The sequence below is a fragment of the Oncorhynchus kisutch genome, linkage group LG2, assembly GCF_002021735.2.
Source record: "Oncorhynchus kisutch isolate 150728-3 linkage group LG2, Okis_V2, whole genome shotgun sequence".
NCBI lineage: Eukaryota > Metazoa > Chordata > Actinopteri > Salmoniformes > Salmonidae > Oncorhynchus > Oncorhynchus kisutch.
In genome coordinates this window covers 45742084-45878394 of record NC_034175.2, presented here as the reverse complement: position 1 = coordinate 45878394, position 136311 = coordinate 45742084, and the positions used below count along the sequence as shown (strand labels likewise).

General features: G+C 42.4%; 2 protein-coding genes across 2 annotated transcripts; one reads left to right on the top strand and one right to left on the bottom strand.

The window, feature by feature from the left end:
- Positions 1–50354: 50354 nt before the first annotated feature.
- LOC109867262 (NADH dehydrogenase [ubiquinone] 1 alpha subcomplex subunit 10, mitochondrial-like) lies at positions 50355–58175 on the bottom strand. Its single transcript, XM_020456322.2, has 10 exons — positions 57994–58175; positions 57382–57550; positions 56993–57208; positions 56687–56773; positions 55714–55835; positions 53007–53074; positions 52784–52838; positions 52489–52574; positions 52239–52347; positions 50355–50655 (listed from the first exon to the last, which is right to left on the bottom strand). Exons 1-10 carry the CDS (start codon positions 58066–58068, stop codon positions 50587–50589), a joined length of 1056 nt encoding a protein of 351 aa, XP_020311911.1. The 5' UTR covers positions 58069–58175; the 3' UTR covers positions 50355–50586.
- Positions 58176–85514: 27339 nt separating this feature from the next.
- On the top strand, positions 85515–135527 carry LOC109867252 (aryl hydrocarbon receptor). The gene is made up of 11 exons (XM_020456311.2): positions 85515–86062; positions 92173–92360; positions 118287–118387; positions 122400–122489; positions 125619–125739; positions 125933–126072; positions 130051–130253; positions 130509–130618; positions 130712–130853; positions 130953–132864; positions 133086–135527. Exons 1-11 carry the CDS (start codon positions 86004–86006, stop codon positions 133194–133196), a joined length of 3177 nt encoding a protein of 1058 aa, XP_020311900.1. The 5' UTR covers positions 85515–86003; the 3' UTR covers positions 133197–135527.
- Positions 135528–136311: the final 784 nt, after the last annotated feature.

The following is a 136311-nucleotide window of genomic DNA, read 5'->3' as shown; positions in this document are numbered from 1 at the left end:
ATCTCCCCTCTCTGGGAAAAGAGAATCACCGTAAATAATTCCCAATGTGGTCTAACAGACATGACTGTCAGACACTTCTTGTCAGATCACTTTTCAGACCGCCACTCATTTCAAGCTTCACATTTTCAAAATTTGTGACCGTCGCTTGAAGCTACTCAGCAAACAGGGACCAGTGCCAAGAAGACAGAGAGAGATGAGAGTGCCTGAGTCGTTCTGCACCATCACATTTGCAGCCAGGACAGTTCATTTAGCTATGAATCCCCAATACAAGTTCCAGAAGTACTCATATTTGTGCTGGGATTTACACAAACTACAAATATTGGTGGAAGCTCGCCCTTCCCCTGTCTTGACTGAGATTGACTATTTTGAATCTCCCTTGGACGTTGATGACGCACAGTGATTCTTGCCAAAGACAAATAGCTTTATTGAAGTTTATTTTAGTATTCTATAAAAATCTGAAAGCTCCCCTTCTCCAAGAGTGAGCAAGATAAGGGAAAAAGAAAACGCATTTGAGTGTTGAGTGTCCTCCTTTGTGATAAAAGCTTAGCGTGCTGTTTGATTTGTTCATTGTGTTGCCTTGTGGTGACATGGTGTGCTCAGGATTGTCATATCAAAGTCAAGTTTCAACTGGGAGCATTTAATAAGCTATTCTTCATGACAACATTTCCCCACCAGCAAAATAGCTCTGGATGTCAAATGGCTGCTTTGTGTGTGTGAGTCAAAGTATATAAAGTTCAAGCTGAGCACTTTGGTCCAAAGCTGTTGTTTGGGAGTTGACATTGCTTTATGTTGATCACCCAGGGGTTTATACATATTGGTTCAAAGGCATGATAATACACAAGATTTGCCTACATAATGTACTCTTCCTGTATGTTGCTTTAAATTGAGGAGGTGTACAAACATCATGAAGCTTAGATTTCTGTATATCTGGGATATGTTTTTAATCATGGCAACACTTTACTACTTTTTGAACTCTGGATGAATTATAGCTAGCAATTAGGCTACTCATAGATTCATATCTGCAAAGGGCTACGCTGTCAAGACAGGATATGGAGAATTCACTGCCGCACCACCCAGGAAATTGCTGTGTATCAAAAAATATAATTAGTCATCTAATATGAATGTAGTGTTAGCAGATAATTATGAATAATAGAAACTCAATAGGACTTTTAGATGAGGTGCATCATAAATGTTCTCAGAGCTTAAGTGGGGGGGACCAGAATCATAAGAACTTAACTGTGCATCAAAAGGGACATAAGGGAGGAAGAGCTGGCCAAGCAGATTAATGTGCCTAGTTGCTGTTCAGAAAATGAATTAATCAAATTAATCGTTGCACAACGTCAATATACTGAAGCAGCCGATATATAACACTTAAAATAATATATAGCGATCTTATCAAATGAAGTATTCTTTGCTACTCATTTAGATAGTTACGCAATAAGTATATGTCTTGGGCTATCATGAAGACATCAATTAATCCTTAAGAGTCTAAGGGAGGGTGGGGAAGTGTGTGTGGGGGGGGTTCTACTAAGCTAACATGGAATTATTTTAAGATGTTCATACCAAGGGTCATTTAGCTAATTGATTTAGAATTTTAGGACCCCCTTCAGGTATCTAAAAAATATATACAGTACCAGTCAAAAGTTTGGACACACCTACTCATTTAACGTTTTTTCTTTATTTGTACTATTTTCTATGTTTTCGAGAAAAAAAACTATGACATAACACATATGGAATCATGTAGTAACCAAAAAAGTGTTAAACAAATCAAAATATATTTTATATTTGAGATTCTTCTAACTGGTCACCCTTTGCCTTGATGACGGCTTTGATTACTTTTCGCATTCTCTCAACCAGCTTCATGAGGTAGTCATCTGGAATGCATTTCAATTAAAAGGTGTGCCTTGTTAAAAGTTTGTTTGTAGAATTTCTTTCCTTCTTAATGCGTTTGTGCCAATCAGTTGTGTTGTGACAAGGTAGGGGTGGTATACAGAAGACATTAGACTGACGGCAGCGTGGTATGTGTTCATGATGTTTTATTCCTGAACACTGAAATAAAAAAATAACAACGTGAAAAAACAAAAACAGTCCTGTAAGGTGCAGAAAACACTAAACAGAAAATAAATACCCACAAAACACAGGTGGGAAAAGGCTAACTAAGTATGATTCTCAATCAGAGACAACGAACGACACCTGCCTCTGATTGAGAACCATACAAGGCCAAACACGGAGAAAATATAACATAGAAAAAAGAACGTAGACAACCCACCCCAACTCAAGCCCTGACCAACCTAACACAGAGACATAAAAAAGAAACTAAGGTCAGAACGTGACACTCAGATATAGGACATCACAGCCTCCACGGTCGGGAAGTCTGTCCTTTGGTCTGATGTCCAAATGTGAGATTTTTGGTTTCAACTGCCTTGGCTTTGTGTGATGCAGAGTAGGTGAACAGATTATCTCTGCATGTGTGATTCCCACCGTGATGCATGGAGAAGGAGGTGTGATGGTGTGGGGGTGCTTTGCTGGTGACACCGTCAGTGATTTATTTAGAAATCAAGGCACACTAAACCAGCATGACTACCACAGCATTCTGCAGCGATACGCCATCCCATCTGGTTTGCGCTGTCATTTGTTTTTCAACAGGACAATGACCCAACACACCTCCAGGCTGTGTAAGGGTTATTTGATCAAGAAGGAGAGTGATGGAGTGCTCCATCAGATGACCTGGCCTCCATAATCACCCAATTGAGATGGTTTGGGATGAGTTGGACCACAGAGTGAAGGAAAAGCAGCTAACAAGTGCTCAGCATATGTGGGAACTCCTTCAAGACTGTTGGAAATGCATTCCAGGTGAAGCTGGATGAGAGAATGCCAAGAGTGTGCAAAGATATCATCAAGGCAAAAGGTGGCTACTTTGAAAAATATTAAATATTAAATATATTTTGATTTGTTTAACACTTTTTTGGTTAATACATGATTCCATATGTGTTATTTCATAGTTTTGTTGTCTTCAGTATTATTCTACAACGTAGTAAATAGTCAAAATAAAGAAAAACCCTTGAATGAGTATGGGTCCAATCTTTTGACTGGTACTGTATAGTTGATTTTAAAAACACACAGTACACAGTGTCTATATATGGAAAGATACACATTTAAACATTTCAGCCAATTGATTGGTTGAAAGAACAGATTACTTTTGGACCACCAAGATTTAGCCCTAAATTGTAATAAAAAATATATATAAAAAATTAAGAAAAACCCTGGAATGAGTTGGTGTCCAAACTTTTGACTGGTATATTATATACATTTTTTATGAAACATTGAATTTGGCCATACTGCTCATAACCCATAGAAACACATTGAATAACATATAGTCCAAAAATGTGTCAAAAGGAAATTTGTGATGTTCTATATCTGAGTGTCACGTTCTGACCTTAGTTTCTTTTTTATGTCTCTGTGTTAGGTTGGTCAGGGCATGAGTTGGGGTGGGTTGTCTATCCTTACAGGATTGTTTCATTTTTTTCACGTTGTTATTTTGTATTTCAGTGTTCAGTAATAAAACATCATGAACACATACCACGCTGCATATTGGTCCGATCCTTCCTACTCCTCCTCAGACGAAGAGGAGAAACGTTACAGAATCACTCACCACAACCGGACCAAGCAGCGTGGTAACCAGCAGCAGAGGGTTCTGGACTCCTGGACATGGGAGGAGATTTTGCATGGAAAGGGACCCTGGGCACAGACTGGGGAATATCCTGTCCAGCGTTGCCAGAGCAGCCTATCAATCAGGAGCTGCCAGAGCCGCCCGTCAGTCATGAGCTGCCAGAGCCGCCCGTCAGTCAGGAGCTGCCAGAGCCGCCCATCAGTCTGGAGCTGCCAGACCCGCCCGTCAGTCAGGAGCTGCCAGAGACGCCCATCACTCCGGTGCTGCCGGAGTCGCCCTTCACACCGGGCGCTGCCTGAGTCTCCCGCCTGTCCGGTGCTGCCGGAGTCTCCCACCTGTCCGGTGCTGCCGGAATCTCCCGTCCATTCGGGGCCCGCTGCAAGGGTCCCCAGTCCGAGGTGGGCGGCGAGGGTCGCCGCTCCAAAGGCACCACTTAACCGGGCAAAGACTATGACGGAGTGGGGTCCACGTCCAGCGCCAGAGTCGCCACCGCGGACAAACGCCCACCCAGACCCTCCCCTATAAGTTCAGGTTTTGCGGCCGGAGTCCGCACCTTTGGGGGGGGGGGGGGGGGGTGGCACTGTCACGTTCTGACCTTAGTTTCTTTTTTATGTCTCTGTGATAGGTTGGTCAGGGCGTGAGTTGGAGTGTGTTGTCTATGTTCTTTTTTCTATGTTATATTTTCTCCGTGTTTGGCCTAGTATGGTTCTCAATCAGAGGCAGGTGTCGTTCGTTGTCTCTGATTGAGAATCATACTTAGTTAGCCTTTTCCCACCTGTGTTATGTGGGTGATTATTTTCTGTAAAAAAAATTCTGCACCTTACAGGACTGTTTCGTTTTTTTCACGTTGTTAATTTGTATTTCAGTGTTCAGTAAAAAAATATAATGAACACATACCATGCTGCGTATTGGTCCGATCCTTCCTACTCCTCCTCAGACAAAGAGAAACGTTACACTGAGAGACATCAGAAAGATCAGGAAATTATTGTAATATGTACATAAAGATATATGAATGAGTGATGGTACAGAGCGGCATAGGCAAGATATAGTAGATGGTATCGAGTACAGTATATATGTAACGGTATTCTTGAGTTGAAGGAGAGGAGGCCCAAAATGCAGCCTGGTTCCTATTCATGTTTTTTAATAAGACAACTAAACATGAACATAATACAAAACAACAACCGTGGAAAACCGAAACAGCCTATTCTGGTGCAAACTAACACAGAGACAGGAACAATCACCCACAAAACCCAACACCAAACAGGCTACCTAAATATGGTTCCCAATCAGAGACAATGACTAACACCTGCCTCTGATTGAGAACCATATCAGGCCAAACATAGAAATAGACAAACTAGACATGTAACATAGAATGCCCACTCAGATCACACCCTGATCAAACAAAACATAGAAACATACAAAGCAAACTATGGTCAGGGTGACAACAGTCTGATGGGCTTGAGATAGAAGCTGTTTTTCAGTCTCTCGGTCCCAGCTTTGATGCACCTGTACTGACCTCGCCTTCTGGATGATAGCGGGGTGAACAGGCAGTGGCTCGGGTGGTTGTTATCCTTGATGATCTTTATGGCCTTCCTGTGACATCGGGTGGTGTAGGTGTCCTGGAGGGCAGGTAGTTTGCCCCCGGTGATGCGTGCAGACCTCACTACCCTCTGGAGAGCTTTACGGTTGTGGGCGGAGCAGTTGCCGTACCAGGCGGTGATACAGCCCGCCAGGATGCTCTCGATAGTGCATCTGTAGAAGTTTGTGAGTGCTTTTGGTGACAAGCCGAATTTCTTCAGCCTCCTGAGGTTGAAGAGGCGCAGCTGCGACTTCTTCACGATGCTGTCTGTGTGGGTGGACCAATTCAGTTTGTCTGTGATGTGTACGCCGAGGAACTTAAAACTTACTACATGTAGGTGTTTGTGATTTTCTGGATGTTGGATGGGCTGACAAACACCGCTGTAGCTCGGACAAAATTAAATGTAACTAAATGTAATCGAAAATGTAATCTACATAATCCCCAAAATAAATAATGTATCATTATAGGGCCATAAACAATAACTATTAATGCTGCATACTCCAATAAATGTTAAAATCTCACCACTCTGGTAAAAATAGTTATTCATTAGATTGTCTAGTCACTTTTGAGGACACAAACTCAACTACACAGTACAAATATGATACAAATATGAAAATATGAAATATTTTAAATCATGTTTCCTATTCAACAACACTGTATGAATAAGGCTTGAAATTACCTATATGCTTTCTAAATATAGTATAATCAAATCATAAAATTACTAACTATAATATTTCAACTTCCTTATAACTGTAAAATACATATTTCGGAAGAGCGAATGAAATGGTAGGAGGTACATCCCAGCTTCAAGTTGTTTCAGATTTCAAATCCTATATCAGGCAAAAATAATAATACTACTGTGTCCGAGGGGAACCAGGGCTATCGCTCAATGCAAGCCATTTCGATCTACAGTGTGCACAGATCAGTTGGAACCGGTACCAAAACCAGGCAGGTACCCTAAACAGGGGACATAATGTCTAAGATGTTTTAAACAGACGGATTGTGATGGGGAGAGTTGTATTATGCTAATTGTATTTACTTGGGGTGTGGACATCGAATCTGGTGGTTTTTAATAGTGTTGATTTAAATGAGTAACAAACCATTTCAACTCAATCCATTGGCTGTATTAGCTGAAGTGTGGTAAGCTCTCTGGTGTAAAATAGCTGCTGTGCACTTTTTTATGTCACTTATTAAATCGACTTTAATCAGTGTAGACGAAGGTGAGGAGACATGTTAAAGAATGATTTTTAAGCCTTGAGACAATTGAGACATGGATTGTGTGTGTGCCATTCAGAGGGTGGATGGCAAGGCAAAATATTTAAGTGCCTTTGAACGGGGTAGTTGGTGCCAGGCGCACCAGTTTGTGTCAAGAACTGCAACGCTGCTGGGTTTTTCACGCTCAACAGTTTCCCGTATGCTCAACAGTTTCCCGTATCAAGAATGGTCCACCACTCAAAGGACATCCAGCCAACTTGACGCAACTGTGGGAAGCATAGGAGTCAACATGGGCCAGCATCCCGGTGGAACACATTCGACACCTTAGAGTCCATGCCCAGACGAATTCTGGGCAGTTCTGAAGGCCTCAATTTATAGCAAATGGTAAAGAATTATGTTATAAGAATTATGAGTGTTGGATATTGAGTTTGCACACATGCTACATTTGATGCACAGCAGTGGCGGTCAGTGCCATTTAAGATGAGGGAGGATTATTTATTTTTTATGAGCATGTAACATCGATAGGTTTAGGCTAGTCCAGTACATGATACTAGAATATTCCCTGTTCCATTCATGAGGTTGCTACAACCTAGTTTACAAAGTAGGTGTACAGGTCAAGAGAATTCTGAGTAATCAAGGTGTCAGACAGTGACACATTCAAGGTGACACATGCCTCTTCATTGAGACTGGTGATTTGTGGGTACTATTTAAAGAAGCTGCCAGTTGAGGACTTGTGAGGCGTCTGTTTCTCAAACTAGACACTCTAATGTACTTGTCCTCTTGCTCAGTTGTACACCGGGTCCTCCCACTCCTCTTTATGTTCTGGTTAGGTCCAGTTTGCGCTGTTCTGTGAAGGGAGTAGTACACAGCATTGTACCAGATGTTCAGTTTCTTGGCAATTTCTCACATGGAATAGCCTTCATTTCTCAGAACAAGAATAGAAGAAAGTTATTTGTTTCTGGCCATTTTGAGCCTGTTATCGAACCCACAAATGCTGATGCTCCAAAGAAGGCCAGTTGTATTGCTTCTTTAATTGTTTAACCGTTTTCAGCTGTGCTAACATAATTGCAAAAGGATGTTCTAATGATCAATTAGGCTTTTAAAATGATAAACTTTGATTAGCTAACACAACGTGCCATTGGAACACAGGAGTGATGGTTGCTGATAATGAGCCTCTGTACGCCAATGTAAATATTCCATAAAAAATCTGCCGTTTCCAGTTATAATAGTCATTTACAACATTTACAATGTCTACACCATATTTCTGATCATTTGATGTTATTTTAATGGACAAAAAAAGTGATTTATTTCAAAAACAAGGACATTTCTAAGTGACCCCAAACTTTTGAACGGTAGTGTAATTCCTAATCGCAACTATCTACGCGCTCTCCTCTTCTCATCTCCTCTCTTCGCTTGTGGACTACCAACACATCAGCTGTTTGTGACTAGGCAAAAAAATACTTTCCAAGCCAAACCTTCATATCATGACCGCTAACCGCTAAACACAGCCTACGTCATTGTCACGTCATAGTCAACACTAACCCATTAGTAAACTCGCTACAATCATGCAGTACAGTGTACAGTCAGAAAGCAATTTAGAAGTTACACCGGCGGCCCCGGTGGTAATAAATTAAAAAGACCAAAGGCTTACCTTGAATAGCGGTTAGCCATAGCCAGCTAGCTAACCTAGCATCCCTCTCTGTTTGAGTTGGGTGTTTGAGTAGGCTAAACTAGCTAGCTGCATTTGCTAGATAAGTGAAAGTGAAAGTTTTTTTTAAATACAACCAAATGTATCTCTCTCACTCATTTCTCCTTTATTTTGGAAGAAATTAATTTGTTCAAAACTATTCAACTATTTTCTGTCTCTCTCTTTGAGTCAACTGCTCACCACATTTTATGCACTGCAGTGCTAGCTTGCTGTAGCTTATGCTTTCAGTACTAGATTGATGCTCTGAATATTTGATTGGGTGGACAACATGTCAGTTCATGCTGCAAGAGCTCTGATAGGTTGGAGGATGTCCTCCGGAAGTTGTCATAATTACTGGGTAATGGAAGGGGGGGAGAACCATGAGCCTCCTAGATTTTGTATTGAAGTCAATGTTTCCAGATGAGGACAGAAACTAGCTGTCCTCTGGCAACACTATGGTGCTACCCTACAGAGTGCTGCTGCGGCTACCGTAGACGTGCATTACAAAACAGTGTGTTTTAATCAATTATTTGGTGATGTGAATATATTTTGTATAGCTCTATCTAAAAATCATAATAATGTTTCACTATTTTAATGTTCATGAAGTTCCCTGAGGAACCTCCACTGATGCAGTCTGGGAGTGGTAGAGGTTTTAGAAATGTGTGCTGAGAAAGAAGCAGATCTGTCCTTAATCTCTCCATCAACAATACTTTTTAATCATTTTCTTTTTTAAAGTTTGTGTGCATCCTTTAAAAAAATGCCTCAAACATTTGCCTGCCAGCCAGTTTTAGAAGTGATTACATTACTTGCAAGAGCGATGCTTACTTTGAGGGGTCATTTTTTGGAGAGCGTCCTGTCTCCCCTGCTGACTCTGTGACATCTGTCCTCACAGGATGGGGGCATACATCACTTCTGTTACGGTACTGAAGGTATTTTTAGACATGGAGATTAGCCCTCTGCCAGAGGGGTGGGAGGCGAGGGTGGGCAACAACTGACCTGAGGATCGACACATGCTGTAGAGAAGGGATTTTAAGATTAAACTGAATTAAAGTGATAATACAAATGATTCTGAAACTCTTGTGATGATGTTTCCAATCATAATGTTTTATTTACTGTGGAAATTACACCTTTGAGACTATTCTTTTGGTTAGATTGTATTGGGCAAACTAAATCAAGCACAGCTCAAGTATTTGGAAATATAATAATACTAATAATCATTCATAGGAATAATGTATTGTCTTTCAGTACATGTAAATCAATCAAACCTTCCACCCCGAGTACTGTGCTTCCTTATTAATGTACTTCATCTTGTAAAGTGTTCTTAAGGTCCTTGAATTGAAAAATGTACAGCTACTCACTGAGCCACATGATTAAAGGGGAATTTCTCCCTGGGGGAATATGGGATTGTTTTCATCATGTCTGAGGCATTTCTAGGACAGTGAGATGTGTTTCACACATAATTACCCAGGAGGAAGGCAGGTCAGGGCTTTGTACCCTGAACGATACACCCCATGACGGTTTCCGGTGTATTGATGGGGGGTTGATGATGCATTGTGGCATTTCGCAAAGGCTCTATGTTAAACTGATCACACAATACATTTTTGTGTTTGTAGAAATGGTTGTACTTTTCGATAGAACCATTGGACGTCTTTCAACAATGTTTCTATTGGGGGATTCATTGCTAAATATACAAGCAGACACATTTTTTCCAGTCTCTGGAAGACTACAACTTGTGTTGGGTAGTGCTTCATGCTCTGGCCCCCGTCCCTCCACTAAGGCAGGCCTTTTTGAAAAGGAGGCGGACACTAACAACAATCCTTTGGGCAAAACTCAAAGAACTTACCAGACGCAATGGCTTCAAGTGATTCCTCTCATCAACATGAATTTGATGGTGGAGCATCTATTAGCTACATCGTTACATTCAACCAAACATGGTTCAACTGGAATATAGCAAAGAGGATGCAAAACATAGAGTTGGATTTAGCTAATGCAAAATTAGAAGCTCAGCAACAGCCGATGCCACCACCAAGAGGGCAGATGACAAATACGGTGCCTAGCTAAGTAAGTTATTTTTCCTGCAAGCCACCTAGCTAACTTTAGTTTATCTACTGAAACCCATATTGTATATTGCTGGCTAACATACTACTGTGTTACAGTGGGGGGAAATTTAATTATGTTTCTGTTTGATAACTTAGCTAGCTTGGTAGCTACTAAGTAAGCTAGCTAAACAACTACCGGTAGCCATATCTATGACTAAAAATAGAAGACAAATTACGATCGAAGTTCTTTTATTTCTCGATTGAAATACTTTTTCTCTTTTTTGTCGTAGATATGGCCAGCTACTAAACTGCAAGCTACAACGCTATAACCAGCCACCTAAAGCTAGGTTTACTAGCAAAAGACAGCAGTAGCTAGTTAGCCTGGTGCCTGCTAATTGGTTATGTGCCACACCTTGCATTTGTAACTTGTTCGCAAACATGTGTAACATCAGCAACTGTAAATGATTTTACTAGCTAGCTATGTAACATAATTGATGACGGTTGACATTGGTTATGATTATGACCGTGGATGCACTTCAGTCCCAAGATAGGATTCCAAACAGATGTAAATCAAAGGATTGCATATCCAGCAGGCTAGTTAGCTAAATTTACTAGCAAACAGCGAGGAGAAACAAAAATGCAACAATTTACTGTTGTAAATCTCTAAAACTGAAGGTGGTTTTACTATAAAAACATATTTGCCTAAGCATGCCTGATAAACATGTAGGCACAGTTGTAGGTACATACACTAAGTTGACTGTGCCTTTAAACAGCTTGGAAAATTCCAGAAAATGATGTCATGGTTAAAGACGCTTCTGATCATTTGATCAAGACGCTTGACATCATTTGAGTCAATTGGAGGTGCACCTGTGGATGTATTTCAAGGCCTACCTTCAAACTCAGTGCCTCTTTTCTTGATATCATGGGAAAATCAAAATAAATCAGCCAAGACCTCACAAAAAAATTGTAGACCTCCAAAAGTCTGGTTCATCCTTGGGAGCAATTTCCAAATTCCTGAAGGCACCACGTTCATCTGTACAATCAACAGTATACAAGTATAAACACCTTGGGACCACGCAGCCGTCATAACGCTCAGGAAGGAGATGCGTTCTGTCTTCAGAGATGAACGTACTTTGGTGCAAAAAGTGCAAATCAATCCCAGAACAACAGCAAAGGACTTTGTGAAGATGCTGGAAGAAACAGGAACAAAAGTATCTACATCCACAGTAAAACGAGTCCTATATTAACATAACCTGAAAGGTGGCTCAGCAAGGAAGAAGCCACTGCTCCAAAACCGCCATAAAAAAGCCAGACCACGGTTTGCAACTGCAAATGGGGACAAAGATCGTACTTTTTGGAGAAATGGCCTCTGGTCTAATGAAACAAAAATAGAACGGTTTGGCCATAATGACCATTGTTATGTTTGGAGGGAAAAGGGGGAGGCTTGCAAGTCGAAGAACACCATCCCAACAGTGAAGCACGGTGGTGGCAGTAAGATGTTTTGGGGGTGCTTTGCTGCAGGAGGGACTGGTGCACTTCACAAAATAGATGGCTTCATGAGGAAGGTAAATTATGTGGATATTTTGATGCAACATCTCAAGACATCAGTCAGGAAGTTAAAGCTTGGTCGCAAATGGGTCTTCCAAATGACACCAAGCATACTTTCAAAGTTGTGGCAAAATGGCTTAAGCAGAGGAAAGTCAAGGTATTGGAGTTACCATCACAAAGCCCTGACCTCAATCATATAGAAAATTTGTGGGCAGAAATGAAAAAGTGTGTGCGAGCAAGGAGGCCTACAATTCTGACTCCGTTACACCTGGACTGTCAGGAGGAATGGTCCAAAATTCACCCAACTTATTGTGGGAAGCTTGTGGAAGTCTACCCGAAACGTTTGACCCAAATTAAACAATTTAAAGGCAATGTTACCAAATACTAATTGAGTCTATGTAAACTTCTGACCCACTAGGAATGTGATGAAAGAAATAAAAGCTGAAATAAATCATTCTCTCCACTATTGTAATGACATTTCACATTCTTAAAATAAAGTGATCATAACTGGATTAAAACAGGGAATTTTTACAAGGATTAAATGTCAGGAATTGTGAAAAACTGAGTTGAAATGTAATTGACTAAGGTGTATGTAAACTTCCGTACTGTAAACTTCCGTACTGTTGGTACTGCCTATCTACCTAGGCTCATTTGTATGGTCTTATCACTTTGCAAAGGTTTAGGATTATGCCAAATTTCTTTCTACTAGGCTAGATATTGTTGTAAATGTAATCTCTATAAAGCCTGCGCACATGTATGCATGTTCAACTCTTCTACCCTAATGTTGATGTCATGCTGGCACGGTTCAACTGTTGTTCAAACTGTACAATAGAGTATATACAATACCAGTTAAAAGTTTGGACACACTTACTCATTCAAAGGTTTGTCTTTATTTTTACTATTTTCTACATTGTGGAATAATATTGAAGACATCAGAACTGTGAAATAACACATATGGAATCATGTAGTAACCAAAAACGTGTTAAACAAATCAAAATATAATTTATATTTTGGATTCTTCAAAGTAGCCACACCTTGATGACAGCTTTGCACACTCTTGGCATTTTTTCAAACAGCTTCACCTGGAATGCTTTTCCAACCGTCTTGAAGGAGTTCCCACATATGCTGAGCACTTGTTGGCTGCATTTCCTTCGCTCTGCGGTCCAACTCATCTCAAACCATCTCAATTGGGTTGAGGTCAGTTGATTGTGGAGGCCAGGTCATCTGATGCAGCACTCACTCTCCTTCTTGGTCAAATAGCCCTTACACAGTCTGGAGGTGTATTGCATCATTTTCCTGTTGAAAAACAAATGATAGTCCACTATGCGCAAACCAGATGGCATGGCATATCGCTGCAGAATGCTGTGGTTGCCATGATGTTTAAGTGTGCCTTGAATTCTAAATAAATCGTTGACAGTGGTATCATCAAAGCACCCCCACATCATCACACCACCCCCTCCTTGCTTCACGGTGGGAACCACACATGCGGAGATCATCCATTCAACTACTTCGCGTCTCTCAAATTTGGACTCATCAAGACCAAAGGACAGATTTCCACTGGTCTAATATCCATTGTTCATGTTTCTTGGCCCATACAAGTCTCTTCTTCTTATTGGTGTCCATTGGTAGAAATTTCTTTGCAGCAATTCGACCATTAAGGCTTGATTCATGCGGTCTCCTCTGAACAGTTGATGTTGAGATGTGTCTGTTACTTGAACTCTGTGAATCATTTATTTGGGCTGCAATTTCTGAGGTTGGTAAATCTAATGAACTTATCCTCTGCAGCAGAGGTAAACCTGGGTCTTCCTTTCCTGTGGCGGTCCTCATGAGAGCTGTTCTTGCCATAATATGGACTTGGTATTTTACCAAACAGGGCTATCTTCTGTATACCACCCCTACCTTGTCACAACACAACTGTCTGGCTCAAACCCATTAAGAAGGAAAGAAATTCCACAAATGAACTTTTAACAAGGTACACCTGTTAATTGAAACGCATTCCAGGTGACCACCTCATGAAACTGGTTGAATGAATGCCAAGAGTGTGCAAAGCTGTCATCAGGGCAAAGGGTGGCTACTTTGAAGAATATAAAATATATTTTTATCTGTTTAACACTGTTTTGCTTACTACATGATTCCTGTTACGGATACAGTTATCCTGTGTGTGTGTGTGTATCCTGTGTGTGTTTCTTTTCTCTCCTTCTCCCCTCACAGGTGAAAATCATCACTCCCCAATCAGTCAACAATCAATCATCAATCAGAAGACACACCTCCTCCTATTTCCTACCCTATCACAGTTCCTTCCCCATGGTTTAAAAACCCCATCATTTGTTTGCTCTGGAGCTCAATCGCTCTGTAAATGCCATGTCTGTAGGTCTCTGTGTTTCACTCTCGCTTTGTGTCTGAACCTCTCTTTTGTTTGAGCACCTCATAGCACTTTGTCATCACCTGTGAGTATTGTTTTTGGTTATGGTGTTTGTTTGTTGCTGGTGGGAAAAGGGGAAACCAAGACAAGTCTCCCATGGGCATACACTACCCGTAGGTGAACTTTGTTAAATACACTAGTTAGAACTGGGCGGACCACCCACTGTATTTTTGGATAGTTAGCTGTTGTTAAAGTAGGCTAGTCTAGCTTAGGGGTGTTTTTGTATATTTATTGTTTCTTTCCTTGGGTCCAGCTCAGCCCCTTTTCCTGCTTCCCCCCCATTACCGTGTGTTTATAAATAAACCTGGAGTTTGACGGTAGATGATTTCTGTTGTCGTAGTTATTTTGTTCACACTTTTACTTTGTCACAATAATAATTTGCATGAGTTATGTTACGGGTCTCATTACCATCCCCCCTAGACTGTCGGGCCAAAAGGGATTCGTAACAATTCCATATGTGTTATTTCATAGTTTTGATGTCTTCACTATTTTTCTGAAATGTAGAAAACATAAATAAAGAGAAACCCTTGAATGAGTAGGTGTCCAGAATATATACTGGTACATTATTTTCATTAATTTTGTTCTTATAGAAAATACTGTGGTGCCTGGGCTTCTTCCTGGAGTGGATTCTAGATACAGAAACATGATTCCTTTACTTGTGTGTTTTTTATTTATTTTTTACCTTTTAACTAGGCAAGTCAGTTAAGAACAAATTCTTATTTTCAATGACGGCCTAGGAACAGTGGGTTAACTGCCTGTTCATGGGCAGAACGACAGATGACCGTGTCAGCTCCGGTTACTAGTCCAACGCTCTAACCACTAGGCTACCCTGCCGCCCCAGCAGCAAAACTGTATCCCGTGAACTGTATCCCTTGAACTGTATCCCTATCAAGGAATTAGACATTGTGCTGGATTTGAAGAAGATGACTCATGAGGAACTGAATGGCAGTTTTATCACGACAACACTCCTCCCACAGCTTTACAAGTATTTCCTGAACTTACTGTATGTTTCTTTTGAATGCCAATTTCATTACGACCACCTTTCCCATCTGTTGATCACCAGTTCTCTTAGCTACAGATTGTTAGACCAGATCATGTGATTTAACCAAAGTTTCTTGGTATCCATTACTGGGAGTTACAGGATTGGTACTGTTTACTGTAGCAGAGAATTTTTGACAAACCTTAGCGATGCCATCTTTGTCCTTGATCTGGGAAAATAGGAGACTCATAAAATGTCTGTGTCCAGTTGCAAGGGGTCAGTTTGAATTTAGAAAATGCTCCGAAATGTAATCCAACAATATGTGCGCTACCATTATGTCTATTTCAAGTCTTCTCACTCATTGATCAAAACAGGTCTCTGTCATCATAACATGCAGCACTTTGGGGTGGACACCCACCTGTCTCGATCAATGAGAGAAGACTTGAAATAGACAAGATGTTGGCAAAAATCTTTGGGAAAATCACTATCTGGTGTAACAATCTGTAGCTACAGTACTCTGCACTTGTGTGTTTCTACACCTGAGACACACTTGGACACACCGAACTACACTGTTCATACAAAAAAAAAACATTCTTGTTGAATCCCCAGTTCTCTTGCGTTAGCATTAAATAGTGTACACTAACCCTGTATTTTAGAATTTTACTAATAAACAAACATTCTTTGGATATCTGAATGTCCAGCACCTGTTTGATGCTCCATAGCCCTGTACAGCTTATATACATATCTTCTGTGAATCCATAAGGACAGACAAATTTCAAAGATTAATAGAAAATATCCATATTTATTTTTATGATGGTTCTAAATCAAGGCTCTCCAACCCTGTTCCTGGAGAGCTATAGTCCTGTAGGTTTTTCACTCTAACCCTAATCGAGCACACCTGTTTCTAATAATTAGCTGGTTGATAAGCTCAAACAGGTTCATTAAAACTGGGATAGCTCTCCATGATCAGGGTTGGAGACCCCTGTTCTACCACAGGAGGTTGGTGGCACCTTAATTGGGGAGGATGAGCCTGTGGTAATGGCCAGAGTAGTATAAGTGAAATAGTATCAAACACATGTTTGACGCCGCTCCGTTCCGGGCCATTATTATGAACCATCCACCCTCGGCAGCCTCTTCTGGGTTTCTTTATTTGATACTTTTATTGAACCTTTATGTAACTTCTACATAGTTCTACATGGTGTTATGCTGAGCAACACTGGCTGCGTTACACAGGCAGCCCAATTCTGATACTTTTTTTCACAAATTGGTCTTAATCACATCAGGTCTTTTTCAGAACTGATCTGATTGGTCAAAAGACCGATTAGTGGGAAAAAATATCAGAATTGAGCTGCCTTCGTAAATGCAGCCAGAGTCCTTTATAAAACCTCTTAAGGATTAACCCCTTTTTTTAAAATTTTGCCTAAAATGACATACCCAAATGTAACTGCCTGTAGCTGAGGCTCTGAAACAAGGATATGCATATTCTTGGTAACATTTTGAAAGGAAACACTTTGAAGTTATGGAAATGTGAAAGGAATGTAGTAGAATATAACACAATAGAGCTGGTAAAAGATAATACAAAGAAAAAACTAACCGTTCTTTTATTTTAGTTTTTGTACCATCTTTGAAATGCAAGAGAATGACCATAATGTAATATTCCAGCCACAGGTGCAATTTCGATTTTGGCCACTGGATGTCATCAGTGTATGTGCAAAGTTTTAGAATGATCCATTTTTTTTTTTTTTTTACCAGGCAAGTCAGTTAAGAACAAATTCTTATTTTCAATGACGGCCCAGGAACAGTGGGTTAACTGCCTGTTCAGGGGCAGAACGACAGATTTGTACCTTGTCAGCTCAGGGGTTTGAACTTGCTACCTTCCGGTCACTAGTCCAACGCTCTAACCACTAGGCTACCCTGCCACCCCAATGAAACATTGTATTTCTGATAAATGTTGTATCAAGACTTCCCAAATGTGCCTAATTGGTTTATTAATAACTTTTCATGTTCAAAATTGTGCACTCTCAAACAATAGCAAACAATAGCATGGTTTTATTTCACTGTAATAGCTACTGTAAATTGGACAGTACAGTTAGATTAACAAGAATTTAAGCTTTCTTACAAAAGCTTACTTACTTACAACCTCATACTAATCACATTAGTCTACGTTAGCTCAACCGTCCCGTGGAAGGGACCTGCTTCGGTACATTGTCAATTGTGTTTGGCTTGGTGGGCTGGGGAAGCTGAAAATCTGTGCTTATGACGAAGGGCTTGTCCTGTCTGCGATGAACGGCCAGCTGGATGAGACTGACAAAAGTGGTGTAGGGCTTCTTAACCAGCAACTGTTTGGTCCTCTTGCAGAAGATTTTCTAGTACTGCACATCTCCTGGAAAGACATGGTTGTGGGGTTAGCGTTTTACACTTTTTGTGTGCAACATGCCTTTGTTGGTAAAGGTATGAACCGATTGGGACTGGCTAGTGTATTGTTTAGAGACAATGAGGGGACATTGGGAGCTGCTTCGGAGAGGAAAGATGTAGTCGTGTTGTGGTGTCTCTCTCGTCATGATGTGTGTTTTGTCAGACTTTTAAAATATTTTTTCCCAGCCCCCATCCCCACAGGATGCCTTTTGCCTCTTGGTAGGCCATCATTGTAAATAAGAATTTGTTCTTAACTGACTTGCCTAGTTAAATAAAAAATGAATGGGCTGGGGGGGCTGAAGAAGGTGTCTTAGGAAGGCAATTCTTACACAGTATGAATTGTTGTGTATGGAAGATTGAGGAAAAATGGCACCTCAATCGCTCTCATACACAACAATACATTTATTGTCTAATCACAACCCCGCATGACCAAAACCCCCTTCCTCATCTCAAAGTACTGTCTGTAAACCTCCTCCAGCCCATTGACTTTGACAGATTATTCTTGTCAATAATAGCCCTTTGCAGGCGGAACAATGTCTTTGTAATGTGTTTTGAGAATCTACAGGGAAGAATGAGGTGGTTGAGGTGGTTCTGTCAGTCTTGATTTTATACCTTTACAGTGTCCGTTGTTGGTTTCTATACCAGGGACATATTGGAGAGGAAATTATTGTGAAATGACAGCTATTTACCTGGGCCACCTTTAAGGGCAATGAGATGCCACATTGTCATATCTCAAAGGATGTCTTCAAGGCTCTGTGACCAATGTTGATTCCACTCGCCTTCATTTCAATACAATGGATCACATTCGCTACAAAGCACTTTTATTTTTCCTGTCACCCACTAAGAGGCCATGGCCTTATTATTTGTGTAGATGTACCTTGTGCCCCCGCATTGAAGGCAAAGCAAGCAAAGTATGTGGAACTATTATAAGGAATTCAAAGGCAAGTGAAATCATTTTTTGTTAAAAACAATAGGATGCACATTATATGCTACATTTAAGAATTATGCAGGATGGAGAGTCCTTTCTTTTACATGATTCACTCTGCAGCTGAATAAAATATGACTTCTGTCAGGGGAAGTGGGTAGGCAATACAAAACTACAGCATTTGAATAACGTTTTTGCATCAGCTCTCAAGCCCATCCAAAATATAAATGTATCATGAGTAAACATGACAGACACCAAGATGATTCTCTTTAAGCCGGTCTAAGGCAGGGATGGGGTCAATTCTATTTAAATTCCAGTCAATTCAGGAAGTGAACTGAAATTCCAACTCTCAATCCCCCCAATGCTTTTCAATGAGGAAAATGTGGAATTGGAATTTGGTTTACTTCCTGAATTGACTGAAATTGAAATAGAATCGACCCCAACCCTGGTCTAAGGTATACAAAAACGTTTCCTTATAGTGTCAAAGTCATCTATATTCAATTGACCACAGGATCAGCACTGTTTGACCCAACTTTCCAAGTAGGCTGTTTATAAGATCGTTTCTGGAACATGGGTGATACATAATGGAATGTATAATGAGCCAGTCGAACAATAACTGTATAGTGTATACAGTGATTTCCAAAAGTATTGGGACAGTGACACATTTGTTATTGTTTTGGCTCTGTACTCCAGCACTTTGGATTTGAAATGATACAATGACTATGAAGTTAAAGTGCAGACTGTCAGCTTTAATTTAAGGGTATTCTAAAAATATCACACCCCCAAGACATGTCATTACAATAACAGAGGAGGTTAGCATTTTGTGGGGGTATGATATTTGTGCATCTGTGTCTTTCTCACTCATCACTATTCATGATTCATTCAGCACTATCCGTAATCATGGTAGCATCCACATTAATGTAGAAGTGTTTAGAAACATTTTCTATTCTTATTTACAATAACACCATTCATTTCTGTTGGGCACAAAATAATCTGAAACACAACCAAAGCAAACAGAAAATGTGTGTAGAGTCACAAGCTTGATGTAATAATTGCATGCTAGGAATATGGAACCAAAATCTTTTAACTACATATAAGTGAATTTGTCTCAATACTTTTGGTCCCCTAAAATGCAGGGACTATGTACAAAAAGCTATTTAAGTGTTAAATGGTTCACCCGATACAAATGAAAATACCCCCAAATGAAATCTGCTTCTAGCTCTTAAGCAAAAAAAAAAAGCAACGTTTTTTTGTGTGTTATTTCTGACATTATTAGACCAGAACGTTTTTTTGTGTTATTACATACAGCTGGAAATAATGTTTGGATATCAGAGTGGATCCTTTGTTCGTACCCCCTATAGGGTAATTTAACTTATGGAATCCAAGATGGCGTAGCAGTCAGACGTCTTTGTCCTGTTGTGTCCCTTGTATATATCGTTTTACATCATTTTCGTTGCATATCCTTTCAAATATTTTGCTAAACCTCAACATCTAAATACTCTCCTGCAACCCGCCTCACCCAATGTGGCGTAGATCTGATTTTCTTTCCTAAAGTATTTATATTTACTTGGGATTTAGAATCCCTCAACGGAAGCTAGCCAGCTAACTACCAGCTATCAGTCAGCAAACCATTGCCAGCGGTCATCAGCTAACCTTCAGCTTGGAAAGCTCTAGTCAGTTCGAACAATGTGACTCTAACCAGAGCATAACGGACCTGCTATTTTTATCCCTGGATTCCTACCGCAAACTGAACATTTTCATCTGGATCTTCACAACTAGCTAACCGCAATCCCAGATAACTACTCCTGGCTAGCGTTTCCAATGTACTCACATCCTACCTTACCTTTGTCTGTACACTATGCCTTGAATCTATGCTATCGTGCCCAGAAACCTGCTCCTTTTACTCCCCTAGTTCCGAACGTGCTAGACGGCCAGTTCGTATAGTCTTTAGCCGTACCCTATCCTACTTCTCCTCTGTTCCTCTGGTGATGTGGATGTTAATCCAAGTCCTGCAGTGCCTAGCTCCACTCCCACCCCAAAGGTGCTCTCATTTCTTGACTTCTGTAAACGTAAAAGCCTTGGTTTCATGCATGTTAACATTAGAAGCCTACTCCCTAAGTTTGCTTTACTCACTGCTTTAGCACACTCTGCCAACCCAGATGTCTTAGCCGTGTCTGAATCCTGGCCTAGGAAAACCACCAAAAACCTTGAAATTTCCATTCCTAACTATAACGTTTTCCGCCAAGATAGAACTGCCAAAGGGGGCGGTGTTGCAATCTACTGCAAAGATATCTAAGTCTGTACCCAAACAATTTGAAATGAACCTACCAGGTACAACACCAAATCAGTAAACACTGGCACCCTCGTAGATGTCATCCTAACTAATTCGCCCTCCAAATACACCTCTGCTGTTTTCTATCAAGATCTCAGCGATCACTGCCTCATTGCCTGCATCCGTAATGGGTCTGCGACCAAACAACCACCCCTCATCACTGTCAAACGCTCCCTGAAACACTTCTGTGAGCAGGCCTTTCTAATCGACCTGGCCGGGGTATCCTGGAATGACATTGACCTTATCCCGTCAGTAGATGATGCCTGGCTATTCTTTAAAAGTGCCTTCCTCACCATCTTAAATAAGCATGCCCCTCTCAAAGAAATTTGAACTAGGAATAGATATAGTCCTTGGTTCACTCCAGACCTGTCTGCCCTTGACCAGCACAAAAACATCATGTGGCGTTCTGCATTAGCATCGAATAGCCCCCGTGATATGCAACTTTTCAGGGATGTTAGGAACAAATATACACAGGCAGTTAGAAAAGCTAAAGCAAGCTTTTTCAAACAGAAATTTGCATCCTGTAGTACTAAAGTCCATGGAGAATAAGAGCACCTCCTCCCAGCTGCCCACTGCTCTGAGGCTAGGAAACACTGTCACCACCGATAAATCCACTATAATTGAGAATTTCAAGAAGCATTTCTCTACGGCTGGCCATGCTTTCCACTTGGCTACACCTACCCCGGTCAACTGCACGGCACCCTCCACAGCAAACCACCAAAGCCCCCACCATTTCTCCTTTAACCAGATAGCTGATGTTCTGAAAGAGCTGCAAAATCTGGACCCCTACAAATCAGCCGGGCTAAACAATCTGGACCCTCTCTTTCTAAAATGTTCTGCCGAAATTGTTGCAACCCCTATTACTAGCCTGTTCCACCTCTCTTTTGTATCGTCTGAGATTCCCAAAGATTTGAAAGCTGCTGCGGTCATCCCCCTCTTCAAAGGGGGTGACACTCTAGACCCAAACTGCTACAGACCTATATCTATCCTACCCTGTCTTTCTAAGGTCTTAGAAAGCCAAGTTAACAAACAGATTACTGACTATTTCGAATCCCACCATACCTTCTCTGCTATGCAATCTGGTTTCAGAGCTGGTCATGGGTGCACCTCAGCCACACTCAAGGCACTAAACAACATCATAACCGCCATCGATAAGAGACATTACTGACATTACTATTCATCGATCTAGCCAAGGCTATCAACTCTGTCAATCACAACATTCTTATTGGCAGACTCGACAGTACTTGGTTTCTCAAATCATTGCCTCGCCTGGTTTACCAACTACTTCTCTGATAGAGTTCAGTGTGTCAAATCGGAGGGACTGTTGTCCGAACTCTGACAGTCTCTATGGGTGTGCCACAGGGTTCAATTCTCGGGCCGACTCTCTTTTCTGTATACATCAATGATGTTGCTCTTGCTGCTGGTGATTCTCTGATCCACCTCTATGCAGACAACACCATTCTGTATACTTCTGGCCCCTCCTTGGACACTGTGTTAACTAACCTCCAGACGAGCTTCAATACCATACAGCTCTCCTTCCGTGGCCTCCAACTGCTCTTAAAACACAAGTAAAACTAAATGCATGCTATTCAATCGATCACTGCCCGCACCTGCTCGCCCGTCCAGCATCACTACTCTGGACGGCTCTGACTTAGAATACGTGGACAAGTACAAATACCTGGGTGTCTGTTTAGACTGTAAACTCTCCTTCCAGACTCACATTAATTACAACTCTCCTTCCGTGGCCTCCAACTGCTCTTAAAACACAAGTAAAACTAAATGCATGCTATTCAATCGATCACTGCCCGCACCTGCTCGCCCGTCCAGCATCACTACTCTGGACGGCTCTGACTTAGAATACGTGGACAAGTACAAATACCTGGGTGTCTGTTTAGACTGTAAACTCTCCTTCCAGACTCACATTAAGCATCTCAAATCCAAAATTAAATCTAGAATCAGCTTCCTTTGTCGCAACAAAGAATCCTTCACTCATGCTGCCAAACATACCCTCGTAAAACTGACCATCCTACCGATCCTCGACTCCGGTGATGTCATCTATAAAATAGCCTCCAAAACTCTACTCAACAAACTGAATGCAGTCTATCACAGTGCCATCCGTTTTGTCACCAAAGCCCCATACACTACCCACCACTGCGACCTGTACGCTCTCATTGGTTGGCCCTCGCTTCATACTCGTTGCCAAATCCACTGGCTACAGGTTATCTACAAGTCTCTGCTAGGTAAAGCCCCGCCTTATCTCAGCTCACTGGTCACCATAACAGCACCCACTCGTAGCACACGCTCCAGCAGGTATATCTCACTGGTCACCCCCAAAGCCAATTCCTCCTTTGGTCGTCTTTCCTTCCAGTTCTCTGCTGCTCATGACTGGAACGAATTGCAAAAATCTCTGAAGCTGGAGACTCACATCTCCCTCACTAGCTTTAAGCACCAGCTGTCAGAGCGGCTTACAGACCACTGTACCTGTACATAGCCCATCTGTAAACAGCCCATCTATCTACCTACCTCATCCCCATACTGGTATTTATTTATTTATTTTGCTCCTTTGCACCCCAGTATCTCTACCTGCACATTCATCTTCTGCCGATCCACCATTCCAGTGTTTAATTGCTACATTGTAATTACTTCGCCACCATGGCCTATTAATTTCCTTAACTTACCTCATTTGCACTCACTGTATATAGACTTTTTGTTTCCTTTTGTTCTACTGTATTATTGGCTGTATGTTTTGAAGAGGTATTTGGAATTAACTTCTAGTCCGACTCAGGAGGCGTGCACACCATCCACCGCTTCTGAGTATATTACTCGCTAATGTTTTTTCTCTGGACAATAAGTAGATGAACTCAGGGCGAGGATCTCCTTCCAGAATGACATCAGGGACTGTGAAATACTCTGTTTCACGGAATTATGGCTCTCTTGGGGTATACTGTCCCCATCCATAAAGCCAGCTGGGTTCACAGTACATCTTGCTGGGTGGTGGCGTATGTTTCATGATTAACTACTAATGGTGTGATTGTGATAACATACAGATACTCAAGTAATTTTGTTCACCTGACCTAGAGTTCCCCCTCAAGCCAATGCCAAGACGGCTCTCAAGGAACTACACTGGACTTTATGCAAACTGGAAACCACATATCCTGAGGCTGCATTTATTGTAGCTGGGGATTTTCTTTTTAAGCAAATTTGAGGAAAATGCTACAGAAAGTTCTATCAACACATTGACTGTAGTACTTGCTCTGGAAATACATTCAACCACTGCTACTCCCCCTTTAAAGATGCCTACAAGGCCCTTCCCCGCCCTCTTTTCGGAAAATCCGATCATGAATCTATTTGGCTCCTCCCTTCCTATAGGCAGAAACTGAAACAGGAAGTACCCGTGCTAAGGTCTATTTAATGCTGATCTGAGCAATCGTAATCTATGCTTCAAGATTGTTTTGATCACATGGACTGGAATATGTTCCGGGGTTCCTCTGAGAATAACATTGACGTATACACGGACACAGTGACTGAGTTCATCAGGAAGTGTATAGGGGATGTTGTCAACACTGTGACTATTAAAACCTATCCAAACCAGAAACCATGTATAGATGGCAGCATTTACGCAAAACTGAAAGCGCGAACCACCTGATTTAACCATGGCAAGGTGACTGGGAATATGGTCGAATACGAACTGTGTAGTTATTCCCTCCGTAAGGCAATCAAACAGGCAAAACCTCAGTACAGAGACAAAGTGGATTCGCAATTCAACGGCTCAGACACGAGACGTATGTGGCAGGGTCAACATACAATCATGAATTACAAAGGGAAAACCAGCTACGTCGCAGACACTGACATCTTGCTGCCGGACAAGCTAAACACCTTCTTTGCCCGATTTAAGGATAACACAGTGCTACCAACTCGGCCCGCTCCCAAGAACTGTGGGCTCTCGTTCTCTGTGGCTGACGTGAGTAAGACATTTAAGCGTGTTAACCCTCACAAGGCTGGCATCCTTAGCCGTGTGCACAGACCAGCTGGCTAGAGTGTTTACGGACATATTCAATCTCTCCCTATCCCAGTCTGCTGTTCCCACTTGCTTCGAGATGTCCACCATTGTTCCTGTAGCCAAGGAAGCAAAGGTAACTGAACTAAATGTATTTGGCTACGCTGTATGTAAACTTCCGACTTCAAAATGTACATAGACATGGAATCACTGGCCACTTTAATAATGGAACACTTGTTACTTTAAAAATGTGACATTCTGTATTCTATTCTGCTGTATTTTAGTCAATGCCACTCCGACATTGCTCGTCCTAATATTTATATATTTCTTAATTCCATTCTTTTACTTACATTTTTTTTTGTGTGTATTGTTGTGAATTGTTAAATACTACTGCACTTTTGGAACTAGGAACTCAAGCACTTCGCTACACCCACAATAACATCTGCTAACTATGTGTATGTGAGCAATACAATTTGATTTGATTTGATAATCATTGTATCATTTCGCAGAGTGCTGGAGTATAGAGCCAAAACAAGCTAAAAAAAATCCCCTGTCCCAATACTTTTGGAGCTCAATGTAGAACTATTGACACAGGAAATGAGATGTACTCTGGAAGTGAGAGTAATACAAGTGACACCCTGAGGGTCTGTGTGCTGACTTAGTCTCTGATCTAGCACCACTCAGACTTGGTGTGCTTCAGAAGGGCAATTATCCACAAACCATTAATCCCCTGAAGGCACAATTATCAGAAGAAAGATCTGACGCATCATCCTTTATTTGGCATGGTTATTTCACTACAGTTATATCACAACCAGGATCCATTTCAGTTATTTCACAACCAGGATCCATTTCAGTTATATCACAACCAGGATCCATTTCAGTTATTAACACAACCAGGATCCATTTCAGTTATATCACAACCAGGATCCATTTCAGTTATATCACAACCAGGATCCATTTCAGTTATATCACAACCAGGATCCATTTCAGTTATTTCACAACTAGCACATGTTTCAGCTCAAGCTGCTTTCGGTCGGAGAGCAGGGAGCTGTGACTGTAAGGATTTGAAATTATATTAAAATCACAATATTATCTGTTGTTTGCCAAATATCACTAAATAGCTATTACTGTGTTCTTTCTCCTACTGGACAATATTAAACAGCAAACAAAATGTTGCAGTTGGTTATTAACTTTACAGTACACTGAGCATGTTTAATGGTTGGTACTTGGGGATTAATTTATATGATTGATGTTCATATTAATTAAAAAGACACGTCCTCTCACTGTCAACTGCGTTTCTTTTCAGAAAACTTAACGTGTAAATATTTGTATGAACATAACAAGATTCAACAACTGAGACAGAAACTGAACAAGTTCCACAGACATGTGACTAACAGAAATGCAACAATGTGTCACTGAACAAAGGGGGGTCAAAATCAAAAGTAACCGTCAGTATCTGGTGTGCCAACAAGCTGTATTAAGTACTGCAGTGCATCTCCTCCTCATGGACTGCAGAAGATTGGGATTGAGATCCAGGGCTCTTCGCTGGCCATGGCAGAACGCTGACATTCCTGTCTTCCAGGAAATCACGCATAGAACGAGCAGTATGGCTGGTGGCATTGTCATGCTGGAGGGTCATGTCAGGATGAGCCTGAACACAAGTAGAAGGAACGGTACCACATGAGGGAGGAGGATGTCTTCCCTGTAACGCATAGCGTTGAGATTGCCTGCAATGACAAGAAACTCAGTCCGATGATGCTGTGACACACCGTCCCAGACCATGATGGACCCTCCACCTCCAAATCGATCCTGGTCCAGATTACAGGCCTCGGTGTAACGCTCATTCCTACGACTATAAACGCGAATCCAACCATCACCCCTGGTGAGACAAAACCGTGACTTGTCAGTAAAGAGCACATTTTGCCAGTCCTGTCTGGTCCAGCGATGGTGAGTTTGTGCCCATAGGCGACGTTGTTACCGGTGATGTCTGATGAGGACCTGCCTTACAACAGGCCTACAAGCCCTCAGTCCAGCCTCTCTCAGCCTATTGCGGACAGTCTGAGCACTGATGGAGGGATTGTGCGTTCCTGGTGTAACTCAGAGTTATTGTTGCCATCCTGTACCTGTCCCGCAGGTGTGATGTTCGGATGTACCGATCCTGTGCAGGTGTTGTTACACATGGTCTGCCACTGCGAGGATGATCAGCTGTCCATCCTGTCTCCCTGTAGCGCTGTCTTAGGCATCTCACAGTATGGACATTGCAATTTATTGCCCTGGCCACATCTACAGTCCTCATGCCACCTTGCAGCATGCCTAAGGCACGTTCACACAGATGAGCAGGGACCCTAGGCACAAGGGCATGGGCCCTCCCTTGTCCTGTATTTCGTTCTTCTTCAGAAGTTCACTTAGTTACTCAACTTCATTTTCTAAAAAAAATATCTGTCAGTGGTATTTTGAGGAGGGGGCAACGAGTCATTCTCCCTTGTAAGTGGTTACTTCCAAGGTGCACCAGAGAGCAAAGTTATGCTAGGCAGGATGCTAGATACTTGAGTGCATGCAGACAGTGTCGTCAGTGGAGGAGAAGAGAGAGAATGTAGAGCTACACACGCAGTGCTAGATTTGATTTTAGCTGCTGGTGATGGGAAGGACTCACAGAAGGTATGTTTATATATTAATTTGATCAAGCTATGTAGCCTATTGATTCCTTGATGAATAAATAAACATGTTTGTTGTTTCTCTGTAATACTAGCCACCTAACAATGTTATGAAGTTTTTTATTTTTTTTATTTTTATTTTTATTTATTTTTACCTTTTATTTAACCAGGTAGGCAAGTTGAGAACAAGTTCTCATTTACAATTGCGACCTGGCCAAGATAAAGCAAAGCAGTTCGACAGATACAACGACACAGAGTTACACATGGAGTAAAACAGACATACAGTCAATAATACAGTATAAACAAGTCTATATACAATGTGAGCAAATGAGGTGGGAAGGGAGGTAAAGGCAAAAAGGCCATGGTGGCAAAGTAAATACAATATAGCAAGTAAAACACTGGAATGGTAGTTTTGCAATGGAAGAATGTGCAAAATAGAAATAAAAATAATGGGGTGCAAAGGAGCAAAATAAATAAATAAATAAAATTAAATACAGTTGGGAAAGAGGTAGTTGTTTGGGCTAAATTATAGGTGGGCTATGTACAGGTGCAGTAATCTGTGAGCTGCTCTGACAGTTGGTGCTTAAAGCTAGTGAGGGAGATAAGTGTTTCCAGTTTCAGAGATTTTTGTAGTTCGTTCCAGTCATTGGCAGCAGAGAACTGGAAGGAGAGGCGGCCAAAGAAAGAATTGGTTCTGGGGGTGACTAGAGAGATATACCTGCTGGAGCGTGTGCCACAGGTGGGAGATGCTATGGTGACCAGCGAGCTGAGATAAGGGGGGACTTTGCCTAGCAGGGTCTTGTAGATGACATGGAGCCAGTGGGTTTGGCGACGAGTATGAAGCGAGGGCCAGCCAACGAGAGCGTACAGGTCGCAATGGTGGGTAGTATATGGGGCTTTGGTGACAAAACGGATTGCACTGTGATAGACTGCATCCAATTTGTTGAGTAGGGTATTGGAGGCTATTTTGTAAATGACATCGCCAAAGTCGAGGATTGGTAGAATGGTCAGTTTTACAAGGGTATGTTTGGCAGCATGAGTGAAGGATGCTTTGTTGCGAAATAGGAAGCCAATTCTAGATTTAACTTTGGATTGGAGATGTTTGATATGGGTCTGGAAGGAGAGTTTACAGTCTAACCAGACACCTAAGTATTTGTAGTTGTCCACGTATTCTAAGTCAGAGCCGTCCAGAGTAGTGATGTTGGACAGGCGGGTAGGTGCAGGTAGCGATCGGTTGAAGAGCATGCATTTAGTTTTACTTGTATTTAAGAGCAATTGGAGGCCACGGAAGGAGAGTTGTATGGCATTGAAGCTTGCCTGGAGGGTTGTTAACACAGTGTCCAAAGAAGGGCCGGAAGTATACAGAATGGTGTCGTCTGCGTAGAGGTGGATCAGAGACTCACCAGCAGCAAGAGCGACCTCATTGATGTATACAGAGAAGAGAGTCGGTCCAAGAATTGAACCCTGTGGCACCCCCATAGAGACTGCCAGAGGTCCGGACAGCAGACCCTCCGATTTGACACACTGAACTCTATCAGAGAAGTAGTTGGTGAACCAGGCGAGGCAATCATTTGAGAAACCAAGGCTGTCGAGTCTGCCGATGAGGATATGGTGATTGACAGAGTCGAAAGCCTTGGCCAGATCAATGAATACGGCTGCACAGTAATGTTTCTTATCGATGGCGGTTAAGATATCGTTTAGGACCTTGAGCGTGGCTGAGGTGCACCCATGACCAGCTCTGAAACCAGATTGCATAGCAGAGAAGGTATGGTGAGATTCGAAATGGTCGTTAATCTGTTTGTTGACTTGGCTTTCGAAGACCTTAGAAAGGCACGGTAGGATAGATATAGGTCTGTAGCAGTTTGGGTCAAGAGTATCCCCCCCTTTGAAGAGGGGGATGACCGCAGCTGCTTTCCAATCTTTGGGAATCTCAGACGACACGAAAGAGAGGTTGAACAGGCTAGTAATAGAGGTGGCAACAATTTCTGCAGATCATTTTAGAAAGAAAGGGTCCAGATTGTCTAGCCCGGCTGATTTGTAGGGGTCCAGATTTTGCAGCTCTTTCAGAACATCAGCTGAATGGATTTGGGAGAAGGAGAAATGGGGAAGGCTTGGGCGAGTTGCTGTTGGGGGTGCAGTGCAGTTGTCCGGGGTAGGAGTAGCCAGGTGGAAAGCATGGCCAGCCGTAGAAAAATGCTTATTGAAATTCTCAATTATGGTGGATTTATCAGTGGTGACAGTGTTTCCTATCTTCAGTGCAGTGGGCAGCTGGGAGGAGGTGTTCTTATTCTCCATGGACTTTACAGTGTCCCAGAACTTTTTTGAGTTAGTGTTGCAGGAAGCAAATTTCTGCTTGAAAAAGCTAGCCTTGGCTTTTCTAACTGCCTGTGTATAATGGTTTCTAGCTTCCCTGAACAGCTGCATATCACGGGGGCTGTTCGATGCTAATGCAGAACGCCATAGGATGTTTTTGTGTTGGTTAACGGCAGTCAGGTCTGGGGAGAACCAAGGGCTATATCTGTTCCTGGTTCTACATTTCTTGAATGGGGCATGTTTATTTAAGATGGTTAGGAAGGCATTTAAAAAAAATATCCAGGCATCCTCTACTGACGGGATGAGATCAATATCCTTCCAGGATACCCCGGCCAGGTCGATTAGAAAGGCCTGCTCGCAGAAGTGTTTCAGGGAGCGTTTTACAGTGATAAGTGGAGGTCGTTTGACCGCTGACCCATTACGGATGCAGGCGATGAGGCAGTGATCGCTGAGATCTTGGTTGAAGACAGCAGAGGTGTATTTAGAGGGCAAGTTGGTTAGGATGATATCTATGAGGGTGCCCGTGTTTAAGGCTTTGGGGAGGTACCTGGTAGGTTCATTGATAATTTGTGTGAGATTGAGGGCATCAAGTTTAGATTTTAGGATGGCTGGGGTGTTAAGCATGTTCCAGTTTAGGTCGCCTAGCAGCACGAACTCTGAAGATAGATGGGGGGCAATCAGTTCACATATGGTGTCCAGAGCACAGCTGGGGGCAGAGGGTGGTCTATAGCAGGCGGCAACGGTGAGAGACTTGTTTTTAGAGAGGTGGATTTTTAAAAGTAGAAGTTCAAATTGTTTGGGTACAGACCTGGATAGTAGGACAGAACTCTGCAGGCTATCTTTGCAGTAGATTGCAACACCGCCCCCTTTGGCAGTTCTATCTTGTCTGAAAATGTTGTAGTTTGGAATTAAAATTTCTGAATTTTTGGTGGTCTTCCTAAGCCAGGATTCAGACACAGCTAGAACATCCGGGTTGGCAGAGTGTGCTAAAGCAGTGAATATAACAAACTTAGGGAGGAGGCTTCTAATGTTAACATGCATGAAACCAAGGCTATTACGGTTACAGAAGTCGTCAAAAGAGAGCGCCTGGGGAATAGGAGTGGAGCTAGGCACTGCAGGGCCTGGATTCACCTCTACATCGCCAGAGGAACATAGGAGGAGTAGAATAAGGGTACGGCTAAAAGCTATGAGAATTGGTCGTCTAGAATGTCTGGAACATAGAGTAAAAGGAGGTTTCTGGGGGCGATAAAATAGCATCAAGGTATAATGTACAGACAAAGGTATGGTAGGATGTGAATACAGTGGAGGTAAACCTAGGTATTGAGTGATGAAGAGAGAGATATTGTCTCTAGAAACATAATTGAAACCAGGAGATGTCATTGCATGTGTGGGTGGTGGAACTAATAGGTTGGATAAGGTATAGTGAGCAGGACTAGAGGCTCTACAGTGAAATAAGCCAATAAACACTAACCAGAACAGCAATGGACAAGACATATTGATATTAAGGAGAGGCATGCTTAGTCAAGTGATCAAAAGGGTCCAGTGAGTGGAGCGGTTGGTTGGGGATCACGGTGATTTAGACAGCTAGCCAGGCCATCGGTAGCAAGCTAGCATAGGATGGAGGTCTGTTGTTAGCCACCTCTTGCGTTCCGTCAGTAGATTAGTGTGGTTCCGTGTGGTAGAGGGGATTAATCCAAATCACACAACAACAACAAAAATAAAAACAATAGATATAGTTATAGAGGCCCAAGAAGAAAACATAATAATAATAAAAATAAATAAATTGTTAGCTTTAGCTAGATAGGTTATCAATCTCCCAACCTCATAACTAGCTACCATTTCAGGCTATCAATCAAGTTAAAATAGCTTGTCTAACTATCTTAGCTGGCATGCCGGCTGGCAAGGTTGGTAGACTTTAGAAAAGCAAGCACTAAATGTTGGCCTACTGAATAAGACTCACATTCCTTTATCCACATTTTAGCATAGATGCAGAGAAGCATATTTAGGGTTAGATACTACTGCATATTCCAGTGTGGCAGTTGTACTAAACTCCTAAGGCATAAAAGTTCTATAAAAAATGTATGTACATCATTAATTAAAATGACAATTGAACAGGTAAATATGTATGCTTAAATAATTTATGCAGAAAAATATTTAAAATGTTTTTACATAGAATTAGGCATAATGATTAATAGCTCTAGATTGCAAGTGTTTGAAAAATGCTAAATTCTCCAACTTCCCAAGGGTAGATCAGCCCCGCTCCAGAGCACACATACTTCGTGCCCCCTCTAAAATAATGACTGTTGGTATTTATTGTGCTCATGCTGAACTCATTGCCGTACATTCACTCATAAAATGTACAGCAAATACCATCCTTACATCACTGACCCCAGAAAAAAACGCAGCAATTAGTGTGTATTCTTCACAAGGTTAACTGCTTTGTAAGTGAAGACATAGATCTGTCCACAGTAGTAAAAACAGTGTGCTTCGCTCCAGGTTTAGCCTCTGGCAATTACCATTAAGTTGTTAGCCTTGAGGTGTGAATAGACAGCTAGCTACCAAGCTGCGTGCATCAAAATTGACTTTTCTGCCTTAGGGTAACATAGCACTGCAGTTTCCTCTCCTCACCACTAGAGGCCGAGAGTCATAAATTACACACATGAACCAAGAAAGTAATCATGATTCATAAAAGATTATCCAGATCTCACAATCAACATCAACACAAGGTCACCTACACAGTATTACAAAATTGTTTGAGGATCCTTTCACTCACATTCAGTGAGTCTAGTACTGATATATAAAGATGAAAAGAGGGAATAAGGATGACAGAACCATAGAACTCTCAGAAAGCGGATAGATAGAGTCGGCAGACGTTAAGAGTAATGTAATGTAGACCTCAGGGCTCCGGACATGTCTGAGGCTGATACAACCACTTCAAACACCATCGCTGGGCTCTAATTGGTGGAAGGAACGGATGGATGTAAAAGCGAGGAGGATAGGAAGGGAGAGGGGGAGGGAAGAGCCCAGCTCTGTGGCCATTAGCCAAAATGAATTAGTGTGGCCAAGCCATAAGGGACTGCATGCTGCTTACAGTGGCAAAACCTAGCTTCCGGATTTTACAGAGATCATTATCAGGGATCATTACACTCTCCTTCCCACAGGCGTATCAGGAGATGGTGTGTGTGATGTCCCTCCTCACATAAGAGAGCACTAACTGAAGGAATGTGTCTTGAAGCTTCAGTCAACACGTGTCATACTGTAGTAGGGTACTGTGGAATACTATGGGTACTAACCATGTAAAGGATGAGATATTCACCATTTTTAGCACAACCTACCCACGCATGTAGAAACATAAAAATAAAATAAATAGAATGGATGTCCCCATTCAAGTCAATAATGGCATAATAGGTGGACTGGTGGCCATTTTGAGTGTACCCATTAGAGCAAAGCAGGAAGATAAAGCAGGAAGTAAAAGCAGGAAGTGTACCCATCAATCTGTGCTGTGATTTGTTTAATGTTTAGTTTAAACTGACATTACACCAAATATATCCCATTGCATGAGCCACATCAGTTAGCAACATTTGAGTGAACTTTCTACATACCACTACAACCACACTGCACACGGCCCTAACCCATCTGGACAAGAGGAATACCTATGTGAGTATGCTGTTCATCGACTACAGCTCAGCATTTAACACCATAGTACCCTCCAAACTCGCCATCAAGCTTGAGACCCTGGGTCTCGACCCCGCCCTGTGCAACTGGGTACTGGACTTCCTGACGGGCCGCCCCCAGGTGGTGAGGGTAGGTAACAACATCTCCACCCCGCTGATCCTCAACACTGGGGCCCCACAAGGATGCGTTCTGAGCCCTCTCCTGTACTCCCTGTTCACCCACGACTGCGTGGCCATGCACGCCTCCAACTCAATCATCAAGTTTGCGGACAACACTACAGTGGTAGGCTTGATTACCAACAACAACGAGATGGCCTATAGGGAGGAGGTGAGGGCCCTCGGAGTGTGGTGTCAGGAAAATAACCTCACACTCAACGTCAACAAAACAAAGGAGATGATTGTGGACTTCAGGAAACAGCAGAGGAGCACCCCCCTATCCACATCGACTGGACAGTAGTGGAGAGGGTAGTAAGTTTCAAGTTCCTCGGAGTACACATCATGGACAAACTGAATTGGTCACCCACACAGACAGCGTGGTGAAGAAGGTGCAGCAGTGCCTCTTCAACCTCAGGAGGCTGAAGAAATTCGGCTTCTCACCAAAGCACTCACAAACTTCTACAGATGCACAATCGAGAGCATCCTGTCGGGCTGTATCACCGCCTGGTACGGCAACTTCTCCGCCCACAACCGTAAGGCTCTCCAGAGGGTAGTGAGGTCTGCACAACGCATCACTGGGGGCAAACTACCTGCCCTCCAGGACACCTACACCAACCGATGTCACAGGAAGGGCATAAAGATCATCAGGGACAACAACCACCCCAGCCACTGCCTGTTCACCCCGCTATCATCCAGAAGGCGAGGTCAGTACAGGTGCATCAAAGCTGGGACCGAGAGACTGAAAAACAGCTTCTGTCTCAAGGCCATCAGACTGTTAAACAGCCACCACTAACATTGAGTGGCTGCTGCCAACATACTGACTCAACTCCAGCCACTCTAATAATGGAAATGTATGTAAACATGTATCACTAGCCACTTTAAACAATGCCACTTAATATAATGTTTACATACCCTACATTACTCATCTCATATGTATATGTATATACTGTACTAATTTAAACTGTTGCATCTTGCCATCTTTATGTAATACATGTATCACTAGCCACTTTAAACAATGCCACTTTTATGTTTACATACCCTACATTACTCATCTCATATGTATATACTGTACTCTATACCATCTACTGCATCTTGCCTATGCCGTTCTGTACCATCACTAATTCATATATCTTTATGTGTGTACATATTCTTTATCCCTTTACACTTGTGTGTATAAGGTAGTAGTTGTGGAATTGTTAGGTTAGATTACTTGTTGGTTATTACTGCATTGTCGGAACTAGAAGCACAAGCATTTCGCTACGCTCGCATTAACATCTGCTAATCATGTGTATGTGACAAATAACATTTGATTTGATTTGATCATTGGATCACAATATCAGGCAGCCATTGTGAGTGTTCCCAGGAGTTTACCAGTCAAACTGTCAGGGTCAGAGGTTCCAAGACTATTCTATTCATTATATTTCCATGTGTAGAATACTAACACTGCACAGATGGTTGATGGGATTTCATATAGATTGCAAGTGTACATTTCTGCCTGTGCCGTGTAGAGAACTCATTTAGATGAGTTGTTATGTCGTCAATTTGAACACAATACAACGCAAGACTCAACTCGACATGACAGGAGAACCTACACTCCTAGAACATGGTTAAAGTTGCACATTTACAATTTACAAACAGCAGAGGCCTATTCAAATAACTTTACCAACCATACCATGGGGGCAAGGCTGCTTTCCTCTACAGTGCCTTTGGAATGGGATTCTGGGGCTTGTTACAGGCATAAGGGAACATGGCAGATGGAAGCTTCTTAGGCTGGGGAGGGGAAATCACCATCCCTCAGACACCTTGTATTTGTTATCCTGGTGTCTGTCCCTGGAAGTGAGCAAATGTATCAAAGTGGGAGAGGTGTTCCTGGGCATTCTAAAACCATGTACACAGTAATGCTGTACAGCTGGTGGAAAGCGTGCCAAGGAATGAAAGCAAAGGTTCTGCATCTGACTACATAACATTAAGCTTGCATGGTAGCCACTCAGTGGAACTCACACACACCTACAGAAATCGCATACACCTACATACCAGAGGAGGTTGATGGGAGGAGCTGTATGAGGATGGGCTCATTGTAATGGCTGGAATGGAATCAATGGAACAGAGTCAAACATGTGGTTTCCATGTATGTTTAATACCGTTCTATTTATTCCATTCCAGCCATTTCAATGAGCCTGTCCTCCTATAGCTCCTCCCACCAGCCTCCTCTGCTACGGACATGCACATGTGCACGGTGCCCACACACATGCATGCATGTGCACACATACACACACACACACACACACACACACACACACGGGGCACACATGTACAAGCAGACACGCACGCACACAGTCACACACACTTGTTCAAACACGCCAACAGAAGAACAATAATTGACCCTGACCTCTTCCTGTTGCTCTCCATCCGACACAGGTGTTGAATATGAGCCGTTGAATATGCCATCCTGAAGGGTTGTGAAAAGTAATGACATTTAAGAAACAGGGGCATAGAGCTGGGAGGAGATAAGAGGTGAGGAGAGACTCTACAGAGAGGCAGGATAGGTTCTGACACTGTGACTAAGTGTGAAATGGTGTCCTCTGGGTCTCGGTTATGGAGAGCCTGGGTTTCATTACATTCATTTCTGTGGAAGGTAAACAACAGGAAGGAGAGAGGAGCCAGAAGTGGGCTTTTTGTTCCTGCTCAAGAAGGATATCCTTCTTTCAGCAGAGCTACCTTTCAGGTGCACTCATTATCAGTTAAGACAAATAGGCCTTTATGCTGCCGCCCCTCATTTGTTTAAGACAAAGTCATGTAATTAAAATCTAATCAGAGACGGGGCCAGAGTGCCGAAGAATACATGAATAGTTAAATCTGTTTTGCTTCTGAATCTTAATGAAATGGTAATTTATGAAAGCTGCGGGCTTAATTTTGGCCAGGGAGCAAATTAACTGGATTTCAAGAGATTCCCTAAAGTATTTTCCCCTCCCAGCTTTTCCTCCTCAATGTGTGTTACATATGGAAATCGGAATAAAAGTTCTATTTAAAGCTTGCCCCAACAGTATATCCAACAAATTCATGCAATTTTTTCCCCCCAAAAAAGTTATCAATGTATATTCTCAGAAAAATGATGTTTTCTTGGTGGTGTAGGAGTTGTTGCTATTTAATATTATGGCCAAGAGGGAGGTTCAAATCATGTTTTGAGGCAATGCCGATTTAACACCCTTGAGTGAGCGCCTTAATCTGCGTTGGCTCAGACTATCTCCAGCTCTATAAATGGAGGAGTTAAAAGTGTTAAGTTATGTAAGCATCCCAGGGCAGACGACTCGGCTGGCCTTGTAAATAATGGAAGATGTTGAAGGGCAACTGCACTTCCTGATTTGACCTAATTTTTAAAGAAATGCTAGCAGCCATGACATGAGTTGGTTTTGGGGTGTGGTTTGATGCAGGTGTCTCATGTGTGTGTGTGTTCGCAAGTGGGAAGAGTTAGCCAAATTATTTGGCCAATTAGCTTTAGCCGGCTGGTGTATGACAGTGGCAAAATTGGTTTGACTTTGGATAGCCCACTCTGGGGTTAGTTATGGAATAAATTACAGAACGTTAAATAAATGTATTGTGTTACAGGATTCATGATGCTTGTATCTAAACCAAAGTAGATTGTTTTAAGACTATATTCTACATCAGTTGGGGTCTCTATAAGTTATAACATGAGGTATTAAACCTACCATGAAAGTGCATCATTGTAGCTCTGTATGCAAATATAGTACAAATGTTTGCTTTGGGGTACAGTAAGTTGAGCCAATGGCCACTAAACCCCATACAAATTATGATGACATTTTGTCAGTTTTATGTATAATTTGCATAATATTTTTGCAATGTGTCATGCGTTTTTATTGTTACATAGCCGACATCATCATGCCCCGTGGATACAAATGTAAAACAAGCAGGGGTCTAGGCCCTCTTGAGGATCTTAGAGAGCAGCCAAGGAAATGAGAGAAGGGGAAAAGTCCATTAGACAAAAAATATGTTAATGTACCTGTGCGGAAGAGAGGCTACGATAGAGTAGCAGAGGCACACAAGTTCTTATCTTATGACATGGAGTCTGAGCTTGCTAAACATATCCAGAATTTCATGAACCAGTTTCATGGGCTTAGTAGCCTCAAATGCAGAGAAGTTGCTTACGAATTGACACATCAAAACAACATCTCTGTCCCAGACAACTGGTCAAGTAATGGAAGGGTAGGTGATATTTAACCAATATGTCTATATCCGAATGTCGGCGTACCTTTAAGATATAAAATATATCACACCCCCTTCCATGAATTCAACTTTGACCTACCAGCACCATTGATCACTGTCAATAGACACCATCACCCACTAACCCCAAGGCGGCTCAACATACCCTGACCCAATGCTCCCATACCTGGGATAAGTTGTGCCAAGAGACCACTATGTTTGAACAAGCTGTGTTTTTAAAACGGTTATGTTTACATTCATTCTGATTATTTCAAGGGATACACAACATCCTGAAATATATGTAGATATCTTTGTTAAAAAATAATATATTTCCTTTGACATAGTATTGCTGAATGTAAAAAGTGTCTCAACTTACCCCTCTCCCCTAAATAGGATCATTTTATTCATAAAGCCAGTCTCGTCAAACCATCTAGAAATTGTAGAAATTCATATCGAAATATTGAAAGCATTTCATGAATGTGCAAGGAGTGAAAGAAAAAAATATTGTCTCATTTACATTGTGAAAATCTTTTTTATATATATATATATATATTTTGAACCTATCTTTCTTACCACTTTTTCCATGTGATTTCTTTCCTTCCCAGACTACATATTTGGTCATGATTCATTTTGTGTATGGTTTCCTTGAAAATGCCACAATAGGCTGTTTTCTAAATTAGAAGTTGGTTTTTAGGGGCACTTACACTTTAAAACTGGCAGCCTCCACTGTCTCATCGCCATTGGCTTGACTTTGTTCCATTTCTGTTTGCATGAGTTGTTACGCCACATGCATGCATTTCCCGCCAAGTGGCACTGGTGTTGAAAGCAGACTTGTTATTGTGGATAAAATCCTGAGCCATCGCTACATGACCTGGGGGAGTATCCCAACTGTTAGGAAGAGACTGAAAATGGATCATGTCTCAAGGAAAAGGGATTGGGCATTAGTTTGATGTGAAAAGCCATATTGGACATCATCAATGCTCATTGGCATTTCAACACTATTTCAACCATACTTATCAGGCCTATGTTTACACCAAACATAGAGGTATAGAGTATATAACATAGAGTATATTACACAGGTATTTGTCCTCCTAGAATTACTCTCATTCAGCGACCCAGTCAAATAGCCTTTAGCTCTCCTTTACAAATGCAATCCTTTTCACACTAGGAATAGATGCTGAATTGGTTAAGTTCATATCACCAAAGGATTAATTAAGGAGTGGCTGAAATGAAAGCCTGCACATCTTTCAGTCTAGCCCACTACTGTGTTCCAATCGAGTATTATAGTCTGCACTGAAAGTGTCTGTGAATGTATTCATCTTTTATTTTCACAATTTCACATGGGTTCTTGGGTTCAACTTGCAATTTCAAGCTTAATCAACTTCATCTCCAACATGGTGTCCAACCCTAGGCTGCTATACATTCATCTTTAGCTATTCATCACTCAATCGTATATACTGGCTCTACGTACTGGCTTTTTACTGGGTACGCATTGCCTTGGAGGGATGTTTGTGTTTTTCATTTTAAATGAGGCCATTTTCAAGGGGGCGATAATCGAGGTGTGTATCTAGGGGGAAATGAGAGACAAACGGTTAAATAAACGAGATCTCAAGTGGAAAATGACATGGTGTTGGACATGATTGCATTTCAAAAGATGTCTTCGAAGAGTCACACATGGCTCAGTGGAGTCCACCACTCACGGGCTGTCAAGACGTCTCCTTTGCCAAAACGTTCAGGGGCAAACACTATTTATTGTCAAATATGTTTTTGAAAGCCACTCTCCCTTTTCTAAATGTCTCTTTCAGCTGAAATTACAGCGCAGCTGGTAAGGATGGTACAGAATATTTTCACGGACTGGAGAAATTGCTCGTCACTCTTGTTGAGAGAGTGCATGCATTTCCGCACACATCTTTAGTAGGCGCAATTTGGCATTCTAGATTAATGAGATCTTTTTCTGCTAAAGCTGGCAGTGAAACACACAGGGTGATGAAGCTAAATCTAATCAGACTCCTTCCTCACAGAGAGTGGATATTACAGTTTGAAGAAAAACTGAGCTAAAAACAGAGAGGCATCCCAAGGCTTGCAGTATCCCCGCTACACTATGATAGAGGTCCCGTATAATACTGATATTAGGATGTACTTTGAGCACCCGAAGAGTGTAGGGGTGGGAACAGACTGCTTTTGGACCCATTTGGTGGCTAAATGACTCGATACAAGGTTTATTTGGCAACACTCCACAGAGACTTAATTGACTGCAGCTGCACACCTTACACACCTGGCTGCAATTAGCGGTGCAGAAGCAACACCTAGGCCATGCAGTAGCATTCACAGAGAGGAGAGAGCTGTGAGGAGAACCTGCCAAAGCTCTGTGGTGGGAGTTGGCCCACCCAGATCAGAACCCCAATATGCACAAGGATTAAGCTCTCTCTGCCCTGGGGTATAAGATTATCTTCCCAAGTACTTAAGTTTTACTTAAGTTATTGCCTTAAAGAGCCAGTGTTTGATTTGGAGTGTTTACCATGCTTTACTGAGGACTTTATTTTGGGACATTATTCCCCAAGCTGCCTGTTAAGTCTTATGTGTTAAATCCCCATTTGAGAACTGCATTGTTTTGTCTAACTTTTGGTTTTGCACTACCATACACGTGACTCCTCTCCACCTATGGGGTAGATAGATTAGATTGTCATGTTGAGGAATTCTGGACAAAGGTGTATCTGTCAATGAATTGAGTAGAACATGTACTCATATTGCCTTTAATCTAACATTATCTATACAAAATGAGTGAGACAAAACCAAAGAGAAGAAACTGACAAAAGGGCAGAGGCACTTTCACATCCTTCACATGTCTGTGAAATCATATCCTGCAGGCTCAGTGGATAGGTGTCAAGACTGCCTGCTCCTCTAACAAGGACAAGAAGACAAAATAAACGCATAGGCTTAGTGCAGTAAAAAATGTGATTTCCCTGTTTTATAAAGTATTCATACCCCTTGACTTATTCCACATTTGGTTGTTACAACCTGAATTCAAAATGTGTTCCCCCCTCACCCATCTACACCCCATAATGACAAAATGAAAACATGTTTTTAGATTTGTTTCGGTCTGTTTTAGGTTATTATCTTGCTGAATGGTGAATGCATCTCCAAGTGTCTGGTAGAAATCAGACTGAACCAGGTTTTCCTCTAGGATTTTGCATGTGATTATTCCATTTATTTTATTTATTTTGTATCCTGAAACTCCAGTCCTTAACAATTACAAGCATACCCATAACATGATGCAGCCACCACTATGATTGAAGATATTGGAGCATGGTACTCAGTAATGTGTTGCATTGGATTTGCCCCAAACATAACAATGTATAGAGGACAACATTTTTAGCAGTATTACTTCAGTGCCTTGTTGCAAATAGGATGCAAGTTTAGAATTTTTTTATTCTGTACAGGCTTCCTTCTTTTCACTTTGTCTATTGGGTTAGTGTTGTGGAGTAACTAGAATGTTGTTGATCCATCTTCAGTTTTCTCCTATCACATCCATTAACCCCCTAGAGTCTATTGATGCACCGGTGTGTCAATCTGAGTAACATAATTTAAAAAATCCCCATCAAAATCTGTCAGTTTAAACTAGAGATAGGACTATCGTTTTTTTTGGTTGCAATGGATGCGTCTCAAGCCATCGTATACGCCTATGTCGCACTTCCGCATATGCAGTGAAAGGTGGCAGAGCTAGAGTGGTGTTTGTCATCCCGAAAATCGGTCTTCTCACCAAAATGTCTGTAGCATTCGAACGATTTGACCTAGAAACTATTATGACCCCACTGTGGAAAGGGGAGATTCTCACGAACACGGAACTGTGAAGGTAGTTTTGTGCCTAACCAAAAAAGAGGTTAAGTATGTGTAAAAATAAGTAAAATAAAATGTATATATATTTCCTGAGCATTCTTATATCTCCGAGATATAGGACAGACACTTCAAAACCATGTTTAATATAATGTATTTGTACTGTCTTTTTTGCCATTTATGAATGTGTTATTCAATGCGTTTCTCTGGGCTATAGTAGCAAAGGCACTGTATATTTGAATAGTAAGGTTAGAATAATATTGTTAAAATTATGATAATGCCCATTTAGTGTAAGAGCTGTTTGAAAAGAACCACCTGATATTTCCTCCTGTTTTGGTGGGACAGAGTTTTGTTTGGCCTTCCATGGTGACATCCCCATGCGGTAAAATTTACTGAACAAAAATATAAACGCAACATGTAAAGTGTTTGTCCCATGTTTCATGAGCTGAAATACAAGATCCCAGAAATGTTCAATACGCACAAAAAGCTTATTTCTCGAAAGTTTTGTGTAAAAATTTGTTTGCATCCCTGTTAGTGAGCATTTTTCCTTTGCCAAGAAAATTCATCCACCTGACAGGTGTGGAATATCAAGAAGCTGATTAAACACCATGGTCTTTACAAAGGTGTGCCTTGTGCTGGGGACAATAAAAGGCCACTCTAAAATGTGCCGTTTTTTCACACAACACAAAGCAAGTTTTGAAGGAGCATGCAATTGGCATGCTGACTGCTGTCCACCAGAGCTTTTGGCAGAGAATTTAATGTTAACTTCTCTACCATAAGCTGTCTACAGAGTTGTTTTAGAGAATTTGGCAGTACGTCCAACTGGCCTCACAACCGCAGACCATGTGTAACACCGTCAGCCCAGGACCTCACATCTGGCTTCTTCACCTGCGTGACCATCTGAGACCAGCCACCAGGACAGGACAGCTGATGAAAATATGGGTTTGCTCACCTTTGATGGCCACTGGCACCCTGGAGAGCTGTGCTATTCACGCCATCACCTCATGTTTCAGCATGATAAAGCACAATAATGCAAGGCCCCATGACGCAAGGATCTGTACACAATTAATGGAAGCTGAAAATGTCCCAGTTCACCAGACATGTCACACATTGAGCATGTTTGGGATGCTCTGGATTGACAAGTATGACAGCATGTTCCAGTTCCCGCCAATAACCATCAACTTCGCAGAGCAATTGAAGAGGAGTGGGACAACATTATACAGGCCGTAATCAATAGCCCGGTGCGCAACATCGCAGCTCCTCGTAATCGCCGGGCTAGAGTGGGCATCAAGCCAGGAGGAATGAAGCCGGCTCAGCGCATCTGGTCTCCAGTGCGTCTCCTCGGGTTATATGGCACCAGCCCTACGCACGGTGTCCCGGGTTCGCCAGCACAGCCCAGTGCGGTCTGTTCCACCCCGCCGCACTTGCCGGGCTACAGGGGGTATTCAGCCAGGACAGGTTGTGCAGGCTCGGTGCTCGAGACCTCCAGTGCACCACCACGATCTGGTCCATCCGGTGCCTCCTCCATGCACCAGGCCTCATGTGGCAGCCCCACGCACCCGGCTGTCTCTCCGTCTCCTCCCTCCAGGTGCTCATTCTCGTTGTTCCTCGTTGTTATTTTGTTTAGTCTTCAGTTTTGATCAAATTCCCAACATGAACACTTACCACGCCGCACCTTGGTCCTCTCCTTCTTTCACCTACGACGACCGTTACAAACATGTTTGAAATTGTTGCGTGTTGCATCAATATTTTTATTCAGTATAATATCTAATAACTAGGCATGTTTTGCTTCATGGGAAAGTATGTTTCACTCATATTTCAAAGACATTGCTAATAACTGGGTCTGAATATAAACTCAGCAAAAAAAGATTTGTCCCTTTTTCAGGACCCTGTCTTTCAAAGATAATTAGTAAAAATCCAAATAACTTAACAGATCTTCAATGTAAAGGGTTTAAACACTTTTCCCATGCTTGTTCAACAAACCATAAACAATTGATGAACATGCACCTGTGGAATGGTCGTTAATACACTAACAGCTTACAGATGGTAGGCAATTAAGGTCACAGTTATGAAAACTTAGGACACTAAAGAGGCATTTCTACTGACTGGAAAACACCAAAAGGTAGATGCCCAGGGTCCCTGCTCATCTGAGTGAACATGCCTTAAGTATGCTGCAAGGAGGCATGAGGACTGCAGATGTGGCCAGGGAAATAAATTGCAATGTCCATACTGTGAGACGCCTAAGACAGCGCTACAGGGAGACAGGACGGACAGCTGGTTGTCCTCGCAGTAGCAGACCACGTGTAACAACACCTGCACAGGAGTTACACCAGGAACGCACAATCCCTCCATCAGTGCTCAGACTGTCCGCAATAGGCTGAGAGAGGCTGGACTGAGGGTTTGTAGGCCTGTTGTAAGGCAGGTCCCCACCAGACATCACCGGCAACAATGTCACGTATGGGGACAAACCCACCGTCGCTGGACCAGACATGACTGGCAAAAAGTGCTTTTCACTGACGAGTCACGGTTTTGTCTCACCAGGGGTGATGGTCGGATTTGCGTTTATCGTCAAAGGAATGAGCGTTACACCGAGGGCTGTACTCTGAAGCGGGATCGATTTGGAGGTGGAGGGTCCGTCATGGTCTGGGGAGGTGTGTCATAGCATCATCAGACTGAGCTTGTTGTCATTGCAGGCAATCTCAACGCTGTGCGTTACAGGGAAGACATCCTCCTCCCTCATGTGGTACCCTTCCTGCAGGCTCATCCTGATATTACCTTCCAGTATGACAATGCCACCAGCCATACTGCTCGTTCTGTGCGTGATTTCCTGCAAGACAAGAATGTCAGTGTTATGCCATGGACAGCAAAGAGCCTCGATCTCAATCCCATTGAGCACGTCTGGGACCTGTTGAATCGGAGTGTGAAGGCTTGGGCCATTTCCCCCAGAAATGTCCGGGAACTTGCAGGTGCCTTGGTAACATCTCACAGCAAAAACTGGCAAATCTGGTGCAGTCCATGAGGAGGAGATGCACTGCAGTACTTAATGCAGCTGGTAGCCACACCAGATACTGACTGTTACTTTTGATATCGACCCCCCCCCCCCCTCTTTGTTCAGGGACACATCATTCCATTTCTGTTAGTCACATGTAGGTGGAACTTGTTCAGTGTATGTCTCAATTGTTGAATGTTCATACAAATATACACACGCTAAGTTTGCTGAAAATAAACGCAGTTGGCAGTGAGAGGACTTTTTTGTTGTTGCTGAGTTTATAATAGCTGTGCTCAAAAGATTGTGTGCTTGCCAATCTGTGCATGCATGCCAATGTGTGTAAATGTGAGCTACTCGTAAACTTCTCTTTAAGTCGGTATAGACCCCATCTGAATGATGCGTTTGCCTAACGATCAGCGCAGGAGGGCCTGTCAAGGGGGAGAGAACATGTCATTGGGAATGTGGAGTGTTCCTGATTGACTTGTCATTGAGACCTCCCATGTCCCCCGCCCCCACGCTGCAACAGCACTGTTCCTCTGACACTCTGCTACACTGCCGTGTCAGACACTTTGATCTGCTCATTATGTTCTCCAACCGCTGGTGTCTACATCTACCCAGTCCTCCGCCTTCCCAGCATGCCACCTGTCATGGGGCTCGCTCAGTTCCCTTCCCACTGTCCTAGAGGTTGACATAGACTAGAGTCTGTTGGACCTAACTTGGATGTGAGGGAATATGGGTGTCTCAGGCAAATAAACTTCCTTGAGATTGGCAGGGACTGTCACTGTGGTTCTACGTGTTATTTCTAGAGCTTTGGGATGCTGTTTTTAAATCAAGAGGGCTATTGTTGGAGGCACAAATCTGTTGGGAATATTTGATATTTGATGTGATGTAAAGCTTGCATCACGAGTGACTCATTCTGCCGTGCACAACAGACTTTGCCCATTCAGATTAATCATGTTTGTGGATCCCTAGAGAGAAGTAGTATTATGTGAATTCATCCTTAAACCACAACATGTGACCAGAATTGATTTATTGCCATGAATGTAAAGAGAGCATTGATGGATGATCGTGGTAAATTACTGTTCATTTAAGTGCTCTGGGCAGATGTTCATTAAATAAACATATGACTTTTCAATAAATGACATAGTTTATTTAATTAATTGGTCATTTGAAGTTTCTTATCTCAAAAACCTCTGCTTAACAGCCTCTTATTACTAGTAAAAGGTATATTACAGCACTGGCATCCTGAATATTATCTCAAATCAGAGGCTTAAGAATCCAACAACTGCTGGATAAGACCTTCTGAGGGCATTAAAAATGTATACTCTTAAAATGCTGATGTCAAAATAGAAGCTTCTTAACATCAACTGCACCCGAGACAAAAGCACACAAAAATCACACACCCACAGCATGCATATCAAAAGAGAGAAATACATTTAGTGCAGGAAAATGTCATTTTGCAAGGCTGCAATGGCGCAACAGTGCCCCCTTTTGAAACTGAGCCTCCTCTCCTTCAGTGCAACTGCCAACCGTCTCTACTATGGCCATGCTGACATGTCTACTGCGCCTACTCTGTTTTGCGCTTCACAATCCTACATCTCTCACGCAGTCAGTTGAAAAAGGAAGAGAAAGGGACAAGAAAAACATGAAAAATGCAGTTCCATGTTTCATAAAACCAAAGAAATTACTGTCATACACATTTTAAATAGAAACCAATGAAACAAGAGAGCATTGAAGTGTTGGACCCAGAAACTGTTTTCACTGATTCAAACTGTTGATTAAACTACACTGAACAAAAATAAACACAACATGCAACAATTTCAAAGACTTGATAGAGTTAGTTCATATACTGAACAAAAATATAAACGCAACATGTAAATTGTTTGTCCAATGTTTCATGAGCTGAAAAAAAAAGGTCCCAGAAATGTTCAAAATACCCAAAAAGCCTCTTTCTCTAAAATGTGCACAAATTTCTTTACATCCCTATTAGTGAGCATTTCACCTTTATCTTGGCAATCTATCCACCTGACAGGTGTGGCATAATAAGAAACTGATTAAACAGCATGATCATTACACAGGTGCACCCTTGCTGGGGACAATAAAAAGCCACTCTAAAATGTGCAGTTTTGTCACAAAACACAATGCCACAGATGTCTCAAGTTTTGAGGGAGCGTGCAACTGTCATGCTGACTGCAGGAATGTCCACCAGAGCTGTTGCCAGATAATTGTATGTTAATTTCTTTACCATAAGCGCCTCAACATCATTTTAGAGAATTTGACAGTACGTCCAACCGGCCTTACAACCACAGACCGACCACATGTAACCACGCCAGCCCAGGACCTCCACATCAGGATTCTTCACCTGCGGGATCATCTGATACCAGCCACCAGGACAGCTGATGAAACTGTGGGTTTGCAGAAGCAAAGAATTTCTGCACAAACTGGCAGAAACCGTCTCAGGGAAGCTCATCTGCATGCTTGTCGTTCTCACCAGGGTCTCGACCTGACTGCAGTTTGGCCACTGGGGCAGCGTGCTCTTCACGGAATATTCTCGGTTTCAACTGAACCGGGCAGATAGCGTGTATGGCGACGTGTGGGTGAGTGGGTTTGCGGATGTTAACGTTATGAACGGAGTGCCCCATGGTGGCGGTGGGGTTATGTTATGGGTAGGCATAAGCTACGGACGATGAACACAATTGCATTTTATTGATGGCAAATTGAACACACAGAGATACCGTGACGAGATCTTGAGGCCCACTGTCGTGTCATTCATCCGCCTCCATCACCTCATGTTTCAGCATGATAATGCACAGCCCCATGTCGCAAGGATCTGTACACAATTCCTGGGAACTGAACATTTCCCAATTCTTCCATGGCCTGCATACTCACCAGCCATGTCACATTGAGCATGTTTGCGATGCTCTGGATCGATGTGTACAACAGCGTGTTCCAGTTTCCGCCAATATCCAGCAAGTTCGAATGGCCATTGAAAAGGAGTGGGACAACATTCCACAGGCCACAATCAACAACCTTATTAATGCGAAGGAGATGTGTCACGCTGTATGAGGCAAATGGTGGTCACATCAGATACTGCCTGATTTTCTGATGCCGTACACTTCTGTCTGACAACTGCCCGGTACAATTGAAATCGGGATTCGTCCATTAAGAGCACACTTCTCCAGCGTGCCAGTGGCCATCGAAGGTGAGTATTTGCCCAATGAAGTCAGTTACGACGCCGAACTGCAGTCAGGTCAAGAACCTAGTGAGGATGACGAGCATGCAGAGGAGCTTCCCAAAGACAGTTTCTGTCAGTTTGTGCAGAAATTATTTGGTTGTGAAACCCACAGTTTCATCAGCTGTCTGGGTGGCTGGTCTCAGACCATCCCACAGGTGAAGAAGCAAGGAGTGGAGGTCCTGGGCTGGAGTGGTTACACGTGGTCTGAGGTTGTGAGTCCGGTTGGACGTACTGCCAAATTCTCTAAAACGACATTGGAGGCGGTTTATGGTAAAGAAATTAACATTAAATTATCTGGCAACAAGTCTGGTGGATATTCCTGCAGTCTATATGCCAATTGCCCGGGTCCCTCAAAACTTGAGACATTTGTGGCATTGTAACAAAACTGCACATTTTAGATTGGCCTTTTATTGTCCCCAGCACAAGGTGCACCTGTGCAATGATCATGTTGTTTAACTATCTTATTGATATGCCACACCTCTCAGGTGGATGGATTATCTTGGCAAAGGAGCATATAAAGAAAATTGTACACAATTTCAGAGAAAAGCTTTTTGTGCGTATGGAACATTTCTTGGACATTTTATTTCAGCTCATGAAACATGGGATCAACATGCTGTGTTTACATATTTTTTCAGTGATTCAATTGGTAGAAAGTATCACGTGAAGTCTAAGACACAAGATAGGCTGCTATCATCATTGGGATCTAGCAGCAGGATGTGCGTAATTGGAGAACTCCCCTTGTTTCACTAACACCCTCAGCTATTGAGCCCTTTGTGTGTATCACCACTAGCAATCAAGAGTAGATTAGAACTACTAGACATTAGCTCCTCCAACTGACAAAAGAAAGAGAAATTAATCACTGCTTCTCTCACAGAGGCATAGCTATTTGTAGAGATGTGGTCACTGCCTTTCAGGCCTAGCCAGCCAAACCACTGGGAACAAAAATTTACTCCAGACTGGCCAACGATAGCATCGTATGGCAAAACAATAAATCTGAACTACCACATGAACTGTGCTGCTCAGTTTTCAGAGTTGGACTGATTTTCAGCTGAATGGTTTATAGCCCAGATAAACTGCACAAAAGAATTGGGTCATAACCTTGTAGAAATCGAACTTTTCATATTCATAATGTAGCCTACTCTTTGTCCTCCAGTTGCCCTTTTGAAATGTGTTTTCCCATTCTTGCACATGGTTGGGGTCTAGCTTTAGGAAATGATCCGTCTGAGGCCATAAGAGAGTTCTGTAAAACGGATTTCAACTGTGACCGTGACATCCTATAACAAGTCATGAGACTGACTGCTCATTTCATATAATGCCAATTACAACTCTTCCCTGTCTCATGGGCTGTGAAAATCACCACTGTCGACAGATTTCAAAGTGGCCCACGTGAAAATGTAGTCATGGGAGGGAGGCCTTTGTTCATTTCACAGGGTTTCACCTGCTAGATCCATTTGCACAGTAAAGAGCAGCAGCGCTTCACTCAAGGATCACGCGGACACTTTAAGGTGAGGTCGACAAGGGCTCATTTAATCGTACTTAATGCCATGTGTTCAATTAACACACCAGCCGGCCAGGTACTATACCCAGCGTCTAATTGCCATAGCCTGCTGCTCTGTTCCTCTCGGTCAGCGTAATAGCTCCGTGTCGTCCATATTCGCTGAGCTACAGTGGCGTAGGTGTGTAAATGCTGGAGGTGTGTGTGTGTCTGTGTGAGTGAGAAATGCTGAAGAGTCAGCTGGTGGTAAATTAAAAACAACCAGGCTCTTAAAAATCAGAGTGTGGAGGGATTGCACTTCTGTTTTGGTACATGAAGACCGGAAGGGTATGATACAAAGCAGGATAAATGAGTTAGCCAGCTCTCTTTGATAAACAACTAAAAATAACTTTTGTCTGGTTCAATAAGAAAGCTGAACTTCAATATGTTCATGGTGATCCATAACACCAGAGTCGGAAATTAGCAGCACCTGAATGATCATCTTTCTCTTTCATGAAAGTAGTATATCTAATTTTGCCCTCAGAGCATGTCATAACTGCAGATTTTACATTTCGTTATTTATAAATTTATTGTGCTTGATATGCCATTATGGAACGGCTGGAAGCCAATCAGTCTGAGCCCAGTCAGTATCTGCAGACACATATAGTACAACAGGCACACTGAAGGCCTGCCTAATTGGCTACCTGCTTCCATACCTGGAACTGTGGTTTAGAAAAACAGTAAACCCTTACGGGGCTGTGTGACACCGCACTATGCACTGACAAAGTCACCGTGGGAAGCATCTGCTAAAGAAAAGACTAGCGGATACATTATAATGATACAAGTCAGTGAAGTCACTTAAACTGGGACAGCAAACTTGCAGGCTATGAAAAAAAAAAAATATGATTGAGGATAAACTGTAATCTCTCCTCTTAATCCAATTGCCATTATCCCTCTTGAAAAGGCTAGATGCACATTTCACAAAAATAAAACAACAAGTTTTTAGATTTACTTTTTAATGCATAATTCATGGACTTAATACAATTTCTCCTCGATACACACAGTCGGACCAGAGAAGAGAATGTTCCAGATTGGATCAAACAGATAATCCCATATTTAGACTTCTCCACCCATAGGGAAGAGTGAACAGGTATGTGGGGGGGGGGGGGGGGAATGAGGAACGAACCATTCATCTACAGCAATCAGCTCCCGAGTAGTCAGGTCGACTCATTCACTTCAGCCAGATGTTCGTGTCTCCTATGTCTGCATTATAACCTGCAGCGTACTTCTTTCCCAGGAGCTTTTGGAAAGAAAAGAAAAGGACAGTCAATTTAATTAGAGTGAGATAAGTGATAGGGGATTTAGCCTATTATGTATGCTAAAACATCTGGGATGTATTTGCTGAAACAGTTGCCAAAAATATAGGAGAGAAATTCTTAGTGAAGTTGCAAGTAAAATACAATGTAGTTAAGCTAGGTATAAACAAGAACTTCTTAATAAATGTTTAGCCTTTTTGGAAATAAATCAAGTTAGCAGCCTAATAGTTATTCTGAGAGTTCTGTACCTCTTTTAGTCTGGGCATACAGGTCATAACCTACGCTTCACTGATGAAATCCTTAAAACGAATCTAACGCGAGGGTCAAGGGGTCATCCTTGACTTTAAAAAAAACATTTGTGGGAATTGCCTGGGTAAAAAGAAACACAATATTCCACAGGACACTTGGGCAGGTTTAACAGTTCTCCGATTTAAGAAGCCGGGCCTTCTTATTCCCTTAAGCTTTGAAGAACTAGCAACTCAAGACTCATCCATCCTTAGATGTGGGACGACAGCAAAGACTAATGGTATAGCAAAGTGTTTTGTCACTAGGGGCGACATTGCAGTCCATCACCCCCTAGCCTTAGCAAACAGTGCGTTATGAGTTCCTGCTAATGTGAAGCCACGTCAGTGACAGACTGATCGACAGCCAGGCTGCTCTCAGTCACCTAGGCGACACTAGCCCATCAGTCTTGTGAGTATGAAACAAAAAAGATAGTCTAGTGTTAACTAAGGCCTACATTAACACAGCTTCTCTTTCTTTCAACTGTTATCAGTCAGCCAAAGAAGCAGAAAACAGACTTAAATATAAAGACATTTACAGCCTCAAAAACAAAATCAGCCAAGATTGAAGTGGTGTTGGATTGCAAACAGCAACATTGATAGGCATTCAAGTTTTGTTTTGTTTAACTAGTTTTACTTTGACATCTGCGGTACAACTTAGCACAAGCTTAAGCTGGCGAAGCCAAAATGATATCACCAGACAAACGCCTATCAGTTGTTGTTCTTGTCAAACAGTACAGTACACACTCTACTGCGGAATCCTAGCTTGCACTTCAGAAGAAGTGAACTTTGTCAAGTAGAAGTATGGATGAGAAAACGCAGACAACCTAAGCCCGCCATAGTTCACGTTCCCCAAGCTTGTCCTCCCACTCGTTCCAGTATAATAGCGGGCACCGAGCAAAATGTCAGCTCAAAGAATCCTGTAGCACATTATATACCCCCACATCTCCAGTCAATAAACTTTAAAGGTCAGCACAGAATGTTTTCCTGCAAGACTGATGACACCAATGACTTGGAGAATATTCCACATATGGCATTTCCCTTTTCGTATATCATTTGATATTTCAGCTACCAAAATAGTTATTTAATATGCTGGAGGCAAAACCACAAGACGGCCACAAAACCCAGAAGAGACTGAGAGGGAAAATACTATTGAAGAAGGGAAAGGTTTTCTACCTTTGCAGTATGGTACCTATAGCTCATACCCCACTTTATCATAATCTGGTCATATCAGGTGATCGAGCCACACTACATCATAAAAGAAGTAGAGTGCTTTTCTCCCTTACTGATTTGAAGGCATAGTAGCCTGCGTCATACTCGTGAGCCCCGATGGTGACCTCAGGCAGGAAGTTGGGTACAAGGGTCAGGTCTGCAACCCTCATCTTGTCTTCCACCCTTTGGAGAGAGAGGAAGGAAAACAGCAGGCTGATGAGAAAGCTTCCAGAGCTCCAATATGAACTATATAGGCCTACCCATGTACGTGATGGAAAAGTAAGGTCTACACGTGTAGGGAAGAAATTAAGTGGTTATACTTACAGCATTCTCATGTAGTGGAGTGTGACATCATCCTGCTCTACCCAAGGTCCTTTCTCAAATTTCAAGTCCTCAATGTCTTCTGCAATCTAAAGAGAAAAAACAAAAAAGGGAAGTCTGTTTGACGAGAGAGTTTTGTGAGAGAATAAGACAGGTTTTCAATAGCAGTCAGTGCATTTCAGTATGATGCATTGGCTAGGCCTATAACATACCAACGCCATGTTTGTTTTCTCACCAGAAACTACAAGATTATTATAATATAATTTGATGCCTCTAGTCATTCACTGGATTTCCTTACCCTCTCCATGTCTTGTGCTTGGGTAGCATCATAAGCGAGCAATTCTGCATTCTCACTGAAATAAAGAAAAACTCTCAACACCTTTCTTGTAAATGGTTGAAGGTCAGATCGGAGTTGTCTTGAGAAATTGCATTGTTAAAAACGTTCAAGTTGTTAAAAGACAGGGTCATCTCAGAGGTATAATGAATATATGTTTCACTAGAGAGCTTTGTAATCCACTAACCTGATTTTGGGAAGGTAGGTCTTCTTGTAGGCATCCTCAATGCTCTTCAGATAGGGTAGGGGTACATCCTGAGGGTAAGACAGGATAGATTCATAAAGACAGGAACAACACACACCAGAAAATAGACTATTTGAAAAGACAGCTAACACCAGACCCAACACAATTCTCTTGCTTAGTCAAAGTGCCTTAAACGGATTTAACTTAACAAGCGGAACACCCAAAGTGGTAAAGAAGCAGAAGATCTGATTGGAGCTGTTGAAGCAGATTCTCACCTTCACCCTCACTTTCTCATCTGATCCGTAGAGCGGAAAGGTAATTAAACCTAATTTAAGAATAATCACGGCACGCAAAACCAAATAACTCAGTGGCAACTGATATGAATCTATTTGAAGAGCCATGCTTGAATTCTTATCCGGGCTTCAGCTTGATTTAATTCCTTTATTGACCAGTATTAAGACTTTAGAAGTTTGACAGATGGTGTGTTTCCAAAAATGCTACCCATCCAATACTATTAGTGATCTAAAAACACAAGTGCAGCTTTTAGGCAAATACAGTATCTTCAGAAAGTATTCTCTCTTTTTGTGTATTCACTTTTTCCACATTTTGCTGTGTTACACAACCTGAATTTAAAATGGATCGAGATGTTTTTGTAACTGGCCTAACACACACACACACACAATACCCCATCATGTCAAAGTGGAATTAGGTTCATTGACATTTTTGTGGCAAACTTAAATAAGTTCAGGAGTAAAGTGGACTAACTCTGTGTGCAATAATAGTGTTTAACAAGACCCTTGAATGAGTATGCGTCCAAACTTTTGAATGACGACCTCATCTCTGTACCCTACACATACAGATAATTGTAAGGTCCCTCAGTCAAGCAGTGAATATCAAACACAGATTCAACCACATAGACCAGGGTGGTTTACCAATGCCTCGCAAAGGGCACCTACCAGTAGATAAAAAAGCAGAAATGTAATATCCCTTTGAGCATGGTTAAGTTATTAATTACATGTTGGATGGAGTATCAATACACCCAGTCACTACTAAGATAAGGTCAATGGTGACTTTAAAACAGTTTTAAAAAATGTAACGGCTGTGATAGGAGAAAACTGAGGATGAGTCAACAACATTGTAGTTACTCCACAATACTAACCTAGATGACTTGAGTGAAAAGGAAGCCTGTATAAAATAAAATACCAAACATGCATCTGTTTGCAACAAGGTAAAAACAAAAGTAATACTGCAAAAAATGTGCATTAACCTTTTAGTCCTGAATAACAAATGTTTAGGGCAAATCCAATACAACATGTCACTGACTACCACTTGCTTTATTTTCAAGCATAGTGGTGGCTGCATCATGTTATGTCAACAGTGTGCAAAGCTGTCAAGGCAAAGGCTACTTTAAGGAATCTCCAATATATTTTGATTTGTTTAACACCTGTTTGGTTACTACATGATCCCACGTGTTATTTCATAACACAAAATCACACTTTTTTTTTTTAAATAAAGAAAAACCCTTGAATGAGTACGCATCCAAACGTTTGACTGGTACTGTATAGTTGATTTTAAAAACACAGGTTATATATATATATATATGTATGTATGTATAAAAAAATATATATATATATTAAAAAAAAATCTGCCAATTGATTGGTCGAAAGAACAGACGACTTTTGGTCCACCGAGATTTAGTCGAGGACAGCCCTAAAATGTTTATTTTTTACAAAATGTAAATTTTTCTTCCAGTTCAATATTGCAGCGTATTTTGTGAAGATTGTTGACAGAAAAATTACAATTCATTCCATTTTAATCCCACTTTGTAACAAATAAATGTGGAAAAAGTCCAGGGCTGTGAATACTTTAGCCTAAACAAAACCATCGATGAAAATGGTTATTCAACATGCACCCTAAACATTGCATAGATAAAAAATATCCATCATGTTGATCACTGAAAGGATACATCTGGCTTTAAATACGGGAGTGTGATTCAACATCTTTAAAACTGAGGTTTAAACATGTTATACATTTAAATCCAATCAGAGATGTGAGAATTACACTCCGGAAAGAAAAGTTTGGAACACAGATCTGAAGTATGAATCAAACTACCTAAGTTGAGCAACAAGACTTGTCCAAAAAGCTCCTTTTTCTGGTAGAATTTGAGGCTGCATATTTATCTCAATTCGCACCGAATTCCACCAGCCCTCCATGATTATGTTTAAAGACAGGATTATTGCTGGGGCCACAATTGCATAATGCTAAAAACAACCAGGCTTTGTGAGGCCCGCCCGCCTGCCAAATGTGAGAGGTCCTAAATGGGCGTACGTGAAACCAACAACTAATTTCTATAATTTTTACACATTACTAGAGGCATTTGGCAAAGGAAAGGTTCCAATTAAGAACATTACTTGCTGTTAGCAACAGACTGATAATCATTTTTTAAATGTTTCTAACCTAGCTCATGACCACAGTAGAGACTTTGAGGAGTTTAAAATGTTTTGTTTAAAGCCCCAAATGCATCAATATTAGAAAAAGTTCACAAAATAATGTGAACTTAATAATTAATAATAATAATAATAAAACTGGACAGGACTCAAAATTGGTTGAGTAAAACTTCCATAGGTTCTCTACCAGCTGATAATGGATGGTCATTCAGTCAAACAAACAAACGATAGCAAGGATATTTTCCTTGTTTGTGTCTCCCTACTTTGCCTGATGCCTTTAGCTTCTTCTGCACTTCTTCCGCTGGCTTGTCCACATAGATGACCAAGTGAGGGGGCAGGAACTCACAGATGCTGATACCTTTGATTTCATTGTAGTGGTCTACACCTGCATTACAGAACATATGAGATTCAACCACAGCAATGTAAAATGCCCCTTTTGTAGCAATGGTGGCACACACAAAAAAGCATCTTCACCCAAAGTTTATTTATTTAAAACACTAATGACCTTTCAATATCATGGCTTGTCAGGTTGGTGTTAAACCAGATCTGATTCATCATATATTGCTAGGTAAAGCCCTGCCTTATCTCAGCTCACTGGTCACTATAGCAGCACCCACCCGTAGCACGCGCTCCAGCAGGAATATTTCACTGGTCACCCCCAAAGCCAATTCCTGCATTGGCAGCCTTTCCTTCCAGTTCTCTGCTGCCAATGACTGGAACGAATTGCAAAAATCACTGAAGCTGTAGATTCATATCTCCCTCTCTAACTTTAAGCACCAGCAGTCAGAGCAGCTCAGATCACGGCACCTGTACATAGCTCTTCTGTAAATAGCCCATCCAGCTACCTCATCCCCATACTGTTTTTTTTTTGCTCCTTTGCACCCCAGTATCTCTACTTGCACATCTATCACTCGTGTTTAATTGCTAAATTGTAAATATTTCACCACTATGGCCTATGTATTGCCTTACCTCCCTTATCTTACCTCATTTGCACACACTGTATATGGACTTGTCTATTGTGTTATTGACTGTATGTTTGTTTATTCCATGTGTAACTCTGTTGTTGTTTGTGTCGCACTGCTTTGCGTTATCTTGGCCAGGTCGCAGTTGTAAATGAGAACTTGTTCTCAACTGGCCTACCTGGTTAAATAAAGGTGAAATAAAATTTAAAAAATAACAATGCAATAAGACTATTCAGATCTGTACCATCCTTATTATAGGGATTTCAGTACTTACACTGCCTTCTGATGTAGCCCTGTTTGAACATGGCCTCCACAAACACCATGTCACTGTAGGGGGAGCGCTCCAAGATCACACCTTGGCCTAGAATGGAGAAAGTTTATGAGAAGGACATGACTAAAAACCCAAAAAGGACAGAATTATATTTTTGCAATAAACCATTTAGAATAACACAAGGCATTCATTTAACTACAGTAATGTAAGCTCAAGAGCTCAATTCCCCCCCCCCCAGATTCCCTAACACAATCCTGATGTCCTTTGTGAGTGATATCTGAGCGCATTCCCATAGCCAGCCAGCCGTACCTGTGGTTAGCAGGTGCTCCATGGCGTCTGACCACTGAAGGAGCCTCATGAGGTACATCCATGCTTGTAGCCGGTAGGAGTTCCCGTCAGCAGCCTTGGGGTCTGCATAGAACTTCTCCAAGCTGCAGTTACCGTTGAAGGAGATTGGCAGAGGCTCCTTCTCCGCTGTCATCTTGTCCAAGTAGTGCGTGTTGGGCTCAGGCATGTACAGCATCCCTACAGACATCAAAGTGTTAATGGAGTCAATTTACATTCATCCTGTTTTGTACCAGAAGGTAGGGAATTAAGTTATTTTTAGTTAATGCAATTGGCATTATAAACTTCTAACTCCCCAAGTTATAAATAAGTAGTCTAGACTTCAATAACTGCATCGACAACAGGATCATTACCCAGCTTATCAGCCAAACTCTGGGCCAGCGCCCCCTTTCCTGAGGCCAGGTTGCCATCAATGGAGATGATCTTGCTGTTCTCTTTGAACCTAGGGGTTGTCCTCTCGCCCAGTGCATATGCCCACCAGCCGTACCGTAGGTTCCTTAATGAGCTTGTGTGAATACCAGCCTAAAGAAAAGATATGTTGATCAATTAATTCTCAAATAAAATATTGAATTGTATTCCGTATCAATAGAATGAGTATGTGAGTGTCATCCTTCTGACCATCCTGCCCACCATGAATTAAATATGCTTCATTGTAATTGATAAAACTGAAATACTAGCAAGCATGTCAGGAGGATGACAAGAACGGGATAACGGTAATTAGACAATTAGTTCAAATAAGCTAGCTAACAAATGAATTCATATTGCCGCTAATAACAATACATTGCGACACAATAGTTGTTGACAACCACATAAGACGCAGCTGGCCACACAAAACACCAATCTGCTAGTTAGCCTTCTTAGCATTAGCATTCTTGTTATGGTGTCCTTGTATCGAGGGCGGCTTGTGAACTTGATGCCATTCGTTGCGCCAGAGAGCATTTTGGAAATTATTCTGCCAATCTTACCGTCTGAATAAGTGTCCCTGCTTTGAAAACGGCTGTCCCCGAGGGGATGACCAAACGGATCACCCGTAACGCCATGATTTTACCACCAGACCCGCAAATCTGACCCAAAATTCACCCTCTATGCAAGTTATGTCGAGGCGCGATAATAACGCGTTGAAATTGTATTTTTTGCCCGTAGTCGAGTAATATTGACGTCATCAAGTGTGTCCAATTGTATTGCCTGAAAGAAAAAGACAACCATTTAAAATGAGCGTTATGGTAAAGGGTAAAGTTAGGGTTTAGGGTAGGGACGTCCCAAGGATCCCGGATAACACTTACCAGATATAAAGATATACATATTATCTACTGTCTCCGCCACAGGAGGTTGGTGGCACCTTAATTGGGTAAGACAGGCTCATGGTAATGGCTGGAGCAGAATTATTGGAGTGGCATCAAATCACATTTTATTTGTCACATGGGCCAAATACTTACGAGCCCCGAAACAACAATGCAGTTTTAAAAAATAGGACAAGAATAAGACTCAACTCCAGCCACTTTAATAATGGGAATTGATGGGAAATGATGTAAAATATATCACTAGCCACTTCAATCACCATATTCTTATCGGCAGACTCAGGAGCCTCGGTTTTTCGGATGAATGCCTTGCCTGGTTCACCAATTACTTTGCAGACAGAGTTCAGTGCGTCAAATCGGAGGGCATGCTGTCTGGTCCTCTGGCCATCTCTATGGGGGTGCCACAGGGTTCAATTCTCGGGCCGACTCTTTTCTCTGTGTATATCAATGATGTTGCTCTTGCTGCGGGCGATTCCCTGATCCACCTCTACGCAGACGACACCATTCTATATACCTTCGGCCCGTCTTTGGACACTGTGCTATCTAACCTCCAAACAAGCTTCAATGCCATACAACACTCCTTCCGTGGCCTCCAACTGCTCTTAAACGCTAGTAAAACCAAATGCATGCTTTTCAACCGGTCGCTGCCTGCACCCGCATGCCCGACTAGCATCACCACCCTGGATGGTTCCGACCTAGAATATGTGGACGTCTATAAGTACCTAGGTGTCTGGCTAGACTGCAAACTCTCCTTCCAGACTCATATCAAACATCTCCAATCGAAAATCAAATCAAGAGTCGGCTTTCTATTCCGCAACAAAGCCTCCTTCACTCACGCCGCCAAGCTTACCCTAGTAAAACTGACTATCCTACCGATCCTCGACTTCGGCGATGTCATCTACAAAATGGCTTCCAACACTCTACTCAGCAAACTGGATGCAGTCTATCACAGTGCCATCCGTTTCGTCACTAAAGCACCTTATACCACCCACCACTGCGACTTGTATGCTCTAGTCGGCTGGCCCTCGCTACATATTCGTCGCCAGACCCACTGGCTCCAGGTCATCTACAAGTCCATGCTAGGTAAAGCTCCGCCTTATCTCAGCTCACTGGTCACGATGGCAACACCCATCCGTAGCACGCGCTCCAGCAGGTGTATCTCACTGATCATCCCTAAAGCCAACACCTCATTTGGCCGCCTTTCGTTCCAGTACTCTGCTGCCTGTGACTGGAACGAATTGCAAAAATCGCTGAAGTTGGAGACTTTTATCTCCCTCACCAACTTCAAACATCAGCTATCTGAGCGGCTAACCGATCGCTGCAGCTGTACATAGTCTATTGGTAAATAGCCCACCCTTTCTCACCTACCTCATCCCCATACTGTTTTTATTTATTTACTTTTCTGCTCTTTTGCACACCAATATCTCTACCTGTACATGACCATCTGATCATTCATCACTCCAGTGTTAATCTGCAAAATTGTAATTATTTGCCTACCTCCTCATGCCTCATGCCTTTTGCACACATTGTATATATATATGGTTTCTACTGTGTTATTGACTTGTTAATTGTTTACTCCATGTGTAACTCTTTGTTGTCTGCTCTCACTGCTATGCTTTATCTTGGCCAGGTCGCAGTTGCAAATGAGAACTTGTTCTCAACTAGCCTACCTGGTTAAATAAAGGTGAAATAAAAAAATTAAAAAATTTAAAAAAAAAAAAACAATGCTACCTAATATAATGTTTACATACCCTACATTATTAATCTCATATGTATACGTATATACTGTACTCTATATCATCTACTGCATCCTTATGTAATACATGTATCACTAGCCACTTTAACTATGCCACTTTGTTTACATACTCATCTCATATGTATATACTGCACTCAATACCATCTACTGTATCTTGCCTATGACGCTCTGTACCATCACTCATTCATATATCCTTATGTACATATTCTTTATCCCCTTACACTTGTGTCTATAAGGTAGTAGTTTTGGAATTGTTAGCTAGATTACTTGTTGGTTATTACTGCATTGTCGGAACTAGAAGCACAAGCATTTCGCTACACTCGCATTAACATCTGCTAATCATGTGTATGTGACAAATAACATTTGATTTGATTTGGTTTTGATTTGATTTTGATTTGAGATAAAAGTAACTAAAAAGCAGCAGTAAAACAACAATAGCGAGACTATATACCGGTACAGAGTCAATGTGCAGGGGCACCGGTTAGGAGAGGTAGTATGTACATGTAAGTAGAGTTATTGACGTGTTTATGCATAGATGACAAAAACAGAGAGTAGCAGTGGTGTAAAGGGGGGAGGGGGGCAATGCAAATAGTTTGGGTAGCCATTTCATTAGATGTTATGGAGTCTTATGGCTTGCGGGTAGAAAATGTTTAGAAGCCTCTTGGACCTAGACTTGGCGCTCCGGTACCGCTTGCCATGTGGTAGCAGAGAGAAAAGTCTATGACTAGGGTGGCTGGAGTCTTTGACAATTTTTAGGGCCTTCCTCTGACACAGCCTGGTATAGCAGTCCTAGATGGCAGGAAGCTTGGCCCCAGGAATGTACTGGGCCATTAGCAGTTGCCATACCAGGCAGTGTTGCAACCATGCTCTCAATGGTGCAGCTGTAGAACCTTTTGGGGAACTAAGGACCGATGCCAAATCTTTTCAGTCTACTGAGGGGGAATAGGTTTTGTTGTGCCCTCTTCACGACTGTCTTGATGTGCTTGGACCATGTTAGTTTGTTGGTGATGTGGACACCAAGGAACTTGGTCAACGAACTTCATCAAGCTCTCAACCTGCTCCACTGCAGCCCCGTCGATGAGAATGGGGGCGTGCTCGATCCTCTTTTTCCTGTAGTCCACAATCATCTCCTTTGTCTTGATCACATTGAGGGAGAGTTTGTTGTCCTGGCACCACATGGCCAGGTCTCTGACCTCCTCCCTATAGGCTGTCTCGTCGTTGTCGGTGATCAGGCCTTCCACTGTTGTGTCATCTGAAAATGTAATGATGGTTTTGGAGTCGTGCCTGGCCGTGCAGTCATAAGTGAACAGGGAGTACAGGAGGGGACTGAGCACACACCCTTCAGGGGCCCCCGTGTTGATGATCAGCGTGGCAGATGTGTTTTTACCTACCCTTACAACCTGGGGGCCGGCCCATCAGGAAGTCCAGAATCCAAGAGGGAGGGAGATGTTTAGTCCCAGGGACCTTAGCTTATTGATGAGCTTTGAGAGCACTATGGTGTTGAACGGTGAGCTAAAGTTCATGAATAGCATTCTCACATACAGTTGAAGTTTACATACACTTAGGTTGGAGTCATTAAAACTTCGGTTAGGACATCTACTTTATGCATGGCACAAGTTATTTTTCCAACAATTGTTTACAGACAGATTATTTCACTTATAATTCACTGTATCACAATTCCAGTGGGTTAGAAGTTTACATACACTGTTGACTGTGCCTTTAAACAGCTTGGAAAATTCCAGACAATTTTGTCATGGCTTTAGAAGCTTCTGATAGGCTAATTGACATAATATGAGTCAATTGGAGGTGTACTTGTGGATGTATTTCAAGGCTTACCTTCAAACTCAGTGCCTCTTTGCTTGACATCATGGGAAAATCAAAAGAAGTCAGCCAAGACCTCAGAAAAATAATTGTAGACCTCCACAAGTCTGGTTCATCGTTGGGAGCAATTTCCAAACACCTGAAGGTGCCACATTCATCTGTACAAACAATAGTATTCAAGTATAAACACCATGTGACCACGCAGCCGTCATAACGCTCAGGAAGGAGACACGTTCTGTCTCCTAGAGATGAACATACTTAGGTGCGAAAAGTGCAAATCAATCCCAGAACAACAGCAAAGGACCTTGTGAAGATGCTGGAGGAGACAGGTACAAAAGTATCTATATCCACAGTAAAACAAGTCCTATATTGACATAACCTGAAAGGCCGCTCAGCAAGGAAGAAGCCATCAAAACTGCCAAAAACAGCCAGACTACGGTTTGCAACTGCACATGGGGACAAAGATTGTACTTTTTAGAGAAATTTCCTCTGGTCTGATGAAACACAAATACAACTGTTTGGCCATAATGACCATTGTTATGTTTGGAAGAAAAAGTGGAGGCTTGCAAGCCGAAGAACACCATCCAACCGTGAAGCACGGGGGTGTCAGCATCATGTTGTGGGGGTGCTTTGCTGCAGGAGGGACTGGTGCACTTCACAAAATAGAGGGCATCATGAGGGTGGAAAATGATGTGGATATATTGAAGCAGCATGTCAAGACATCAGTCAGGAAGTTAAAGCTGGGTCGCAAATTGGTCTTCCAAATGAACAATGACCCCAAGTATCCTTCCAAAGTTGTGGCAAAATGTGGGCAGAACTGAAAAAGTGTGTGCGAACAAGGAGGCCTACAAACCTGACTCAGTTACACCATCTCTGTCAGGAGGAATGGGCCAAAATTCACCCAACTTATTGTGGTAAGCTTGTGGAAGGATACCCGAAACGTTTGACCCAAGTTAAACAATTTGAAGGCAATGCTACCAAATACTAATTGAGTGTATGTAAACTTCTGACCCACTGGGAATGTGATGAAAGTAATAAAAGCTGAAATAAATCACTCTCAACTATTATTCTGACATTTCACATTCTTAAAATAAAGTGATGATCCTAACTGACTTAAGACAGAGTTTTTGCTAGGATTAAATGTCATGAATTGTGAAAAACTGAGATTAAATGTATTTGGCTAAGGTGTATGTAAACTTCTGACTTCAATTGTAGTTGTTTATTTTTGTTCAGGTGGGTAAGGGTAGTGTGGAATGCAATAGAGATTGCATCATTTGTGGATCTGTTGGGGCGGTATGCAAATTGGAGTGGGTCTAGGTTTTCTAGGATAATGGTGTTTATGTGAGCCATGACCAGGCTTTCAAAGCACTCATGGCTACAGACGTGAGTGCTACGGGTTGGTAGTCATTTATTCAGATTACCTTAGTGTTCTTGGGCACATGCACTATGGTGGTCTGCTTAAAACATGTTGGTATTACAGACAAGGAGAGGTTGAAAATGTCAGTGAAGACACTTAACAGTTGGTCAGCGTGTGCTCACAGTACAATCCGTCTGGCTCTGCGGCCTTATGCATGTTGACCTATTTAAAGGTCTTACTCACATTGGCTGCGGAGAGCGTGATCACACAGTGTTATTTGCCTTGAAGCGAGCATAAAAGTAATTTAGCTCTTCCGGTAGGCTTGTGTCACTGGGCAGCTCTCGGCTGTGCTTCCCTTTGTAGTCTGTAATGGTTTGCAAGCCCTGCCACATCCGACGAGCATCAGAGCCAGTGTAGTACGATTCGATCTTAGTCCTGTATTGATGCTTTGCCTGTTTAATGGCTCGTCGGAGGCCATAGCAGGATTTCTTATTAGCTTCTGGGTTAGAGTCCCACTCCTTGAAAGCAGCAGCTCTACCCTTTAGATCAGTGCGGATGCTGCCTGTAATCCATGGCTTCTGGTTGGGGTATGTACGTACGGTCACTGTGGGGACGACGTCATCGATGCACTTATTGATGAAGCCAATGACTGATGGGTGTACTTCTCAATGCCATCGGATGAATTCCAGTCTGTGCTAGCAAAACAGTCTTGTAGCTTAGCATCTCCTTCTTCTGGCCATTCTCAGAAATTCTCAGAAGGCAGCCCACCCTTTGGCCCCTTTTTCTCCACCTCTTCTTCAAACAAATCGCGGGGATCAGGGCCTGTTCCTGAGAAAGCAGTATATCCTTTGCATTGGGCTCGTCAGAGTCGTGAAAGAAGAAAAAGGATTCTGCTAGTCCGTGGTGAGTAATCGTAGTCCTGATGTCTAGAAGTTATTTTCGGTCATAAGAGACGGTAGAGGCAACATTATGTACAAAAATAGTAAAAAAATAAGTTACAACGCAAATAAACAAACAATAAAACACAATAGGTTTGATGCCATTCCATTGGCTCCGTTCCAGCCATTATTATGAGCCTTTCTCCCCTCAGCATCCTCCACTGGTCTCCACCCTTACTTCACCCATGCACACTAAGCTTTGATAATACAGCTATGTTGGTCTACAACTGTACTTCAAACAGACAGCATTTACATTTTAGCAGACGGTCTTATCCAGAGTGCCTTCAACTAAGTAATCCACATATCACAGTCTTCTCAATTAATACTTTCTTCAATAAAGCCGTTATCAGGGAAAGCAGTACTAGTAAAAAAATATGAGCGCTCATGCTAAAAAGACTAGCAAACTATAGCAGTGTTAGTTATTTTGTTTGTTTGTTTCTATTACTGGGGTTCATTCAACCAAGGTGCTTTTCGTGCTCCTTGAAGAGATCAATTCAAGGAGCAAATCATTATTTGACTTTTAGATTTGTGTGTAATGTTAGATATTACTGTGCTGATGGAGCTAGCATTTCATTACACCCGCAATAACATCTGCTAAATATGTGTATGCCACCAATAAAAAGTATTTAGTTTCATTTGATTTCAACCAGACAGGAAGAAGCGACAAAATCTGTCCACCAAAATAAGACCATTTTGGCATTTTTGTATGGAGTCGAATTTGGTCAACAAAAAATTGAATTGCTAATTTTAGGAGTTAAGTCAGTTAAGAACAAACTCTAATTTACAATGAAAACCTACCAGGTTAACTACCTTGTTCAGGGGGAAGAACAACATTTTGTCAGCTCAGGGATTCAATCCAGCAACCTTTTGGTTACTGGCCCAACAATCTAACCACTAGGCTAACTGCACCCCAATGAGGCTTAATTGATCGAATGTAAGTTTTGTAATTGTTAGGTTGTTATGAAAGCGTTGATTTAAGTGGACACACGTGGCATTTCGGGCAAATGAAAAAAAAAAGTGAGTTGTGCCTGTTGTTCGAACTCATACCCCCCCTCTCATTGGCTAGAATGGTCCCACCCGATCTCGCCTTCTCCTTCTCCATCTTCGAGGACATGTATTTCCATTGCACTAAGTAGAACGGTCACTCGTCTATCTTGTCATTATAATAGAAAATATTTTATTCAACACAGAGCAGATGTAGGCCTGCTGTACGTCCAGTAGATGGTGCTAACTGACCCTGTACTATGCTGCCATGATAATTTAGTAGGTATACTGTACTGGATACATTAGGCTGCAGTATATCAACATGGGTTAACGAAAAATATGTTAAGTGTATCTTAGAGTAATAGATTATGTTTATTTGTCTGTTTGCTACTGGTATTTCATTAAAGTGCTACATATATATTTTTGACATTCTCAACGCAAGTAAATAAGAGTTTGTTCTTAACTGACTTGCCTAGTTAATAAATAAAGGTTAAATAAAAACATCTAAAATAAATCAAGTTCAATGTTACTGTATCCTGGACAGAACATATCTGCTTGGGAGGAAGTGCTGGTCAAATATATGAGATTGAAAAACATATCTTTTATGTAGATGTTTATTTTTAGATGTGAAAATCTTAAGAAACTTAATGAATACATATATTTTCCAGTATTACAAATATTATTTTGGAAAGATAGTATTAGTCACTATTGTTCACGTGACAGACAATCGCTTACAGAATCAGTACTTTCTTTCTGGAAGGAGCAGTCTACATGTCCAGACCCTACAGTTGCTTATCTTGAGATGATCGCCAAGTTATTTTCTCTATTACCTTCTGACATGCCTCCAACAGTATTTTTTTTATTGTAAATCTTTAGTGCATTTCATGCTTGTTCATGGTAAACGGCCATCGGCCTACACCAAGCCAACTAAGCTAAGCAGAAAATGTTGAGTTCTATGACCCAAGAGCATTCCCTTAGAGTAAAAAAAATATGTATATTTGGTTTTATGGGGTCTTAGATTTAAATGTTGATGTTTCAGCAGCAAGTTTAACCACTGTGGTCCCGAGTAGGAAATGATTCCCTGACCAATGTCAACCACACTAAGTACCCTTAAGCACTGGTCCTAGACACAGTTTCTTAACCCTAGTATTAACCCAAACCCTAAAACTAAACTGACCTTTAAACTCATTCATTTAAGTGACCTTTTAAAGTCTATCTACACGCTATCATAGATGTAGTGCAGTGGCATTAATTTAAGCCCTAAGTAGACCATTGCTGCCTGTATTTGGAGTCTTGAGTACAAAAGCTGTATTATTGATGATGCAGACGTCTGTTGACCCCTGTCAAGGCTGGCTCTAGCCTTTTGAGGGCCCTAAGCAAGATTTTGTTGAGGGGCCCCCTCACCAAACTGTAAAATGTTTTAGTGGCCCCTCTCCTGACGGCAGAGAGAAAAAGTTAAGTATTAAAGATTATTGTCTGTATTAAAGATTATTTTCACGTTTTGCCTTGGGGTGTAGAGTAAATGTTTCAGTTTTAAAGCAAGATTTCTACAGTTCTAAACATTTTTCCAATGGCGGAGAGAATGTTGCAATTTTACAACAAATGTTGTGCTATTCTTATTGTACTAATTTTGTCATGGGGCAGAGAGAAAATGTTGCCGCTTTAAAGCTAATTTCCTGCAAATCTATCCATTTTGCCATGGGGTGGAGAGACGTTTTTGCAGTTTTAAAGCTAATTTCCTGCAATTCTACTTATACCATGTTAATGATATCTGAGTGAGAGTGACTCACTCAATGGGGGCCCCTTGGAGGTCAGGACCCCTGGGCACGTTCCCTGCGTGCCTGGTCGGTATTTGGCCATGATTCTTACAAGTTTTGATAATTGGCGGCCTCCCGAGTGGGGCAGTGGTCTATGGCACTGCATCACAGTGCTAGCTGCGCCAATATAGATCCTTGTTCAAGTCCAGGCTCTATCGCAGCCAGTCGCGACTGGGAGACCCACGGGGCGGCACACAATCGCCCAGCGTTTTCCGGGTTAGGGGAGGGTTTGGCCAGCAGGGATGCTCTTGTCCCATTGCACTCTAGCAACTCCTGTGGCGGGCCGGGCACAATGCAGGCTGACACAGTCGCCAGGTGTATGGTGTTTCCTCTGACACGTTGGTGCGGCTGGCTTCCGGGTTAAGCGGGCAGCTTGGCTGGGTTGTGTTTTGGAGGACGTCCGGCTCTTGACTGTGGCCTCTCCCGAGTCCGTACAGGAGTGGCAGCGATGAGATAAGACTGTAACTACCAATTGGATACCACGAAATTGGGGAGAAAAAGGGGTAAAAGTAGAAAAACAATTATTTAGGTGATTGGCTAAACTAGCTTACCAATCTAAAATTTGTTACCTGACATGGCTACTTGAGTGACTGTCAGTGACTGATGCACAACCAAATGTATTACTTTCACCTTGTATATTCTTCTATTCTAACTCTCAACAGTAAGTTGAGATTCCAACTGAGTTCCAAAAATAAAATACGAATAACCTAACATTTATGTCGCTTATGCCTAGAGCCGTCCCTGACCCCCGTCGCCACACCACCAGCACCCTGGAGAAACACCTGTAGCGCTCTCGGCTTCCTTACTCTCAGCTCCTGAGCGTGACTCGGCGGCTGTTATCCCTGTCGTCCCGGAGACCATGAATGTAAACATGGCCTACTGTCAGCCCCAGTCGTCCATATTTCATTCCTCCGACTTCAAGCCAACATTTCTCACATATTTTCTGCAAGATAAATCCTCAAAGTGAAAAAAGGTAAACATGTTTGATTACCTGCCAAAACTTTTTTTGAAAAGGTTGGGAAAGATTTCAAGGACACTAAAGAAATCTGGGCACACCTCATCAATTATTGCAGTGATTGAAGACTAATATTTGTTTAGGCCACGCTTTATCAAAGATAGTTTACATGAATGAAGATGGGCAGAGAGTAAACCTTAACACTGTATTAAAGTGCTGTGCTGTGCAAAAAGGGTCAACTTCAAAACTTCTAGTGCGCAATTTGTGCTGCCCTTGAAAGATACGCCGCACATGCACATACATGCAAAAGCACATACAAAGCATAGAAACGCCCACCCTCTCACTATTACCCCCATCCCCACATAGACACATGCAAGTGCACACAAGTTCACACAACCACACCCACCCATACACACACACACATGCTTGTGGAGACACACAGACACGCACTCACACACTTATCTCACACACACTTATCTACAGGAACCAGGGTAATTGGTAAATAATGTACAGTGCAGTAAAACAACAATATGCCACATTTAGGTCTCACGGCTTAAGCCCTGTGAGGCCAGTTGTGGGATTTGGCAATGCGTCTTTGCCAAATTTCCCCTGGTTTATGGCAGGTTTTATTTAACTTTTCTGCAGCTCAGAGTGGCTTTTACAGTGCCAATAGGGAGGCAATTTGCCTGCTTTGTTTATCATTAAACAACTGGAGCCCCATGGCAACAAAAATAGGTTTAAGCTTTCAACCCGGTGCTTTAACTGAAAATAGTTACTTTATGGGAGGGATTTATATTGATTTGCCATATATTGCTGTTCTTATCATCACTCTTTACAGCCCTTATCTAATCTGCGTAACCCAGCTGCATACTTCCATTTCATATTATTAATATTGCTGACCTATAATAAGAAAGTACAGTACATTTAATAGAGATACCCTTGCTTCTGTGTAATGAAACAGAACATTATTTTTCACTATTAGAACATTTTTGTTCTTAATAACAGATTCCAGTCAAGAAGAGAAGGGTGCTAGTAGACAACACAATCTGTTTCTTGTCCATAGGGAGCAGAGGAAGACTCAAACACAAAAGGCAGAAAAAACACAACACATGGGGCAACAATTATGGTCCTCGCTTCCCTGCATGACAGACATTGTGGTTTCTCCCGAACTCAGAACACACAGAAGCATTTGCCATAGTTAGCTAATAACATCACCCTTTACAGCTCGACCGCTGCAGTCCAAATCGGCAGAAACCCCTGGACACATTATATGACCTGATGGTAATAGTAGCAGTTTTATAGTCTTATAGCAGGACTGAGTCAAAATTTGAGGTGTTCTAATAATGCATTTGCAGACTTCACACGCTACTGCCTTCCCACAGGAAGAGCTAGCATCATGTTTTCATATGAGTCTGCAGTGCCCTGCACAGAGGCTGAAGTTAGGATGAGGAGAAAGGACTGCATTTCAAGTTACGATAGCCTAGCTATGTTGCTTATTTTATGTTTGTCAGAAACACAGTACAGTACATGTATGCATCCTTTACTGGTTTAAACAACCCACCATGCTACTGAGCCTTAGTAAACTTTTGGGAATAATGGTGGTGACCAGATAAAATGCAACATTTTCTGACTTTCAGCACGCTTATAGAGAAGGGCACTCAACATGTACGGCACTGACACAATTTTTTTTTCACCTTAATTCAACCAGGTAGGCAAGTTGAGAACAAGTTCTCATTTACAATTGCGACCTGGCCAAGATAAAGAAAAGCAGTTCGACACATACAACGACACAGAGTTACACGTGGAGTAAAACAAACACAGTCAATAATACAATAGAAAAATAAGTCTCTGTACAATGTGAGCAAATGAGGTGAGATAAGGGAGGTAAAGGCAAAAAAAAGGCCATGGTGGCAAAGTAAATACAATATAGCAAGTAAAACATTGGAATGGTAGATTTGCACTGGAAGAATGTGCAATGTAGAAATAGAAATAATGGGGTGTAAAGGAGCTAAATAAATAAATACAGTAGGGGAAGAGGTAGTTGTTTGGGCTAAATTATAGATGGGCTATGTACAGGTGCAGTAATCTGTGAGCTGCTCTGACAGCTGGTGCTTAATGTCACGACTCCACACCCACTACGCCCAGTGCGTTACACTTAAAGATAGTGAGGGAGAGAGAGAATTGTTTCCAGTTTCAGAGATTTTTGTAGTTCGTTCCAGAAAACTGGAAGGAGAGGCGGCCAAATGAGGAATTGGTTTTGGGGCTGACCAGAGAGATATACCTGCTGGAGCGCGTGCTACAGGTGGGTGCTGCTATGGAGATCAGCGAGCTGAGATAAGGGGTCTTGTAGGTCTACAAGACCTAGCAGGGTCTTGTAGATGACCTGGAGCCAGTGGGTTTGGCGACGAGTATGAAGTGAGGGCCAGCCAACGAAAGCATACAGGTCGTAGTGGTGTGTAGTATATGGGGCTTTGGTGACAAAACGGATGGCACTGTGATAGACTGCATCCAATTTATTGAGTAGGGTGTAGGAGGCTATTTTGTAAATTACATCGCCGAAGTCGAGGATCGGTAGGATAGTCAGTTTTACGAGGGTATGTTTGGCAGCATGAGTGAAGGATGCTTTGTTTGTGAAATAGGAAGCCAATTCTAGATTTAACTTTGGATTGGAGATGTTTCATGTGAGTCTGGAAGGAGAATTTACAGTCTAACCAGACACCTAGGTATTTGTAGTTGTTCACATATTCTAAGTCAGAACCATCCAGAGTAGTGATGCTGGACGGGCGGGCAGGTGCAGGCAGCGATTGGTTGAAAAGCATGCATTTAGTTTTACTTGTATTTAAGAGCAGTTGGAGGCCACGGAAGGAGAGTTGTATGGCATTGAAGCTCGTCTGGAGGGTTGTTAACACAGTGTCCAAAGAAGGGCCAGAAGTATACAGAATGGTGTTGTCTGCGTAGAGGTGGATCAGAGACTCACCAGCAGCAAGAGGGACATCATTGATGTATACAGAGAAGAGAGTCGGCCCAAGAATTGAACCCTGTGGAACCCCCATAGAGACTGCCAGAGGCCCGGACAACAGGCCCACCGATTTGACACACTGAATTCTATTAGAGAAGTAGTTGGTGAACCAGGCGATGCAATCATTTGAGAAACCAAGTCTATCAAGTCTGCCGATGAGGATGTGGTGATTGACAGAGTCGAAAGCCTTGGCCAGGTCAATGAATACGGCTACAGAGTATTGTTTCTTATCGATGGAGGTTAAGATATCGTTTAGGACTTTGAGGTGCACCCATGACCGGGTCTGAAACCAGATTGCATAGCGGAGAAGGTGCGGTGGGATTCAAAATGGTCGGTACTCTGTTTGTTGACTTGACTTTCGAGGACCTTAGAAAGGCAGGGTAGGATAGATATAGGTCTGTAGCAGTTTGGGTCTAGAGTGTCCCCCCCCTTTGAAGAAGGGGATGACCGCAGCTGCTTTCCAATCTTTGGGAATCTCAGACGACACGAGAGGTTGAACAGGCTAATAATAGGGGTTGCAACAATTTCGGCAGGTAGTTTTAGAAAGAAAGGGTCCAGATTGTCTAGCCCGGCTGATTTGTAGGGGTCCAGTTTTTGCAGCTCTTTCAGACCATCAGCTGACTGGATTTGGGAGAAGGAGCAATTGGGGAAGGCTTGGGCGAGTTGCTGTGGGGGGTGCAGTGCTGTTGACCGGGGTAGGGGTAGCCAGGTAGAAAGCATGGCCAGCCGTAGAAGAATACTTCTTGAAATTCTCAATTATAGTGGATTTATCGGTGGTGACAGAGTTTCCCATCCTCAGTGCAGTGGGCAGCTGGGAGGAGGTGTTCTTATTCTCCATGGACTCTACAGTGTCCCAGAACTTTTTTGAGTTTGTGTTGCAGGATGCTGGGGGCAGAGGGTGGTCTATAGCAGGCGGAAACGGTAAGAGACTTGTTTCTAGAGAGTCGGATTTTAAAAGTAGAAGTTCAAATTGTTTGGGTACAGACCTGGATAGTAGGACAGAACTCTGAAGGGTATCTCTGCGGTAGATTGCAACACCGCCCCCTTTGGTCGTTCTATCTTGTCTGAAAATGCTGTAGTTAGGGATGGAGATTTCAGAGTTTTTGGTGGTTTTCCTAAGCCAGAATTCAGACATGGCTAGGACATCCGGGTTGGCAGAGTGTGCTGAAGCAGTGAATAAAACAAACTTAGGGAGGCTTCTAATGTTAACATGCATGAAACCAAGGCTATTACGGTTACAGAAGTCATCAAAAGAGAGCGCCTGGGTAATAGGAGTGGAGCTAGGCACTGCAGGGCCTGGATTCACCTCCACATCGCCAGATGAACAGGGGAGGAGTAGGATAAGGGTACGGCTAAAAGCTATGAGAATTGGTCGTCTAGGACATCTGGAACAGAGAGTCAAAGGAGCATGTTTCTGGGGGCGATAAAATAGCTTCAAGGTATAATGTACAGACAAAGGTATGGTAGGATGTGAATACAGTGGAGGTAAACCTAGGCATTGAGTGATGATGAGAGAGATATTGTCTCTAGAAACATAATTGAAACCAGGTGATGTCATCGCATGTGTGGGGGGTGGAACTGAAAGGTTGGATACAGTGAAATAAGCCAATAAACACTAACCAGAACAGCAATGGACAAGGCATATTGACATTAAGGAGGGGAATGCTTAGCCGAGTGATCATAAGGGTCCAGTGAGTAGTGAGGTTGGTTGGGGTCACGACGATTCAGACAGCTAGCCAGGCCATGGGTAGCAAGCTGTCAGAGGATGGAGGCCACCTCGTGCGTTTCTGTCGGTAGATTAGTGGGGTTCCGTGTGGTACAGGGGACAAATCCAATTAGCGAAAATAGATATACTGTAGTTATAGTGACCCAAGAAAATTGTCCGATGGACCTATCCAGATAGCAGCCGATAAGACAGCTAACGATTAGCGGGCCGCAGATGGGCGTTCAGGTAACGTCACGACGGAGAGGCCAGTTGGATAACTCCCTTGGGCAGATAACGTCGGTATTCCAGTCGTGAAGGCCGGTGGGGCTCCGCGTCGGCAGTAAAACAGGTCCGTATAGGTGATTGTAGCCCAGGGGTGGCTGATGGAACTCTTCACCTGGATAGCTCCAGAATAATTGATGTTTGCTCCGGGATCGACGTAAGTCATTAGTCACTCGGATAGCAGCTAGCTAGCTGCAAGATCCAGGTGTAAATGTCCAGAGCTGCGGTAGAAATCCGACGATATGGAGAGAAAACAGGTCCGGTATGCTCTGGTCTGGGTTGCGTTGGACAAAACTGGCGATAGCTTTTCGAGCTAAAGGATAGCTGATGACCGCCAACTGTGGTTAGCTGAATACTAACGTCAGCCCGTAAACTGGCTAGCTTCTGGCTAGCTTCAAATGACTGATATTTGCATGAAAGAAATTGATATTAAGAAGTCGGGAGCTGTTTTTTTAGACTTCAGTGTAGCTTTTGACATTATGGATCATAGTCTGCTGCTGAAAAAAACGTACAGTGTATTCGGGAAAGTATTCAGACCCCTAGACTTTTTCCACATTTTGTTACATTACAGCCTTATTCTAAAATGGATCAAATAGGTTTTTTTCCCCCTCATCAATCTACACACAATACTTCATAATGTCAAAGCAAAAACAGTTAAAAAAAAAAAAAAATGCAAAAAAAATACAAAGAAATTAAATATCAGATTTACGTAAGTATTCAGACCCTTTACTCAGTACTTTGTTGAAGCACCTTTGGCAGCGATTACAGCCTCAAGACTTCTTTGGTATGACGCTACAAGCTTGGCAGACCTGTATTTGGGGAGTTTCTCCCATTCTTCTCTGCAGATTCTCTCAAGTTCTGTCAGGTTGGATGGGGAGCGCACTGCACAGCTATTTTAAAGCCTCTCCGGAGATGTTAGATCGGGTTCAAGTCCGGGCTCTGGCTGGGCCACTCAAGTACATTCAGAGACTTGTCCCGAAGCCACTCCTGCATTGTCTTGGCTGTGTGCTTAGGGTCGTTGTCCTGTTGGAAGGTGAACTTTGCCCCAGTCTGAGGTCCTGAGCTCTCTGGAGCAGGTTTTCGACAAGGATCTCTCTGTAATTTATTCATCCTTCCTTGATCCTGACTAGTCAAATCAAATCAAATCAAATTTATTTATATAGCCCTTCGTACATCAGCTGATATCTCAAAGTGCTGTACAGAAACCCAGCCTAAAACCCCAAACAGCAAGCAATGCAGGTGTAGAAGCACGGTGGCTAGGAAAAACTCCCTAGAAAGGCCAAAACCTAGGAAGAAACCTAGAGAGGAACCAGGCTATGTGGGGTGGCCAGTCCTCTTCTGGCTGTGCCGGGTGGAGATTATAACAGAACATGGCCAAGATGTTCAAATGTTCATAAATGACCAGCATGGTCGAATAATAATAAGGCAGAACAGTTGAAACTGGAGCAGCAGCACAGTCAGGTGGAAGTTGAAACTGGAGCAGCAGCATGGCCAGGTGGACTGGGGACAGCAAGGAGTCATCATGTCAGGTAGTCCTGGGGCATGGTCCTAGGGCTCAGGTCCTCCGAGAGAGAGAAAGAAAGAGAGAAGGAGAGAATTAGAGAACGCACACTTAGATTCACACAGGACACCGAATAGGACAGGAGAAGTACTCCAGATATATCAAACTGACCCCAGCCCCCCGACACATAAACTACTGCAGCATAAATACTGGAGGCTGAGACAGGAGGGGTCAGGAGACACTGTGGCCCCATCCGAGGACACCCCCGGACAGGGCCAAACAGGAATGATATAACCCCACCCACTTTGACAAAGCACAGCCCCCACACCACTAGTCTCCCAGTCCCTGCCAAAAAACATCCCCACAACATGATGTTACCACCATCATGCTTCACCGTAGGGATGGTGCTAGGTTTCCTCCAGACGTGACGCTTGGCATTCAGGCCAAATAGTTCAATCTCGGTTTCATCAGACCAGAGAATCTTGTTTATCATGGTCTGATTGTCCTTTATGTGCCTTTTGGCAAACTCCAAGCAGGCTGTCATGTGCATTTTACTGAGGAGTGACTTCAGTCTGGCAACTCTACCATAAAGACCTGACTGGTGGAGTGCTGCAGAGATGGTTGTCTTTCTGGAAGTTTCTCCAATCTCCACAGAGGACCTCTGGAGCCCTGACCAAGGCCCTTCTCCCCCTATTGCTCAGTTTTGCTGGGTGGCCAGCTCTAGGAAGGGTTTTGGTGGTTCCAAACTTCTTCCATTTAAGAATGATGGAGGTCACCGTGCTCTTGAGGACCTTCAATGCTGCAGAATTGTTTTGGTACCCTTCCCCAGATCTGTGCCTCGACAGTTTCCTGTCTCTGAGCTCTATTGACAATGCCTTCAACCTCATGGCTTGGTTTTTGCTCTGGCATGCACTGCCAACTGTGGGTCCTTATATTGACAGGTGTGTACCTTTCCAAATCATGTCCAATCAATTTAATTGACCAGAGATGGACTCCAATCAAGTTGAAGAAACATCTCAAGGATGATCAATGGAAACAGGTTGCAGCTGAGCTCAATTTTGAGTCTCGTAACAAAGGGTCTGAATACTTATGTAAATAAGGTATTTCTGTTTTTATTTGTAATACATTTGCTATAATTTTGAAAAACTTGTTTTCGATTTGTTATTATGGGGTATAGTGTGTAGATTGATGATGAAAGCAAGCCCGGGGTCAGGGCAGGCAGAAGACGGGAAAACACGCTGGTAAGACCTGACAAGACAAGACAAACTGTTACGTCCGTCGTTAGATGAATGAGACCAAAGCGCAGCGTGGAAAGTGTTCATGATATTTTATTACTGAACACCAACAAAACAACAAAATACAAAACCCAACGTAAAGTTCTGGAGGGCTAGACAGCAACTATGCAAAAACAAGAACCCACAAACTAAAGGTGGAAAAAAGTCTGCCTAAGTATGATGCCCAATCAGAGACAATGATAGACAGCTGCCTCTGATTGGGAACCATACCCGGCCAACAAAGAAATAGAACAAGTAGAATGCCCACCCAAATCACACCCCAACCCAACCAGATAGAGAAATAAAAAGGCTCTCTAAGGTCAGGGCGTGACAGCAACAGACAGACAGAGAACACAGGTATAAATACACAGGGGATAATGGGGAAGGTAGGCGATACCTGGAGGGGTGGAGACAAGCACAAAGACAAGGGAAACTGAACAGGGTGTGACAAATTGGTGGATAGTAATAACCTAAAAGCATTGTATTGTATCTCCTTCACTGCAGCCGATGTGAGTAAAACATTTAAACGTGTTAACCCTCGCAAGGCTGCAGGCCCAGACGGCATCCCCAGCCGCGTCCTCAGAGCATGCGCAGACCAGCTGGCTGGTGTGTTTATGGACATATTCAATCAATCCTCATCCCAGTCTGCTGTTCCCACATGCTTCAAGAGGGCCACCATTGTTCCTGTTCCCAAGAAAGCTAAGGTAACTGAGCTAAACGACTATCGCCCCATAGCACTCACTTCCGTCAACATGAAGTGCTTTGAGAGACTAGTCAAGGATCATATCACCTCCACCCTACCTGACACCCTAAACCCACTCCAATTTGCTTACCGCCCCAATAGGTCCACAGACGACGCAATCACAACCACACTCTGCACACTGCCCTTACCTATCTGGACAAGAGGAATACCTATGTGAGAATGCTGTTCATCGACTTGAGCCAAAGGGGTAAGTTGAACCACCCTTGTTTCTAGGAAATCATGGACAAAATAAATAATTTGACCAAATAGGTCATCATTTCATGGAGTCTCTGAAGGAAGAAACCACATGGAACAAGTGGTAAGCAAGTTAGATCCAAAAAACTGATTTTCACAAAGGCAAATCATTTTTTTGTGTTAGAAGTTTCATGATGCTTGTATCTGAACCAAAGTAGAACATTTGAGGATTATTCTATATATATCATGGGTTGCAATTAACTTCAATATGAGGTCGTAAACCTAGTATGAAATATCTGTGTAGCTGTGTGAGCTAACATAGTCTAAATGTTTTTCTTCGGGAAAGTTGAGCCAATGGCTATGGGCTAAGTTTAGACATGGTTGAGCCAATGGCAAGTTGAGAAAATGTTATTGTTTTCTTCCCAGGTGTAATGCAAGACATTACCACTGGGATATAAGGTAACAACTTGTCCTGGCCTATTTTAAAAGTGTTTTAAAAAAGTACAAAGTGTTTGTTAGGTGTTGAAGGGATACTTCAGGATTTTGGCAATGGATACTTCCACAATGTCAGATTTACAAAAAAAATGATGTTTTCGTCTTTTGAGCTTTTTGCCATTAAATCTATGCAGCCTACTCAATCACTTTTTATAGCTACTGTTTACAGGCCTCCTGGGCCATATATAGCATTCCTCATTGAGTTCCTCATTGAATTCCTATCGGACCTTGTAGTCATAGCAGATAATATTCAAGTTTTTGGTGACTTTCAATATTCACATGGAAAAGTCCACAGACCCACTCCAAAAGGCTTTCGGAGCAATCATCGACTCAGTGGGTTGTGTCCCTGGACCTACTCACAGAGTCATACTCTGGACCTAGTTTTGTCACATGGAATAAATGTTGTGGATCTTAATGTTTTTCCTCATAATCCTGGACTATCGGACCACCATTTTATTACGTTTGCAATTGCAACAAATAATCTGCTCAGACCCCAACCAAGGAGCATCAAAAGTCGTGCTATAAATTCACAGACAACACATTGATTCCTTGATGCCCTTCCAACCTCCCTCTGCCTACCCAAGGACGTCAGAGGACAAAAATCAGTTAACCACCTAACTGAGGAACTCAATTTAACCTTGCTCAATACCCTAGATGCAGTTGCACCCCTAAAAACTAAAAACATTTCTCATAAGAAACTAGCAGGGGTATACAGACATTTTTTGTATTTTATTTTATTTAACCTTTATTTAACCAGGTAGGCAAGTTGAGAACAAGTTCTCATTTACAATTGCGACCTGGCAAAAATACCCGAGCTCTGAAGCAAGCTTCCAGAAAATTGGAACGAAAATGGCGCCACACCAAACTGGAAGTCTTCCGACTAGCTTGAAAAGACAGTACCGTGCAGTATCGAAGAGCCCTTACTGCTGCTCGATCTCCCTATTTTTCCAACTTAATTGAGGAAAATAAGAAAAATCCGAAGAAGAAAAAAAAATGATACTGGCGCAAAGCTAACTAAAAAGAAGCATTCCCCAAGTGAGGATGGCTTTCACTTCAGCAGTAATAAATTCATGAACTTCTTTGAGGAAAAGATCATGATTATTAGAAAGCAAATTACGGACTCCTCTATAAATCTAGGTATTCCTCAGTTGTCCTGAGTCTGCACAACTCCACCAGGGCCTAGGATCAAGAGAGACACTCAAGTGTTTTAGTACTATATCTCTTGACACAATGATGAAAATAATCATGGCCTCTAAACCTTCAAGCTGCATACTGGACCCTATTCCAATTAAACTACTGAAAGAGCTGCTTCTTGTGCTTGGCCCTCCTATGTTGAACATAATAAACAGCTCTCTATCCACCGGATGTGTACCAAACTCACTAAAAGTGGCAGTAATAAAGCCTCTCTTGAAAAAGCCAAACCTTGACCCAGAAAATATAAAAAACTATCGGCCTATATCGAATCTTCCATTTCTCTCAAAAAATTTGGAAAAGGCGGTTGCGCAGCAACTCACTGCCTTCCTGAAGACAAACAATGTATACGAAATGCTTCAGTCTGGTTTTAGTCCCCATCATAGCACTGAGACTGCACTTGTGAAGGTGGTAAATTACCTTTTAATGGCATGAGACCGAGGCTCTGCATCTGTCCTCGTGCTCCTAGACCTTAGTGCTGCTTTTGATACCATCGATCACCACATTCTTTTGGAGAGATTGGAAACCCAAATTGGTCTACATGGACAAGTTCTGGCCTGGTTTAGATCTTATCTGTCGGAAATATATCCGTTTGTCTCTGTGAATGGCTTGTCCTCTGACAAATCAACTGTAAATTTCGGTGTTCCTCAAGGTTCCGTTTTAGGACCACTATTGTTTTCACTATATATTTTACCTCTTGGGGATGTCATTCAAAAACATAATGTTAACTTTCACTGCTATCTGGATGACACACAGCTGTACATTTCAATGAAACATGGTGAAGCCCCAAAATTGCCCTCGCTAGAAGCCTGTGTTTCAGACATAAGGAAGTGGATGGCTGCAAACGTTCTACTTTTAAACTCGGACAAAACAGAGATGCTTGTTCTAGGTCCCAAGAAACAAAGAGATCTTCTGTTAAATCTGACAATTAATCTTAATGGTTGTACAGTCGTCTCAAATAAAACTGTGAAGGACCTCAGCGTTACTCTGGACCCTGATCTCTCTTTTGACGAACATATCAAGACTGTTTCAAGGACAGCTTTTTTCCATCTACGTAACATTGCAAAAGTCAGAAACTTTCTGTCCAAAAATGATGCAGAAAAAATAATCCATGCTATTGTTACTTCTAGGTTAGACTACTGCAATGCTCTACTTTCCGGCTACCCGGATAAAGCACTAGATAAACTTCAGTTAGTGCTAAATACGGCTGCTAGATTCCTGACTAGAACCAAACATTTTTAGCATATTACTCCAGTGCTAGCCTCCCTACACTGGCTTCCTGTCAAGGCAAGGGCTGATTTCAAGGTTTTACTGCTAACCTACAAAGCATTACATGGGCTTGCTCCTACCGATCTCTCTGATTTGGTCCTGCCGTATATACCTACACGTATGCTACGGTCACAAGACGCAGGCCTCCTAATTGTCCCTAGAATTTCTAAGCAAACAGCTGGAGGCAGGGCTTTCTCCTATAGAGCTCCATTTTTATGGAATGGTCTGCCTACCCATGTGAGAGACGCAAACTTGGTCTCAACCTTTAAGTCTTTACTGAAGACTCATCTCTTCAGTGGGTCATATGATTGAGTGTAGTCTGGCCCAGGAGTGTGAAGGTGAACGGAAAGGCTCTGGAGCAACGAACCGCCCTTGCTGTCTCTGCCTGGCCGGTTCCCCTCTTTCCACTGGGATTCTCTGCCTCTAACCCTATTACAGGGGCTGAGTCACTGGCTTACTGGTGCTCTTTCATGCCATCCCTAGGAGGGGTGCGTCACTTGAGTGGGTTGAGTCACTGATGTGATCTTCCTGTCTGGTTTGGCGCCCCCCCCCTTGGGTTGTGCCGTGGCGGAGATCTTTGTAGGCTATACTCGGCCTTGTCTCAGGATGGTAAATTGGTGGTTGAAGATATCCCTCTAGTGGTGTGGGGGCTGTGCTTTGGCAAAGTGGGTGGGGTTATATCCTTCCTGTTTGGCTCTGTCTGGGGGTATCATCGGATGGGACCACAGTGTCTCCTGACCCCTCCTGTCTCAGCCTCCAGTATTTATGCTGCAGTAGTTTATGTTTCGGGGGCCTAGGGTCAGTTTGTTATATCTGGAGTACTTCTCCTGTCTTATCCGGTATCCTGTGTGAATTTAAGTATGCTCTCTCTAATTCTCTCTTTCTCTCTCTCGAAGGACCTGAGCCGTAGGACCATGCCTCAGGACTACCTGGCATGATGATTCCTTGCTGTCCCCAGTCCACCTGGCCATGCTGCTGCTCCAGTTTCAACTGTTCTGCCTGCGGCTATGGAATCCTGACCTGTTCACCAGATGTGCTACCTGTCCCAGAACTATTATTTGACCATGCTGGTCATTTATGAACATTTGAACATCTTGGCCATGTTCTGTTATAATCTCCACCCGCCACCCCTCATAGCCTGGTTCCTCTCTAGGTTTCTTCCTAGGTTTTGGCCTTTCTAGGGAGTTTTTCCTAGCCAATGTGCTTCAACACCTGCATTTCTTGCTGTTTGGGGTTTTAGGCTGGGTTTCTGTACAGCACTTTGAGATATCAGCTGATGTACGAAGGGCTATATAAATAAATATGATTTGATTTGATAAACGCGTGGACACAATTTATTTGTCTCGTTGTGCAGGTTGAAGGAAGTTGCTAACTAGCATTAGCGCAATGACTGGAGGTCTATGGTAAATGCTTGCATGCTAGTAGATACCATAGACTTACAGTCATTGCACTAGAGCTAGTTAGCATTGGCACGCAAAACTACTAACTTCCTTCCTACTGGATGCAGAGACATACTTTTTTATCCATGGGTTCATCTAACTATTGGGAAGTAGACAAAGGGCTCCATTGGCAATATCCCGAAGTATCCCTTCAAGCCTGTGTTAAAAGATGCTTAAAATGATTAAAAAACAAAAAGGCGATTGTGATTCTGTTGAATTGTGTTTGGTAAGTAAAGATAGACATGTTTTAATAGGTAGTGGTAATATTTTATTCAGTACAAAATTTTATAGGCAGCTTAACTTACCCCATACTCGGGGTAAGTTGTGCCAAGAGACCACTTTTTTTTGAACAGGCTATGTTTTCAAAACTGTAATGTTTACATTAATTCTGATTATTTCCGGGATACACAACATCTTGAAATATACAGTGTATTCAGAATATTTTCAGACCCCTTTTCCTTTTCCACGTTTTGTTTCGTTACAGCCTTTTTCTAAAATTTATTAAATTAATTGTTTTCCTCGTCAATCTACACACAATACCCCATAATGACAAAGTAAAAACATTTTTTGGGGGGGAAATGTATTAAAAATAAAAAAACAGAAATACCTTATTTACATAAGTATTCAGACCCTTTGCATCTTGTTTATATTGATGTTTCTTCAACTTGATTGAAGTCCACCTGTGGTAAATTCAATTGATTGAACATGACTTGGAAAGGCGCACACCTGTCTATATAAGGTCCCACAGTTTACAGTGCATGTCAAAGCAAAAACCAAGCCATGAGGTTGAAGGAACTGTCCTTAGAGCTCAGAGACAGGATTGTGTTCGAGGCACAGATCTGGGGAAGGGTACCAAAAAATATCTGCAGCATTGAAGGTCCCCAAGAACACAGTGGCCTCAATCATTCTTAAATGTAAGAAATTTGGAACCACCAAGACTCTTCCTAGAGCTGGTTGCATTGCCAAACAGAGCAATGGGGGTGAATGGCCTTGGTCAGGGAGGTGACCAAGAGGATGGTCACTCTGACAGAACTTCAGAGTTCCTTTGTGGAGATGGGAGAAAACTTCCAGAAGTACAACCATCTCTGCAGCACTCCACCTTTATGGTAGAGTGGCCAGACGGAAGCCACTCCTCAGTAAAGGCCTATGACAGCCCGCTTGGAGCTTACCAAAAGGCCCCTAAATTACTCTCAGACCATGAGAAACAAGATTATCTGGTCTGATGGAACCACGATTTAACTATTTGGCCTGAATGCCAAGCGTCACATCTGGAGGAAACCTGTCACCCTCCCTACGGTGAAGCATGGTGGTGGCAACATAATGCTCTGGGGATGTTTTTCAGCAGCAGGGACTGGGAGACTAGTCAGGATTGAGGGGATGAAAACCAGCTCCAGAGCGCTCAGGACCTCAGACTGGGGCAAAGGTTCACCTTCCTACAGGACAATGACCCTAAGCACAACAAAGTACTGAGTAAAGGGTCTGAATACTTATGTAAATGTGGTATTTCAGTTTGTGTGTAGATTGATGAGAGAAAAAAAGATTTCATCCATAATAGAATAAGGCTGTAATGTAACAAAATTTGGAAAATGTCAAGGGGTCTGAATACTTTCCGAGTGTACTGAATGTAGATATCTTTGTTAGAAATTATACTATATTTCCCTTGACAGAGTAATGCTGAATATAAACCTAAACTTACCCTACTTTCCCCTTTAAGTCATGCATTCTGGTGCATTCCTGCATTTCCTTTACTATTAAATACCAGTTGAAGGCTTTAATGAGACTCAAACCAGTATGCTATTGGAGGAACAGGTTTATTAATCCTGGGTGTGATGCATGTGTTTGAAGCCTGTGCCCGTATTTAAAAAAAACAAGCTACCAACTTAAACTTAAATCAACCTTGTTAAGTAGCCTCCCATTTTTTCTAAGAGGTACAAAACTTAACATTGCTGTGCTTAAAAATAGTATGGATAATATATCTGTCAGATATACAGTTCTTAAAAAATATTGTAAGTAACAACAACAGAGAACCGTGTTATCTGTTGCAGCTAAACAAACGGCAGGACAATAAAAGATAGTGAGTGAGGTTGTTTGCATGTCCACAAAAACTCTGTACTTTGTAGTTTCTCCTTCAGACCAAATCTATCTATAAAGACATCTTGCCACGGAGTCTATTGCCCTTCACCGGTGACTGTCACCCAGGAATGCACCGTGGCCACATAAACAAACACACATAATAAATGAATCCCATAGGAACAGCTGCATGATAGGCCTCTCCACTACCATGGTCAGAATTCTGTGGCAAGGACAGCAACCATGTTCCTCAGCTCCCACAGTCTGAATAGCACTTTGTCTGAATTTTTATTCTTCTGCACAAGCAAAACTATCATTACCACTGGACTGCTGCTGAAATTAGAGGCAGGCTGACTGGCTGGCTAGCTCACTGTTAAGCAGAGCACAGAGCTAGGTTGGCCTGCCTGCAGCGTTATGGCAACAGGAGTTTAACAAAAGATGAAATGTTGGAAAAGTACAATTTGACGAAGGCACACACAAACACACTCCCTCGTTTATGCTACAACTCTCACGGTTGTGTTTAATACAGTCATTTCCCACCGCCCTTTGATGTTCTGTAATGATAGCTTACAGCGAGTTTATGAATGTGTGGTTGGTTACAGGTAACAGGTAATGGGCCTGTACAGGTAATAGAGAAGCCAGACTTGAAAAGCAGGTCACCCTTGGAACGTCGCAAAGTTTACCACGTCCACAAATACTCAGCCTTTTTTTTCTCTTCCTTTACTATTTGTTTGGTTGTTAGGGAAGTGATTTACATGGCCCTAGGGCAGAATGTATCCTCTCCCAATGATAGAGACATGGCAGATACTCCATACATATACCTACAGCACCTCTCAACCATGGCCCACAGTTGTAGATCATGAGTGTACATGTGTAAGATCTTAATTTGAGCCACTTTTCTACATCAGGAAATGTTCATTATTATGTGGATTATAATTCATGGACATCTTTGTAGGGGTTGATACATTTTTCTTCCTGGAAAATAAAGTCTGAAAATTTTAAACAGGAAATTGTGAACTTCAGAAGCAGTTTTAAACCTCACATTTTTAAATGTTCTACATTGAAGGAAAGTTCTCCTGCAACAGGATGATCAAATTTAGATCCTACATCTGTTTGAGATCATGCTGCGGATGTTGAGCAATGTTTGTTCATCTTTTGTTTGTGAAAGGCAATGGTAGCTTACTTTCACTGATGGAGAGGGAGGAGAATGGAGTTCCCTGCATACTTCGGGCACAGGATGGGAACAAGGTGACAGATGCTTGCTATGAGGAAGTGTCACAGGGTTTTCTAGATAAACATGCTGTTTACAGAGGGCCACAGGGAGTGCTGGGAGTGTGAAACGCTGTCTCTGGGTGCCACACAAACGGCTTCTGACTGTCACTGAGGTGTGGTGATGTGTGGGAATATGGGCTGTGCTCTTTGGTCTATATGCTCTACAACATACAGACAGCCACCAGGGCTCTGCATGGGGCTAAGTTGAACTTTTTTATCAATCTCTCTCACTCTCCAGGCTTTTGTCATTAAATAAGTGAGGCTTGCACCAACTTGATGCTTGAAACCGTGCTGCAAATGTCAGCCCATCATTGTCAGACATAAATGTATTGACATTAAATTAGTAGGTTATTACTTTATTATTACCATGATATTGTACAATTAAACCACTATTACTTTTCTTTCACTAATGCAGGCACGGATCCATCCAAAATATCTGTAAGAACTCTACCAGCTAAGCTATGGTTCCCCCTAGTCAGATGTGTCACCCATGATGATGTTGAGTTGGCGCACCTGCATACAGTACGCTGTAAAGATGTTACTGTGAATTTGACAGAAGCTTACAGTCAGCTCGGTGGCAAGTAAAAATCTCTATTTCACATTACAGTACACCGACTGTAATATAAATATGGTATCAATGCAAGTACTGTGTAATGACACAGTAAAATACCGTAAAATTGTGTATATGCTCCTAAAAACCAGTGAGATGGGAGAGGCGGGATTTGCAGCACATCAAGCATCACAAATAGAACCAAATTATATTTTTGTGCATGTTAGAGGATAAGCATTGGCCTACATGGTTATATTATTTGTGCATGTCATATCGAAAGTTGTTATAACTCTGTAGTTACTAAAATGATTGAATAACATTACTTGCAAATGTAAATGTTTAACTGATTCTACTGCACATGACTTCCAAATGAAAATGAATGTGTTTATAATCGATTTAATGGACGCGACAAACGTAGGGAGTTCTTTGCGCTGTTTCTACTGCTCTCCGGTATCCACTTCTATTCTGGTCCACCTTAAAAGTGCTCCGACTGTCCGTGTATGATTTCCTGACAACGCCCCATGCCAAAAACGATAGGCCAATTTTACCTGCTGTAAAAGAGCAGCTCCGAAACTGTTCAAAGGGTTGGGTTGGGCTACGGCAAAATCTACCCCTTTAGAATAAGTATTTTATTGTTTGTTTGGGGGTCTGGAGAGACTGGACTTCTCACGGAAAAAGAACAGGATCACGCACATATTACGCTATTCATTCAGGGGAATTTTCCTAAAGTTGCTTAATCCCCCAAACACTTCTGGATTTTCACCGCGCATCTAACACGGTCGACTTTGACCGCCTGGGTCTGTCTACGTTGCGTTGCGGGAGATCTGCGTTACAAAGAGACCTCTCTATTTTTACATGTTTTTTTAATTTTACCTTTATTTAACTAGGCAAGTCAGTTAAGAACAAATTATCTTTGAAGGGATTCACTTATGTCTGGATATTAATTTCCCTTGTTATTTGAGAACTGTCTGTGAGGAAGACAGTGAATTTTATTTTGTTGGTGTTTTTGAAAAATTTATAGCCGATTTACAGCAGAAGCGTCACCATGTTGAGTAACGCTGGAGTCTATGCTGTCAAAAAGCGGAAGAAGCCCGTTCAGAAAACGTAAGGATGTCATTTAAACCTGTTTGACCAGACAATAAATGTTTTGGGAAGTTCGATTTAGGTCTAGCATGAGCTAGATAGTCTACAGAATCGTGCATGATTCTAACATTTGCAACATGTCTTTTCCCGACCATATATACCAAATATATTGACATTTTATAATGCAATTTCTCACGAATATGCTAATGCGAATACAATGTGTGCATTGCATACATTATAATGTCAAGTGAGTTATTTAACTCTCGTTCGATGTAATTTCAGTAACAGCCAATTCAATGGCGTATCAATAGCCAGGTGAGATATAATTAATGTGTTTAAGCTTTACATTGGCTATTTATCCATGCAGCTAAATATAATAATTTACTTCGTGCTGTTGGATTATTTTCTTCATAAATGGTTATTAGTGTTGGTCTATTGCTAATTTTCTACTCTTTCTTCTGGGGTAACTGGCTTTCTTTCTACACAGACAGTGGATAAAGTCTCACGTTTACGCACGCAAAGCTTGTAATAGTGCGTGTGTGTTGTGTTGCTGTAAATTTATGCCTGACCAGAAGTTCTTGTGCCTCCATTTAGTTTTCACCGGGTCACCTTAAGAATCTCTCATCGTGTATAGTTTTGGTCTGGCATGGAAATAGTACTCTTGCATTAATCACAATCAAGTTTGAGAGTCGGCTGCGCTCTCACGCGATGCTTAAAGGAGGGCGGGGTGCGCGGGATGATCGCTGGCTTGAAGTATGTTATTGTAATCTGATATACGGTTTCTTCTCATTATGCGAAAACACTTCTGCGTCTTTTCTACTTTTTTCGTTTAAGCATATTTTTTGGACACGCACTGTTATTACACAACCCAGTTACAAAAGACACGTATGTTTTATAATGCCGTTTTTCGCGACTAAGTAAGATTTACTAATAGCTTGGCTGGAAAAAAACAAAACTTTTCCTTCATGGAAAACTTAAGCGGTGCAATATGTTTGTACTTTTCCACTGTTTCCACTTTTTTTTTTATGATTCCAATAAAGTATTGAGAATGTTTCACGTGCATGAATAATTAATAACACCTAGATAAGTTTGCTTACTATAATATATCCTAAAAATAAAATGTTAAAACGTTGATTTAACCAGGTTAATATTAGTTCATTACCATCTTCATGCTGTTATTTTCATGCATTCTAAATGCATTTTCTTTAGGCATGACATGTTGGATTTGTCAAAACAACCAGACAAAATTGATGGAATGTGTTACAGCTATATGTGCATGTGTGCTTGTGGGCATGTGTCTGTTGAACGTCTATGTTCTCCATGTTAGTGAAATCATATACAGTTTTTTCAAATAGACCTTTCCCAGTATAAATCCCACATCAAAAATAAGTAACTTTAGACATGTGCCTGTGCGGACATATGTCTCTGTCTTTGTGAAGATGTGGGGCTGTTCAGAGAGGCCTAAGGTTTCCTGGACAGCCATCTGGGTTTTGCAGCACAAAGGCACCATGAGACTGACTGTAAAAAAAAAACTGTGGTCACTGCATAGTAGCATTCCAAAAGGGTTCTGTCCATCTGAATCTCTCATTTCTTTGTCAATTTTTTTCTCTCGCCTTTGCTCATAGGCCTACGGCATGCTTTCATATGTTTCTGCCCTCGTGTTTTCAGTAAGTTAAAGCATTCTACAACTTGTTATATGCCTAATCATGTTAGACCAAATATGTGCATTACAGTAAAGATATCCAATATAATATTTTTAGTCACTGTAACTATTCTTTCAATATAAATGACAGATTGTTCTGTTAGGCCTCTAAATGTACAATTGAAAAGTACATGGACAACTTACACATTAGTACTATTGTAATTGCATAGTTAAGTTGCCTACCTGATATAAAGTGTTTAACATATACAGTATATCTGAGACATTTCTACATCAGGTTGTGATTACTCCCAGAGCCCACTGTGTGACAATATGACTTCATTATTTCCTTAAGGTCATTAAAGTCTTTGTGGGAAAGATTGTGGGAAGGTGTGTGTGTGTGTGTGTGTGTGTTTGCATGTTAGCTTAAGTAGCATGTGTGTGTTTGTATCCGTTTGTGAGTGTGAGAGAGTTACGGATGATTAAGATAAAATGTATTATTGAATGTTCAATTTTGTGGCAGAACACACTGTTCATAAGTAGATTTCCAATGATTTGTATGGTGTTACAGTTGTTAATCTGTTTCAGAACACGACAAAAAGCTTATTATGAGAGTGCTTACCATGTTCTGCTGGTGACAACATTATTGTTGGCCAACAGCGAGGTAGGGGGATTAGTATGTCTCTACTAGCTAACAATGGGGGAAAGGTAGGTGTGTGTGTGTACACAAAGTCTAGCTGATAGAGGTGAGGCAGAAAGCCAAAACAAATCTTATGCACAACAGCATAATGGCTTATTGTTCTATGGTTGTCTCATATCTACAGGGAGGCCTCCACAACAGCCTCAACTGTATACATCAAGTCACTGTTCTCAGCTGAACTTAGGCCACAACAGAAATTCACTAGGACCAGTTCGTTCTAACTGCAGCCTACATGTCAGACCAAAGACATATTTTAACAAACGTTTAGATGAATAATGTACCTGAGTGTGCTACTGTTGTTTATGTGGAGAAAAAACCCCACTCTACTTTCAACCTTAAATAATGCTTAATAACGCTACACTGTCTCTTTTATGTTGCCCCGCCTGATCTGGGGAATGGGTTTTTAGTTCGAGACAAGAGACAGTTTCTTTGAACAGAGTAACAAGGATGGTAATACCATCGTGATACCAGCCTTCATAGCCAGGCTTTCTTCTTCGTATAGGCAGCAGCCCTCAGTCTTTCTAGTGGTAGGGATCAGCTGATCAGACTGCAGCTCCCTGGGGGTTTGTGGAGAGGGGGGCTCACTCAGTTTCCTTGCCAGGAGAGATGCCCTCCTGGCTGGCTACAGGACAACTTGAAGTGGGGTGTCCATACGTTACGGTGGTGTGGAGCCGTAGCGGATGAAACAGATCAATCCATTTTCATCCGCAACTAACAGAGCTTAGGTGCAAGGAATGTTCAGAGCACCTCAGGAACAGATACATGGAAGGAAGATGTCGGCGAGTGGATATTGTGAAATAAAGTAGCTCTCTGTGTGTGTAGCCTTTTCTTCAGTGTTTCTGTAGTGTAGTAAGCTGTCCTTCATTAGGGTGTTTTTGTGCTGTTTATGCTAAATGTCATGTGCTGTTTGAGTGAGTGTCCACTCCAGTCCACCATGTGGCTGAATAAGTCCATGGTTTCAAAGTTGTTAGATCTGATTGCATGATTGTAGTTGTGGGTGCATCCTACACATTTTTTGATGTATTCTCGGCCTGTTCAAAATACTTTCATGATCCCCAAACCACCCACTTTGAGCAGACAAAAGCATCCCGATTGCATTACAACGTACTCTGTGCAACATGAATCCCTTTGAATCAGAGTGAAGGGTCTTTGGGTTCAGCCATGTAATTTTGCACTTTAAATAGACTCTCCATGAGAGAGAGATGAGGTAAACCTAGTTTGCTCTAACTCTAACAATGACTGCCCTGATTGTCTGTGTCTGGAGTCCCATGATGCACTGCAACCGAAGGTGGAAAAAATGGGTCTGAATACTGGCATTTGTCTCCGCAGGCGTTTTTGAAAAGTGAGGTCAGTCTTACTCTATTTCTGGTTAGGTATTGCTTGGGTCTAAGGCAGGAATTGAATTATGGCTGTATTCCCTGCAGGAAATTCAATAGGGAAGAGGGGAAAAAACCTATACCTATGATCATCGGCCGTTTCTGTAATGGGAAAGTCACACAAAGTATGGGAGAAACAGCTCTGTGAGGAAGGTGGAACCCTTGAATTTGGGAGAAGGGGAGATGTGTGGTTGTTGAACCTGACCAGCAGCTGTTATCTCCTGCTGTTCACTAGCCTACACTAGTTTGGGTTGGGTTTTGTGTTGAGTTGGACTGTTGTATTGAAATGGATATAACCTTATATAGTCCACTTATCATGGTTTTTCTCCAGTTGGTGTGAATATGCTTTTTGTCCCCTGAGGATTCATTGTCTTACTGTTACAGTATGTGTTACAGGCACTGTTTGAACAAAGCCCTTGAGATAAATAGCAGCTGCCACTCCTCCAACCCTTAACCCACATTTGAAAACGTTTAATGGTGTACTGAAGTCGTCCACTTTTGCTCCAGCAGGTGTGAGGGGAGTTGTAGCCTCCTGACTCCCATGGTTTGGGTTTAGGGTATGTGTCATCTCCCTCCCTCTCTTCCAGTCCCAGCATGCTTGGCTTGAGCCTGAGCATGTGTGTCTGATTTGCAATTAATGCCATGTGTGGTGGTCAACAATGGTGGTCCCAAGACTTCATCACACAGTTGCTCCTGAAGTGAAATAGAACATGAGCTCAACAAAACAAACAAAGACCATGAGTAGCCTCTGATGTGGCCAAAAATACTTGGTTTTGACACAGTGGAAATTAGAAAAAAACAACTAATATAAGGCCTCAAGGTTGCATTGGAATTATTAAATAGATGTGAACGTTTGTAGACATTAATAACTGTCCATCTTTGTTAATTGTAATTTTTCCACTATTCCAATACAGGCTTTTTTTTTGCATTGCAGGACGTTTAATATTGGATAAACTGTAGAGAGGAGTGATATTTGTATAGTGCATGCCAGCAGATGCACTGTAGGGTGTTCAACGCTTTTCTACTTAAAGCAGGCCATCCCTCTGGCCTCAGGCGCTGCGATTGTCTCGTCTGACTCCTATCTCAGTAGGCTAATGATGCATGATGACTCACATTATAAAACAGTGTGCTTCACTATGTTTATTAGTCACGTTTATGAGTTGCATCGTCTTTCCTGCTTTCGGGCAAGAGTGGCGTACCACATTGCTCAGTGGGTTTCAATACTGTGTGCGGTGCACCACTATTGCTCACTGGGTTTCGATACTGTTCATGTTTTTATTAGTGTGTCATACACCAGTGATGGGAAGTTTGGGTGTTTTTACCGACTTTTCAACTCATTCAGTCAAAAAAACATGAATTTGTTTATTTGATTCAGTAATGCCTAGAGCACGCAGGACCCACTACCGGCGAACGATGGACTAAAAACGTGAAAGAATCATGATTCTACAAGCCTCTACTTCGCCACGGGGGGCTTATTGGAGCTGTCGTTTGTGACTGAGAATTCTGAAAGTGTGCTTCAAACTATGTACAGTTGTGATTGCTAGGCATACAAATAAAACTATTATTTCTTGATACCTTTGAAACAAGTTCTAATTGCGGCCGCAAACGGACTAGATTGTGAACGACTCTTGACGTAATGCCATTGCTTGACTGTGGGAGGGAGACTCCAGAAGCCCCCCAAATGATTAGTTCGATCACAAGTTCGAGTGTTGAGCAGAGGCAGCCTATGTATGTTTGGGTAGAAAGCTGTGTCCATCAATAACAAACAATAATCAATGAATTGCATTCGTTTTTGCATCATGTAATCAGTTATGAGTTCTATATATGCCTTTTCCTTCTCTATGCGGTCTGCAGCATGAACTATTTTCTGTGTGCACGTGATAGACAGTTGTTGGTAGGAGCGGCTGAGCTGGGGGAGCTCGTATTAATCCTGCTGTAGGACTCATTACGGCCAGCAGCAGGTCACATGAACAACTAAAATGAAAGAGTCGCATGCAAAAAGAAATTGAAGTTGTTCAAAAAATAACAAATTGTTTACGAACTGTACCTCCCTATCGTACCCCAAACTCAGAAAATGCTATGCCCTGGCAGGGCCTGCAGGCAAGGATGACTGAAGTGAGTCGGTCTTGGTTAATTTAGTTTTTAAAGTTCCTGTTCCCCTCTGCTTATGAAAGTGTTACGAAATGTTTCCTTTGTTAAATGATTCATGCTTCTTATTTCATCACAGGAAGCTGTTTTAGTGGATGTCACTCTTGCCAAGCATTTAAAGCTTATGACATTTAGCTATAATAACATGTGTCATTGACATATTTTAGGTAAGCTAAAGTCTAAAGTGTGATGTGTACACTGGCCATTATGAAGTACAGTGCATTTTACAACAAACTAACCACAATGATAATGTCTCTTTGCCCCTCAGCAAGAAAACCCCTGCTCCAGAAGTGGTCAAGTCGAACCCTTCCAAACGCCACCGGGATCGGCTGAACGGGGAGCTGGACAGGCTGACGGGCCTTCTACCATTCCCTGAGGATGTGTGCTCTCGCCTGGACAAACTCTCCGTGCTCCGCCTCAGCGTTGGGTACCTGAAGGTCAAGAGCTTCTTCAAAGGTGAGTGTCAGCTCAAGTGCCAGTCAAGTACCAAATTCATGGTTGGGCTGGAGCTGTCCGGAGCGCCATACCGGCACTTCACATTTTTGGGGAACTGTGTACCAGCTCCTCTATAGAAGCAAAGTAGCCTATCGCTGGCCCAGATTCACACACCGAGGCAAAAAGGTTGACCAAAGCGGAATGAAGGCGGGATCTTCATTGAATAGCAATGGAGAGTAGGCATTCATTTCCTGATTCCGCTTTGTTCGAATTTATTTTCAGCTAGTCTGTGAATCTGTGAGTGACAGTAGGCTGTTTGAGATTGAACCAGATTGAAAATGTGCCAGCCTGAATGACATGAGGCGCTGTACCAAGTTGTCAAGTTATGGTTTTTAAGGTCATCAAAGGTCATGGAAATTAGTTGAATAATTGTTGTTCATGTAATTCATGAAGGCACACTTTTAAATATGATCAATATAATTTTTTTTTTAAACGACATATCAGCCATTATAGGAATGACCCTTCAGTATGTCTGTGGTTCTGCATGTGTGCCAGTGCGAGTAGGCCATTGCCCAAGGAGAGAGAGCGCAACATTTCAAATCAAATTACATTTTATTTGTCACATACACATGTTTAGCAGATGTTATTGTGGGTGTAGCGAAATGCTTGTATTTATTTAAGATCGACAGCAGCAGGTATAAAATAATGACAGACTAACTTGATCACCAATTCAAAACATAACTTGTAGCAGTTATGTCGCTAGTTAACTATAGCTAACTAAGCATTCATTTTGTTGTTGCCTTTCCACTGGCACGGTAGAGCCTAAATAAATCTGTACCATTGGAAAGCTCTATTAAACAGTAGCCATGTAACTGAATTGACAAATAACTTGCTGTGCATAGATCTCCCCCAAAACATGAATATTTGAGCTTTATATATTAACATGCCGAGTTAGATATTGTGCTTGAAGTAGTCTACCTTGTCCATTTGATCCGTGATTTATTGAATGAGGGAATCATTTTACAAAGATAAAAGTTTTTGGTTGTAATGTTGAAAAAGCCAAGCCTGCACACCCAGGAGCTCTCCATATGGAGGGTTGACCAGATTTTGACAACAAATGACTAACAGTGCAGTTCCACAGTTGAAGTTGGAAGTTTACTTACACCTTAGCCAAATACATTTACTCAGTTTTAAAAAAAAAAAATCCTACAATGTGATTTTCTGGATTTTTTTTCTCATTTTGTCTGTCATAGTTGAAGTGTACCTATGATGAAAATTACAGGCCTCTCTCATCTTTTTAAGTGGGAGAACTTGCACAATTGGTGGCTGACTAAATACTTTTTTGCCCCACTGTACGTTAATCTCTAGGAAACAGAAAGCGTCTCCTTTCTGAGCGGTATGACGGCTGCGTGGTCCCATGGTGTTTATACTTGCGTACTATTGTTTGTACAGATGAACATGGTACCTTCAGGCGTTTGGACATTTCTCCCAAGGATGAACCAGACTTGTGGAGGTCTACAATTTATTTTCTGAGGTCTTGGCCGATTTCTTTTGATTTTCCCTTGATTTTAAGCAAAGAGACGCTGAGTTTGAAGGTAGGCCTTGAAGTACATCCACAGGTACACCTCCAATTGACTCAAATGATGTCAATTAGCCTATCAGAAGCTTCTAAAGCCATGATATAATTTTCAGGTATTTTCCAAGCTGTTAAAAGGCACAGTCTACTTAGTGTATGTAAACTTCTGACCTACTGGAATTGTGATACAGTGAATTATAAGTGAAATAATCTGTCTGTAAACAATTGTTGGAAAAATTACTTGTGTCATGCACACAGTAGATGTCATAACCGACTTGCAAAAACTATAGTTTGTTAACACGGATTGTGTGGTGGTTGAAAAAACGAGTTTTAATGATTCCAACCTAAGTGTATGTAAACTTCTGACTTCAACTGTATGTGGGGGGCTAAGTGCCTTGATCAAGGGCACAACAGCAGGAGGTGGTAGGTCTACGTGGGATCAGACACAGCAGCTTTGTAGTGTCAATAAGACTTACTTTTTCATGTAGGTTATAATAATAGTCATGAAATTTCATGGAGAAGTCATGGAAAATATGTAAACTGTTTACAGTGAATAATCAGAGATCTCTATAGCATAATGTAACGTGTGAATGTCGGTTAACATAATCTAATGGTCTCACTTGGAAAAAGACAGCTCCTGCATTTCTTCCATCCCAAGTCAAGCACTGTCAACAGACAATTAAGAACTTATATGTCATTAAAGATCAGTGCAGCCTCCGTATTACAAAGTAGTTAAGGACAGAGTGAATAAATGGTGTTGTGTACATTCTGTCAGTGTGAAAATAACCCAAGGAGAATACAAAGATGCCGTAAGAAACCCAAGACTCTTGTGGAGGAAAAACTAGAGGAAACGTTGTGTGGTTGACTGCAGAGCATCAGCTGACCCAGGACATAACAACATGACAACGATTGAACTAGAATCTCCAACGCAGCATACACAGCAGTGCTAGACCTTCCTTTGGCTCCCAGAATCACAACAATCCTACTATGGCACGATAGGCCCTGATTCCAACTAATTTCCCTGAACAAGGGCCATTTGTAAACACATCTGAAAGCGCTATCTTGTATTTCCTTGTTCCGTGACTATTTTTATGTACTGTTGAAAGTCTGCACTCCCCTAGTGGGTTGGCAGCAGGACAGCCTCAGAGCGCGGACATGAATAAATCAAGATGTTGTTGCATCTGTAGAAATGTGCCCAGGCCTGCCCCTGTCACTCTGTTTGTCTAACCTGGGTCACCTAAATATTTGAAGCCTTTGGGGCCATTTTTACTTTCGACGCAGACACAACAAACGTGTCGCCAATAATGCACTTGGTAGACAACATAACGGGATGTTTTTGTTATCATGCTGTATAGTTTCAATACCATACATCAGTGAATCTCTCTGTTACGTCATGGCTATAATAGGGAACGTGGCTATAAAAATACTTACATAAACAGGCAATGGCTAACGTAATTCCTGAGACGAAAATAAAAAAAACGACGTAAGTTATAGCTCAATACTCCAATCAGCATCTGTCTTGAGCCAGTACTGTATCTCGGAAAAGGAACCATGTCATCGTGGTCCATCTCTCCAACTCTCTTTCTTGGAATTTCAGATCATCAAATCTTTAACTCTTTTTTTTACCTTGTGTTGTTGTGGTGATGATAATCTGAAGGAAAGAGTCCTGAAACAGACAGGTATGTTTCACTGCTCTCGGCACATTGGCGAGAGAAAGCTACTTAAGAGTGCATGGCATGCTAGGAATCTGATAGAAGGGAAAGAGCACATCCTCAACAGTCGTTACGTTACCCCCCCCCTCCCCAGAGGAATCACATCCCCAAATCACACAACATATTATACAATAAAAAAACGTAATGGATACTACTTAAAACATCACAGGCTGCCACTTAACTTAATCATATCGATTAATTGAGTGTTGAGCACAGCAGAGGTGGAATTTACATAAGCGTTGGCCACTGGCCCATATTACCTAACAATGATTGACTGGGATCGGGACAGTCACATACCAAATGTTTGCTTCTACATCATGCAGAGCAATGTCCAGTGACTCATAAGATGCCTAATCGTTCAAAAACCAACTCCAACAACCTCAACATGGCAGCCATTGAGGGTTAACAGACATCAAAGCCGGAGCGTTGGCAGAGGAATTGCTGAGTCAGTTACTTTGGCGCCTCTGGCACAGCCACCATATCCTCTCAGTCTCCATGTCTTCTTACACTCTCAACCCTGGCCAGAACCATAACCCTGGCCATTGGTGAGCGTCAATGGGCAGTTTCAGCTTTAGAAAACCAATGACTTCTTTCTTCACATTCTCAGTGAATCCTCAATAACTCAGCCCTCAACCTCTACCGCCATAGGCGCCAACATGAGGTCCTGTAGTGGGCTAGGCATTGACAAGCTCACATCCCATAGATTTATGAGCTGTTAGAACTAGTTATTTAAAGTGTATCCCTCTCTTCTCACACTCTATTTAGCTCTGGAAAGTCCCTGGTCTGTGTACAGTGTAAGACTCGCTGATTTAAAGAATGGATCGGTTTGAAAGTGTTGAAAGACGAATCACAGCTCTGCTCATCTCAAACCAGAGGTGATGACGTTCCTAAAGAGAGTTGACTCCTCCTCATATGTCATTGCGCCCTCTCACCCCTTGATTTATATTCCCTGTCATAGAGAAGTTCTTATGTCACCTTTGCGTGGGGTAAGCGTGTGACCCGGTGATTCATAAACTGTGTTCCATTCATGTTTAATTCCCCCTGTTGAGCTATGAAGGCCTGAAGGATGATTCTGGTCTGCACTGTTAAAGTGGATAAAGAGGAGAATGATAAAGGTGTCTGTGAGGGAGGCAATTCTCTCTCTCTCTTTCTCTCTCTCTCTTTCTCTCTCTCTCTTTCTCTCTCTTTCTCGCTCTCTCTCTCTCTCTCCTCTCTCTCTCTCTCTCTCTCTCTCTCTCTCTCTCTCTCCTCTCTCTCAATTTAAGATATTTATTGGAATGGCAAACATATGTTAACATTGCCAAAGCAAGTGAAGTAGATCATTAACAAAAGTGAAATAAACAATAAAAATAAACAGTAAACATTATACACACAGAAATTCCAAAATAATAAAGACATTTGAAATGTCATATTATATCTATATACAGTGTTGTAGCAATGTGCAAATAGTTCAAGTACAAAAGGGGAAAATAAATAAACATAAATATGGGTTGCATTTACAATGGTGTTTGTTCTTCAGTGGTTGCCCTTTTCTTGTGTCGACAGGTCACAAATATTGCTGCTGTGATGGCACACTGTGGTATTTCACCCAGTAGATATGGGAGTTTATCAAAATTGGATTTGTTTTCAAATACTTTGTGGATCTGTGTAATCTCTCTCTCTCTCAGTTGTGTTGTTCCTCTGGCATTTTGTTGGCACCTCTAAATCACGCAGACAGATGGTAGTGAGTAGAAAAGCTGCCCTGACTTTTTTTAGATACTTGTAGGAGGTATTTTTAATACACAATGGATGATAGCTATACATGCTTCATACACAGTTGGTTTGTTGAGTGTCTACACTTCTTTGATGCTCAATGCCTAAGTGGCTCTATTCTTTAACAATTTGGAAAAGAATGAGTGGCAGAAGAATTAAAATAATGAGCCAGCTCCCTTCCCCTCCTCTCTCCTCTCTGCACTCAGAGTCAGAGGTGAAGGTTCAGAAAGTTACCCTATCCCCCGGCCCCGGCACACACCTCCTCCTCTATCCTCCCTCCTGGGAGTCCATTTTCAGCAGGAAAAACATCCCTGTCCCAAAGTGGGAGTGGAGGAACAAACATCATACTGTTGAACTTTCAGTGAGTCTGGGCTTTCACTTGGCTTACAGGAAGTTGAATAGATACGGTCCTAATAGACAGGTAACTGCCAAAATAAAGGAAACACCAACATAAATTGTCTTAATAGGGCGTTGGGCTACCACAACCTGCCAGAACCGCTTCAATGCGCCTTGGCATAGATTTTACAAGTGTCTAGAACTCTATTGCAGGGATGCGACACCATTCTTCCACAAGAAATGTAAAAAAATAAAAAATGTATGATGGTGGAAAACGCTGTCTCATGCACCGCGCCAGATTGCGCTGAGATCTGATGGCTGAGACACACACACACACACACACACCCTAACCCTATTTAGGGGACTTTGACTGGTTTTCTGGCCTATCCAGAAAAAATAATACATTTTCTCTACCTCTAAGCGACAGAGAAAATCCAATCGTGGTTTCATCTCACTGTGATACTCTCAACATCATTTTGTAGAATTGAAACACGACCACTTTCCCTTGGTCACAGAGGGACGAAATGACCTTTTGCATAAAACTGAAGTTATAACGAGTCTGCAGACATTAGAATGGTGTCTCTGCGTTGCTCAGAGGAGGCTTGGCAGAAAATGCTCTGTCGTCAGTTATATGAAATGGGGCCAAATTTGTACTTTCACTAAATATGATCATATTTATTCTATAGTTGTAAGAAAAGTGAAATCTTATAGTAATTCATTTATAATTTGATTGTTACTATATTTAGAAAGCATTTCAGTCATTTCAAGCCCTATTCACCCACAGTTGTTGAATATATTTTCATTATATTTGTACTATGTACTCGAGCTTATGTCATCAAAATGAGTACATGTTAACTATTTTTAACAAAAAATTCCATCCCTTTCAAGAACTATGCAGCATTCCTAGTTATTGTTAATGGCCATCTCATGAAAAATAATTTATTTTGGGAATGTCTATTTAGAGGGAAATCTACATTCAGCCATAAAGCTCAAGAGGCCCGCTATGTTCCTTTGTGACACCTCTATCAAAGTCGCAGAGATCTCTTCTTCTACAGTAGCTATGATATTTAAAATAATGGGCAACTGGGCATTTTTTTTACATGACCCTAAACATGATCGGATGTAAATTGCTTTATTAACTCAAGAGCCACACTTGTGTGGAAGCACCTGCTTTCAATATACTTTGTATCCCTCATTTACGCAAGTGTTTCTTTATTTCGGCAGTTATCTGTATGTATCACGGCTCAGGATATGACCCAAATGCAGACACAGAAGGTGGATAGTACAGTTCTCAGATGATTTATTGTGAACACGAGGCAGCCAAAGGACAGGTCGAGGACAGACAGGGGTTCGTGATCAGGTCAGAGTCAGGCAGGTACAGGATAGCAGGCAAGCTCAGAGTCAGGCCTGGCAGAATAGTCAGAACGGAGAAAACTAGGAAACAGAACTTAAGAAATAGGAAGATGGGAAAGCACGCTAGACGAACTGGCAACAGATAAACAGAGAACACAGGTATAAATGCCCTGGGAATAATGGGGAAGATGGGCGACACCTGGAGGGGGGTGGAGACAAGCACTAAGACAGGTGAAACAGATCAGGGTGTGACAGTATGTGTAAATTGTGTGTGTCAGTGTTCATTTTGTCAACAAACATAGTGACTCAAATATTTGTCAAACATTTTTCAGTGGCAATTGATGAGAATATAACTGATTCAAAAGACCCTGAAAAAAACTCTAACTAAAAACTTTTTTAAATTTCGGTTGACTAAAAGAAGATGAGACAAAATTATCTAAATCTGACAACTAAGTGTACTGGACAAGAGTTTTTGGAGAGATTGAGAGCTTTTCAGTGATAAGCACAATTAATATTAGCAGCACAGCAGCTCAGCGCAGTTCTGTTCAGCAGTAGGAAGGACATGCCACACCAGACACACACAGCCTACATCAGCTCGTGAGCTGCAGGGGAGCAAGCGATGAGTGTGGCCAGACAGTCTCCGCTCTGCCTCCGATTATTCAGATTGCGCAGGGGACTCCTATGCTTACCTTTGCTTTAGATACCCGTTGCCTGGTCAAGAAACACAAGCTGCTTTACAAAATTAAATACAATAGCAGCATTGAGTTTAATTTTAATATAACAGTCTAGCTATGTTTTTCTCTCTGTTGAGTATATAAAGTTGTCTGTCTTTGAATTTGTAGTCTGGCTCAACCCTCCCACTTTCCGCACTACATTTCATAGCCATGTTCTGTAGCCAATGTTGCCAAGTCTCACTTTTTTTCTCAGAGAAGATTGCTTGATTCTAGCCCTTACTGTTCAAAAGATATGACCTATAATAGCAGCGTTAAGTTATTCTCTTTCTATCATGCATTTTCGGGCCACATTTTACATTCATAAAGCATATTGCAGGCCGTTCTAAAACCAGGCTACTTGCGGACCGGACCATAAACCATTTGTTTAGGCTACACCTTGTTCAGTCATGTTACCTCATTAGCTAACTATTGCTAACAACTTGAGGTGCGTTCAACAGGATGCAACCTATTGGAACGTTCAGATAGAAATATGCTATGTAGAACAAAAATGCCTCTGAATTTCTATCTGCAACGTTCAAGAACGTTTCGCAACTGAACATGGCCCTGGTATCATTACCATTAGCCTATATGCAAACATTTGGTGGCACAGAAAGAAATGAAAAGGAATAGCAAACAATTTATTGACTAAATTCCTCTTGCCATTACACTATATCTGACTGTGTAAATAGCTTTATTTTGAGTCAAAGTGGACCCAGTGACTCAGACTTCAGCACTTGGACCAGGACTCGAGCACTGAGACTTGGACTTCAGCCATAGGGATTGGTACTCAACTCGTGACTCGACCATTGTTGACTCGGACTTGGACTCGAGCACAGGGGACTTGGGACTCGATTTGGACTTGAGGTTTAGTGACTCCACTACGTCCACTGTGGCGTCTGTGGAGTGTTGATAACAATGGAAATTATGCGAGTGACCGAGGTACGACCCATACTACTTTGCGGCACCATCATGTGATTGTGCTACTCTCTCTCTCTCTCTCTCTCTCTCTCTCTCTCTCTCTCTGTTTGTGTGTGTCTGTTTTGTATGTAATGTGCATTATCTAACTCATGTCAAATCAAATTGTATTGGTCACATACACATATTTATCTGAAGTTATTGCAGGTGTAGTTAAATGCTTGTGTTCCTTGCTCCAACAGTGCAGTAGTATCTAACAGCTCACAACAATACACCTGAATCTAAAAGTACATTTGTTTGAGCAATGTCGGAGTGACATTGACTAAAATACAGTAGAATAAGGACAACAACCACCCGAGCCACTGCCTGTTCACCCCACTACCATCCAGAAGGCGAGGTCAGTACAGGTGCATCAAAGCTGGGACAAAGAGACAGAGAAACAGCTCCTATCTCAAGGCGGTTGATGTCCTTGATGATCTTTTTAGCCTTCCTGTGACATCAGGTGCTGTAGGTGTCCAGGAGGACAGGTAGTTTTCCCCCAATGATGCGTTTGGCAGACCGCACCACCCTCTGGAGAGTCCTGCGGTTGCTGGCGGTGCAGTTGCTGTACCAGGCGGTGATACAGCCCGACAGGATGCTCTCAATTGTGTATCTGTTAAAGTTTGTGAGGGTTTTAGTGGTGGTGACAGTGTGGTGAAGAAAGCGCAACAGCGCCTCTTCAACCTCAGGAGGCTGAAGAGGTGCTGTTGCGCTTTCTTCAGCACACTGTCTGTGTGGGTGGACCATTTCAGATCGTTGGTGATGTGTATGCCGAGGAGCTTGAAGATTTTAACCTTCTCTACTGCGATCCCATCGATGTGGATTGGGGCGTGCTCCCTCTGTTATTTCCTGAAGTCCACGATCAGATACTTTGTTTTGTTGACGTTGAGTGAGAGGTTATTTTCCTGGCACCACTCTCCCAGGGCCCTCACCTCTTTCCTGTGTCGTCATTGTTGGTAATCAGGCTGCTGTTGTGTCGTCTGCAAAATTGATGATTGAGTTGAAGGCGTACCCTTGTGGGGCCCCTGTGTTGAGGATCAGTGAAGTGGAGGTGTTGTTTCCTACCTTCACCACCTGGGGGTGGCCCGTCAGGAAGTCCAGGACCCAGTTGATTTGATTTGAATGCTGAGCTGTAGTCAATGAACATCATTCTCACATAGGTATTCTTCTTGTCCAGATGCAATAGGACGGTGTGCAGTGCGATGGCGATTGCATCGTCTGTGGATCTATTGGGGCGGTAAGCAAATTGAAGTCGGTATAGGGTGTCAGGTAAGGTGATATGATCTTTAACTAGCCGACAGAAGTGAGCGCTACTCATTTAATGGTAATTTATTTCAGTTACCTTTGCTTTCTTGGGTACAGGAATAATGTTGGACATCTTGAAGCAAGTGGGGACAGCAGACTGGGATAGGGAGAGATTGAATATCTCCGTAAACAGCTGGTATGTGCATGCTCTGAGAACAAGGCTAGGGATGCCGTCGCGAGGGTTAATACGCTTAAATGTCTTACTCACGTCGACCACGGAGAAGGAGGGCCCACAACCCTTGGTGGCGGGCCGCGTCGGTGGCCCTTTGTTATTGTCATGCCTGCTACCGCTCCCCCTCTCTGGTTGCTCGAGGACGCCTGGCTGCCCACCATTACGCACACCTGACACCATCGTTACGCACATCAGCACTTCATTGGACTCACCTGGACTCCATCACTTTATTGATTTGCCCCTTCTTTATCTGTCTATTCCTCAGTTTGATCCCCGTATCAGCATTAATGTCATTTTGTTTCCCTTGTTCAGACACTGTCCGTGATTTGTTTCATGTCTGTTATTGATTAAATATTCACTCCCTGTACTTGCTTCTCGTCTCTGTCCTCACATTTATCCTCAAAGCAGGCGAAGGTGTTTAGCTTGTCCTGAAGCAAGATGTTTGTGTCCACAATGTGGCTGGTTTTCCCTTTGTATTACGTGATTGTCTGTAGACCCTGCCACATACATCTCGTGAATTGCAACTCCGCTTCGTCTCTGTATTGACGTTTAAGAACACCTTCCTAATGTTGAATTGCACCTCCTTTTGCCCTCAGAACAGCCTCAATTCTTCGGGGCATGGACTCTACAAGCGTTCCACAGGGATGCTGGTCCATGTTGACCCCAATGATTCCCGCACTTGTATCAAGTTGGTTGGGTGGTGGACCGTTCTTGATACACACGGGAAACTGTTTAGCGTGAAAAACCCAGCAGCTTTGCAGTTCTTGACACACGCAAACTGTTGGGTCTGGCACCTACTACCATACCCTGTTCAAAGGCACTTAAATATTTTGTCTTGCCAATTCAGCCTCTGAATGGCATACATACTATACACAATCCATGCCTCAATTGTCTCAAGTCTTAAAAATCATTCTTTAATTGAATCTGTTTCTTCCCCTTCATCTACACTGATTGAAGTGGATTTAACAGGTGACTTTGCTAAGGGATCATAGCTTTCACCTGGATTCACCAGGTCAGTCTATGTCATGGAAAAAGCAGGTGTTCCTAATGTTTGTCATATTTCTGTTGTTGGGAAGATAATTGGATATTATGCAGAAAAATATTTTGATAGGACAAGGCTATGTATGTTTGTGCACATGGAAGTCAGTGATTTACAGAGCATTTGCAAAGTATTCAGACCCCTTGACTTGTTCCACCTTTTGTTACGTTACAGCCTTATTTTAAAAAAAAGAAGTTTTTTAACATCCTCATCAATCTTCACACAATACCCCACAATGACAAAGCAAAAACAGGTTTTTAGACATTTTTGCAAATGTATTAAAAATAAAAAATTATAAACAGAAATACCTTATTTACATAAGTATTCAGACCCTTTGCTAAGAGACTCGAAATTGAGCTCAGGGGCATCCTGTTTCCATTGATCATCCTTGAGATGTTTCTACAACTTGATTTACCTGTGGTAAATTAAATTGATTGGACATGATTTGGAAAAGCACACAACTGTCTGTATAAGGTCCCACAGTTGACAGTGCACGTCAGAGCAAAAAAACAAGCCATGAGGTTGAAGGATTTGTCTATAGATCGCTGAGACAGGATTGTGTTGAAGCACAGATCTGGGGAAGGGTACCAAAACAATTCTGCCGCATTGACGTAAATTGAAAAAGTTTGAAACCACCAAGACTCTTCATAGAGCTGGATGCTGGCTCGGCCAAACTGAGCAATCGAGGGAGAAGGGCTCCAGAGTTCCTCTGTGAAGATGGGAGAACCTTCCAGAAGGACAACCATCTCTGCAGCACTCCACTAATCAGGCCTTTATGGTAGAGTGGCCAGATGGAAGCCACTCCTCAGTAAAAAGGTATATGACAGCGCGCTTGGAATTTGCCAAAAGGCACATAATGGACTATCAGACCATGAGAAACAAGATTCTCTGGTCTGATGAAACCAATATTGAACTCTTTGGCCTGAAGGCTAAGCGTCACGTCTGGAGGAAACCTGGCATCATCCCTACAGTGAAGCATGCACAACACAGCAGCATCAATGGCAGGTTCTGGGAGACTTTGAAAGGGCATTTGGTTGACTAAAATTTCTCACTGTTTTTGTCATTTTGAATATAACTAGACTAAATCATTATGCAAATTACAACAATTTGACTAAGACTTGATGATATTTTAGTCAAAATGACATAGACTAGACTAAATCAAAAATCTTTATTTGAACCCTAACAATTTGTTCAATGGGCAGGTTTTTTCCCTGACACCGTGAGGCTACTTTCCCATTATTATCATGTGCTGGAGGAACAGAGACATAGTGGCACCTGCCCAATGCAGCATAATTTGTATACTGCTATTAGTGGCATTTATGGGCATACAATACATGCCAATGTAACCCCTCGCCCTTTGACCCTACTCCTTTGGCATCCACATGTTATGGACATGCAGCACCTGAAACCTTGCACACTTGTCTCAGCCCCAACCGGTCAACAAGTTTAAAGAGCACAGTGTCCATGCCAACTCTAGCCGTGGCATGGTCTTTTAAAAACTGGGCTTAGCGACTTTGAATCGGTGATTAAAGGGCCTCAGTTGCATTGTTGTCGTTTTTCATTCTTTATTTGATATGATTGAACAATAGATGCCGGAAAGTGGGTCATTTGTACACTTGGCAATAGCAGATTGCATCATCACACATTGCATTGTCTCATGGTCCACACTGTAAAGTATTCAAAGAGCTTTGATATTCATTGTGATGTCGTTCATTGTCTCTGTTTCCGTCGGCCGGGTTGAATTCCCAGAGACTGTGTTATGTAGTGAAGTTGAAAATCTCACAGAATAGTATAGTATGGACCTACACTACCGGTCAAAAGTTTTAGAACATCTATTCATTCAAAGGTTTTCCTTTATTTATACTATTTTCTACATTGTATAACAATAGTGAAGACATCAACACTATGAAATAACACATATGGAATCATGTAATAAACAAAAAAGTGTTAAACAAATCAAAATATATTTGAGATTTGAGATTCTTCAACTAGTTACCCTTTGCCTTGATGACAGCTTGGCACACTCTTGCCATACTCTCAACCAGCTTCATGAGGTATCATCCTAAAATGCATTTCAAATAACAGGTTTGCCTTCTTAAAAGTTAATTTGTGAAATGTATTTCCTTCTTAATGTGTTTAAGCCAATCAGTTGTGTTGTGACAAGGTAGGTGTGGTATGCAGAAGACCAAGTCCATATTATGGCAAGAACAGGTCAAATAAGCAAAGAGAAATGACAGTCCATCATTACTTTAAGACATGAAGGTCAGTCAAATCCGGAACATTTCAAAAACGTTGAAAGTTTCTTCAAGTGCAGTCGCAAAAACCATCAAGCGCTATGATGAAACTGGCTCTTATGAGGACCGCCACAGGAATGGAAGACCCGGAGTTACCTCTGCTGCAGAGGATAAGTTCATTAGAGTTACCAGCCTCAGAAATTGCAGCCCATATAAATGCTTCACAGAGTTCAAGTAACAGACACATCTCAACATCAATTGTTCAGAGGAGTTTGTGTGAATCAGGCTTTCATGGTCAAATTACTGCAAAGAAACCACTACTGAAGGACACCAATAAGAAGAAAAGACTTGCTTGGGCCAAAAAACACGAGCAATGGACAGTAGACCGGTGGAAATCTGTCCTTTTGTCTGGAGTCCAAATTGGAGATTTTTGGTTCCAACCGCCGTGTCTTTGTGAGATGCGGTGTGGGTGAATGGATGATATCCGCATGTGTATTTCCCACCATAAAGCACGGAGGAGGAGGTGTTATGGTATGGGGGTGCTTTGCTGGTGACACTGTCTGTGATTTATTTAGAATTCAAGGCACACTTAACCTGTAACGGCCGTTGGTGGAAGAAGGTGAGGACCAAGGTGCAGCGTGGTAGGTGTTCATCTTTTATTAGTTGAACTGAACACTGAATAGACAAACAATAAAGAGAACAACAGAAACAGTTCTGTCTGGTGCAGACACAAAAACAGAAAGCAACTACTCACACCACACAGGTCGGAAAAGGCTACCTAAGTATGGTTCTCAATCAGAGACAATGATAGACAGCTGCCTCTGATTGAGAACCACACCCGGCCAAACAACACAGAAATCCAAAACATAGAATGCCCACCCTAGTCACATGTGACATGACCAGCATGGCTACCACAGCATTCTGCAGCAATAAGCAATCCCATTTGGTTTGGGCTTGGTGGGACTACTGTATCATTTGTTTTTCAACAGGACAATGACCCAACACACCTACAGGCTGTGTAATGGCTATTTCACAAAGAAGGAGAGTGATGGAGTGCTGCATCAGATGACCTGGCATCCACAATCCCCCGACCTCAACCAAATTGAGATGGTTTGAGATGAGTCGGACCGCAGAGTGAAGGAAAAGCAGCCAACAAGTGCTCAGTATATGTGGGAACTCCGTCAAGACTGTTGGAAAAATGTGTTCCAGGTGAAGCTGGTTGAGAGAATGCCAAGAGTGTGCAAAGCGGTCATCAAGGCAAAAGGTGGCTATTTGAAGAATCTCAAATACAAAATATATTTTGATTTGTTTAACACTTTTTTGTTTACTACATGATTCCGTATGTGTTATTAAATAGTTTTGATGTCTTCACTATTTTTCTACAATGCAGAAAATAGTCAAAATAAAGAAAAACCCTTGAATGAGTAGGTGTTCTAAAACTATTGACCGGTAGTGTAGAACACTAGGGAAAGGATTCAGCCTTTTCCATCGTACGTTTTCTGGTGAAAACATTGCACACAATTTTATAATACACAAAAATATGTTTATTTTTTATTTTCGCAGGAGCATTTTTCTTAATTCTCAGATTGACCAAATGTGTTGATCCTCATGCCATTGGTGAATAGAATCACAACAGATATAGAAGCACAAAAACAAGTCGACTGCATAGTTTCAGAGGGTCTTTGCCTGGGCAACAATACAGATAGTATCAGCCAGCTCGGTCTACTCTGTACTGCTCCCCCCAGTCAAAACAAACACTGGTAGAGCTCAAGTGGGGGCAGGTTTAGGACCTGATAAAGATCTTGTAAACGGTTTGGGAGAGAAATGGCAGAACAAAATATATTTGACGGATGCTAGTTACATTTAAAGGGCCATTTATGAAAGATTGATGTGTGTGTCTTTGTTTTTCCTTTTCAAATTCCTTTTCAAATGGCTGAAATGGCCCGAACTGATTTGAAAACGGCATATTGTATGTGTGTCTTGGCTTTGTATCGAGACTTTATTAGGTAACGTTAGATATTTTGGAACACTTGTAGGACATTCTCCTGGCGGCACATTGTGTGTCATTGTAAAAAAGCAAATAATGGAGCGTCTTTTCAAGTTAATTGAAAAAATCCTCAGTATGTCTGTTTGCCATTATAGCTGCTTTGTTGATGTCAAATCGCTCGCTGTTCATTTCTATGTCTTAGGAATGTCCACAAAGCACCCACATTGACACAAACCGACCAACCCAAACAGGGTCAAAGTGTATCACAACAATAAGAACACTTGTCAAAAACACAATCATTTGAGAATGGGGTAAAAACTTCTACTTGGGAGAGGCAAGAGCATTTGTATTGGAGAAGTCTTGTTGTTTGTTAGTGAATCATGATTAACTGATCATCAGTCTATTTTCTTGAAGGACAAGCTGTTTTGGGTAAAACTCTCTTTAAACCCCAGTGTAATTCACCTGTCAACCCAATATCAACATCTCCAGGAAAGACCATTTTAATGAAGTGACAGGTTTTATTTTCATTGAACAATTGCCTGTTGGCTCTCACTCTATGGCTCGCCTTTCAGTATAGCGTGAGAATACAAACGACCATTGGGAAGTCGTTTTAATGATGTTTTCATTTCTACTAACCAAATTTGGTTTAAGGGTTATGATCTGTGTCCCACTGCCGACACGATACTCCCATTTTCTGCCTTATTTTGGATCATAAGAACTTTAGGCGTTTGACATTCTGCACACCATTCTGCTCAGGACACATGCGTAAATAATAGTCCTAAATGCCAACCTTTTTGGAGCAGACAAAAATAATCCAATTTGATTCAAATATCGCCTAGGTAACTTATGTTATATAAGGGCATAGATTATGATTGCTCATCTTATGTTGGAAGGTTGACCTGAAGTAGGCAGGTGGTGTTCCAATGTTTAGTAGATCCACTGCTGTTGTGCTCTTTCACCCTCTCATTGTCTGCCTTTGTGTTGTTGTTGGCTTCCTTCAGGCTGGCCTGCTACCATGGTTTACACGCTGACATTTAACAACTCCCACAGAGGACCACTCTGTTTATTTAAAACTATAATCAACGGGCTATGAACCATTTCAGAGACTTTATAGAGAATTCTCAGGCAATGATTAAAAAAAATGGAGGATATATTAGTCTTTCTGTGATTCATATCTCTCTCAAAGCATTGAAGAATTGTGAAATATCAACAACAAAATACAAGCCATGAAGGGCGACATCATCCTTCCTCTAGAACAGCAAAGAATTCAGAAGAAAACCAAACATGTCTAATGCAAACAAGCATGACATAAACAACGTGAAGAAGCGGCCTGTTTTGGGAGAGTAGTTCTATTTTGTCTGATATGGCTGTCGGTGTGCCATGGAGTTCATGCAACAACCTAACACGCCTCTCTTTGACCCTGTTCTCTTCTCTGAAAGGATAGGTCACAGAAGGAATATCAACCACCATTACCACTCACACTCTATCAGACATAGCCTAATCCCCTCCCGCTGTTACTCACTACCATCTCAACCAAACACTATCTGATCTGAGAGGCTAAATTTAGACGGGAGATATGGGCCAATTTCAACATGTTTTTTTTTTTGTCTTCAAACTATTCCCGTACGTACGTCTCGGCACAATGAGCTCTTTCTCCCAGCTTTGATCAACTGCATACAAGGTCATAAGGATCAGTATGGCAGTGTGATATCTAGAGCACACCAGGCACAGAGTTAGTTTGGGTTGCCAGATCATATTCACTTTTGCCAAAGAGGAAGATTCCTATCCTAGATTGTGCCCCCATCAAGCATCATTTTTTAACAGACACGGAGAAGAACTCAAATTGTTCATTGCGTCTCTCATACTGAGTTATGAATGGTGCCTTAACACTGTTTATTTACTTGGATGAACCCCTCATCCAGGTTGGCTTAGTTGACTTTCATGAGGCCTAGTGGTTAGACTAGTAACCGCAAGGTTGCAAGATCGAATCCCCGAGCGGACAAGGTAAAAATCTGTCGCTCTGCACCTGAGCAAGGCAGTTAACCCACTGTTCCTAGGCTGTCATTGTAAATAATCATTTGTTGTTAACTGTCTTGCCTAGTTAAATAAAGGTAAAAAAACACAAATGCAGTTCTCCATAAAGTAGTACTTGTAACATAAATCAAATCAAAGTTTACAGTGAATTGCTTACTTACAGGCTCTAACCAATAGTGCAAAAAAGGTATTAGGTGAACAATAGGTAAGTAAAGAAATAAAACAACAGTAAAAAGACAGGCTGTATACAGTAGTGAGGCTATAAAAGTAGTGAGGCTACATACAGACACTGGTTAGTCAGGCTGTTTGAGGTAGTATGTACATGTAGATATGGTTAAAGTGACTATGCATATATGATGAACAGAGAGTAGCAGTAGCGTAAAGTGGGGTTGGTGGGTGGTGGGACACAATGCAGATAGCCTGGTTAGCCATTGTGCGGGAGCACTGGTTGGTCGGCCCATTTGAGGTTGTTTGTACATGAATGTATAGTTAACGTGACTATGCATATATGATAAACAGAGTGTAGTGTAAAAAGAGGGGTTGGGGGGGGGGCACACAATGCAAATAGTCTGGGTAGCCATTTGATTACCTGTTTAGGAGTCTTATGGCTTGAGGGTAAAAACTGTTGAGAAGCCTCTTTGTCCTAGACTTGGCACTCCGGTACCACTTGCCATGCGGTAGTAGAGAGAACAGTCTATGCTCCCGGTCTATAAGGGATAGGTCGTTATTCTGGCACCACCCTGCCAGATCTCTGACCTCCTCCGTATAGGCTGTCTCATCGTTGTCGGTGATCAGGCCTACCACTGTTGTGTCGTCTGCAAACGTAATGATGGTGTTGGAGTCGAGCCTGGCCATGCATTCGTGGGTTATGAAAAATAACTGATAACGATTCTTCAGACGATGGCCAATTCTAACTTGACCACCAATTCTAACTTTAGCCTTATAGCAAAGAAATATATAGTACCAATATCAAGTACCTCAACTACACTTCAAGTTTCAAGTTGTATTAGTCGTATGTATAGGATACGCATGGTATACATCGTCTAAAGAAATGCTTACTTGTAGTTTCCTTCTCGACAATGCAACAACAACAAGACATTTGTTTACAACATAAAGTAAATGGAAGTAGAATAGTATAAACATATCATAAGTATAATACAGAAAAGCACAATTTATAGTAAAATATATACAGGGGTACATGTGTTTTGGGGAAGGGGGAGATGGGGTGCAAATGTATAAATTGAGCAGTATAATAAGTCTGGTAGCAGCAGTTGTGATGTGCTAAGGTGCGGAGAATCAGAACAGGTGGTCAGTAGAGTTCACGTGTTCAGCAGTCTGATGGCTTGCAGATAGACACTGTCTCTGAGCCTGTTGGTCATCCTCCGATACCGTCTGCCCGACGGTAAGGGAGAGAACAGCTTGTGGCACTGTACTATGACAGGAAAAGGCAGACGATGTTGCCTTTCCCTCCAGTCATGGAAGTAACAGGAACATTAATCAAGTGAGTGACAGAGGGTTGGCCCTATAGGGCAGCTAGCTCACCCCATTGGCTCTCGCTGTGTCATTATCCCCACCCCCACAGGCTTCATGCCCATAGCGGCATGTGCCCCCTCAGATTTGTCCTGTTAAAAAAAAAATCTGAAAATAGAAATGGATTTCGTTTTTTTCTCTGTAAAACTACTGGAAACTTAGCAATTGTATGAAGTTGTCTTTAGCCCAGATAGGTTCCCAATATCCCAACCTCATAACTAGCTAACAAGAAGCCTTTTCAGGCTATCAATCAAGTTAAAGTAGCTAGCTTGTGTAACTATTTTAGCTGGCATGCCTGCTGGCAAGGTTGGTAGACTTTATAAAAGCCAGCAATAACTAAATGTACTGAATTAAGACTTGCATTCCTTTCAATCTTTAATCAGAATTTAGCAGAATGCAGAGTAGCATATTTTGTTTCTTTAAAAAACAAAACCACCAATCAGGAGGATACAGACAACTCAAGAGGTACAGTATATATAGATATACTGAAAAATATACATATTTATTTAGATAGAATTAAGCATAATGATTATGGCTCTAGATTGCAGGAAAAGGCCGTTTCAGGTGTTCAAAAGATGCAAAATTCTCAAAGCCCCCCTCCGGACCACCTACCAGCTGTACGTTGTTCCCGCTCAGATTTTTGGGGTGCATGATGTCCCTGCCTGCCACTTCCTGCACATCTGCGTGAGAACAGAGATCTGTGTACTGGATCTGCTGGAACTAAATGTTTTCAAATCAAGATAATATTCCCCTATGCATAGCTGGCATGCTTTCATTTCTCCCCCTCTCTTTCTGGCACTGCGCTTCTCGCAGCCCCTCTCTACGACAACGTCGTGCACTTTCATTTATACTCGATAATTCTCTTTCTTGCGCAATCTGCCTTTTATAAACTCTCTGTCAGTCCCAGTCCCGTCAACTGCATTCCTTTCTGCCTTTCACTTTTTTTTTTTTTGAGCTCGTACTCAGCCTCTCTTTCTGGCTAGCACAGTCTTTCTTTCATAAATCTACTGTCTTGTCTCAGTGTCCAGATTTAGTTATTACATTTTTTATTTATTTTTTAGGCAAGTCAGTGTCCAGATTTAAGTATGCATACAGTGTATTCTTCAGGCACTACTAAGCACAACATTGCACATGATAAGTTATAGTGGGCCATCAAGTCACGTCTTCCATGTACTGTACATAATATACTGCAGACAGATCTCTCCTAAATAACCGAACCAGCTGTATTAACTCCCCCTCTTTTTTTAAATGTTAATTTCAGCTAATTATAATCCGTTGAGAAGATATCACATTCTTGAAGGGCTCTACCAGTTCCCCTTACACTGAATGACAAGGAAGTCTCATGTTCACTGTTATAGAATCCTATAATGGTGGTTGTAACAGACAGAGGAGGCCACAGTGGGCTGGTGGTTAATGCCCTGTCAGAGCGGTGTTGGGTTTCATAGCCCGGCATACTGAAAAACACTTTCATGGACAATCAGCCACGGTTTAAAAGGGTCAAAATGTCCTCCTCTTCAGTCTAGCTAAACAGCATTGGGTGGATGAAGATATCAGATATCGTTATCAAACATCTGCTGCAAGTTTAGTAACACTTGGAGGGCAGTAAGGGAGATTGATTTGTTTTCTATTCTACAGTAGGGTTGTGTGCCAAACCATTAACTTAATCATGTATGCACTTACTGTTATTTAACGTGAATCACCTGGATTTATAACAGGACTCAACCAATGGCAGGGGCCGTGGATGAAGGTGGATGCTAGGTCAACACATGCTGTGATGACATGGACTCTAAATAGGATTTTCACTACACTCGACTTTTAGAAGAATCAACCAATCATGTGGGCTTTCATATGGGTGGTGGCCCATTGGTTGTATGTAGGTCCATTCAGGGCCCTTTGAAAAAGCTGTGGCTTTTATTAGCACATTGATGCAAATGTGTCTTTTATTTCATTGCTAATCTGTTTTCCTAAAAGACAATGCAGGCATTATGGGAAGGTATTTGCATAGGTAGCTGACTGTGTGAAGGACAAGAGTGATAACAGCGTGTCGTCTTTTACATGTATTTGTCAGGACTTTGCTGAACTGAAAAATAAAAATCACAGAGAAAACATTGTAGGGGTTGTGAGGATCTGGATGACTGCCAGACGTCTTTGCAGTGTTCGTGTGAGACCACACAAAATGACGCTTGCAAAAACAGTCCAGCCGACTATCTGGCAGTGTCGGGTTTTGATTGTGTTAAACCTTGGGTCTGTGCCAAAAGACAGGTTTTCTCATTTGAAAGCTGCAGGACTGATCTAGCAGCCTACACACACACACACACACACACACACACACATACACACACACACACACACACAGACACACACACACACACACACCCTCCCTCCTCCCGCATGGGCCCCTAGGGCTTTTGTAAGCAATACCGACAAGAGCGTTTCCCTTATCTGAGCAGCTGCCGCAGGAAAATCCCAGGATGTGGCCTCTCCCCAGCCCATCCGTCCACTCTAGTCACGCAACGCTGTTAGCGGTGAGAGGGGCCCCCTGAGCACACACCCCCCTGCCTGCCTCTTGGAAAGTGCGCACACAGCACACAAACATAAACACATACAGTACAACACACACACATAAGTGAATGCTAACATGCTCACATAAAGTCATGTCCATCTAGAAACAGACATTAACAAGTACACACACATAATGAACGCTGCTCAGGCTCAAGTCTCTGAACAAGCTCCCAGGCAAACCAAGCTGTGCATCAAACGACCAAACAAATGAAAACAGACTAAATATCAGACCTAATGACAAACACACTGCCTCTACCTACTGTGTAGCCCTGCCGCCTCTCTCACACATAGACAGGCAATCTCTCCAAAACACACAGTGCAAGGCAGGCCAATCCAAGCCAGAATCTGGACGATCCAACATATCCTATTTTTTTGTTGTTGCCCTCCTCACTGTTTGCGTGAGTAAGTGGGCCCTGTGTGTTTTGAGTCTGGTTTTCTTTCCCAGTGCATTGTGTTCTTTCTTCTTCTTTTTTCCATTGTTAACTGCTAGCGTTTATTGCACTGTTATGTGTGGCGGTGCATTGTGCTGTACTGTACGGTTACTGCTCTCCTGTGCTGCTCCTGAGTCCTGGCCCACCACTTGGCTGCCAGACTGGGGAGGTCAGTGGAGTTCCTGAGGCTGAGACGGAGAGGGCTGAGGGGGTCCCACGACCCAGCAGACCCAATCGGGCAAGGCTAGCTCCCCAGTGAACCAGACACAGTGGGGTCAGGAGGGTCAGTGGGAAGGGGGATGTACAGACATCCTCTGGTTGAGGAGCATCCCTGGCTGTCAGTCCTGCAGCCACAAATAATGAACATAATTGAACTGTATGTCCCAGACAGTCCCATGCACTTTGTAGGTTTTCTCTCTCTCTTTTTGTACCATTAAACCAGATTAAACTGGTTTTGTTATCTATTGAGTCAACTAAGAGAGTATAGAACAATTCCAAAGACATCAGTAAATCTACTGATTACAGAAGAACACTGCAGGCCTAATGCTGGAAAAACCACCTCAAAGAAAAACAAACCAGGTTTAATATGCTTCCCCCAATAGGAAACCGTCAGTGTAGTAAACCGTCACGTGCTCTTGTCCTATGGTAACTCCTAAGCTCATTCACTCAGACTGTACAGCACATGAACACACTGTACATTACTACAACAGACATCACTCTTTCTCGCTCTCTCTACTCTCTCCCTCTCTCTCCCCATCTCTCTCTCGCTCTGAAGCTGTTTTGCAGGTCAGAACCTGCTTATCGACTGATGATGCATGCCACTCAGACACCAGGGGGAAACAAACGCTCCATTCAGCTGTGGGGATTTACTCTTTAAACTCACATAGATTGGGTGGGCTCAGGTGGACTGAGCTGTGTGGATTGGGCATGCGTGTATGTGTGTGTGTGTGTGTGTGTGTGTGTGTGTGTGTGTGTGTGTGTGTGTGTGTGTGTGTGTGTGTGTGTGTGTGTGTGTGTGTGTGTGAGTGTGTGTGTGTGTGTGTGTGTGTGTGTGTGTGTGTGGGTGTGTGTGTGTGTGTGTGTGTGTGTGTGTGTGTGTGTCTGTGTGTGTGTGTGTGTGTGTGTGTCTGTGTGTAATGTGTGTGTGTCGGTGTGCGTCATGTAGATTGGGCATGTTTTTAGGAAAAATAAGGAAAGATAATGAGATGGGTCAATTTTGCTAGCATGTGTATATGTTACCAAGTGGAGCCCCCTAGTGGGGGAAGGGGGTGGATGTTGAGATAAATGAGGCTGTGAACAATGAGTCAAGTTTCAGAGGTCTACCAACTTTCTGGGAGCTTTTCAACTTGCTGATGTGGCACTTCACTCACATTGGCAAAGGGGGCACAGGCCCGACACAGCCAAAACAAACAGACAAGCTGAATGCCAGTAGACGAGCTTGGCACACACTGTCCCTCGCTCTTTCGCTCCCTTGAAATGCTGTGCAGTAATAACAAAGTTACAGACTCCCTGCCGTTTCTCGCCCCGGGCGTTGTATGTGCCATTAACAACATAAGCAGTGGGATCTCAGCCTTCCTTTTATGACTGAGGCTGTGCCAAAAGTCGCTTTTTGTAATCCCCTGACTGGAAGTGGTTGTCTTAACAGGCTTTGTAGCTCTCTTGGGAATGTCACACAGTGTTTCAGGTACAGACCAGTGGCGTCTTGTCACTCCCATTTCACAACATCCCCGGTCAATCAACCTCGTTGGTCCGTTGCTTAAATGAAGGGTGATCACAGATTTAAGAGGGGTGCACTCTGTATAGTACGGACAAGACCCTAGAATGTTTGTTGACGTGTACCCACAGATACAGACTGCTAGAGTATGTGAGACTCCTCAAATACTATTGTGAAAATGATTGGCAACTTGAAAGAGTTGTAGAGACAGCATAGAAGGTCTTAGACAGATTTTTTTTTTAAAGTGATCTGAGACATTTGTCTATAAAAGTCTGTGTTCTACGTAATAAAAAAGACATTAACATTTTATTTGTCACATATTTGACTTGGATTATACGATACCTCCCAATATCCACAGGTGGAGTAGCTTTTGATTTTCCTATTGTTAGAAGCACTTCCAACATTTCACTACAGTGGATTTTTTTTTCTTATCAGGCTTTTCCACTGTGGATGAAATGCCACTCCGCAGCCAGAACACTGATCCTGTTAAGAAACCCTTAAAGTATTTTTAAAACAAAACAAATGGTATCATTTGGGCTGTTTAGTACTCTTTCTTCTGAAAGTGTTCCCAGGTAGGGAGAAGCCAGGGAATCGTAATCCAGGAGCCTAAAAGTGATTTACTACACACGGTCAGTCATACACATCCACACGTATCATACCATTCTCATTCTCACATAAACAAATCTGCATACTATAGTTTTTACACATATTTAACCCCTTGCAAAATATTGTATATAATGTGTTATTATTTGTCCTGTTTGGAAACGTCTTTGTTTTTTTATGACAGATTTGTTTCTTTAACCATCTCTCAGAGGAATGCATGGTTGGACTGGTTGTCGCTCATGTTGTCTAAAGAAGAACCCTTTCACAGAGAGAGAGAGAGTATTCACGACTATAATCATTACAACTGCTCGCTTCTATGTAAACATTTAGTTGTCATTAAAATGGGACAGTTGTGAAAGTTATGAAAGCCATATCTGTTTGGCAATCTTAGGAATACCTTCTCTATATGTATTACTGGATATCCTTGTTCATTTTAATTGCGTATCATAGCAGTTGTTTCCCTGAAGCAGGTCCACATAACTGTGAAGCCCCAGAAATATGAGCCGTTGGTTGGTAGCACAGTCCCATATATATCATGAGAAAGGATTTTCGTGGAATTGGTTTCTTTCAAATTCTTTGATTTCAGGGAGTTGTGGTTTGATCTGATATGATATGGAGTATTGAACCCATCAGGTTGGCCTTGTCTTTGACATGGGATGGTATGCCTATAATGTCCACAAGCAAGCTGCAATAAAACCATTTGCTTTTTTGTCTTGCAGCAATGTTACACGGTTCATAAAGCCCTATTATGAAATATGCATAATTCATATTGCAAGGAAAGACATCCTCCTTAAACCTGGTGCCCATCTGTTTTTCACTCCAGTGAAAACATGGCAGGTTGACTTGTTCAACAACAAAATAAGTCTGGATTTTTTTTTTTTTACAGACTAAACATGGATAGCCCATGTTGCTGGTACTTCGACAGATGTGTGCGAACTGGCGTCCAACAATATGTCGTTCAGAGGAAAATAGAAACATTTGAGGTTCAGTCCTGATCATGATTGATGGAATTTCCTCGCAGCACCAGGATTTTCATTTGGGCGATGGCCGGGCTTCAAACCCATTGACCGAGAGCAGCACCATCTCTCATGACGGAATCTTACACAAGCCAGTTGTTTTCACTCAGCGTCACCTAATCCCACTCTGTTTGGCTGTGGTACAGGGACAGGGATGAGAAGAAGAAATACCCTGCAGGGAGAGAAAAGAAATTATAGAAACTGATTATTGTGTCCGGTAGAATCACATAAGCATTGTGTCTTAGAGACAAACTCTGTGTTTCTGTCCAAAAAAGAAAGAGAGGAAGAGGACAGGGGTGGATAAATGGGTAATGACAGAGGAGAGGTGAGGAGGACAGTCCGTAAAGGACAGATAAAGCCAGAAGAGAGAGTGACCTTAAAGAGAGGGATTGGCAGATGAGTGAAGAAGGTGTGAAAGTGGGAAGGAAGCCAGTAGAGCAGGTGAGAGGAGTGGAGAGAGGGAGTTGGGGCAGTCAGAGGGAGATAAAGAGAGAGTGGAAAGGGGGAATTGAGGATACAGTAGTGGGAGGGAGGGAGGTAGGGAGGAGAGAATGAGTGGCAGGCAGAGTGGAAAAATGTGGAAGAGAGAGATGGGCAGGGATGTGAAGGAGGAGTGGTGAGAAAGGGAGTTGGTGTGTTTTACTGAGCGCCAACATATGAGCCCTACTGGAGAACTTGGCTGAGGGAACAAAAACAAAGAAAAAGTGAACCCCAGACTCCCCAGAAACCCCAGAAACCCCAGACTCCCCAGAAAACCCCAGACTCCCCAGAAACCACAAAAACTCCATACTCCCAAGACTCCCCAGAATCCCCAGACTCCCGTGCGTATTGCTTTCAGGATAGCGTGCTGATGTGAGCTTGTTTTTCCCCCCCTCTACCGCCCCCCTCTCCCCCTATCCCTCTCCTCCCCCTCTCTGTCTGCAGCGACCATGAAGAAAAGCAGTGTCCTGTTTCCCAGTGGGAATGGGCTGAACATTAATGGGATGGAAGCCACAACCTTCTCCAAGGGGGACCTACTACTCCAGGTACAATACAGTACAGTACAGACCACTGACTTCACAGAACCAACGCAGACAGACAGACAGACAGACAGACAGACAGACAGACAGACGACAGACAGACAGACAGACAGACAGACAGACAGACAGACAGACAGACAGACAGACAGACAGACAGACAGACAGACAGACAGACAGACAGACAGACAGACAGACAGACAGACAGACAGACAGACAGACAGACAGACAGACAGACAGACAGACAGACAGACAGACAGACAGACAGACAGACAGACAGACAGACAGACAGACAGACAGACAGACAGACAGACAGACAGACAGACAGACAGACAGACAGACAGACAGACAGACAGACAGACAGACAGACAGACAGACAGACAGACAGACAGACAGACAGACAGACAGACAGACAGACAGACAGACAGACAGACAGACAGACAGACAGACAGACAGACAGACAGACAGACAGACAGACAGACAGACAGACAGACAGACAGACAGACAGACAGACAGACAGACAGACAGACAGACAGACAGACAGACAGACAGACAGACAGACAGACAGACAGACAGACAGACAGACAGACAGACAGACAGGGACAGACAGAAGACACAGACAGACAGACAGACAGACAGGACAGACAGGACAGACAGACAGACAGACCAGACCAGACAGGACAGGACAGGACAGACAGACAGGACAGACAGACAGACAGACAGACAGACAGACAGAACAGCCAGACAGACAGACAGACAGACAGACAGACAGGACAGACAGACAGACAGACAGACAGACAGACAGACAGACAGACAGACAGACAGACAGACAGACAGACAGACAGACAGAAGACAGACAGACAGACAGACAGACAGACAGACAGACAGACAGACAGGACAGACAGACAGACAGACAGACAGGACAGACAGACAGACAGACAGACAGACAGACAGACAGACAGACAGACAGACAGACAGACAGACAGACAGACAGACAGACAGACAGACAGACAGACAGACAGACAGACAGACAGAAGACAGCAGACAGACAGACAGACAGACAGACAGACAGGACAGACAGACAGACAGACAGACAGACAGACAGACAGACAGACAGACAGACAGACAGACGACAGACAGACAGACAGACAGACAGACAGACAGACAGACAGACAGACAGACAGACAGACAGACAGACAGACAGACAGACAGACAGACAGACAGACAGACAGACAGACAGACAGACAGACAGACAGACAGACAGACAGACAGACAGACAGACAGACAGACAGACAGACAGACAGACAGACAGACAGACAGACAGACAGACAGACAGACAGACAGACAGACAGACAGACAGACAGACAGACAGACAGACAGACAGACAGACAGACAGACAGACAGACAGACAGACAGACAGACAGACAGACAGACAGACAGACAGACAGACAGACAGACAGACAGACAGACAGACAGACAGACAGACAGACAGACAGACAGACAGACAGACAGACAGACAGACAGACAGACAGACAGACAGACAGACAGACAGACAGACAGACAGACAGACAGACAGACAGACAGACAGACAGACAGACAGACAGACAGACAGACAGACAGACAGACAGACAGACAGACAGACAGACAGACAGACAGACAGACAGACAGACAGACAGACAGACAACAACAGACAGACAGACAGGACAGACAGACAGACAGACAACAGACAGACAGACAGAAGACAGACAGACCAGACAGACAGACAACAGAAACAGAAGAACAGACAGACAGACAGAACAGACAGCCAGGACAGACAGACAACAGACCGACAGAAACAGACAGACAGACAGACAGACAGACAGACAGACAGACAGACAGACGACAGACAGACAGACAGACAGACAGACAGACAGACGACAGCAGACAGACAGACAGACAGACAGACAGACAGACAGACAGGACAGACAGACAGAAGACAGACAGACAGACAGCAGACAGACAGACAGGGACACCAGACAGACAGAAAGGAAGCAGCAACAGACAGAAGCAGACAGACAGACAGACAGACCAGACAGACAGACAGACAGACAGACAGACAGACAGACAGACAGGACAGACGCGGTATTGTGTCAAGAAGCCAGACATTTGTTTATTTGTTTGTTAATCCAGGTGGATTGAGTTATATCCAAGACCACCCATTTAGCACGAAGTTCTGATAGGTGAATATGTTGTCCTGGTGCTTTATGCCAAGGCCTGGTCACGGTTTACTACACTCAACACAGTGAACACTCTCTAGTTCTATAGCACACAGTTTACTACACTCAACACAGTGAACACTCTCTAGTTCTATAGCACACAGTTTACTACACTCAACACAGTGAACACTCTCTAGTTCTATAGCACACGGTTTACTACACTCAACACAGTGAACACTCTCTAGTTCTATAGCACACGGTTTACTACACTCAGCACAGTGAACACTCTCTAGTTCTATAGCACATGGTTTACTACACTCAACACAGTGAACACTAGTTCTATAGCACAAGGTTTACTACACTCAACACAGTGAACACTCTCTAGTTCTATAGCACACGGTTTACTACACTCAACACAGTGAACACTAGTTCTATAGCACACGGTTTACTACACTCAACACAGTGAGCACTCTCTAGTTCTATAGCACAAGGTTTACTACACTCAACACATGACCACTAGTTCTATAGCACACGGTTTACTACACTCAACACAGTGAACACTAGTTCTATAGCACACGGTTTACTACACTCAACACAGTGAACACTAGTTCTATAGCACCCGGTTTACTACACTCAACACAGTGAACACTAGTTCTATAGCACACGGTTTACTACACTCAACACAGTGAACACTCTCTAGTTCTATAGCACACGGTTTACTGCACTCAACACAGTGAACACTCTCTAGCTCTATAGCACACGGTTTACTACACTCAACACAGTGAACACTAGTTCTATAGCACACGGTTTACTGCACTCAACACAGTGAACACTCTCTAGCTCTATAGCACACGGTTTACTACACTCAACACAGTGAACACTCTCTAGTTCTATAGCACACGGTTTACTACACTCAACACAGTGAACACTCTCTAGTTCTATAGCACACGGTTTACTACACTCAACACAGTGAACACTCTCTAGTTCTATAGCACACGGTTTACTACACTCAACACAGTGAACACTCTCTAGTTCTATAGCACACGGTTTACTACACTCAACACAGTGAACACTCTCGTTCTATAGCACACTGTTTACTACACTCAGCACAGTGAACACTCTCTAGTTCTATAGCACACAGTTTACTACACTCAACACAGTGAACACTCTCTAGTTCTATAGCACACGGTTTACTACACTCAACACAGTGAACACTCTCTAGCTCTATAGCACACGGTTTACTACACTCAACACAGTGAACACTCTCGTTCTATAGCACACTGTTTACTACACTCAGCACAGTGAACACTCTCTAGTTCTATAGCACACGGTTTACTACACTCAACACAGTGAACACTCTCTAGCTCTATAGCACACGGTTTACTACACTCAACAAAGTGAACACTCTCTAGTTCTATAGCACACTGTTTACTCACGCTCACATGTCAGGTACACTTTCACACCGGGAGATGAATGGCATGTTTGGGTTTCTTCTCTCACGACGGAGGCTGTTATGATCATCAGTCAATGCTGAGGGATCTGTGAAGGCAGAGCATCAGAGGCAGATAGCAAGTAAACAGGTTGCCAGATTATAATACCGCCAGATAAACAAAATGTCCTCTTCAATGAAGCACTCTAATTGATGTGTTTGTGGATGAGGCTCGACTACAGTGAAAGTGAGAGGACGATCAGCATGTATGTGCGTGCGTGCTTGTGTGCCTGTTGGTTTGTGTATGCGTGCGTGCATGCGCCATCTTTGTGTATGTGTGAGAGTGTGTATATAAGTGAGTGTGTTACTGTTATAACACTGTGTTTTATTCTTCCAGGCTCTGAATGGCTTTGTGCTGGTGGTCACAGCTGAAGGACATGTGTTCTATGCCTCTCCTACTATCCAAGACTACCTGGGCTTCCATCAGGTAACACCTCCAACATCTGTAGCATAACACAACTGCAACATCACATATGTAAACCGTGCTCCTCATCACTGCATAACCTCACCACTTTCTGCCTTTGTAAAAAATAACGACCGGGTGTCGTGCAGATTAATATTGAAATACGAAGGCAAGACATTTGAATGAAGGAAACAGATTAAATCTAGGAAGTAGGGGGATGAAGTGGGCTTTTGTTGAGTTTCTGCTCAGGCTAGTTGAATCCCTTTGAGAATGAATCTCCTAAGAGACAGAGAACCAAAGGCAACATTTGTTGTTAATCAATGTGAGCAAGGCAGTGCACCATCTTTGCTGGAGAGCTACGGCCCACTGCATAACTTGGTAACAATCCAGATTTCCATTTATCATCAAGGAAAGCGAATGTGCAACTCAATGACCTGTTAACTCATCCAAATAGGCAGGTGTTGAAGGAAGCGTCTTGTAGCAAATTTGCAGTTGCGCTTTGCCTTTTTTTCCTGGAAATGATCGTTTGAGAATTCCTTATATAACCATGATCATGACATTCTTTTCCGCAGACGAAGAGAAATCCCATTGTTGTGGAGGTGCTGGTCAACTTCTACTCCCATACTGAGCTATATGATCTATTGTAGCACATGTGCTTTGTGTTAGCCATGCCTTCTGTCATTACTGCTACTGCGTCTATACAGTTCCGCGAAGCCCACAAGAAAGTGACGTATAGCTGGGGTAATGCTTTGATCCTTTTGTCATTGCTGCCGCAAACATATAGTAAGATTACAGACTTACAACTCAGTACTGAGGCATACATTTTCAAACGTATGTTGCGAACTCTATGGCCTATGTTATAGTAACTTGCAACTGAGCATAAGGTACATACAGTAGAGACAGGACAAGGATGTCTTTCAAACCAAAAGAGATCACAGATGATGCTTCCATATGAACTGCAGTTATGACAGCTATGACTGCATTCTGTTGTGCGATGAAAATAGTTTGCTTGAATAATCCTACTAGCTTGACAGTTATTGACCTCCTCATCCAATATATATATATATATATATATATATATATATATATATATATATATATATATATATATATAGTATTGAGTCTATTCAGTGTTGACAGGTAACTATGATGCCCCACTGAGAGGGATGCCAGTCTTAATACAATCCGTTGGAGTTTAGCACAACAAACACACACAGAGCTTACTTCTGCCACAAATTAGAAGTCTTTATAGTAGTTGGATTATATTTAGAGTTACAGTTCGCACGAAGCCTTTCGCATTGGTTTTCAGTAGAAATTCATTCAAAATACAGGTCACTGCCAAAATCAAGGAAGTACTTGACTATTGAGAGATACAAAGTATATTGAAAGCAGATGCTTCCACACAGGTGAGTTAATTAAGCAATTAAAACACACCATCATGTTTAGGGTCACGTATAAAAATGCCCAGTTGCCCATTATTTTGGCTACCATGGTAAGAAGAAGAGATCTCAGTGAGTTTGAAAAAGGGGTTTCAAAGGAGCATCGGGAGTTTAAAGGATGTGTGTGTGTGTGTGTGTCTCGATCACCAGATCTCAACCCATTTGAACAATTATGGGAGATTCTGGAGCGGCACCTGAGACCACGTTTTCTACCACCATAAATAAAACAAATGAGGGAATTTCTTGTGGAAGAATGGTGTTGCGTACCTCCAATAGAGTTCCAGACACTTGAAGAATCTATGCCAAGGCCGATTAAACCCGTTCTCTCGGCTCGTGGTGGCCCAACGCCCTATTAAAACACTTTATGTTGGTGTTTCCTTTATTTTGACAGTTACCTGTATATCAGTGCCATCTGACAATGTGATGTTACTTTGTTGGTTTGAAGAGTACACTATGGCTTTGACCACAAACCGCATTGTTCCTCTTGTTCTGAAGAGAGCGCCAGAATTCTGAATTCTAAGTGAATCCGAGGAAACCAGAAACAAACAGTGTCCAGGACCCACTTTAGTCTTGTGGCTTCAGGGTTTGTTTGCTTAATAACAGACATAAGCTGAGCTCCATTACATTGCCGTTATAGTTTCTCAGTGGTGGGCAGCACAGTTGCATTTCCTATTTTAGGTCCTTCTTAAGGCTCCTATTAGTTGTCCATTCCAGCGGAGGCCAGACTACTTGTGAAGTACACATGTCATTAAGTAACCCTGAAATGGCCTGTAGACACCATTATTATTATGTGTCTATCATAATAATCGAGACTACAGCCATAGTCATAAACTACACCCAAAGGAAAACCATTAAAAAACGATATTTTGGTATTTGTTTCATTAGTCCATTGTTGACATAGTCCCAAAATGTTTTGCATGTCAGCAATCAAGTTTTCAAGATATATAACCTTCAAAATACATAAATAAAGCTGTAATGAAGCATCATACCGGCTGTATTTCTGTATTTTGAAAGTTTTACACTGAGTGTACAAAACATTAGGAACACCTTCCTAATATTGAGTTGCACCCTCTTTAGCCCTCAGAACAGCCTCAAACCTTCTGTACAAGGTGTCCAAAGCGTTCCACAGGGATACTGGCCCATGTTGACTCCAATGCTTCCTACAGTTGTGTCAAGTTGCCTGGATGTCCTTGGGGTGGTGGACCATTCTTGATACACACAGGAAACTGTTAAGCATGAAAAACCCAGCAGCGTGGCAGTTCTTGACACACTCACACTGGTGCGCCTGGCACCTACTACCATATCCTGTTTTAAGGCACTTGAGTATTTCGTCTTGCCCATTCCCCATCTGAATGGCACACTTACACAATCCATTTCTCAATTGTTTTAAAGCTTAAAAATCCTTCTTTAACCTGTCTCCTCTTCATCTACACTGATTGAAGTGGGTATAACAGGTGACATCAACAAGGGATCATAGCTTTCACCTGGATTCACCTGGTCAGTCTATGTCGAGGAACCAGCAGGTGTTCCTAATGTTTTATACAATCGGTATATAAATTGAAAACTTGATTTCTGACATGCAAAACAATTTGGGACTATATCAACAATGGACCAATGAAACAAATACCAAAATATAGTTTTTGCAGTGGAATTGTCTTTTAACTTTGATAGAGTACAATCGTTGAGTTTGCCCTCTCTCTTTGTCTGTCTGTAGTCAGACGTGGTTCACCAGAGTGTGTTTGAGCTGATCCACACAGACGACAGAGCCATGTTCAGAAGACAGCTTCACTTTGCCCTCAACCCCAAGCCCTTTGACCCAGAGCAGGGAGGAGACGGTGAGTGATCTGGAGGGAATGGTTTGTGGCAAGTTTGGGTCGTTTTTTTTCAGTGAATTCTTGTGTAAGTCATCGATTGATGTCAATGGAAGCCTGTTCAAGCTGGGTGTGTATATTTCAAGTTAAGTTTTGCCCCATGTTTTTGATGATAAGCTCTCATTATACAATCTTTCACCCTGTTTTTTATGTTCAGGCATGGCAAGCAGCAGTGACATCACCAGGAACATTGTGACCTATAACCCTGAGCAGCTCCCCCCAGAGAACTCCTCCTTCCTGGAGAGGAACTTTGTGTGTCGCTTCCGCTGCCTCCTGGACAACTCCTCTGGCTTCCTGGTGAGTCTCTCATCTATAGGGCTGTAGAGAAAACATCCACTTTGTACTGTCACCAGAAAGTACTTCATACACTTTATTGTGTCCAAAGAACTAGGGTTGCAAAGCTACCGATCATTTACCAAAGTTAGTAGAAACTTCAGTCATTTTGGTAAAAAACAGAACCTCTATGGCAATCTATTGTAACTTTGGTAATTTATACTTGAATAACTTAAAATAACTTTGGGGCGGCAGGTAACCTCGTGGTTAGAGCGTTGGACTAGTAACCGAAATGTTGCAAGATCGAATCCCTGAGCTGACAGGGTAAAAATCTGTCATTCTGCCCCTGAACAAGACCCACTGTTCCTAGGTTGTCATTGTAAATAAGAATTTGTTGTTAACTGTCTTGCCTAGTTAAATAAAGGTCAAAAAATAAAAATCTTCATATATAGTATAATTTTTTAAATATCTGTGTCCATATTGTCCATGGGTTTCTAGTAGAAAGACCATATGGTTTAAGAGAATATAGTCTAATTAATGAAAAGTATACAGTGGGGCAAAAAAGTATTTAGTCAGCCACCAATTGTGCAAGTTCTCCCACTTAAAAAGATGAGAGAGGCCTGTAATTTTCATTATAGGTACACTTCAACTATGACAGACAAAATTAGAAAAAAAATATCCAGAAAATTACATTGTAGGATTTTTAATAAATCTATTAGCAAATTATGGTGGAAAATAAGTATTTGGTCACCTACAAACAAGCAAGATTTCTGGCTCTCACAGACCTATAACTTCTTCTTTAAGAGGCTCCTCTGTCCTCCACTCGTTACCTGTATTAATTGCACCTGTTTGAACTTGTTATCAGTATAAAAGACACCTGTCCACAACCTCAAACAGTCACACTCCAAACTCCACTATGGCCAAGACCAAAGTGCTGTCAAAGGACACCAGAAACAAAATTGTAGACCTGCACCAGGCTGGGAAGACTGAATCTGTAATAGGTAAGCAGCTTGATTTGAAGAAATCAACTGTGGGAGCAATTATTAGGAAATGGAAGACATACAAGACCACTGATAATCTCCCTTGATCTGGGGCTCCACGCAAGATCTCACCCTGTGGGGACAAAATGATCACAAGAAAGGTGAGCAAAAATCCCAGAACCACACGGGGGGACCTAGTGAATGACCTGCAGAGAGCTGGGACCAAAGTAACAAAGCCTACCATCAGTAACACACTATGCCGCCAGGGACTCAAATCCTGCAGTGCCAGACGTGTCCCTCTGCTTAAGCCAGTACATGTCCAGGCCCGTTTGACGTTTGCCAGAGAGCATTTGGATGATCCAGAAGAAGATTGGGAGAATGTCATATGGTCAGATGAAACCAAAATATAACTTTTTGGTAAAAACTCAACTCGTCGTGTTTAGAGGACAAAGAATGCTGAGTTGCATCCAAAGAACACCATATCTACTGTGAAGCATGGGGGTGGAAACATCATGCTTTGAGGCTGTTTTTCTGCAAAGGGACCAGGACGACTGATCCGTGTAAAGGAAAGAATGAATGGGGCCATGTATCGTGAGATTTTGAGTGAAAACCTCCTTCCATCAGCAAGGGCATTGAAGATGAAACGTGGCTGGGTCTTTCAGCATAACAATGATCCCAAACACACCGCCCGGGCAACGAAGGAGTGGCTTTGTAAGAAGCATTTCAAGGTCCTGGAGTGGCCTAGCCAGTCTCCAGATCTCAACGCCATAGAAAATCTTTGGAGGGAGTAGAAAGTCCATGTTGCCCAGCAACAGACCCAAAACATCACTGCTCTAGAAGAGATCTGCATGGAGGAATGGGCCAAAATACCAGCAACAGTGTGTGAAAACCTTGTGAAGACTTACAGAAAACGTTTGACCTCTGTCATTGCCAACAAAGGGTATATAACAACGTATTGAGATAAACTTTTGTTATTGACCAAATACTTATTTTCCACAATAATTGGCAAATAAATTCATAAAAAATCCTTTAATGTGATTTTCTGGAGAAAAAAAATCTCATTTTGTCTGTCATAGTTGAAGTGTACGTATGATGAAAATTACAGGCATCTCATCTTTTTAAGTGGGAGAACTTGCACAATTGGTGGCTAACTAAATACTTTTTTGCCCCACTGTATATTAATCGACAATGGCATTATTTTCAATTATAAAATCGTACAATGATTGACTTTTTCACCAAATATTGAAAACAAATACATATTGACATACAGTACATTGTAGAATAATAGTGAAGACATCAAAACTATGAAATAACACATATGGAATCATGTAGTAAACAAACAAGATTCTTCAACGTTGCCACCCTTTGCCTTGACAGCTTTGCACACTCTTGGCATTCTCTCAACCAGCTTCACCTGGAATGCTTTTCCAACCATCTTGTCAGAGTTCCCACATATGCTGAGCACTTGTTGGCTACTTTTCCTTCACTCTGCGGTCCAACTCATCCCAAACCATCTCAATTGGGTTGATGTTGGGTGATTGTGGAGGCCAGGTCATCTGATGCAGCACTCCATCACACTCCTTCTTGGTCAAATAGCCCTTACACAGCCTGGAGGTGTGTTGGGTCATGTCCTGTTGAAAACAATTGATCATTCCACTAAGAACAAACCAGATGGCATGGCGTATCGCTGCAGAATGCTGGTTCAGTGTGCCTTGAATTTTAAATATATCACAGACAGTATTTCCAGCAAAGCACCCCCACACCATCACATCACCTCCTCCGTGCTTCACAGTGGGAACCACACATGCAGAGATCATCCGTTCACCCACTCTGCTTCTCACAAAGACATGGTGGTTTGAACCAAAAATCTCACTGGTCTAATGTCCATTGCTCGTGTTTCTTGGCCCAAGCAAGCCTCTTCTTGTTATTGGTGTCCTTTAGTAGTGGTTTCTTTGCAGCAATTCGACCATAAAGGCCTGAGTCACACAGTCCCCTATGAACAGTTGAGCAGCAGAGGTAAATATAGGTCTTCCTGTGGCGGGCATCATGAGAGCCAGTTTCATCATAGCGCTTGATGGTTTTTGCGACTGCACTTGAATAAACTTTCAAAGTTTTTAAAATGTTCCGGATTGACTGACCTTCATGTCTTAAAGTAATGATGGACTGTCGTTTCTGTTTGCTTATTTGAGCTGTTCTTGCCATAAAATGGACTTGGTCTTTTACCAAATAGGGCTATCTTCTGTATACCATCCCTACCTTGTCACAACATTGATTGATTCAAACACATTAAGAAGGAAAGAAATTCCACAAATTGACTTTTAACAAGGCACACCTGTTGATTGAAATGCATTCCACGTGACTACCTCATGAAGCTGGTTGATAGAATGCCAAGAGTGTGCAAAGCTGTCGTTAAGGCAAAGGGTCTCACATTTAACATTCCACAATGTAGAATAATAGTAAACATAAAGAAAAACCCTGGAATGAGTATGTGTGCCCAAACTGGTACTGTAGTAAAATAAATAAATAAGTCTGTAAAAAAAAAAGATGAAGGATATATCATGCTGAAAGCCTCATATTAAAAACACCAATGTTATTCACTAAAAGTTGATGGTTTATATTTAGGATAATGTTTAACAGCTTTGTTATTCTATTTTTTGTGTGTAAATAATCTTATTGAATTATTTTATATATTTGACATGTGATTCGGCCAGATAGAGAGGGCCAGTCATAATTACAGAAACTAGTGATAATCTGAAGTACCCAAAAGGGCCACTAGATGTCTTGTGATGGATTACATAAAATCCTTGAAAGTTACCAGAATTCTGGTAGTTTACTGGTAAGCTTTGAAAGTTTCCAGTAATATACCCTCCCTTTGCTACCCTAATAATAACACATACCAGCACCGTTGATCAATATGACAGTGTACAGTGAGTGATGGATCTTGGCAAAGTTTGGCTAAACTTTTTATACAGTCACCAGGCAAGTTTCTGAGTCTAACATCCTTTGTTCTCCTCATATTCAGGCTCTGAACTTCCAGGGGCGTCTCAAGTTCCTCCATGCCCAGAGCATGCTGGGGGATGACGGGACACGCAGCCAGCCCAACCTGGGCCTGTTCACCATCGCCACCCCTGTCCAAAACCCGTCCATTTTGGAGATCAGAACTAAGACAATCTTCTTCCAGACCAAACACAAGCTCGACTTCACCCCCATGGGTGTTGATGCCAGGTGACTCTAAAGGCCTGAAACTAGTTCTCACTGGGTCCCCAAAAAGTTGGAAGCTTTGGCCTACATTTAGGAAAGATGTATGATAGTATTTAACCTGTGCCTTGATCAAATGTATGACTTTTAAAAAATTATTGTCACAATTTCACTTATATATTCAACATGTTTGAGGGATGACTTCACAGGTGAACATGTGTTATGTGCTGTACTTTCCACTAATGCTCATATGGTGTGACCTGTCTTGTCATCTCTCTACAGGGGGAAGGTTGTCCTGGGCTACTCAGAGATGGAGTTGTGTATGAGAGGCTCTGGTTATCAGTTCATCCATGCAGCTGATATGATGTACTGCGCAGACAACCATGTCAGAAGTAGGTTTTCTTCATCCTTTATAATAACTCTTTATTTGTTTGATCAATATTTTTTTGCAGATTTATCTAATGCTATGAATCTTCTTCTCTCAGTGATTAAGACAGGAGAGAGTGGTCTGACTACGTTCAGACTGCTTCAGAAGACTGGGTGCTGGGTCTGGGTCCAGGCCAATGCCAGGCTCGTCTACAAAGGAGGAAGACCTGACTTCATCATCGCACGCCAGAGAGCTTTGCTGTGAGTTATCTGCAATATGTCTGTATCATAATTTTTTATTGTTTCTCAAAATATATGATTGCATATTCATTCATTCAGTCATTCATACATATGATACAGTAATTCCGAGGGAGAGGAGCATTTACACCAGAGGAAGATGCAGCTGCCCTTCAGCTTCACCACCGGGGAGGCCCTGCTGTACGAGACCGGCCCCACTCTGGATGCCACTGAGTTCCAAACCAACTCCCCCAAAATCCGCAAGGTGGAGTCTCTGGACCCCCAGTCTCTGCTGGGCTCCTTACTGAAGCAAGATGAGTCCGTCTACACTCAGCCCCAGGAGCCTCAGCTACCCATAGACCAGGCATTCATGGACAGCCGAGCGCTCACCAATGTGGCCTGTAACTCCTGGCAGAGTAGCATGGAGCCCCAGGGGCCGGACGGGGATGATGATGGTGACGGCCCCAGTGAAGTGAAGCAGAAGGGGGCGGTGGTGGCCATGATAGACGCCCTGGAGAAGATGGCACGAGATGGGGACCTGTGTGAGGCGCTGCAGGGGCTGGACGTGGACACGGCCGAGCTGATGGAGTGGGAGAGTGCCCTCCTCAGGCTGAGCCAGGAATCCAACGGGACTGGGGGCGGGGATACCTCCCCGGAGCTGGATGACATCATGACCAATGACATCTTCTCTTACGTGGAGGAAGCCTTGTTCAAGGAGAGCAGCGAGGGGAGCGGTAACCAGCCCAACTGCTCCATTATGGTCAACAACAACCCTAACCTAAACCTGTTCACAGAGGTGTTTAACAACAACAACCAGGATGGACCATTCACAGGAATGGTCAGCCCTACAGGTGTAGGACAGTGCAAGCCCGGGTTGCTTGACAGCCGCAGCTTTATCCATAATGGCTCCCCAGTGAACAGTCTAAATGGTCAGGTAACAGGCAATGGACCAGATGGTTTGGCAGGACAGAACCAGGAAGGCCCACACCAGGTGTTCAACAGCACCCAGAGGCTCTCCCACTTTGGCCCCCAGATCCCTCAGATGGACCTGAACATCCCCACCCTGCAGCAGCTACAGCTCAATGACATCTTCGCCCCCTCTCTGGAGCTCCCTGAGCTCAGTATCCCACACAGCTCAGGCCAGAACGGGGCTGTTACATTTTGCACCAACATGGCTGGATCCTGTGCTCAGGCACCAAACAACCACATGGGAAGCCCTCAGGGTATCACTGGCCAGGTCCACTCTAACCAGCCACCTCCACAGTTTTTCACTCATAATGGCTTGCCAGCTACAATGGCACCAAACGGACCACAACAGATCTCTGTTCCACAGTCCAACCATGTAGCACCTAGTCTGGTGGATGGCTGGGCATCCATGATTCCCAGTAATGCCTTTGTTTCACCCCAGATTGAATCTAGCAATCTCAATCTATCTAATCCCCTTCCGACTGCTTGCCTTCAGGGAAACAGTGCACCATTTCAGTCACTCAAAATCCAGAGAGTTCAGCAGTGGCCCCAGAACCAGCAGCAGCTGCCACCCCCAGCCAGCACAATACAGAATGGAATAATGGCAAATGGACACACATTCATCCCTGACTGTCACAGTCAAGACACAGAGACGCAAAGAGTCCCTCTCACAGGCCTTTGGCCACAGAACCCCAACAGACTGTACCACCAAACTCAGCATGGGGTATTGGCCAATGGCCAGCCTGCTCCAACCAGTAGCTGCATGTTTGAGAACATCTCACCCCCCCTACCTAATGGAAATAGCCACGTGGATGGCACCAGGCTGGCCCCCACGTTGTCTGTATGCCAGAGTAGGATGGTGGACCCCCAGGACCAGAGTCCTCCACAGGGCTCTTGCTACTTCCAGTGGGGCCCCAGTGAGCCGGTGGTTGGCACGTCAGCTGTCATCCAGGACAGCGCCAGCACCAGCCCCCCGTCTCGCCCGCTGGTGGCCAACATAACCACCCCTGAGGGCCTACTGGCCATGCAGCAGTACCTGGCTGGATGCAGCGGAGTCGGACAGACACAGGTAACTAAGCACCCTCTCGTCCTCTGCTGCTACTGTTATGGATGGAGCAGTGATTTTTTTCCTTACCAAATGAACTGGTTTCACGCAGATAGGAAAACTCAGGGCACTAAATAGTTATGAAGTAATTTCTTGATAGGAATCATTTTTACTTTATGATATGAAACTTTATGAAACAAGCCAGGCATCTGATTCTATCTTTTGTCATACTTTTTCCCCAACAGATTCCAAGCCTCCCTGTCATAGACAGCAATGGAATATTCTCTTTACCACCCCTTGTAAATGGATCCATGTGCTTTACAGAGCACAACCAAATCAACTATTGCAACTTCTAAACATGCGTCACATTGCCTTACGAGGTACAAATGGTGGACAGAGAGAGGAGGAAGCCATCCGTGAATCTATTCATCCTTCCATGAATCTATTCATCCCTTCCATCTGTACGCTTTCATAGACAACCCTCTGCCTTAAGAGATGTCTCAGTGAGGGTGTTGTGAAGACAAGCCATCCCCTCATCATGTGTGGTCAAACACACCATCCCATCTCCCCATATCAGTGTTTGCAGTAAATACAAGGTCTCCTTTAATTACCCCTTGTCACTTCTGTCAGCAATGGAACAAAAAGCGGCAACTTCAAATTGAACTGGTTTTCTTTGTGTTTTTGCATTGTCTTCTGTTTTGTTTGCTGACGCCGTGCCTTTGTTTTTATTACTGTGTAACAACCATTTCTGTCACAACTTGTTTGTTTAATTGCCTTCAATGATATGAATGAAGTATGATTCCTCACTAGTGCATTTGGCTGCCGTTATAATGGCTGGCGTTACATGGCTTTTTAAGGTCATGACCAATTCCCAAAGTGATATTCTCATGAAGCAAAGCCGTATTCATTTTTTTTCAAACGTTTGTTTCTTGTGCACTTACATTATAGTCGGATGGTGATAGGACACCATTCAAGTTTTCACTCATGGGAAAACAAAACAAAATACTAATGTTGTACACAAAAATAAAGTCATAACAAACATTTTTGTATGGAGTGTAAAATACAGAAATTTTATCTATATTCTTATATAAAGACATTATGTAAAACGATGTGAGTGCACTTGTGTTTATGACTGTGATGAATATGACTATGTTTACAGTGTGTGTGTGCAAAGGCGTCCGTGTGTGTTTGTGTTCTCTTCTTCTGGAGAGTGAATGAAGCAGTGTACAAATGTCCCGTGGAACTCAGTTGTTAGAGCATGGCACTTGCAACGCCAGGGTTGTGGGTTTGATTCCCAAGGGGGACCAGTATGAAAATGTATGGACTCAATACTGTAAGTCGCTCTGGACAAGAGCATCTGCTAAATTACTCAAATGTAAATGTACTAATAGACATTCTGAGGAAAAGATTATGTATTTCTTTGAAAGGTCTGCATTGGTTGCAGAGTAGGCAGTATGACTAACCATGCAAGGCATGTGCTTTCAGATGATACCCCTTGTAATGCTATTGGTATCCAAATGTCATTACAGTTTGACAATACTCTGATGCAGTATGTCGATAATGTTATATCAATGGTAGTAAACCCTTTGTTTGTTTTTCTTTGCTTTTGTTTTATTTTGGTATTATCTAAACTTCACTAAGCCATACGCTAACTTCTTATTGTCATAATACTAACTGTGGAGGAATGCGGGCCCTAATGCTGCATTTATAAGAGACGCAGAAGTCCTATAAGGACTAGTATAGTAACCATAGTTACTACAGACATGGGAATAGAAGTTGAACTTCCCACGAGGCTGCCATGATGACTCCGCATATTCAACAAATGGAACTCCATGTCAGTCAATGATTGACAGTAAGTCGGCAGATCCTCCCAATTTAAATGTCCCCTGACACTGAAGGCTCCCGTCATTACTCATCTCTTGTCTCCCTCAGAGGGCTCTGAGACTAAATCAATATGGCCACCCACCTTTCATTTCCTTTGACCTACTTCCTCATTCTGCTCATATGACAGGGCAAGATAGATGAGAGGAATATGGAGGAAACTAAACCCGGCCAACTAGAGGGCCTCTCCTGCCAAACTGCTCTCACCATTTCAGCTCGCTCAGCTCAGTAAGGCAGAGGAAAGTACATATAGTAAAGGGAGCTATTCTATGTATTGGGTATATTCACATTTAGTTTTGGCTTTTAAAATTGTATTTAGTAATTGTTCCTGTTGCTTTAACCAGCTGATATACAAGCTTTCAAAGTGCCTGCCTTGAAATGTTGATCAAGTTTCTCGTATCAAAGCGTATATAAAAGAAAGGGAAGGGTATGCTATACAGTATACTGTATATTAGCCCTGAGCCATGTAGCTATTCTTTAAGCGCACTCTTCAACAGTCTTCAACATCAGGCAGTTGCAGAGTTCAGCATCAATATATTATGAATATTTACATTTTTGCATTTGTTGGTTGTATGTTTGTTTATTTGTATGTTTTGTTATTATGTCTAGTGGCCTTACAACATCTGTTAGACAGGTATTCTCTTTGTAAGCCTTTATTTCCACAGAAATATATAATTTAGTGTAGTTCACTTGTATTTAGCCAAGTATAGTGTATGCAATGTATTGATAATTACCAACTTACTTGTTACCATTTGTTTCTTAATTGTACAATTCAATTTCATATTAAAAATATTCCTAATAACTTACTGCTGTGTTACTTGGTCATTGTTAAAGTGAAATACTCCTGTTAGCCACTGGAGGGTGCATCTCTTCACTGTTGACTGAATAACAATCATCTCACTGGCCTATGTAAACAGTGCAATGAGAAGACACATGACTCATGTTTAGGATTTCCTCTAGGGAATGGGGATACCTAGTCAGTCGCTCAATTGAATGTATTCAACCAAAATGTTATCTGGCCCCTCTGAATCAGAGAGGTGCGGGGGGGCTGCCTTTATCGACGTCATCAATGCCCGGGGAGCAGTTGTTGGGGGTTAACTGCCTTACTTACTCAAGGGCAGAACGGCAGATTTTTCCACCGAGCTGTCTCTGGGTTTTGAACCAATGACCTTCCAGTTACTGGCCCACTAGGCTTTCTGCCGCTATAGTACAGCCACAAAAATGGCCTATATCGTATCAAATTGAGTCTTAATTTTAGGTTTGAGGCATAAGGTTAGCAGTGTGGCTACGGTTAGGGTTAAGGTTAAGTTTAAAATACAGGTTAAATTAACCTTAATCATAAGGTTAAGTTTAAAATACAATTTTAAGAAAATAGATTTTAGAAATAGGCAGGGTTTAGGACATTGTGGCTGTAATAACTAGTGATGACCTGTGCTTAGAGCTAAAACAAATCTAGACTCAGCTAGAGGAAAGTAAGGACACAAACTGTGGCGCCCAACAGATTCCTTAAATGCTCTGACAAACAGACAGACCACCAACGCTTTAAATACACAGATGTTAAATCAACTGTAACTGAAGGTGTTCCTGAAT

Excerpts from the sequence above, each read along its gene's own strand:
- LOC109867262 (XM_020456322.2), bottom strand. The coding sequence starts at position 58,068 with ATGGCGTTACGGGTGATCCGTTTGGTCATCCCCTCGGGGACAGCCGTT. Across the intron at positions 55,836-56,686 it reads GGGCTACATCAGAAGGCAGT|GTGTAGACCACTACAATGAA; the intron begins GTAAGTACTGAA and ends TCTGTAATGCAG. Across the intron at positions 50,656-52,238 it reads GCTACTATGCCTTCAAATCA|CTCCTGGGAAAGAAGTACGC; the intron begins GTAAGGGAGAAA and ends TCTTTCCAAAAG.
- LOC109867252 (XM_020456311.2), top strand. The coding sequence starts at position 86,004 with ATGTTGAGTAACGCTGGAGTCTATGCTGTCAAAAAGCGGAAGAAGCCC. Across the intron at positions 130,619-130,711 it reads CGCAGACAACCATGTCAGAA|TGATTAAGACAGGAGAGAGT; the intron begins GTAGGTTTTCTT and ends TTCTTCTCTCAG. Across the intron at positions 130,854-130,952 it reads GCACGCCAGAGAGCTTTGCT|TAATTCCGAGGGAGAGGAGC; the intron begins GTGAGTTATCTG and ends CATATGATACAG.